The sequence below is a fragment of the Prosopis cineraria genome, unplaced genomic scaffold (genome assembly GCF_029017545.1).
Source record: "Prosopis cineraria cultivar Desert tree isolate PC_DT_omini unplaced genomic scaffold, ASM2901754v1 PC3, whole genome shotgun sequence".
NCBI classification, from domain to species: domain Eukaryota; kingdom Viridiplantae; phylum Streptophyta; class Magnoliopsida; order Fabales; family Fabaceae; genus Prosopis; species Prosopis cineraria.
In genome coordinates, this window is record NW_026555334.1 from 38,239,297 (window position 1) to 38,383,475 (window position 144,179).

Here is a 144,179-nt window from a genome sequence, read left to right on the forward strand (position 1 = left end):
TTAAGTATTTTTAATATCTTATTTAGTAAAATAAAAATATATAAAAATTGTAATATTAAATTTGAATTGTCTTTAGTGCTCATCTAGGGATAAGTATTGTAAAATCTTGAACAATTTAATTTAAAGTTAATTGGGTAATTAAAGATAAATTAAACAATTGAAAGTTAACTCGGATTAAAAGATAATATACGGACGACTAATAAGTTTATCGGACCCTTAGAATTGGACTCTAAGTTACATTGGGTCACATTTGGGCCTAATTAGATGGACAATATTTAAAATATAAAATTTTGATCCTTGGCCATGGCCAAAGGTTTATTGGCTGCAGCCAAAGCTTAATTTTTAAGCTTTTCGATTCACATTTCATTTCAAAAAATTAGAGAGTTAAGTGAGAGTTTTGAGATGAATGAAAAGGGCTTTGCTAGAATTTGTTATGGGTGTTTAATTGAGTTTATTTAGATCTTTTACTCACTTGAGTAAGTGCCTACAACTTCTTCTCTTCCTCTCTTGTGTCTTTTCATCATTGTTTATGCCTAGTTCTTTGAGAATTCGAAAATGGGTTGTGACTTTACCTAGAATTCTAACTTCAATGGGATTAATGGATGTTTATTTAAGTATCTAACTTTTGGGTTATGGTGCTAATGAAGTTTTAAAATTTCAAAGTAAGGTTTGAAGTAAACCTTAGAGCTAATTGATGGTGAGCTAAGAAGGTTATGAATTATTAATGGTGTTGATTAGACTAATGAAAATCTAAGTGAATTAATGAAACCTAAAAATGGATTTGATTGTGGGTAGATGACCATAATGAAATTTTTAGGTATAGGTTTTGGTTAGAGTTAATTAAAGATAATTAGTTATTAATAACTATTGATGTGTTTGATTATAAATTGACCATTGTTGGTGCTACTGAGCTTATTAGAGGCTCCGTTTGATACTCATAGGTACTCTTGGTTAGTAAACCAAGAGTTGAGGTAATTGAAAATTTAAATATAGTATATTATTATGTCTGCATTTACACTTTAAACATTATTATGAATGGCTTGAAATGAGCTTATGGATGAATATATTAATTTTAAATTATTACCTAAATATAAAACATGACTCATTGTGATGAAATGTTTGGTGATTATATTTATATAGATGTTAAGCTTAGATTACCTATGAAATGAATGTGTTAACATGATAAGTGATTGTAATTGATGATGTTGGAAGAGATGTGATAAACATGCATGCTTGTGATGAAATGCTTGATAATTATATTTATATAATGTTATTTGATATTTGAAATATAAATAGTAGGTTTAGGTTGGCTATGAGTTGATTATATTATGAGTTATTGTAAACTATAATGTGGTATAAACTGTGATAAGCACACAAGTTCTAGAAATTATGAGGATGATGGATTACTATGATATACATGAGCTTATATTCACATTTCTTAATTAAATTTGCATAATCATAATGGGTGAGAGTTCACCCTAGTATAGTAAAGGGATTATAATAGAAAATTTACATGGTGTAGCCTCCATTGAGTTTGTGTACAATGGTTGGTATACTTCATTATTATATATGCTTAGTATTGCCAATAACCTACGGGTGCGGCATGGATAGAACATTTTGCTTAGTATCACTGATCCTGGATTAGACAGTGTAGGTCAAGCATTTATGACACCCTAAATTTTGAGTAAGGGGAATTCATAGTCTGAGAGTGAGTGTGGGAGCCTTTAGTCAGGCGACCCTTCACAAATGGCGAGTGAGGCTAGACCAATATGAGATAATAACCCATGGATTCAATCAGATGATATAAGGAGTGATATAAGGCAGTTGCATTTGATCATGTGAAACACATTATAAAGATGCCTTGTCAATAATGTTAGTTTGCCTTATGTGATGTTAAATACTTAAGTGTTGTGATTGCTACACTTTAATATGCTTGATTAAATTACTTAGTTACTAAGATATTTATCTCACTCCCATAGTTTAATTTTTACAAGTGACGATCAAGCTAAGGGTAAAAGGGAGGCCTCTGAAGTTAGAGAATGAGTAATCAATTTTAATTTCTCTAATTTATCTTTTATGTGTAATTTGAATATAACATTTGCTAACTAAGGGTCTTTCATATTGACTTATGTTTATTTGAAGTCCACTTGCATTTGTAGCTTTAAATATTGAATTTAGTCATTTTTGGATTGTCTTAGCTATAGTATGGTCCAAAACCCTAATTTGGCTATAGTAGTATACCAAGATAGTTTGAAAAAATCTATTTTGACTAGTTAAATGAGTTTTTATGTTTTGGGTGATTATTTAGTTTAAATGCAAATGATTACATTTTCACCCCCTTGTTATGTGTTTTATGATGGTTGGGCAGTCAATTCTTCTATCAGGAGTTGTTTGATGCTTGTGACTATTTGGATAAGTTTATTAGAATTTATTGAGTATGATTCAAACCCTTGTGAGGGCTAATGGCTTATGGTGTGAGATTTACATACTTGGTTAATGGTTTTAGAGGCAAAAATGTGAAATTGTGATTCGGGTGTCTAAATTCTTTTTATGATGTTGGATTGACATGAAACCAAAACTATTAGCTAAATTATGAAACTTTTGACATGTGAGCACTTGAATCATCTCAATCAGAGATCTAAATCAAAAGTTATACATGTCAAAAGTTTGTGATTAAGTAGTTGTTATGACAGTTGCTGTCATGACATCTTTGGCTATAACTTATAAATTTTTAGCTACAGCCAAATGAGTTCTTGAAACTATTTAGTAGTAGCCAAAAGATAATTAGCCATGGCCAAAACTTTACTGAAAGTATTGGCCGCAGTTTAATGTTCTATGGTCGCAGTTTAATGCCTTTGTTAAGCAAAAATGACTATTTTTACCTCATGTTGACTTATTTTCAACTCTAATTATTTTTCGTGCTTCTTAAATACTTTTTACTCTAATTTATAATGGCTAAATGACTTTTTAAACTTAATTTTAAGATTTAATGATTTATGAGCTCCCATCTTTATAGAGTTTTCTTACTTAGCCTTTTTGAATTTTTATACAGCCAAGGTTGATCATTTTCTTTCCATAATATCTTTTATTATTAAATTAGTTATAAATATTATGATAGCTCTACTTTAAGATTGAGGATGTGCTAATTATGTGTTTAAGAATTGGAGGTTTTACTAGTATCATGGTACTCCTCAACCCTGATGAGATCTATATTATCCAAGATTTAAAGCTTTTTATTTTATTTTATATTTATTAAAATAAAAATTTATAAGTTTTAATAAATATGTTCATTATCAATTTAAACAACACAAATTTAATCTGGATTATTTAATTTGATATCAATTTTTTTTATAATTTTACAAATTGATTATTGAGATGTGATTTAGATGGTGTAACAAACTTGATTTTTATCACAATTTTTTTTATGAAAGAAAACCTCCCCCCTTTTTTCTTTATAAATAAATATTTTTCTTAAAAATATACCTTTTTAAACAAAATGACATTGAGATTAATAATTACCACTGAGCTTAGGGCAAATGAAGTCTAATAAATAATTTGCAGCAAGTTCAGGTTTCAACAACAGTTTATAAATATAATCAACTCTACTAAGCACATATTTTTTTACCATTAATATGTATAAACTAAAATAAATGGGCTTGACCCAATAGAAAATCATGGTCCAAATCGATATGTTGAAAAGATATCCAATTCAAACAAAAAGATTAAGTAGTTATAGTCAAATAACTTATAACAATTATTCAAAATAAAATTTATAAAGGGTTCCTAGGTCATGGCAACTATAATTACAAAATAAACAAAAATCCACTTGCTAAGCCGAGAGAAGGGAGCCCAAGCTCACTTATTCTGTGCCCTCCTTATAGCTCCATTTGACTGCTCAGCTAAAAATAATAAAAAGTAACACGTGAGATCAAAATCTTAATAATAGTGGGTTATTCTAACGTATACTAACATACTTTTTGAAACCGATTCGCAAACATATCTATAGATATACATATTTATTTCACAATTAATACACAAAAAAAGAAATGCAATATTCACAATTATATAACAATTTTTTAAATTAATATCAAATTAAAACAACAATGATATATTTTTCAACCTCACTCTTATGGCTCCCAACTCTCTTATTACCACTGGCTAGAGCTTAAATTGATATTATATTCGGCCAAAGGTACATTGTCATCAGAATAAGACTCCCCTCCTTAAAAAGGAGGTGCCTATCGTTCTAAATTGTCAAAGACATTAGGAGCTATAAGAAAAAGGCCAACAATTATGCACGTAGCGGAGGCAAACCACACGGCATAAATATTCAATCATTAATCCCAAACAAACAATTATCTTACTCGCCATCCTTATTATTTGTTTTGCATCACATAAAACAAATGTTACATTTTACAATAAGATCACACAAGTATTAATATATATTCATATATATATATATACAATAATAAAAAATTAGTATCTCAATATATGAAAGGATATTTTAATATTACCTCTTTTCAAGCTATAACTGGCTCAAACGTATAGGAAACTTTTAGCCACAATAACAAATTAATTTACAACATCAAATGATATAAATGTCATTATATATATATATATATATATATATTGTAATTTATTAATTAAATATAAAATTCAACTAAATTTCTCAAATTCACAACCATATCCTTCCAATATAAATCCCTTCGATAAAAATCAAAAAATTAATTAAATTAACTTATCTAAATCTCAAAAACATAATTGAATCAATATAGATATCTTATATATCAGAAATCACAAATTTTATAGCCAAAAAATTAGTTTTGAACTCTCAAATCAATTAATAAAATAAATCTAAACTGATAAAATTTAAGTACTAATTCATCTCCATTAATTAATAGTTTTTATTGTTAAAAATAAATATTTACTCTAAGTTTTAACTTTAAAATTTACTCTAATCATTAAAATTTTACTATCATTAAAAGCTTTAGATGAGTATGAAAATATTTATAAAAGAACTTTTAAGTATGAGACCTCACCTCAAAATATTTTCAAATCCTTATCCTTACTCCTTTCCTTCTCGTTCTCTCTATCTCTCTATCTCTCTCATTCTCTCTTATCCGTGAGTTTCTATGGAAAAAAGTAAGGATGATCACTTTTTATATATTACCTCCGCCGCCTCTTCTTCCCATTCATTATTATTATTATTATTATTATATTATAACTTAACATTTAAGTTAACAAGCCTTAACCCCTTTTTTCTTTAAAAAAACACATCTTAACATAAAAATCTATTCTAAATTAAAATAATTTTTTTTAATTAATTTATTTATCTTCAAACATTCTTTCTATTTTTTATTAATTTTAATTAACTCTAAAAATTAAATTAAAATGTTATAGATAGTAAATATATAATTTGAAAGATTCAATTTAATATTAAATTTTTTTATAATTTTTATAAATTGGCTGTCTAAATATACTCTAAAAATATAAATTGAATATTAAGTTTTTATAATGTTTATAAATTTTTATTTTAATAATAAATTATTAAAAATAATAAAATTAATTTAAAATGAATGGCAGAAATCATTCCTAAACCAAATGAGTTGCTCAAATCAGTTCAAATGCTAATGAGCTCTCCACACACCATGCTAGTGAGCACAAAATGTGAATGCTTACGCAACATGGGTGACAATCTATAGACAAGTTTCAATACTCATCAACTAGATAGGCACCATATGCTTGTCAAGCTAATGAGATCTAAATCATCCATTTTTTAATCTATATGATCTAAATTTAAACATTTTATTTTATTTTATTTGTATTTATAAAATTTTTAATAAATTTACTTTATCACCAATCTAGACAACACATATTTAATTTTGATTGTCTAGTTAAACATTAAAATTTTTTATAATTTTTTAAATTGATTGTCTAGAGTATAGTCTAGATTTAATATTAATTTTTTTATAATTTTTATAAATTTTTATTTTGGTAAATATAATATTAATATTAAAGATAATCTCTGAGCTGAAACTTTCAAAAAAATATTTTTAAGAAAAAATTGTGAGCTAAAATTTCAAACTCAGACAATTTAGGATATATCTAGATAGTTAGTTTATAAAAAATTTAAAAAATTTAAATATTAAATTAAACCATCTAGATTAAATATGTATTGCTTAAATTGGTGATAAAGTAAATTTATTTAAATTTTTATATTTTAATTTAATAAATACAAATAAAAAATGTTTAAATTTGGACCTAGTATGTAATGTGGTGGGCTTATAACCCACAAATCTCATGATCGAAATTTGGCTTTGATATCAAAATTTAACATCTTAAATTTTTAAACCTATTTATTTCATCAATTAAAATGATTATATAAAACTTAACTTTTTAAACACTAAACACGAGAGAATAAGGTCCACCATGGGAGAAGGGATTAAATACATTTTTTCAAAATTCTACCATGGTAATAAAGGGTTTACCATGGTTAAAAGAAGATAAGTTATCATTTAAAACCTTATCGTAGTTTTTTTAAAAAAATTCTACCATAATAATTAAGAGTCAAAATAATTTTGTAAGGGTTCACTATAGTAGAAAAGAATTTTTTATAAATAAAAAATAATTTTAGAATCAACTACCATGATAAAAAAAAGGGGGGGCTACCACCGTATAAAGAAATCAACATGTTAAAATAGATCTACCGTATTAATTTAGGAATTTACTAGATCAAAAAAGCTGTACCAAATGGAATTCCATTCAAATGAGTACTTGAAATTCAAACATTTGGAATAAAACTAAAATAATGTTGAAACATGGTTTTCGGGAGGGGCTTTTTCATTTAAAAACAAGTCTATTAGGGGTAAAAAGGTCTAAAGAAATCATTTCAAAAATTAAAAACTTAATAGGAACAATTATAGACATTTGCATCACGTGCCGCAACACATGACACAAAGAGGGAAGTCTACCCTCCATGTCATGTGCTGTGACGTACACATCATGTGTTATAGCTCATAATACTACATTAACAAGATGACAACATGAACAGTGGTGATAAGTTTTAAATAGGTTTGATTCAAATTGAGTGATTTAAGTATTTACACAAAACTTATAATGTAATCTAGTTAATGGCTTTAATTTGGTACAAAAATTCTTTTGTATGAGAATTTTATTTGTAAAATCCCATATTAGGCCAAAACACAATCTCCAAACACTTTTCACCTCTCAAGCCAAACCTAAAACTCAAAACCATTGCGTAGGACACTTGATCACATGACACACTTACAAATACAATCAAAATGCTCATAGTTGAGTTACAATTACCCAATACAATTAATATAGGAAACTAACATAAATGAACACAAACTAATCTTTTACTTTAAACATATAGTAGATCATTTAACCATATTAAAATATGGCCATAAATGTCAAAAAATAACTTATGGCAAACAAATACTAGTTATGCCTTATGGTTAGCAAATTATACACGTCTAAACAAAAGATGACCAATTAAACCTAATGGTGTCTAAACACACCAAATCATGCCTCTTGTGTTTCTTCAGTTTGACTCTTTCTTGTAAAAATGTTAAAAATAAGGAATGGGACATACAGATTTTAGTAACCAATACTAATATGCCATCATGCATGCAATGCAACTAATCATAGAATTGCTAAGTAGAGCATACACACATATTTTCAAATAATAAAAAACTAGACATTCAAATACAAAATGCATGACTAACACCTGGTCTCCTCATTTATTCATGTCCAGTGCCTAGGGAAATATCCCTATAAACTAAACATCATTAACAAATCAAATCAATGGTAATCAAGGGATTAACTATTAAGGAGATTACCAAGTTATGTTTTCAAAACAAAGGGATCCCAAGTTTTCATAAGTTGAAATGAGTTAAATCCATTCCTTGACTTTATAATTAGAGTAAAAATAAGTTATTGAAGCATGGGATACCTTAGAGAAGTGAAAGAAATTGAAAACAAATAAAAAAATATCAAGTTTGTTAAAAAATAGAGCAATATGCCATAACTTGTGCAAACTGCATTATGGTGTGCCATGCATCACAGTTCAAGCACTAATACACTGCGGTGTGTTGCACATTTCAGTATAGCAAATTTTGCTGTCATTTAATAGTAGAATCAAGCAACTTTGACATGCCCCAATTCTTTATTCAATGTTCGAATGACATGATCTAGGTGTCTACGAAAAGTTCTTTTTGTATTCTAGCTAATGGCATAGACTTTACTTACAAAACAAGTCACACTAGGAAGTTTAACACCTAAATCTATTTTTACCACTTTTTACAACTAAAGAGTGTCTAAAACCCAACACAAGTATCAAAAGCCATTCCTAACACCCAGACCATATTCATTGAACTTGGAACTACTAATGCAACACATCACATACACTCAAATATTTGAATAGCACGAAATCACTCCTCAATCCCTTTAATACCAAATCAAAAGGGGGTGGTAATTTCATTGCATTTCTTTCTAAATCAACCATAACATGTTTAAAATAATAATTCTATAATTACACTAATATTTTGACCCTATCAACATATATTATTTATATACAATTTTTCAGGGTCCAAAATATAATTCAGACATTTAAAACAACTATATAGTACAAGTATATCAAAAATGCAACCTAAAATTGGAAATAATATTCTATTATACAAATAAATAAATACTAGAGGCATACAAAAAGAATGCACAAATTCCTAAGCCTCAGGAGCTTTATCCCTCTCAGCACCAGACCTTGAGCTTGTAAAATATTAAATAAAAGAGGTGAATCTAGCTACTTAGTAACTAAGGTGGTGAGTCTAGCTACTTAATAACCAAGATAAAACCTACATTATGTAATTATATATCAATTAAAATAAAGTACATGAGTATGGAGATAAACATTATAAAACATACCACCATACTTAGTTCACATGCATCATCACATACTTTCTCAATTAATTCATTTTTTTTTTTGCACTTGGTATATAGCCACAAGACACTCAAACACGTGTCCATGACTCGATATATTAACACAATTTGCCACAACTCAATCATGTGACATGTCATCGATTTACATAGGCACTGATCAACAATCCTTATATCCTCCTTATTTCCTTCGACTGAAACCGTGGGCTATAACATCGAATAAGGTTCTATCCATGTGACTGGACTACCCAAGCTCACCAATTATGAGGTGTGACTTGGCCAAAGATCACATGACTTATTCATAGACCATGATTTCCCCCATTCTTGAATCTATAGGTTTTCGTATACCTTAAGCTAATATCCTTGATAAATTGGTGGAGAAAACTGGGTTCTAGTCTCTCAAAAAACTATGAGATAGTCCTTTGACAAAATGTAGGATAGTTCTATGCCCCCATGCATCGGAGGGCAATCGAAATACCATATAGATTTTCTCCATTCCTATCCTTAGGAAAACTCTCGGCTGTTAATCATGCCATGTATGATACTCACTCATTTTTCACAATTTCATTTATTCATTATCAAAATTAACACGTTAGGCTCACGACTATGTGCTACCCAAGTAAGTATCAATACTCATTTTCACATTTATCACACAAATCCACTACTTTTAAACTCAACACATTCCTCTTTGTCAAATTCATCATCAATTATTCTATTGTACACCACATTGCAAATTGTAACTCTTTTCACAATCACTTTTACAACTTTAAAATTCACTTTTAAGCAATTATGTGAACACGTAGGTTCATAACATGTTACCCATTTCACAAGTCATGGATCACATGCTAAATACACATTTCACATTGCATTGCAATTAACAAATAACTATACAAAGTAAGGTTTCCTTAATTATTTCAAACTTTTGAGAGATCAAAGATTTACCCCTCACTATTAAGTTTCCAAGCTTGATTCCTAAGCTAAAGTTGTGCTCAAGAACTCAATCTACAATTAACCAAGTTAACTTCATTAATATTGTTGAGAGCATACTATCAACTCACACTATCACTTTTCCATTACCCAACAACATCAATTTTTATCTTTAAGCTTACCCATTAAGTTTATTAACTCTCTTTAGTCTCTAATAGCATTAATGAGCCATTAAACTCTCATTAATGGCATTACAACTCTCCCAACAACCCTTATTAATGTAATTTTTTAATATTAATGACATCTACTAACCAAGAATGTCAAAACTCATTAACTCTAGGTTTAAATATTCCAATCAACTCCTATTAACTCTACTTGAGTCAATAGATTCGGACCCATAATCTATATGGATTAAAAATCATCTCCCATTACCAAATCCTAACCATAAACTTCATAGATGTGGAAGAGATAGGAAGAAATGGAGTTTAGGGTACTTGCCTTAAGTGTTTTTAACTCCACAACATCACAAATATCACCCAAGTACAAACCTTAGTTGAGCTCTTTACTTGTTCTCATTTTCTTCTTCCTTTTTTCCTATTTTATGTCTCAGTTCGAGACTTAAAACTGTAGAAAATGGGTTGTGCACCACGACGAATGCTGCGGTTCATAGCATAGAGAGGTCCCTTCTCACTTCAGTTGTGTCTATGCACCATGATGTGTGGCACAAAAGCACTTCTTCCTTGTTTTCTTCTCCTTTCTATGCTTGTTTAGCCTAACTTCACACCAGACCCATAATTAAGGTTGAAACACAATCCAAAATTAGTTATTAGACCTTCCTAGACACACATTATGTCAAATTACTTAATTTATATCATGAAACTTAATTAATCCTTTGATAATCCAAGGATTAAAAATTGAGATATTACATCTAGCTCACCTCATTAAAGATAAGCTAGTTTAAGCCATACAAGTCACTCATGGATTAAATGAGGGCTTACCACCTAACAAGTTCAAGTCAAATACTTTTGAATATGACTCCCCTAATACTATTTGCCAAGTAACTCATGCAAATCGTGGAACAATAGTATATTCAAATAAGCATATTTATATTTCTAAACACACATATAATTACAAACAACAATTCATGCTTTCAAATGTAATATATCATACCAAACATAATCACATATAATTTTCACACCACTTGGTAAATAACAATTTTCAATCTACAATGTACATTTCCAAACATATCTTTCCTAAATAATAAATCATTTCTTCGAAATTCGCACATAATTGATCATGAAGTACACACAATAACAAATTAGTAAAGGTCAACTTTTGTTCATAACAATTAGAGTTCCTTGGACAAGTGATTTCTCATTAAGAACACTTTCAACACTTCTATCTATATATAATATAACACTAAGCATTGTTAATACTTATGATTAGACACTAATTGCACCTTAATCTATGGCTAGGTTAATTAATCTCATTAACTCAACACTATTAAATCCATCTAAACCTTTAAACTTAAACATTATAATCATCATTATACTTGTATATCATTTATCCAGTGTTTACATCCTTAAATCATCAAAAAAATCCCCCTTTAGGTCTAGGATTTTTAAATTTTAACATTCTATAATGCTCTCGAGAAGACTAGTAATGTCACCCTTACTAATCCATCTTAATCTCCCTAAATTGAGGTAATTACAAGGCTAACCCAAGTAGGTTATCTAGTTTGTAAATAACACAAATAAGGATCCTAAGTTTTCATAATATAAAACTCCCATTCACTTCTATCATTCTCAAATCAAAGTTTAAAACATGTGTTGAAGCATGGGATTCAAAACAAGTTAATGAATTTGTGAAATAGTTGAAAATAACAAAATAGTGCAACAAAGGACAGATGCATTGCGGCACATTATTCTCTGTACAATGCACTGCAGGGCATGCATGTGTGAAAGCATGGGATTCAAAACAAGTTAATGCATTTGCAAAATAATTGAAAACAGTAAAACAATACAATAAAGGATAGATGCATCATAACACATTCTTCTTTGTGCCATGTGCAGTGGTGGAGGCACCATGCGTTGCGGTGCATTACATAAATTTTGATAGCACCCGGGATAAACTTTTGACGTATCCCATTTCTCCATTCGACACTCGATTGAGGTAATCTAGGTATTTATAGAGAGCTTTTTCTTAACTCTAGCTATTGGCACTAATTTTGCAACTAAATCATTATTCTATCAAAAGTTAGACACATTTTACAAAACTCACTCTTTTTTCATATAACCATACAACTTGGGCGTCCAAACCATAACATAAGTGCCAATAGTCTGTACCAATCCTTAGACCACACATGATGAAATATTATGGACTCATGTAATACACCATAATCAAACCATCACATATAAATTATAATTTCAAGACTCAACCCTTTAACTAATAAAAACATAAAAAGAGGAGTAATTTCACATAAATTCAAAAATAATCATCAATGTCATCATTTACACTATATCTTACTTGCACTAATATTTTAGCCTCATTAAGCTTTATGACCACATATTAATACCTCAAGACACAAAATATACAAGATATTTTCAACAATAATGCAAGTAATCAAAAATAAATTATATGATGCCTTAGTTGGAAAATAACTTCAAAATATACATAAATACTATTAAGAGGCCTGCACATAAGATTTATTAAGAATCCTATGCCTTCAATCATTTTTCTTGATCCTAATCCAATGAGCTAGGCTCTATAATATTAAGAAATGAGGGGTGAGTACAATTACTTAGTAATCAATATTAAGTAGCCTATAAAGTTTTATACCAATTAATTACAGATGCAAATGGGAATAATCTTACACTTATCATATACACATATTTCAAATATAGCCTCAACCACAAAAATAACAATTGTGTAACTGGATATGCAACACATATTATCAAATATGTTTCAAAAATGCATATCCTAAGTCGCAATAATAATAACCATGAACCCTTAATGAAAACATGCTGGACTATAATAATAACAATCATATGGCCAGAAATAGAATGCATGATTAGTACCGACCTTATACCCTTTTGATACTTCTGAGATGAAACCGATTATTATTAAGTGGCTATGTCTATAACTTGGGCTAATCTAGCCTTTCACTTATGAAGAGATGTTGAGCCAGGGTAAACCCACTTTCTTATAATCCTTGATTTCCCTCAACACTAACAATCATGAGGTGCCATACCCCTAATTTAGCCTCCTCATGAACAGGTAAATACTAGCCAGGTTTGAGTCTTTCAAAGAACAAGTGGGACAGTCCTTAATCAATTATGGGATAATGGTTACCTCCCAATTTCAACTGTCAGTGCCAAGACAAGCTTTCAATTTTAATAGTAAGCTGCCATTACTATGTGAGTTTAACACAACTACTCCTTTTTTCTATAGGCGAACTCCTGCCTAAATGATCATGCCGTGCACACATTGACAATTTACATGCCATTCAACAACATTAATTACATCATATCATATCCATACAATTTTCTTTCTCCATTATACTCTACATGCCAAATATCACATAGTCATCATTTTAATAATGACATGCTCTCATCATTAATCACATATGTATATGCATGCATATTATTCTGAACAATGTAACATAATTTCACACAAATAATTTATCACATTGTCAAAATTAGCATCAATGGGTCTTCAAATACCAATAGGTTCCAAACAATTTAACTCAACAAATAATTAATTAACAAACAACTGTACAAATTAATTTTTTTCTAGTTACCTCAAATATTTGAGAAGTCAAAGGTTTACCTCTAGAAATACAACTCCCCAAGCTTTTTCAAATAGCTTGAATGGTGCCATGTTGGTTAAATCCAATCACAAGGACATTCATTATTACCTTTATTTGAATAATTTTCACACTTTAGTCAACCTTTCAAACTCAGACAAAGATACAATCTCTTATTTTTCAATATATCCATTGAGCTATTAGATTTCTATAGCTCAAATTACCATTAATGAGCTATTAAACCTCTATTAATGGCATCCCAACTTATCCAACCAACTTCATGAATGCTATTTTAGATTTTAATGACATTCACCAACCAAGAGGGTGTAAAACCATTATTACTAGGTTTAGATAAATCAAACAACTTCCATTAGCTCTATTTTAGCTAACAGGTTTGAACTTATAACCCATGTGGATAGAAAATCACTCTTTCAACTTAAACTCTAACTTTAGCCTTCATGAAAATAGAAGGAAAGGGAAGAGAGAAGCTTAATACATTTATGTTTAATGTTAGGAAGCTTTAAAATATCTCTAATGGTTATACAATTTGTGCCTTAGCAGAGCAAACATGAAACCACTTGTGTAGAATCCTAACCATATATCGCAGCGCATGACATAGGAAGGCCCATCCTTCACTGATTGACACACAAGCATTGAGTGGATGAGCCACATGCTACGACGGATGGCACAGAATCACTCCCTTTAAATTTTCTCACTTTTTGATGCCTGAGTGGCCTACTTCACTTCAAATCCAAATTTAGGGCCGAAATCACAATAAAATACACTCATTAGTCCTCTCTGACCACACATTTCACTAATTAACTCAATTATTCTATTTTTTACTTAACTTAATTGTGATTAGTTTTTCTAGGATGTTACACATTCCATTACTATAATCATCATCAAAACTAACCAAATAACACTTACTTAACCCCAAATGAGTCCAATAATTCAAACCTATAGGATGGGTAACATAAAAAATGCAAACCCTAACCTTACTTGGAAAACTGTAGAAATAAGATTAAATAAGTTACCTTAACTAGTTGAAAGCAAAAATTTGTGCCTTAATAATGAAGACCAATAAACCCTAACATAATAATGAATTTTCACACATTCCTTCACCTAAAACCCTCAATTCTGTTATGTCTTTTGAAAAAATAATAAGTATTGAAAATGTGCCATGTGCCATGACATATGCATCATCTACTGTAGCATATGATATAATGTCGGAAAATTCCACTTAAACCTAATAATTTAGGCCCCATTCAGTCCAATACCCATTTTGGATCCCAAATAACTCTAATATATGATCTTAAACCTAATTTAAATCATATGTAAGTACCTAAATATTTGATTAACCTCCATAAACCTCAATCAACATAAATCCTCAAAACACATGCTTCTTCAATTTAATCCTTAAATACCACATTTCCCCAGTTAAATCCTTAAGTAAATATATTTACTCATTTAAAAATAATTTCTCAAATTAAGTTTCCCTAATTATCCACAACTTTCACAATTGAATTGAATTTCTAAATAAAATATAGGATGTTACATATTCTAAAGAGTCAAGATTTAATATTATTTTTTTAAAATTTTTATTTTGATAAATATAATATTAAAATTAAAGATAATCCCTAAATTGAAACTCCAAAAAAAATATTTTTTGAGAAAAACTTATGATTTAAATTTTAAATTTAAATTGTTTAGCATGCACCTGAATAGTTAATTTATAAAAATTTTAATATTAAATTAGACCATACAAAAAATCTATATTGTTGAGATAAATGATAAAATAAATTTATTAAAATTTATATAATTTTTATTTTAATAAAAATAAACTAAATCTTTAAATTTGGACTTTTAAATTAAAATTTGGATTGTCGAACTCATTGGCATCGTGCTTCACCGCGTTTTACAGGAGCCGTTTCTCCGCCATTAATGACAGCCTACAATTGCAGAGACGCCCACCTCCGTTTCCATCCTTTTCAACAAGTGCTCACATCTCTCTTCTTTCTTAGCTCTTAAATCTTCCTTTCATTGTTGAATTCAATTCGTCTGAGCTGCTTTCATGTGTCTGTAATAGGAATTTGCATCCGGGGATTAAATAGCTTTTATAGCTAGATAAGCCCTTCTTCGAAGAATATGGATCGTATGGGTATTTACTATAGGTCAATATGGAATTTTTGAATTTGTTAATCTCTGGCGGCATTTTAATATTTGTAATCATAAGGTGTGCATTTTGCTAAAGTTTGCAAATTGGCTTTCTGAGTGTTGATCCTCGAAATAAATGTAAAGTGTGATTCGTTTTATTAAAACAAAGTCAATTTGAATCACAGATACACATCCCACGGGTGTTGTATTGTTTGTAAAGGGATCAAATTATTGTTGGGAGAAAGCAAGTTATTCTCAACGCGCTTGAATTGATTCTTGAATTGATTTGACACTTCACATTGATAATTCATAGTACTTTTCTGTATATTAATGGGTCTGTTTGAAATGGAAAAAGTGAGTTTTTTCCCTTGGCCCCTCTAAGCTGAACTGCAGAATATTCGCCCAAGTTTGATTAACGCCTTGCCTCTGAGTCAAAGCCACGAGGACTTTGAAGTTCAAACCATGGTGACTGTCTTTTATTGCGATTAAGGATTCACAACTCTTGCAATCACAGTTTCTACTGGCTCAATTTTTGTGGGGGGCTTAAAATTTCTGGAGATTTTTTATTTTATGATAATAAAAGGAAGAGCTAGTAATGTTACTTGAGGCCTTGACAGGCCATCCCTATAGAACGCCTTTCTTATAGGTCTCTTGCAATCACAGTTTCTACTGGCCAATACTCTGTTTAAATGTTTCAATCGGTATCATTAAACTAAGTGACATCAGAAAATAAATTTGGGAGATAGAATATTAGAAAACACCACGATCTAACAAATACGCTGGCAGGAAAGATTTAAACCTGAAAGTCCTTGTTAAGTTATGACGTAAAAATAAAAATTACACGTAATGTTGAGTCGTCATACACCAAATGGAAAATGCGGGCTTAAAGGCATGTTACAAACTAAAAAGAGACATGGAAAGGGAAAACTAGTCCCCCCCCCCCCCCCCCCCCCAAAAGGAAAAAAAAAAAAAAAAGACGGTATGGGGTTAAAAAGGAGGACAGGACGGAAAAGCTTCGGATAGTATGTCTCTAATGTATGTCTAGTTAATAACACGGTAGAGGCAGAGAGCATTGTTCAATCAAAACAATTTATTATTAGGTGAAACTTCTGTACTTAATTTTATATATTTAATATACTTATATTTAACTAAATCATGATAAATAAATTTTAATATTTAATTAATCAAATTAATAAAAAATAATTTATTATGAAATAAATAATCTATAAAAGATTATGTCTTTATTTAATTGGAAGCAAGCATGTTAAATATATAAAGGTACGTATATAATTTTTTTTGTTAGAAAAATATAATTTTAAGTTCTTACACGTTGCTTGCATTTTGCTATTAATCCTGATACTTTTTTTAGTATTTTAGTTTCCTATATTTTTATTTTTCAATATTTCAGATCCGTCCGAAATCCCTACACTTTGTTCATGAAGGAATTTAAAATATTGAAAAACAAAAATGTAGGAACTTTAAATATAAAAAAAAGTGCAAGAACCAATAATAAAATGTGAGTAAAGTATAGGAACTTAAAATTATATTTTTCCTTTTTTTCTTTTATTATTTTCTTATCTCCTGTACGTGATTAAGCTAAATTCATTCCCCCGTATTATCTTTTATCTTTTTCACTTCAAAGATATTTCTAATCTCTCAAAGATCAAAATTTTATAAAACTTTTCCCAAAAAAAAAAAAATATTTCTTCCTCTAGACGTTGATAAATTTTACCCTTTCAAACATGTAATTCTGAAGACACTGTTATATGGCGGAGCTAACAGTTAGGAGCAGAAACAGGTCTAAACTAAGAAATATTTGATCTTGAATCCCGTAATTCTCATGCAGAGAGGATTCCAGTACACTAAGCCATTACTTTGTTGTGATTTAAAATATATGGATCGTTAAGACTTCAATTGCAAATAAAATTATGCATGCATGGACATGTTGAAAATTCTTGGGAACAATATTTTGTCCTCCACATACATATACCAATCTTGGGCGAGTTATTGATGTTCTTTAAGGCCAGTGTCATAATTAATATCTCAGTTAGTTAAAAATCCACAACCATCAAGGCATCAGTCTATGCAAGTGCGGAAAAACTAAATATTAATTTAAACTTAGTGGGGATAAGGACTTGTGATGGTGAGTTAAGTAATCAATATCTATATTCCCAGTGAAGAACGTAAATATACTAGTGCCTATTTCCAGTTTGGTATTGAACCAAGTTTCTCATGAATGATAGTGAGGTTTGGTCAGAAATGCAGGACCTTTAAAGGTGGGAACGAGAGATATTGCTGCTTCTCTCAATGTGAAGTAGTCTTTCTAATGTGTCGTGCTTTGAAATGACACAACTTAAAGTTGGTATGCCTAACTCATCTTTTGGAATGGAAATAAAAGTTGATGATTGGGATCCCACGTTGAGCGTGAATTCATGTGCTCAAAAAGCTTGCCCCAGCCACGGGTCCATGTTCAGTTAACTCCCATTTTAGCCACGTATTAGCCACCTTTCACGTCTTGTTTTTACACACACACACACGTTCATTAATTAATTCTATGTCTTTCTTGGTGATAAATAATAACGTACCCATATACGTATATGATTGGAAATAATGTACTTTCTTGATGTAATGTTCTCATTAAGAATAGTTGATTACACTTGCCCTTCACTAATATACAGTATGTCAATTTATTTGTAATGACAGGTTAAAAACAAGTGTAGTTGGTTTTAGTCTGTTTTTTTTTCTTTTTGAATTTTTCGTTGTCTGAGGTTTTAGTCAAATTTAGATTAGAAAGCTTATGATAAGATGTGGCTCTAGAGTGTTGATTACTGTACTGTGGGTGTTGGCTGAGAGGGTTGAATTGGAGTAGTGGCCCTTCCTTCTCAAACATAAGAGGTCTTTTCATGTTTAGACTTGGTCAGATCAGATTAGGTTGTGAAGAGGCTTGTGGAATAATATGATGCCAATTTCTGCAGACGCAGTACCTTTCAAAAGCCATTATATCCTCTATCGTCGCCCACTGAAACAATATTATTATATCGCAAAGGTTTTAATTTCAGGTTTTAGGGTATCTTATTTATCTACTCTTTTCAAAGTCTTGTCATGCTCGGCACTGCCCCCAGTGCGCAAATTAAGCATGCATCCATAGATCCAATCCAGTTTTTAGTGTTTCATTTCTTTTCATGGAAAGCTTATTCCATCATTCTCTTCATGACTCTATCATACCTTCACTTCATTACTCACCTTATCTTGACTAGTCAAATGTTGAATTGTCAGAAATCCCAATTATATTTATATATCTGATTTAAAACTAAAATCACAATTAACATTTTCTGATCTTATTGGAAGTAGTACTCCTTTAATGTATATGTATATACTTATTAAGATGGCCAGTGTTTAATCATGTACTTGCGTAACGATCTGAAAGGAAATGATATATATATATATATTACGCAGAAAAGCAAATTAGATCCAAACTAAATAACATAACATAATAATACAAGCATGTTGAGTTCTAAGAGAGAATCTCCCCATAGAGCCTAACTAATCAAAGTCTAGAGTGGCGGTCGAGCTACATGTTTTTGTCCCAACATCTTTGTGATCTGAGCCTTGAGTACACAAGCAAATATAGCAACCTTATCTTCTTCATTTTCTTCCCCAACTTTTTGCAAAAAAAAAAAAAAGCATGCCCACTTTCTCTCTCTCGTTCTGAAACATTTTCTAATTAATAATAATGGAATTCTTTCGTGCAGTTTAAGTTAGGCTGGTTCAAATTAATTCCGTGCGGGCTGGACAGAATATAAAATCATGTCGGGAACATATATCTTTTTTAAAAAAAAATTGATGAAACTTCACTCATTAAACATAAACCTAAGTTAAACTTAAACCCTTAGGAAGCAAAAGTAAAATCCTGCCAAAATTGGCACAGCAGCTGCAAGGTTAGGTTGCAAAAGTATCTGAGATTAGTGAGACTCGTAATTCCATTCCCATAATCAAATTATATTAATAACGTCTGACAAAAAAAGATCCCCCGTGAGCTTTGTATCAAAAAAGGTCAAAACCAGAAAAAGAAAAAAAGATCTGGTGAACTTGCATTGATTATATCCCAACAGAAAACCAAACACTTGTCTAAGTCTGAACAGACTTGTATGATTGTAATTTATTTGATGACTGAAACCAGTCAATTTATGGCACCAAAATAGAGAAATTCTCTAAATCTCACCTCCATGGAAATGTTGCTTTCAAGCCGCACTATCAGTTCATTCAACTGTGATACATTGCATATTTTTGAAACGTGGCTTTTGGAGTTTAGACTAATTCCAGTGGGGACTAATGCGTGCTTGATATGAAAGAAGCTAGCTAGCCGTTGTCATATTGCTTCCAAACATAAACATTAATAGGCCTATTTGGATACCTTCTAGAATTAATTTTAGGTTTAAAATTATAATTTTAAAAAAATTTATTTAGACATCTCAATTTTTTTAAACTCCATTTAGTTTTCAAAACTTTATTTGAGATAAGTTAAAATTTATTCTATTTTGAAAAACTGATTTTAAATATTATTATCTTGTCACTTTAAATATTAGAACTACTCACTTAAAATTGGTTCTCAACAAATTATTCAAACATTGTTAACTTTATTATGATCAATTTTTAAAAATTTCTCCAAACATCATCCATATTGTCGTCAAGTTCACTGACGAAAAACTTGCTTTACAAAACTTCACACACACACACACACACTTCCAACGGAAAAATCTTTATACAAGCAACCAAGTAAACTCGCAGTTAGCTAGAAATTAAATAAAAGCCACACACATGTACATAGCGAGTGTAAACGTGAATTAAATATGTGCAAGTGTATAGAGAGGGGGGAGGGCTTTTGTAAATTCGTATGATAATTAAAATTAACTTACATTAGTTTTTTAATATATATATATATGTGTGTGTGTGTGTGTGTATACAAGGTTGATCAATGTTGTTTATCAGTGGGGACGTTGGAGTTAGACAGGCAACGGTATATATAGTCCCTGTCAAGTGCGTGATTAATAGGGATGAGTGAGCTGAGGCATCATAAATATACAGCTATGGTGAAAGTGATTGAAAGAGAGGGCTCAAACCCTAAGCTTTTTGGCAGGCAAGTGCGCTGAAGAGTTGATATATAAGCTTTTTTGTGTCATATGTGAAGAGCATTAATGTTCAAATGGCAGTTCTAAGATCACACACACTTTATTATTTCGCTGTCACAGTATCTGTGTTCTGCGTCCGAAAGGACCATCTTTAATATTCTCAATCTCCGGACAAGAGTTTTTGCCCATTTAAGTGAGTGATGGCGCCCATGGCCCTCTCTTTTGGGTGCTTGTAACTTTCAAGTTTTCAAATCCCTCGTAACCTTTTCAACTTATTAGTCATGGGGTCTAGCTATTACCTAACCAACTTGATCTCTCTCTCTCTAGGCATATCACATGCCTACACTATCCAACTGATGTGGCAACTCATTGAGATTTCAACATGCAACAAAAATTCTCACAAAACAATTTTCTCAGAGGGAGACAGTTTGGTTTGGGTTGATCAACTTAATGGCTCCAGTCATCCAGAATAATTATTTCAAAAAGTAATTTTGCTTAACATTGGACGACGCATTCTTCCTCTCTTCTCCCGCTTCTGGTTCATCTATAGTGGAATCAATTATCGACAATATCGTGTGCTTCAATATATTGCATGTATATCCTCTACTAGCTATATATGCCAAGCAAATTCAAATAGAATCATATTGGATTACATTGGAAAAGACGTCTGATTAGTCTGATAATCAAGTTGAAGTTACTTTCGCCTCACTGTTTTGGGAGAGTTAATTGCAAGAGAAAATGAAATGCATGTTGCAGAGAATGCCCCCCCACTAATAGCTAGGACATAGTGAAGCAGAACAGACCTAAAAGGCATTCTAGTACGGTGAGCATGATTGTTCTGTGCACATGATCATCATCAAAGGACAGAGTGTGTGTGTGTGCGTGTATAAAAAGAATATACCAATTAATATACTAAATGTGTATGCTCTATATAGTTCACATGCCATGTTATGTCTTTAGAAAGCCAGTGGCAAGTTGAATTAGCCCCATCAATTCTCTCCTTCTCTATACTATGTCCACCATCATTATTTTCTATCACCCCACGTGTGACCACTATGTATTGCCAAAAATTCATCTCACTCAGAAGCATAAAAATTTTTCCAAAAGCAAATGATCGATTATATAGTGTATGGGGTTATCATTGGAGATGACAATTAACTTGTTCCACTTAAATTAATTAGCCATTGACCAGAGGATATTTAGTTTTCTTTATGGAGGGGATCGATTGAATCTCCACTATATGTATTTAACTTTCAAACCCCGCACCATTTGTCAAAGGAGCCACTGTAGTACTAATTTTGTTTGCTGAGTACACAATAAAGGAATGCTGTGATGGTTTAATTAGTTCAAAATTGACCCTGTTAATGAACAATGAATTTTTGTCGTTACTTAGAAATCCATGGTAAAAGTTTCTAATTATATATATATATATATATATATCTCTATAATTAATGATCATATTCCTTAATTCTTATACTTGGCTTTTGTTGGATGGATATATTATGCAGGACCGCGCCATTCTGAGCGCTATTAGATTAAATAATTACTGCACACTCCCTGCCCTTTAAAGTTTTTAATATATTTGAAGGCGTAGAATTATGTAGACAATGCATCAAATGGAAATGCTTAATCAATTAGTGATGTTTTCACCCGCTTCAATGGCATCCCACTGTCTCGAAAAATAGTGGCCATGTGTATAAACTTTTACCAAAACATTACGCGGTGAAGAAAAGAAATCTGATTTTCGCTCAATTTCATTTTGGTGAAAAAATTTGAATGATGATTAATGAAATATCTTCGCTACATATAATTGAAAATTTGTTAATATATTTATCAAAAGTATGAATTTTAAATTCTTATGAATATGCTATATATTTGTGTATGCATGTATATGTATTGCATTATCTCCTTAATTTGGTCCGTGCAAAAATTCATTTATTAACGTGACACGTGTGTGTGTGTGTTATTGATGCGTTTGCACAGAATTTATCAGGGAATAAATGGAGTTCTCAATTAGCTATATATTCAACTTAATTACTCTTTTTCTTTTTTGTTATTATGGGGATGTATAGAATCGACTTACTCTACTTTAGGTAGGGTACTAACAAATCGAAGAACCCAGGCAATCTGCAATGTTCAAATATCCTAGCTATAGAAAACTAGCTAGCTTGACCCTGACCCGTTTTTTATGGTTAAAACATGTGCTCTACTTCTCTCTCTGATTTAACGGCTAGTATAGCTAGTGGGAGATAAAGCTAGTAGCTTAGCACTCTCTGTGATCCCTCTGATTCTTTTATCCTTTCAGATCTTTTTTGGTTTGCCTCATGTCGATCTGTGTTCTGCATGCAGGAAGGAAAAAAAGAAGATATTTTTATTAGTTTTCCTTTTGCTTTGAATTTTCGGTACAACTTGCATCGAGAAAGAGGGAAATGTCATTGCTTCACATCAGACAACTTCATAAATAGAATAGAATTTATAAGTTTAAGAATTCTCCCATTCAATAAGTTAGCTTTTTGAGATATATATTTTTTTTAAACTTATGCTCATGATATTGATATTTTCATCAAAAGTCTACACTATACCCCCACAAAAGAACTACCCATGGAGGGTGTTCTACTTGGCAAAGGATTGAGTCAAGTATAGTGGAGTGAGCAATCAAAAATATTGGTTCTTGATAGAGTGACATTGTAATGAACTCTATATCAAAAAGTCTCATAAGTTGAGTGAGATTTATAAGTTTAAAAATTTTCTTACTTAATAAGCTATTTTTTTAAAATGAGCTCAAATTTTAAATTTGTGTTCATGGATGAGACATTGCTAGGGAACACGATGATAAGCCCCCCTAAGTCTGGTCTTTATTCCTCAATCTCTCAGCTATATGGTTTGTTGTTTTGATGATGATGACGACGACGAGGACTGCAATATACTTAAGGTGCATATTTCTCCTTTTGACACACATGTGCCGTCCGTTCATTGGTTGTCTCCAATCCTTCTCATACCCTAATTGGAAAAGTGTCACACCCACCAAAATTTTCTTACTTGTATATATGCTTGTCACCTTCTAATTTGATGTTGATCTCTCAATTATACCTTATTATTTTATGTAAGCATTATTTATTCCTGAAGGACCATATGTGCTTTGAAAAATGGTTAGCAATTTGTAACTTCCCTTGCCCAATCTTGTTCTTCATGTCTGATTGTTGCTAATCTCCTGTGAGAGAGGAAAATAACAGTGATCGATTAAATTAATGTTCAATGGTTGGCTGCGAATTTCATAAAATATTGGTCGAGTTTAGGATTTTGAGACCGAATGATGCTCCCTGGAAAGATTTTATCTTGCTCCCTCCCCGGTAGGGTAGCAAAACAAAATGAGGCTCATTATAAGATAATTTTTTGGTCGGGCACAACAGATAATTTTGTTGGTGACCACCAAAATTTCACCTTTTCTTCGGCAAACATAAATATGCTTCATTATTGTGGCACTGGCCTGAGAAAAATATAATATAAAAGGTTGAGATTACAATTATAAATATATATAGCTGGTAATTAATTAATCATCCCCCTTTTTTTTGGTGGAAACGTTAAATGGGTAGTGACGAAAGACATACACTAAGCAAATCGATCAGTTTAATCACTGAACGATAATTAATGCCCATAGTTTCCCAGTCAATAAACCAGAGAGGATTATAGATTAAAAAAAGTATATATTAAGGGAGGGAAATTATAAAACCCACCATGCTCACAAAAGGGCGTACAACAGAATATAATAATAGCTTTGCCTGTGAAGAGAACATATATAGATATATTATATTGTATTATATGGAGGAATGTTTGCCGTGAGCGTAAAGAGGACAAGAAATGAATAATTTTCTCCAATGGAAAAAGAAGCTATCATTGGTATCAATAACTTGAATGAATGAATGTTAAGTAAAGTAAAGACAAAACACGATAAGCTGAAAAGGGCGCAGAGAGCAAATGAAAATGCTCCTACCTCCTCACTTTGAAGCAGGGCACATGTATGCATACGTATTTGTTTTTGGTCATCAAGGTAGAGTACAGTGCCTTCAACTTTCGATAGTCATTTATATTTGTTAGGGGAGACCTCCTCTTTATATCCAATAAAAATGATACGTGTATGTGATCTCTCTCGGCTAGGCCGATTTGCCAAGGTGGTTTGGATTTTAATTAATTGATTATTAGAGTCTTCCTTTCCTTCTTGAAACTTCTAATTGTATCTGTATATATGTATGTATGAATGTTCATGCGATGGAGAAGAAATTGAAATTTTTGTTTTTCTCATATCACGTCTCTTAATAATATATCAAAACTACCAATAAAGATTAATTCAATTAATAAAGATTTAACCTATCACCTATAAAGTTATAATCCTAATGAGCTTTTAAAACCTAACTTATCCAAACTTTTATTTATAAAAAAATAATAGTTAAAATATATACAACCCTCTTAAATTTAAAGACATTTGCATGTAATCCCCCTCACTTTTAAAAGTTTAAAATTAATTCTCCTAACCTTTAATTTTAATTATCAAAACCCCCTATTATTAATTATTTTTTTATGAGAGTTAAAATGTTATTCAACTAAAAAAAATTTATTAAATACAAATATTTTATTATGTAACTATTTATAATAAATTTTTTATATTTTTGAATAGTTGAGACATTGATAAAAAATGTTATTATTACTGTATAAAAATTTAAATATTTACATTTATATTAGTTTTATTCATGTTTTTTTATTATCAATGGTGCATGATTTTAATTTTAAAAGATAAATTTTTATTTATTTTTCATGTTAGATTAATGTCATGTACATGCTAAAATATTTTAAATATTTTAAATTTTAAATATTTAAATATTAGATAAATTTTAAAATTTTATACAGTGACAATAATGTTTTTTCATTATCAATGCCTTGAATATCTAAAAAATATAAGAAATTTATTATAAATAGTAATACAATATAATATTTTTGTTTAATAAGATTTTTTAATTGAATGACATTTTAATCCTTATGAAAAAATAACATAATTATCAATAAGGGGTTTTGAAAAATAAAATTAAAGTTTAAGGGGGTTAATTTTAAAATTTTAAAAATAAAAAAGGTTATATGTAACTGTCTTAAAATTTAAAAAAAAATTATACACTTTAGCCAAAATAATATATCAAAACTTGTAGCATGCCTCATCATTCACAAACCGTAAATTAACAATGCAAATATGTATAGGTTTTGTTTGACACACATTACCCACCACTTAATTATTATGTATTTTGTTCCATTTTATTTATAAGTTATTTTTAATATTCACTTTATCAAAATTAAGAAATCGCAGTTAGGTTACTGATATTGTCTTAAAAAAAAGAAAATTTTTAATTTATCCTTATTAAATGCATCGTTTTAAAAAAATCTCTCTCATGTAGCTTTTTACTCTCTATTTATTGAAAATTGTGAAAGGATAAAATGAGAATAAATTAATCAATGATCCATCTTTTAATGCAGAGTGACTTATAACAATGACTAAAGATTTTTTTCTAGAAGGTGACTTATAAATAAAATTGAAAGGAGTATGCTATAATTTAATAAGTTGACAAGAAAAACAATAACATCTAGCTAATTGCTCGTTAATCATTTAACATGGTTAATTTATACCCTCTTCAAATCACAACATAAATTATAATTAATTAATTCACAGTTTATGAATAATATTAATTGAAACCTTAAATTTTTAAAAATATTCACATTTTTTCATTCATACTCTCATTAAATGCTTTATATAAGAGTTTTGATAATAGTAATTAAAATTTTAATGAATGATTTTTTCTTTAAAAAGAGTAATAAATGAAGTATAGTTATAATTGGAAAAATAAATACAAAAATTATCTAATGTTTTATATTTGACTAGATAAGGTTTCTAAAAAATATTCCCTCCGTCCCAAATCATAAGGCATTTTTGAAGGAGTTTTTCCGCCTCAAATAGATTAAGGTTTCATTAAATACATTAATTTTAATATTATCCTTTCTCTCTGTATAATTAATTTTTATCCATTCTCTTTTCAATGTATTAAATGTTGGGTATTTTTGAAAGTTTATATTTTTATTTTAAAAAAATAAGATTGTTAGGTGTATTTAATGAGGTTTATTAGTATGTGAGATTTTATTAAAAGTGTCTTATAATTTGAAACGAAAAGAGTACCTTATGTTGGAATCTATGGGGGTGTATTACTCATCAGAATATACATATTCATAATTAACTTTTAATTATTATATTTATTTACTACATATTATTAATCATGTAAGGATGTCAGCCAATGACAAGCATGAATTGTGCTCTAAAACCAAAACAAGCTAATTAGAGACGTGTGGAGGTTCAGTAAATGCACAATGGCCCCGTGGCATGTATAAGTCTAATTAGAGATGACAAGGATAATTGAATTACAGACTTTTTTTAAAATTTTAGATATCAATCAAGTACAACAATTGAGCTCATAGGAATATTAAAAGGGCTCAATCTTTATTGAGATGCTAAGATTTTAAGAGTTAACGTTTACTTTGATTTTCTAAAAGTTTTCTCTTTCGTTGAAAGTAATTTCTCTCATAATTATCCTCTATCTGCTATTATCAATAGTATCAAGAATTTTATCATGAGACTAAAAAATTACTTTCAACCATATTTACAAAGAAGTGAATCGATACGTTGATCTTTTAGCCCACAAAGTATCTAACAAAACTCTTGTTATGACATTTAGCCAACTGATTGTAAAAGCTTGATGACTTTAGGTATAACTTACTTTTTTTTTTTGCACAGTTCTTATTGTGGCTTTGCATAAAAAAAAAAAAACAGAACAAGCTCATCAGCGAGAATCTAATCTTTCTGTTTGTATATGGTCAGGCGAAGCTAGGTACTTGGCCAACAAGTAGATAGACGAAGTCCGTGCAGGTTTAACAAGGTTCACACAACCATTATATTCTGAAGACCACCATTTGTTTCACGATTTTTCACAACTAAAATTGGAATCATCATGAAGAGTAGGACAAAGGTTTGGAGCTATGTTTAATATGACATGGGCACGAAGGCCGAGGTTTCTAACCTCCCGCGGCAGGACCCTACATTTCCATGGGCATGATGGCACCACTAAACAGATTCGAAATGCTATACTCAACTTCCTGATCCGTGTCAGTGTTAATATTTGTTAGGTGTGACGCAGCTTTCAAATCCCCACCACTCTCGCACACAAGAGCTTAATCATCCACACATTAATTGATGACTTTATAACCACATTAATTAATACGTGCCCCTCATGTGGTAAAGATCTGCAAGAGTATGCATCAATCTGGTGCGTGCTTAGTTACTGTGGAGTACGTGCGTACATATTCCACATGCCTAGCCTCTTGTAGGTATAGGTTCTCTCCACTTGTTACTCTCCACAGCCTAACTATATAGTACCATTGTCGCACCAGCGTGAAGATCACGTGCAGTCGTCCCTACATGATCCCCTCTCCAACTTTTTCTGTCAGTCCCTTCGCTATGACTCCATTCCGGACCACAACGCAACATTTCCTTATCCCTCCATTTACACATAATTATCTCGCTTTTTAGCTCCAACGTAGCCATTCAATCTGTCTGCGTACGTGTCCTTTACACAGGCTTCCACTCTCCATCAATTCATGTATCTTCAATATTCTCAGCTCAACTCACAGTTACAGTGTACTGTGCGTGGAAGAGTCAGAACTCTGAAGCTCTCTAAACAAAATGGATACACAAAAGAGTTCAAACTGCAAAATGATGCTGTCTGAAGTCTGAACCATGTAAATGAATATCTATTAATATTTATAAGAGAAAAGTAAATGAGAGAGAGAGAGAGAGTTAGAGTTGTGTAAGCGGATGGGACCCGGGGAGGCGAGTCCGGTTGTCACTAAACTGAAAGAGGAGGTTGGGGATGGTAGGGGCCGGAAGGGCCAAAAGAATGAATGAGAGAGAGAGTTTCCAAAGACGAAATAAAGCAAAGGGTTAGTGGGAAGGGCTAACCCTTGGCTTGGGATTGAGATCATGATAAAGGTCAAATGGTCCTGAAAGGACGAGGAGGCTTGGGAGGAAGGACCCGATATCCTATCCGAGGCCATGCGCATGCCCACAGTAACCTTTGCTTCTTAAGGTAAATATTGTCTTCCAAGTATTTTCATTCTCATTCTCACTCTGCTACCTCCTTTCTCGAGTACCAATTTTCTCCTTATTGCTGCCACCTAGCCTCTCTCTCTCTCTCTCTCCCTCTCTACCCACGCACGAAAACATGGAACCAGTTAAAGGTATACAAATGTGTACTGATAACTCGTCATCTTTGAACCATTTAAATTTAATTAATCAGAATGATTTAGGTTTGCAATTTTTCACTTTTATTTTTAAAATTTTTTTAATAAATATAAATTCTAAAATAAAAACAATTTCTTAACTGTTTGGTTTTTTTTAAAAAATAAGTTTTATTTAAAAAATACTTTCTGAAAAATTATAAATATAAATTATTAAAATTAAATTTAAATAGTTTAGAGGTGAAGAACTCTGGGTGTTTATGCGTATGAATAGCATTGAAACTGATTTGCCAGCAACTAACAACAATCAATCTCCCTAGCTAGCTCCTTCCCTTCTCTCACCTTATTCCTGCCTCTCTGTCACACTTTCTGCCTCCTAATTATTTTTATGTTTGGATGCTTGATATTTTGGTCAAGATTTTACTTGCCACACATTTTGAATCTTTTTGGAAGCATCTCATTGCTCTCTACTGTTCCATCAATTAATTATATTTGATATTTTCGTATTACATATGGTACTAAGAAAACTAGACTTCTAATTATATAATGTCTGATAATTCGGGATCAGCGCAGTTAATCATAATCTCGATAAAGTCTGTTCACAGTTTCTTTTTAAAAGTTTATCATAATAACATTAATGTAAGATAAAAAAAGCTATAATAAATAGTCATTTTATTTATAATTCATAAATAATAATGCAATTTAATTATCAGATTTATTAGTGAAATGCTGCACAGTAAATATTTCTTAGTATTTTTAAACAACATCAATGTATAATATAAACTTTATATATTCATCGAGAGTGAGATTCATTTGCCTTCCTGTACTCGCCTAATTTTTTTCTTTTGCCAAAAAAAGACTCGCCTAATTTAAAACATATCTGAATTCATTTCAAATTACATCAAACTAAATTTCAAATTGCATTTTATGACACTGTTCGGAGAAACTTGTTATTAGTTTTTTTTTAATTGAAACAAAGCTAAATCGAGATAAATAAAGAGGAGAAATATTTAATATTCTTGAAACGCAATGTTATGATCCGCGATATATATGTGCGTTTATATGTATATGTACGTATACGTATGTATACATACAGACATAATTGTTGAAGGGGTAGAATAGCTCGCCAGTTCAAGCCCTACAGTGCGACTCCATAAGCACATCCATGCTCTCTGCCATTTTTTTTTTTTTTTTGCTGCAATGGATCATTAGTATATTTCTAAAATTTATAGAACAGGTACTCCCTTCATTTAAAAATGTAAGACATTTTTAATCGAATGTCATCTCCAATAAAATAATTACCTACTATCAAATTAACTCTATCTTTTTATATTTATCCCTATTAAATACCTTATAATAAATATAAAGTTACTATCAACAGGGACATTTAAAAAAAACGATAATTACATTTTAAAAGACTAAAAATACCTTATATTTTTAAATATTTAACTTCTCAAAAATGTTTTGCATTTTTAAATGAAGGGAGTATAATTTATAAATTATACTTATTTTAAATTTTATTTTTTAAATTCGTATCTTTTATACATGTCATCAATAAACCTTATTATTTTATCATCTATTTTTTTTTTAAGTTTTCTCGTTTATGAATTTCTCTAGTCATTAATATATATTGTTTTTGCACCACTAACGCTTGATCAGACTGTGCTTAAAATATTTAAAAAGAAGGAATCAGTGTAGACTAATTCTGGTCACCATGGGAACAATCGTCCCTCTCTTTTTAATTGTACGTAAATATGCGGACTAATGTGTAATAAATCCAAAAGAAAATTGCGAAAGAGACCCGCGACGAAGTGTGAGATTTTGTCTATAAAAAGGACATTCAAGCCCTTCGAGTTTGACTATGCCGCCCAAACACTTGCCTTCAAGTTCCCTTCTCAACTCTCTCAAGCTTTCTTCCCCTTCTTCTCTGTTCTGCCTGTCCATTCCAACCTCACCATTCAACTCACCCCTTCTTGTTCACATATACTCTCTGAAAATGGCGTCACTGTCACCATCTTCCGTTCCAGTCTTCATCTTCCTCCTCCTCCTCCTCAATTTTCTTACTCGCCATGAAGCCGCCATGTGCTATTCCAATAACAACTCTCTCATACTTCCTCCCTCTGAGATTCTCTTCTCCCTCCAGACACTCACTCTCGATGGCTCCATCGCCTACTACGGCCACCCTATTGAACAGCTAGCCGCCAGAGACTTCGGCAACATCTACCATTTTCCTCCTCTCGCAGTTCTCAATCCCAGCACTGTCTCGGACATTTCACATGTCATCAAGTTTGTCTCCGAGATGGGCTCTGCCTCTGGCTTCAAAATCGCCGCCAGAGGCCACGGTCATTCCCTTCAGGGTCAGGCACAAGCTCATCAAGGCTTGGTCATAAACATGGAGTCTCTGCGTGAACCAGAAACAATGCAAGTGAAGTACACTGGAAGAGACCAAGTAGAGTTGCCGTATGTGGAAGTTTCAGGGGGAGAGCTGTGGATAAACATATTGAATCAGACACTGAAACATGGGTTGGCACCCAAATCTTGGACTGATTATCTTCACCTTACTGTTGGTGGAACTCTGTCCAATGCCGGAATAAGCGGCCAAGCTTTCCGCCATGGACCCCAAATCAATAACGTTTTCCAGCTGGAAGTCGTCACAGGTTTGTCTTGTTCGACCTTGTGTGCTTTTCTTGTACGCTTTGGAATCCATGTGCGAAGTTCGAATCATTCCTAGTCGGTGATCAGTGTCTTATGGAAAGATTTCAAGTTGTTCGCATATATATATATCCTAAACGTGTTGTTAGCATGTAGCTTTGAAATAGCTTATTTCCGTCACCATATCAATCACTTCATAAAAAAGAGGGAGAGACAAGTTTCATAAATTTTCTCTGTTGAATGGCAATATAGTGAAAAAAAGGTGTTCTCAATAGACCGAGTGAAGATGGAAGATTGTGGGGCAATGATATAGGAGTTAAACTTTTGACGTTTATGTGGCGTGTGTAATATAAATATGCATATATATTTCTTTATTCATGTTGTAGGAAAAGGAGAGGTGGTGACCTGCTCAGAAACCCAAAATGCAGACCTATTTTATGGTGTCCTGGGAGGGCTTGGTCAGTTTGGCATAATCACAAAGGCTAGAATTTCTCTTGAACCAGCACCAAAGATGGTGAGCACCACCACACACATATAGAACACACCTTTACGTCCTTAAAAATAAAGAAGAATTAAGCTCTCATCTATTCATGCAGGTGAAGTGGATTAGAGTGCTGTATTCAGATTTCTCAGTGTTTGCCAGGGATCAAGAGTATCTGATATCAATTGAAAATACATTTGATTATATTGAAGGATTCGTGATCATGAATAGGACTGGCATCCTCAATAGCTGGCGATCTTCCTTCAGTTTGAAAGACCCACTTAAAGTCAGCCAAGTCGATTCCCACGGAAGGACCTTGTACTGTCTGGAAATGGCAAAATACTTCAACCCCGAAGCATCCGAAGCCATGAATCAGGTGAGCGAGACATACCAAGTAAACAACATTAATTGTTACTGTTGGTAACAGCGCAGACCCACTGAAGAAAAATCTCATTTTTTGTTCACTCGTCCAAATGCAGAGCGTTGAGCATCTTTTGTCAGAACTGAGTTATATTCCCTCCACAATCTTCCTGACAGAAGTTTCTTACGTGGAGTTCCTGGACAGAGTCCATGTTTCTGAAACGAAGTTGAGAGCAAAAGGATTGTGGGATGTTCCCCATCCTTGGCTGAATCTTTTCATTCCAAGGAGCAAAATTCATGACTTCAATCAAGAAGTGTTTGGTAAAATCCTTACAGATACAAGCAATGGTCCCATTCTCATTTACCCTGTCAACCAAACAAGGTACTAGCTTTAACTTGTTGACTGTCATAAAATGCCAAATTAACAAACCCCACCCATAATATCTCTCCTCTCTCTCTCTCTCTCTCTCTCTCTCTCTCACACATCCTCACTCACAGGTGGAACAGTAAAACCTCCTTGGTTACACCAGAGGAAGATGTCTTCTACCTCGTGGCATTCCTATCCTCTGCAATCCCAAATTCTGTAGGGAAAGACAGCTTGGAAAACATCATAAACCAAAACAAACGGATCCTACAATTCTGTGCCGATGCTTGTTTGGGAGTGAAGCAATATCTTCCCTATTACACAACCAAAGATGAGTGGCAAGCCCACTTTGGGTCTAGATGGGAAGCGTTCTTCCAAAGAAAGTTAGCGTATGACCCACTCGCGCTTCTTGCCCCAGGGCACAGAATCTTTGAAAACGCAATTTCAACCTCCTGTTAAGAATGTAATGTTATAAATTTGTTTATAATTAATATTAATATTATATGCTTCTCATAAATTAATAATTAATCAAACCTTTTTGAAACATGAGTTACGTTCTTATTTATTGAATCAACTTTTATAGCATAATAATGCAGTCATCTCAAAATATTAGTGTCATGCTTAGAAGTAAAGAAATCAAGAAGGAACCTTTCTAAACCAAAAGGGGAAAAAGATTATAACTTGTGCGTGGCTAAACTTCGAATTCGTACAAGCATCTCACAAACTCTAATACGTTGGTTATGTAAAATAATTATATTACCTACATATTAGAATATTGCTACTAAAAAAAAAATACACTTCAGCAATGAAACCAATGCCCATAGAACATAAATTTACACAGTAAAAATCAATTAATGTCATACGTGGCCAGAGCTCAGGGCTTTTAAATTTGGTGAGAAGATGGAACGATGAAGAGAGGCAAAAGTATCATGATGATATAAATTTTTAATAATTCGTAGAGTGGTAAAATATGTATTTTTTTAAAAAAAATGAAAAGTAAGAACAGAGGGAAAAGAGCTCGTGGTTCGGCAAAGGAAAAAATGGAGAAAACAAGGTTAGAATCCAGCATCTCAACTCCAAAAGTCAAACCAACCAAAGTTAGCTTGAATACCCCTACATTGACAAGGTTTAACTGAAACGCCAACAAATCAAACAAGGATAAAAACAACAAAAAGTTGGATACCCTTGTACAAGCTACAGTGAAGGAAAGATTATTCTCCCTTTGTTGACTCATTCCAACCGAGGCCTGGTCTGCTTACTTTCCCCTGAGATTCTTCATAATCTCGTGCATCACGAATCGAAGCTTCGAAGTCAGTAGAGTCGCTTGCAACGGGCAGAAAGCTACTGATATCATCTCTGGCACCAAATCCCCCCGCCCTAATAACATCATCAGCTGTAATGGACGCCTCCATGTTAACTTCACCAGATGCGCCAATGTCTTCAGAAGTTTTCCCTTCTGCCCCATCCACTCCACCTTTTTGATCAGCTACTTTTGCCTCTACATTACCCGAGTATCTTGTAATATTTTTCATGGCTTCTTTCTCATCAGACTCAAGATGACATGCTTCAGCTGATACATCCTCCATTTGAGCGTTCTCATTCTTATCTGATGAATTCATCAACGTAGACAGTCAATTAGCCCGAGGAGTCATGTAAATTGTAATAATTATATGGAAAAACATAACTTTGGGTTACAGTATTTTGTTCACGTTTTGCTTTTGACCCTTGCACCTTTTTTTTAATGTTTTAGATTCCTACACTTTTATTTTTTATTATTTTAGGTTCCTCTACAAAGTAGAGGGATCCAAAATTATATTTTCCTAATTATATTGACTCGATAAATAAATTAAGAAGCATTTTTTTTTATCAAAAATAGAATTACAAGGTAATAGATGGTCATCTTGATCATTTTTAGGCCATGCAATTGCAAGCAGTCATGTGTGACACGTCGCAGTAGAAGCTTCACGGTTCACACAAAATTCAACATCAGTTCTAGAGTAGTACAAAAGAACTTCAAATGAACTTTTAACACAGCCCGATACTGCATTCCCTTCTCACAGTCATGGTAGTCAGATTAAAAAATGCAAGTGTTTACACCCACATGAACAGATGAAAAATTATGCTTGCTAACTCTGCGGCATGCATTATGGGACTCCACACCACACACCTATAAACTGGCAAAAAGAGCAAAATTCATGTCAAGAAACTTGTCCGAAGACTTCAGAAGACCAAATTAGCCATAAAAATTTTGGATCAAGCACAAAACTCGTGAAATGTACAACTAATTCCAGAAGAATAGCCTGTTATAAACAAGTCATAGACATTCTAAGTGATTGTCTTTACTTCAAAACAATAAGGACTTTTATTCAACTCCTTCAAATTTGTTGATATGAACAAAAAAATGGGATAGCAGAGATTGGGATGTTGAAGTGGATGTGTGGTCATACAAGAAAAGATAAAATTCTAATGACCATATGTGAAGAAAAGTGAGGCGGCATCTAACGTAGTGTAGATGGTAGAAACCAGTTTAAAGTGATTAGGATACGTACAAAAAAGGATGATGGAGGTGCCAGTGAGGAGGGTTGATCAAATGGTCTTAAGTCCAATGAATAGAGATAGAGAAAGACCAAAAAGAACATTTAAGGAAATTATAGAATGGGGCCTTCTGGTGAACGGTTTATCTAAAGAGTTGATTGTCAATAAAGCATAATGATATAATATAATCCATGTAGCCAACTACACTAAGTAGGATGAGGTTTATTGTAGTTGTTATTCAACTCCTTCAAATATGATTTTCAACCTTTTTGAGGCTTTATCTGAATGAAAATTAAAGTATACTAACTCATAGTTGCATCAGAAGAAAATGAAAGAATGGACATAAGATGCATTTCCAAATGCAATATCAGACAATCCGGATGGTAATGAGGGCTGCCATCCAGAGAGCTACAGGTAAACGTAAAGAATTAATAATAGCACTCACCATACATCATTTTATCCAGCTTCCTGTTAAAGCCAAAATCCACGACAGGAACTTCCAAAAATCCAAATCTAGAGAAGTCAATAAAATTAGCACCACTGATATGATGTGATAAGTTGTGAGATTATCTGGTACAGTTTACCCACACTAGAAGAGTACTTTGAAAACATTGTAGAATTAAAGTCAAAGGAAAATAGATCCTTAGAAAGACTACACTGCAAATGCAGCAATAATTAAGGCCTATACAAAAAAGGATCGGTGTTCACTATTCACTCAGTCACTCACATCACTAATCATGAAACTAGTTACTCTCTTTCCTCTTGCTTTGACCAAAGAAACATGGCAACTAATTTGGCTAAATCTCCGATAGTTTATAAGCAGGAAATGTAGCATGCTTCATAGTTCACACTATTAATAAAGTCCATGCTATAACAAGAGGAAAACTGGACGTTCAGTTGTAGACTTGCAGGAGAACAATTTAATTTAAGTGAAATTTGCCCTATAATGCAAAAATAAATCCTCAAGAATTCAAATAGACAATCTACCATTAGAGCCTGTCATAAGCTTGGTGATTTGAGAAAGACTACAGTGTGATCTACACCTTTAAACAATCATAGTATTTATGAGAAATGCCCATTTCAAAAAGTGGATCTCTTACAGTCACCAAGCTTTCTGGATTGTACATGCATTAAGATAATTAATCCAGGTACGGTTGAATATTGAATGCCTTATTATTGACTATCTCTTGCTGACCTATGTGCTTAAACTTTTAACCGTGCAAGAACAGACGCCTCGACCACATAGCATATACTTCAACCAGAAGATTTCAACTATTTAACTTACAGGCGAAATCATTAACTATCCCAAATCACAATGAATGAATGACTTAGATGGAGTAAAATAATATCAAAGCTATGCACTCATTACTAAATTTTTGTACTTTTTATTTCAACTGATCGCTCAAAAAATAAAGCCATATATGCTATATCATGAAGAAAATATAGGATGAAATGGAAATGACAAAGAACCTATTGCAAGTTAGAGGTAATAAACAATAGAACTTGATATGAGAAGAGGAAACTTCAATTAGAACTAAGGATTTACAAATTAACAGAAACGACTCTGCAGGGGACTCCATTAGTTTTTTGTCTCGCAATGATGCCTTGGAGAACGAAGAGGCACCGATAGACCCACTATGAAAACAAAAGAGCTAGATATGAGAAGAGGAAACTTCAATAAGACCTAAGGATTTACAAATTAACAGAAACTTCAAGTTAGATGTAATAAACAAAAGAACTTGATATGAGAAGAGGAAACTTCAATTAGAACTAAGGATTTACAAATGAACAGAAACGACTCTGCAGGGGACTCCATTAGTTTTTGTCTCGCAATGATGCATTGGAGAACGAAGAGGCACCAATAGACCCACTACGAAAGTACAGCAAAGCAATTTCTTCATATCTATACTTCAAGAGAAAGTAGAAGGCTTGGTGAAATGAATAAAGAAAACAGCATAGTAGAAGATGGAGACGGATTATCTAAGCCAAGTGATATTATCTTCTTTATACCGTGGCATTTCACCAGCCAAGAGCACCGAATTTTACCTTATGAGAGCATCAAAAGAAAGATATGCAGGCAGAAACAAGTAAACGATCGAGCCTCCCCAGAGCCAATAACGCATAACCCCGAGCGTCACTCAGGACCAAAAAACGAAAAATTTTCTGTGTGTGATTATATCTCCTGCCAGTGCCTGGAGTGGGGTTCATGTTCATAACAAAGATTAAAAAACAAAATTTAATATCGTCAAATGTTTTCTCGCATCGGGTATTCCAGAAAGGCATCAGAACTAAAGTTCAGGTAACCGTCAAAATTTAGAAGCAGGTACTTGAACTGTCCATTGGATTTTGCAGCTCTACGAAACCGATAATTGCAAGACCGGTTCAAAGTTCTTGCGACTAATGTATTGATCATCTTCGACAAGGAAAAAAAAAAAAAAGGATATTAGTAGTACCTGGACAAATGCAAGAACAGCGGAAGAAAAGGGGTCCTGAGTTGTCAGTCGCAAATATAACTCGGCCAACTTTCCTCTTCGTCTCGTGTTTTCAAAGGGAAGCTCAGAGGTATAAAGGAACTAAGCGTTTACCGGTATCTGAGACAGATAACCAAAGAATTTATGAAACCGATCTGCGTGAGATCAACGCTCGAGGCCCCAAGCACTAGAATCATCGTTGAGTCGGCAAGGATGCGACTGATAATTGAAGCTTTTTTATCAAATAAAAATATAAATAAATCTACAATTAAATTCCTTAATTTAATTCTTTCAAATAATTTTTTAAGGATAAATTCAAAGAATAAACCAGGATTTGAATTTGAGAAAATAAAACTACAAATGATGTGACAATTTTCAATCCATCCAAACAATTTATAAAGCTCATGACCATATCCAATTCGTTGTCATTAATAGAAATCTGTCAAATTGAGTTTAGTATTTTTTTTACTTAATTTTTTTTCAAAATTAAAAACAGACGCATGAATGAAGCCTAGCGAGATTTAAAAAAAGTGGGAAAATACTTCAGCCCCTTTTCCCCTTGTCATGAAGAAGAGTTCGAACTAAACTGTCGATAAAAAAGGCATTTAAAAAAATTAGTGAATTTTGTACTTTATATTTTTTTGGAGCTTAAACGAATTACTTTATCCATTCCAGCCAGTGCTGATTATCTTTGCTTCAACTAAAGTGTAAAACTTAATGATAATCATTTGTTTTGTTTTCATAAATAAATGAGAAGCTAAACCGCGTTGATATAAGGGTGTGTTTGAAGGATTTCAAATGGGAGTTGGGGGCAACTACAAGAGGAATAATTGTGTACCTAATTTTTTAAATGATCATGATACTCTTCATTCACACATAACTTCAAATAGTCCTCTCCTCCTTGGATTCTCTTTATCATGTGTGTTTATCCTCTTATCGTCTTGCCTCACCATCGTCATTCATCCATCATATCATCTCGCTCAACTCGCACTCAATGCTCCCTCGTCCGATGACCACAGTTCGAAGGTCATTCCCTTGGTTTCTTCCATTTGCAAGACGCTCTTCTTCTCTTGTCGCTTTGTTCATGTGTTCTTCGTTCGACTTCAATAGATCTAAGGCCACGCACATCAACGACCTTCATTCTGTCATAGATCATGGTGCTTCTTGTATTGTGGAGACATTTTGGAGCTTAGAGAAGGAAAAATCACTTCATGCATCTAAGTTCATCCCATCTGTCAGTTAATCGAGCTCACAAACTAGGTACGTCTTCATGCTCCTTCTGCTCTCATTTTTTGTGCTTTTTTCCTTACCTTTTTCATTCTATTATGCTTGTGAATGAGGCTTCCTTCTTCTTCTTCTTCTTTTTTGATGGAACATTGAATAATGATGTGCTTTGTTTTTATTTTGTTATGAATTTGAAGTGAATGGGTTTCAAATTTTGCTTTTCAACCCTTTCGCCTGCTATTCTAGAAAATGTCATTCGCAAGATATAGAAATGCCAATCTTTCACCTACTTTTTTGTTGTTCTTTACATGCATTGTGTGAATCCTAAGGACATTTTTACTCTGCTTGATTTGGAGCATCCTCTAGATCCACATATATCATGTAAATGTCCTTTTTTAGCTTGTTTGTTGTTCTACTGTTCTTTACACACATTGCTTGAGAGAAATAAATATTCCAATATCTAGCTTTAAGAATATGAATTAGGTTGTGCAATCAATTTGAATTGCCATTAGTAATCGAAGTATATTGGGTTCTTTTGATTATCTCAAGAAGCCTTGCGCCATCCTTTTAGAAATCAACAAATTATAAACAAAAGTAAACTAAAAAGAAAGCTTGTGTGAAATTTAAAGCTTTTTTTTTTAACTCTATATCATAATTACAGGTCATAGTGGCTTCTGACCATGGAAATTTATTTCACGCTTTTGCTCCAAAAAAAAAAAGATAGATAATTAAATAACGTGTAAATTGCACATACACTTCTCCTATTTTTAAAATGAGGTTTGCATATATTTTAAAAACAGACAAGAGACTACCACATTTACCAAGGTTTTGAAAATAAATAGGAAATCTATGAAAGGAAGAGGTATGGCACATATATGGATTTGCTTTAAGAATAGAGAATTGCATATACTCATGGCTAAGGTGCCAAATATTTTTGTCTCTACTTTATATGGATTTCTCTGTTACAAGAACATGCACATTATGCTTTTTTGCCTAGCCACTTAGTTTATAATTCAAAGCAAAGAATGTGAGCTCGAGTTGAACCTGTATGATCCAAACTTGTGTCAGAAAAGAGAAAGAATAAAATTGGCAGAGCTAAATCTTTGAAAGTAATCCTATTTACAATCTGTGGATTGAATGCTTCTTTATAAAGTAGAGGGAGATAGAAGAAAAAAAAAGCGTGGCAATTCACTTTTATTTACATGCTAAGATGAGATCCATTATTTTATATATTATATTTTTTAAACATTTCTAATTTATTATATTTGTATAATAAAAATTACCCCTTATCATAAATCAATATTCTTTTTTATCATTGCATATTCAAAAGCACAAATCATCATTAATTCAAACGATTTTTAGTTTATCAAATTGACTTTTAAAAAAAATATTTAAATATAAATTTCGTTACAACAACTGATTTTCACTGAATTAACTTTTGTCAAATAAATTTTTCACAAATAAACTTTTGTTAAATTGAAAACACATAACTCTGTTTGTGATCAACAATAAGGCAAAAGCCCAAGCATCTTTATTTACATAATACTAGAGGCAAGAGTCCTGAAGGCCCTTTTACATCTTGATACAACTATTGGCTAATCCTCTAGGAGGAACCTCAATAATACTACAATTAAAGTTATGACCAAGACCTGATTTCGCAATCTAATCAACACATATATTATTCTCTCTATGAACATGTTTCATAACGACTTGCCAATACTCATTAATTAAATTAAGAGCCTGGCGAAGTTGCCACTGTTGGACTTCATTACCATTTGATAATCTTGAACCATAGTAGCAAAGTCACTTTCAATGATCACCTTATTATAAAGGTCACGAGCCACTTGTATGCTATAGAAAAGCCCCTAGTATTCAACTTCTTTTGCTGTGTAAGTGAAATATCCTTCCTTTATAAATATAATTAAAATCATAATCCATGATAATCAAGGGATTAATTGATGGAGAGATTACTAAATTAAAATCATAATCTATGATAATCAAGGGATTAATTGATTGAGAGATTACTAAGTTTGTTAAATAATGGGATCCTAAGTTTTCATAGTTCAAAATATCTTAGAAACCATTTATTAACTTATAATCAAAGTAAAATAGTGTTATGAAAGCATGAGATACTTTAGAGAAATGAAAAGGGTTGAAAAATCTCAAGGTGATAAAAACATATCAATGTGCCACGGCTTGCACACCATAAATCACAACTCGTCATTCATAGTGTGATGCGCAACCACGGCGTGTTGCATGCATATGACAGCAATTCTATAGTAAAATTCGGGCAACTTCTGATGTGTCACATTTCTTTGTCCAACATTCGAATGAAATAATTTAGGTGTCTATAAAAAGCTTTCAATATAAACTAATTAATGGCATAAGTTTCACTTTTAAAACAAGTCACACTAGGGAGTTAGACGCCCAAATATATTTTCACAACTTTTCTCAACTTTCATAATTAAAAAGGTGTCTAAAATCCTATACAAGTGCTAAAAGCCATTCCTAGCACCTAAAATATTCATTGAACTTAGAACTATTTGGACAACATACAATATGCACAATTAAACCATTTTATGGAAATTTCACTTCTCAACCTCTTTAATACCAAAAAATAAAATGGGGAGATTTTAGCATTACATTTCAAAATATCATTCATATTGTAATCAAATGAACATTCATATAATTACACTAGTATTTTGACCCTATCAGTATATACAACTTATCATACACATCAACTCAGGGCCCAAAATACAAACTAGACATCACAACTAACTTTATAGTGTAAGTGTAAATAAAATGCATCATAATTGGCAATATTTAATCGATTACACAAAATAAATAAATCATAGAGGAATTACACTAGGAATACCCAGATTCCTAAACTTTTGGAGCTTTTTCCCTCTCTATACCAAAGCTAGAGCCTGTAAAATGTTACAGAAGAGAGGTGAGTCTAGCTACTTGGTAACTAAAGTAAACCTTACTTTAACAGATCTGATTTTTATCACAAATTTTTTCACAAAAGGAAACCTTCCCCCCTTTTTCTTTATAAATAAATATTTTTCTCAAAAATATAATTGTCCAAACAAACGATAATGAGATTAACAATTACCACTGGGTTTAGGGCAGATGAAGCCCAATAAACAATTTGTAGCAAGTTCAGGGTTCAACAACAATTTGTAGATATTATCAATGCTGCTACACACACATTTTTTTATACCATTAATATGTACAATCCAAAATAAATGGGCTTGGCCTAATATAAAACCAGTTCAAACAAAAAGATTAAGTAGTTTTAGTCAAATAACCTATAACAATTATATGAAATAAAATTTACATAGGGTTCCTAGGTCATGGCAATTATAATTACAAAAAATAAATAAAAAACCACGTGCCAAGCCAAGAGAAGGGAGCCTAAACTTACTTCTTTGGTGCCTTCCCTGTAGCTCCACTTGACTGCTCACTTAAAAAAATGATAAGAAGTAACATATGAGATTAAAATCCCAATAACAATTAGTTATTTTAAAATATACCAACATGCTTTTTGAAATTAGTTCGCAAACATATATATAAATATACATATGTATTTCACAATCAATACATAAAACAGGGAATGCAGGATTCACAATTATATAACAATTTTTAAATCAATATCAAATTCAAACAATAGTTGTCGCACCCGAAAAAATGCTACGCGGACGGCACGCGATCGGAGGTCCCGGCCTTCATGGCAGGAACCGGATCGAATGAGGAGTCGCCACTATAATTTTGAGGTAAATCTCAGAAAACCGTTTAATGAAGGATAAGGATAGTCTGCAAAATTAGAGAATAGATTCAAGAGTTGGTTGAGCGTGGGGAAGGTGTTAGACACCCCACGACACCCGTTCGTCAGAACGGTTACCTGAAGTTTGTTGTGCTCTATTAATATGGTTTTATAATTATTTTAATTATCTCTTTTATATTCATATGTTTGATATGAAAATGATAAGAATTAAGTGAGAAATATTTATTTATTTATGTGGGAGGATGGACTTGACTCAGAATCTAACTCTGAGGCCTACGTATCCTATGATGGGGATTAAAGTTCACGTAGTTTAGGTTTATAAGTTTGTTGGTGAAAATATTTTTTTGAAGAGAAATTAATTAGAAATAATTTATCATTTTGCAAATAAAATAATTTCTAAAATTTTTATATGTGTATTTTAAATTGTAAGAAGTAATTTAATTTTAATTATTTTCTCAATTTTTGAATTTTTAATAAAGAAAGGAAAGAGTTTAAAATTATTTTTTTATGTTTTATGATTGAGAATTTTAATCGCAGTACCTGCAGAACCTTATTAGTTCATACGGTAATGCAATTGCTCTAAATATTTGTGGAGATTCTGAAATCTCACACGATAAAAGAGTTTGGCAATTTAATTTATTTATTTATATTCTTATGTACATTTTTAAGTGTCAATAATAATTTTTTAAGTATGTATATATATGATTTATAGGCTCTTAATCATCATACTTGCAAAGCCTTATTGGCTTATACGGTAATATGATTTATCCTAAATATCTATGGAGATTTTAAAATCTCACACAATAAAGGAATTTAATTGATTTAATTTAATTAACTATAATATATATATATATATTTTAGAAACTTAATCGTTATATCTGCAGAGTCTTATTGACTCATACGATAATACAATGATCTTAGAAGCCTATAAAGATTCAAAAATCTCACGTGACTAAAAGACATAATCGGTAAATATAGTTATAATTTAAATACATTAATCTGGTTAATTAAGTTTCTTGAATTATATATTATATGATTATTTACAAAAATCACTTATTTACAATAGAGATTGAGAATTACTACATCTATGAGGACTTATTATCCCCATGATGATGTGATTAATTTAAGTCTCTATAAAGATTCTTGAAATCTTACATGAAACTTAAATAAATTATTAATTTGAATTATAAAAGGAGAGTTAATTTTAATACATAAGTTTTTCTCTCATATCTGTGAAATCTTATTAATTTACACAATACGAGATTATCCTGAATATTTGCAGAGATTCAAAGTCTCACATGATAGAAGGATTAAATAATATTCACTTTAAATATATTATAATGTGTAATTATACGACACATATTTTTGAATATAAAAATCTTAATCGTTATACCTGCGAAGCCTTATTGACTCACACGATAGCACGATTATCTTAAAGGTCTATAGAGTTTTAAAAATCTCACACGACCAAAAGATATAATTGGTAAATATAATTATAATTTAAATTCATTACTTTAATTAATTAAAATTATAAAAATATTTTATTTTATTTACAAAATTTATTTATTTATTTACCGCATAAATTGTGAATCATGATATCTACGAGAATTTATTATCCTACACGATAATGTGATTAATTTAATTCTTTACTAAGATTCTTAAAATCTCACGTAAGACTTAAATATTTATTATATAAAAAAAATTTAATAATGAGCCTTTGAAACTCATATAAATGCTTACAAGATTGATCCTCGTACTCAAAAAATCTTATTAATTTCCACGATATAGGATCATTTTGTGGGGATTTAATTTTTTTTATTATCAAAAATTTTTTCTTATGATATGGGTTGTTCAAAAACATATTCATTATATAATTAAGATTTTTAGCTTAACAGAATCTAATGTGTAAAAGTATGTCTAAGTTTTAATTATAGGTCGCTAAAATCAAATCTGTAGTGATATATCCATCACCTTCAACTACTGTACCTTATAACAAGCTATGCATACATTGAAATTAGGAAATGATATAATATAAGGCTACATGAAGTTATGAAAAACCTGTATTAGAACCTGTGCAGAATGAAGTTGATGGATCTTTCTACAAGTCCTTAAACTCCTTCAAGATGTGCTTCGAAGCCATATCACTTCCTCCAACTGATGGATCGAATCAGAACCTATGCATTGCTGGCAGCCAAACCCACATAACTCAGGGAAGAAGAAGAAGATAATCTCATTCAGTACCCACGTGCACGTGCATGCTCTGTTTTTACGTTTTCTTCTTTTCTATGAGTGTGCTGTTAATCTCTTCATCCCTTTGCTCATGTGTTTGAATGTCAATGAATATCTGAACACCTTCATATCAAAGTACTCCATCACTGTCCTCTCGCTCCCTCACTCTCCCTCTTTTATGCTCTGTTTTTATTCTCCTCTCTCCCTTTCCAGTTTCGTTCCATCTCTCTCTTTTCTTCCTCAGACTCGCCTCTCCCTCACGTTTCTGCTGTCTCTTTTTTTCTTTTATCTCTCCTCTGTTTTTTTACTTCTCGTGCTCTTTTCTTCCTCCTCTTCTCCGTGCTCTGCTTCTCATTTCTAGCTCTCTTTTTTCAGTTTTGAATCAGTGCTCCCTCCTTTTCTTTCCTCTCTTCCTCTCCTTTTCTACTGTCGTTTAGGTTTTTTGCTCCTTCTTCATGCTCTATTTTTTGTTTTCTCGTCCCTATGCTCTGTCTCTAATTCAGTTTTTCTTTCCTCCATCTCCTCCAGTTTTTCTCAGACTCGCTCTCTCCTTTTTTAGCCTCTCGTCTCTGTTTTTTTTGCTAGAACAGCCTCTTCCCTCGTCCTCTCGGCCTTTGTTTTTTTAGCCTCCAGCCTCTTTCACGTCTCAATTTTTTTCAATCTCCTCGTCCATTCCTGTCTTTCTTTTTCTTTTTTAATCTCTAGTTTTCTACGTCTGCTGTGACATATTAGTGCTTTTTCCTTTTCTCTAGCAAAAACCAGCTCTTCCCTATCTGTTTCACGTTCAGCCTTATATAGAGGATGGAAGAGGTGAATCATTACTCTCCTGCTTTGCTTCTTCTTTTTTCCTTCTTTTCAGCTGCATTTTCTGCGTGTGCCATGCTTTTCGTTTCCTTTTCCATTTGCTGTCTGCTTTTTGCTGTTCCCGAGTGTTTCTATTTTTGCTTCTTCTGTGTGTATGTCTAGTTTTTTTTCGCCTGCTCTCTGTTCTCTTTTCTGTTATGTGTTTCAAGCGTTCTCCTCTGTGCTGTGGCTCTGGTTTCGTGTGTTCATTGTGCACGCAAGCTTGACCTTGTTTTTTTTTTCTTTCTGGCATTTTGTGACTGTGTGCTTGCTTTGTAAAGCTTTTATGCCTGGCCGAAAGTTGTTTTCAAGCTACTCTCTTTTTATGTGCATGACCAGCGTTTTTTGCCATTCTTTTTAATGCTTTTTTTTAGATTAAAGGAGAGAAAGGAAAATCTAATTTTTAAAAAAAATATATATATATATATATATATTTAAATGGAGAACAAAAGGATTTAAGGAGAGAAATTTAAAAATATTTAAGTCTAAAAAAATTAATTTTTAATATCTTTGAATGGTTGAGATAATTTATGAGAGATTTTAAAAGACTTAAACAAGATTTTTTTTTGATTTTGTTAAAATTAGTTTTTTTAAAATATAATCCTAAAAAAGGATTAAATTTCATTTTGTATTTTTATATATTTTTTAGTTATTTATTATTAAATTTAAAAAATATCTAAACAAAATACGATGTTCACAACAGTGATACATTTTTCAACCTCACTTTTATGGCTCCCAACTCCCTTCTTACCGTTAGTTGGGGCCTAAACTGAGGTCATATTCGACCAAAAGTACATTGTCATCAGAATAGGACTCCTTTCCTTAAAAAGGAGGTACCCATCAACCTAAAATGTCAAAGACATTGGAACTACAAGAAAAAGGCCAACCACTATATACATAGTGAAGGCAAACCACGCAGCATAAATATTCAATCATCAATTCCAAGCAAATGATCACATTACTAGCCATCCTTTTTACCTCTTTTGTGTCACATAAAATAAATGTTACATTCCACAATAATATCACACAAGTATTAATATATATTTATATATATACAGTAATAAAAATCAGTATCTCAATATATGAAAGGATATTCTAATATTACTTTTTTTCTAAGCCATAACTAACTCAGATGTGTAGGGAACTTCTTAACTATAATAACAGATTAATTTATAACATCAAATGATATACATACCATTAGATACACGTGTGCTTGTAATTTATCAATTAAATAAACTATTCAACTAAACTTCTTAAATTTACAATTATATCCTTCCAATCTAAGTCCTTTTGATAAAAAATCCAAAATTAAGTTAAATTAACTTATCTAAATCCCAAAAACATAATTTAATCAATATAAATATCCTATACATTAGAAATCACAAATTTTATGGCAAAACCTTAATTTTAAACTCTCAAATCAGTTAATAGAATAAATCTAAACTGATAAAATTTAATTTATCTTTGCTAATTTATAGTTTTCATTATTAAAAGTCAATACTTACTTTAAGTTATAACCTTAAAATTTATTCTACTCATCAAAATTTTATTATCATTAAAAAGCTTTAGACGAGTAGAGAAATATTTATAAAAAAAGTTTTAAGAATTGAAATAGTTTTGAGCATGAAATCTTACCTCAAAATCATCTCAATTCCTTGTCCTCTCCTTTGCTTCTCTCTCTCTCTCTCTCTCTCTCTCGCTCATGTGCGTTGAGTGAAGAAAAGGCCAAATCAACAATTAATATACTCCCTTTCCACTGCCACTTCTCTATCATATTATATATATATATATATATATATTGTTTTCCTAATACTCCACCGCCTCTTCTCCTCTCTCTCTATCTCTATATATATGTATATTGTCTTATTATTATTATTATTTTCAATTTGTAAAAACAAATCTTAACACAAAAATTATATCATAAGTTAAAAAATCTCCTAATTAATTTATTTACCTTCAAACATTCTTCCTAATTTTTTATTAACTCTAAAAAATTTAAATTGAGATGTTACACCTACCCTATATTAACATGACTTGCCACAACTTAATAATGTGACATATCATATAAATACATATACATGATCAAACCATCCTTCTATCCTCCTTATTTTCTCTAATTGAAATCATAAGCTATAACATCAAATAGGGCTCTATTTGTGTAACCACACTACCTAAGCTCACCAATTATAGGGTGTGACCCGGTCAAAGATTACAGTACTCCCTCTTAGACCACAATTTTTCTCACTTTCAAATCTTTAGGGTGTCATATACCCTAAGTTAATCTCTTTCATAAACTGGTAGAGATAGGTAAGTTTTAGTCTCTTAACAACATATGGGACAAAACTATACCCTCATGCATTGAAAGGCAGCCAAAAATACTATATGAGTTTTAACTACTCCTTTTCACAATCTCATTTATTCATTATTAGCATATTAGGCTTACAATAATATGTTACCCAAGTAAGCATCTATATTATTTTTGCAAACATTTTCCACTTGATCAAATCATCAATTTCCCCATCAATAAACATTTATCCTATCACGCATATCACATTTCTTGTCCACAACATATGCATGTTCATAATTCAAAAATCATTTTAACTTTAATGTCACATTTCAAGTCAAATAAAACATTATGCACATTCACAATTCAAGCAATTATTAAGGCTAATGACATGCTTTCACATTCAAAAGTCAAATCATACAAGCTAATTTACACATTTTACAATTAACATTCCATTAGCAAATAATTACCCAAGATAGAGTTCTCCCGATTACCTCAAACCTTTGAGAGGTCAAGGTTTATCCCTCAATATTTAGCTTACAAGTTTGATTTTCCAAGCCAAAACGATGCCTAAATGCTTAATTTATAATTAATCAATTTTAAACTCACCAATAATGTCAAACACATTTTTCAACTCTCACTTTCCACTCTTAGAATATCCAAGGTCCATATTTCTCACATTTGGGCTTACTCGTTGGGTTTTTTTATCTATCTTTAGCTTTCAATATTATTAATGAGCCATTAAACTTTCACTAATGGCATTACAACTCTTCCAACAACCCTCATTAATGTCATTTTTAGATGTTTATAACATTTACCATCCAACAACCTTTAAAACTATTAATACTTTATTTAAATATTCTAAACAATTTTCATTACTCTATTTGAGTCAATGAATTTAGACTTATAACCTATATGAATTGAAAAAAATTTCACATTATCAAACCCTAATAAAAAAAACTTCAAGATAATGAAAAGGAGAGGGAGATTAAGGCTTCAGGAACTTACCTTAGGTGATATGAAACTTCAAACTCACTTAAATCCATCCCAATGTCGTGCTCTAGCAAAGCCCTCTTCATCCTCTTTGTTTCTCTCCCAATCCCTCTTTCTTTCCTCTATTTTTTGCATCATATTTGGGACTTAAGATTGCAGAAAATGGACCATGCGCTGTGGTACACACAGCACGTGCTGTGACACAAAACACAAAGATTTCCTTCTATCCTTTTGTCATCTGTACACAGTAGCAAACATGTTACACATCACGATACGTGGCATAGAGACACTTCTGTCGTGTTTTCTCGTCCTTTTGATGCTTGGGTGGCCCAACTTCACTTTGGACCCATAATTCGAGCTAAAATCACTACTGATTGCATATATTAGACCTCATGGCCACTTGCTACATTAAATCACTCAATTTTCATTATTAAACTTGATTAATTTCTTGATAATTCAAGAATTAAAATTTAGGATGTTACAGTAGGTAATCTAATGTCTCTATCCTTTAAAAAATTATTCAAAAGTAGAAGATTCTACTCTTCTGTAACATTTATAGCATCTATTACTTTCATGTTAATTAACTCATCAGGAGGCCACTATTTGCAATAATCAATTAAAGCTCCTCTATTAGGCAGCCATTTATCTTTCCAAAGTAGAGTCTCCTTCCATCTTTGATATCTTACTCAAGGAACTGTACAACACTGGGCTATAACTCAACTATAGTCCTCAAAAACACCGAATTATGGCTCTTAGTTATAGCCCCTTTAATAAGATCAATTTTCCTTTTATACTTACCACACAAAATGGAATTGCATAAGTTATCTAGGTTTGTGAAATGTTCCAGACAACTTTACACAGGAGGGCTTTATTTATGGTTTCTAACCTGTGCAATCCATAACCCCCTTGCTCTTTTAGTGTATAAAGGGTATTCTAGCTTAGTATGTGAACTCTTCTTTTTTCTTAGGAGAATTCCAAATGAAGTTTCGTTGAGCCTTTTTAATTTCTTTACAAACTCTAGTTGGAACTTTAATGTGCATCATGTGGTAATTAGGAATTTGGGCTATTACTGATTAGACCAAAATCAATTGTCTTGCCAGGGATAGAGTCTCTGCCTTCCATCTATTTAGTCTCTGCTGTACCTTTTCGATAAAGAAATTAAATTGCTACTTTTTTTTACCCTCTAGTATCCATTGAGCCAATATATTTACCTAGCACCTCACTTCTTGCAAATCTACTTGATGTAATTATTTCCACTAGCATATGAGAAAGCACATTATTAAAAAAAATATACTCATCTTATTAGTGCTTACCTTTTGGCCGAAAACATTGTTAAAAATATCCAACGATTGCTTCACTATATTCAACTATTTAATACTCACTTCACAAAAAAGGAAGAGATCATCTACAAATACAAGGTGTGTAACATCCTAAGTTTCCTCATTAGTAATCATTTATATTTTTAAGGGTAATTTGATCAATTTAGATAAATTGTTATTTAGCGAGACTTATGGAGATTAATATAGTTTTTGGATTCTTGGACAGCCTTATAAAAGGGCCGAGTTGAGGTTTAAGTGGGCCATAGCACGAAAGAGAGTTTAAAATTTTATAGGGCTTTCTGTGCCATATGCCCTGGGGGCGAGTCAATGCGTCATGGCACACGTGCAAAATCTGCACATATCAGACACGAAAAAATAGATCAAAAACAAAAGAGAAAAAAGAGAGATACCGAGAGAGCGATGGAGAAAAGCTTTCGGTCTACTAGGACACGATCTCTAGGCTACTTTGAGGGCATTTAGAGCTTGAATCACCATTGGGTAAGTTTTACATTCCCTCTTCTTCCTTTTTTATGTGAAAATCTGAATATTTAGGCTAATGGGGGCTTTGATTTTGATTTTCTTAGATTTAGACTAAACCCATTAGTTTATTTAAGATTTTGGGAGGTTAAATTAAGCTTCTAACTTTAATTGTAGTGATTGAGAATTTTTGGTAAGGGTTTGGACGAATCCTAAGTATAATTTAAAGATTTTGAGACAATGTGGGATATTAATTAGTGAAATTAGTGTGTTAGAATGTTTAATAGGATGGTTAGAGTATGTAGAAATAGTTGGTATTATTAGAAAAGGAACTTGAGTATTTTAAGCACTTAGAACCTAGTGAATTCAGAGTTATTCAGAGTGATAATTGAGCGTTGCTCGAGCCTTATCGTGCATATAAAAAGTGTGGAGCTAACGTTGATCCATGGTAACCCTTTTTGTGTGATAAAAGGTTGAGGTAACCATATAGTTTATTGTGTTTATTAATTATTGAAACTGTATAGAAGTAATTTTAAATGATAAAGTTATAGTTTTGAAGAGTTTTATGCATAATTTGACATTGTAAATGATTTTTACATAAAAAAGTATTTTATAAATAGTTATTATTTCTAATTAAAATGTATATACTATGTATATGAGTGCGATGTGAAAATGTGATGAAAAGTAGTGAAAATTATGAAAGAGCATGATTATAGGGGGTGGGAGTTCCCCCGAGATATGTGGAAATTTATGGGTGTGGAGATATGTGAGTGAAAAATTCATATGGTCAAGCTGACACCATGGGACATCTGGTACAGCATTATATGAGATTGTTACCATGAGACATCCGGGCAGTCTGGCAACTCCCTAGTACCCGTTAGGATGCGATTAGGAGTCAACAATGTCTCTATCATAAGTGTGTGAAGAGGAAAAAATCATAGTCTGTGGGTAGGTTAGATTACCTTTGGCTAGGTATTTCTACTATTGAAAGTGTGCTCGGGTCAACAAGTAGTTGAACCAGGAGAGCTTATAGTTTCATGTTAGGGAGCATTGGAGGTTCGGTGGTTAGATGATCATATTAGTATAAAACTATATGTTTTCTTGAGAAGAGATACATATATCTCATAATTATGGTATGCTTGTTATTACTATGGTTTTGATACTTTTTCATGGTTATTTATGGTAATAAACATTTGATGAACTATATTGATTACTGAGATGTTTATCCCTGTGGTTATATTTTACAGGTAAAGGCTCCGGTAGGGGTAAGGGGAAGAAAGGAGCATCTGAAGAGTGAAGAGCATTGTAGTATAGCTCTTCCCTTTCTCTTTTTTGGTTTTGTAATGAATATTATCACTAAATATTGCTAACTTAGGAACATGACATTGTTTGGATATCACTTATATGAATTTGTGATAAGTTGTATATCTTGGTCCAAGAATGGTGTTATGGATTAGGTGTGCTTGGCCAAGTTACTTACATGTAATATATGTCAAGTGTTTTGAGTGTCAAAATGACCAATTGATTAATGTGTTGAACTTTGTTCACCATGTTATGTTATTGTCCAATGGAAGTTTGGTGATCATTTTGAGCGTGATTGCTTAATTGTATGATATGAATGGATTTTTATGTGGTGTGTGGTCTATTTGAGGTGGTCAAGGTATCTTTTGTAACATCCCAATATAAATTTTAATAGTTAATTTGGGTTAATAGAAATTTTAAAAAAAATAATTTAAAAAAAAATAATTAAAAAAAATAATATTATTAAATTATTATTATAATAATAATAAAAAAGGTGTAAAAACAAGAAAGAAAGGAAGAAAACGTGAACGCAGCCGCCGCCTCAACAGTAAAATATAATAATAATAAAAAAAAGAAGAAGAAAGAAAGAAGAGAGAGAAAAGAATAAAAAAATGTGTGGGACCCACTGAATTTTTATAAAAACTCACCTTCCTTCATTTCCTCATTCATTCCTGCGCGCGAGCTGAGGCGGAGAGAACGCGAGTCACCGGTGCGAAATATCTAAATTTTTAAGGTAAGAGTTTTTAATAGGATATTTAGGGTGTGATTTTAAGCTTTTCAAGACTAAGTAAGTGTTCTAAAATTTTTTCTTAGTCATCCTTTTTCTTTGGTTTCTGAGTTTGTAGTGGTAGAAAATTTAAGATCTGGAAGAGGGATGAATTTATGTTGAATAAATATGATTTTTGAGGTTGTCAGTAGTATAATAAATGTTCTAGAGTATAAATTTATTGATGATCTTTGAATATGTGGCTTATGGATCAAATTCTAAACTAGATCTGAAAATATATGTTGATTTATTGAGGTTTAGATGATTATTTGGGATGAGAAATGAATTATTATTGCTATAGGATTATGATTCTAAGCTAGAGGCTTAATTTTTAATTTTTGGGTATTTTAGGTACGAATTTATGAAATAAAAAGAAAATTTTGATAATAAAAATTAGTTTAGAAGTTGATTTTTAGATTATTAATGTTTATTGATAATTAAAAGAGGAGTTAAAAATTTTACTTAATAGTATTGACTCTAGATTTGTATTAAGATTGAGATTAGAAATTATGTTATATTTTAATTCTATTATTAGAATTATTTTATTAGTTTCAAAAATTGAAACTAATATTTATAAATAATATGTTATTTGTAGATTGTATTACTGGTGAAGATTGTGGTGAGAGAGAAATTTTAAGGAATAATTTATTGAAAAAGCCACAAGGTAACCATGCTTTTAATTTGTGATTAGTGTTACTTCATGTTAATTGGGTGATTATTGAGAAAATTATGAATTTTGTAATATTGTATAATTGTGCAATATTATTATGAATTTGTTTAATTATTGTGGGAGGTATTGGGAGACTTGCTATTATTGTTGTATTTATGTGCCACGTGGTACGCCCCTATTGGAGCTCAATAGGTGGCTTGTAAGGGCTCGGGCTAATCTACCTTTGGCCGGGTAATTTAGCACCGAGTGAGGGCTACGGCTCGAGGTTAATGGAGGGATATAAGGATGGTTGTTTGTGTGTATTGTAATATTTCTTATATTTGTTGGAATTATATTATTTTTAATTCTCACTTAGTAAGCACACACTTAACTGTTTGTATACACTATCATAAATTGGCTTTGGTTACTGGGACTTTTGAGTCTCATTATGTGGTTAACAATTTTCAGGAGAAGAGCCACGAGTGACACGTGGAGGAGTCCCAGAGGCTTAGTGGTATAGATCCACTGTCTCTTTTGGGTATTTAATTTATGATTTATAATGTGTTATATTGCCAATATTAGGACTTTTTTATGTTTATTGTCAATTATATGAATATATAAATGTAATCATGCCTTTCAAACTATTTCTATTTTTGGTACAATTTGGATGACTGTAATTTTAATATTTGGTTTACTTTGGATTGGTTAAAATGGCATGATTATAAGGCCAAATAACTGGCTTGTGTTGAAAATTGACTAAATTGCTTATTTTACTTGTTGGGAGTATAAGGATGGACAAATGTGATTTAGTTTACTTGTTGGAGTATAAGGATGGACAAATGTGATTTAGCCTAATGGCATGTGGGAGGTAAAAATTTATCTGAAATGTTATAGTATGTAAGTTGGAGCCAATTATAAAATATTTTATATCGAAATTATTGATATAAAAATGTGTTGGGTGGCTGTAACCCAACTATGGTTGAGTTAAATTATTTAAAAAAAAAATTTGGTGTGTTACATCTTTAATGCTAATGGCATTGTGTATTGTGAGTTGGACACCATAGTATGTGTTTTGTTGTGAAAACAAATCATTTTAAGTTCAGGTATCCATCTTTTAAATGAATGATTATTTGAATATGAGACCCATGCCATTAGCTAGAAGGCTCAAAGAGCTTCATGTGGACACTTGAGTTACTCAAATCGGATATCAGATGGTGAAACGGCACGCTCCGAAAGTTCAGAGATGCCATGATAGCAATCTGCTGTCATGACGGCAGGTGCGTGCTGCAGCGCAAGAGACCTACGAGGGATTCATCCTTCTGTGCCCTCTACAACAGCAGATAGACCAGATGAGGGCAAAATAACTTGTTTTATTCTATTTCGAAGTGAATTGATTCCCATGCTTCCGTATTTGCTCTTAATCAATTTTTAACCATGGTTTGAGCTCAAACAATATTTTAAAAGGGTTTTTCTTGGGATCCCAATGTTTTTAAACTAATTATCTTTAAACCATTAAGTTATGCTAACTTCTTTAGATAATTTTATTAAATTCTAGTTATCACAACGATGTGTGAGTGGTGTCCTGGTAATGTCAAGGCAAACATTATAAGGTGGGAGATCAGAACTCCTCTTTTTCCCATCCTAATATGTTTCCATCTATTATTAGAAACAACATCCATTATAATGTGAGAAAGTTTATAAATACAAAGAACAAAAAGATAAGGTAAGAGAAAGTCTCCCTGTCCAAGACCTCTTGAAGGGGTAAACATATCCATTTTAGAGACATTCCAAAGAATCAAAGTAGTAGTAATTGTCACATATTTTATCACCAACTCTTTGAAATGATAGGAAAAATCTATCTTTACAAGCACTTTCTACAAGAACTCCTAGTTGGTTCTATCATAAGATTTTTCAAAATCAATTTTGATAGCCATAATGTAACATCCTAAGTTTTTTCATTAGTAATTATCAGTATTTTTAAGGGACAATTTTGTCAATTTAGATAAATTGTTAATTTAATGAGGGTTAAGGGAGACTAATATGGTTTTTAAATTCTTAAACAACCTTAAAAGAGGGCTAGGTCGATGTTTAAGCGGGCTATGACACGAGAGAGAGTTTAAAATTTTGTGAGATGTTCTGTGCCATGTGCCGCGGTGGGTGTGTTAATGTGCTGCGACACACGTACAAAATCTGCATTATCAGACGTGAAAAACAAATCAAAAATAGAAGGAAGAAAGAGGGATAACAAGATAGTGATGGAAGAAAGCTTGTGGTCTGCTAGGGCATAATCTCTAGGTTACTTTGAAGGCATTTGGAGCTTGAATTACCATTGGTTAAGTTGCACCTTCCCTCTTTTTCCTCTTTTATGTGAAAATTTGAACATTTGGGGTAATGAGGGCTTTGATTTTGATTTCCTTAGGTTTAAACTAAACTCATTGGTTTATTTAAGATCTTAGGAAGTTAAATCAAGCTTCTAACTCTAAGTTTATGAGTTTTATCGTGATTGAAAATTTTTGGTAACAGTTCGGATGAACCCTAAGTATGATTTAAGAATTTTGAGACAATATGGGACATTGGTTAGCGAATTTGATGTGTTGGAATGTTTAATAGGATGGTTAAAGTGTTCGGGTATGGTTGATGTTGTGAGAAAAAGGAAATTAGGTATTATAAGCACTTAGAATCTAGTAAATTTAGAGTTAAGTGGAGTGATAATTGATGATTGTCACTTGATTGTGTAGATTAAGCGTTGTTCGAGCTATATTGTGTGTATAGAACGTGTGGAGCTAATGTTGAACCACGGTAACCCTTTTGTGTGTGACAAAAGGTTGAGATAATGGAATAATTTACATTAATTAATTATATAATCTAACTGTTTGTGAATAAATATGTTGATTTGAACAACTTGAGGTTTGGTAATCTTACATATTGTGAAATGTGATTTTTTTTTATGCATGAAAAATCTACAAATTATGAAGAATGATGAAAACTATATATATGAATGAGTTGAGAAATTTGTAATGTATATGTGATATATATGTTGAGTATGGGCATGATCATGTTAGGGGGTGGGAGTTCACCCGTAAGAAGGAGTAATAGAAGTCTATATGGCATATATCTCCTTAGTATCTAGTGAGGCACGATGCTGGAGATTTTTTCCTTAGTATCCATGCGGGATATGACGTTTGAGAGTAACGCTCCTTAGCATCAATGATGCAGTGTTGGAGTAATGACACCTCAACTTATGTGCAATAGGGGAAAACTGTAATCTAAAAGTGGAATAGGACACATTTGGCTGGGTGATCCTTCCACTGAAGGTGAACTCAAATCATTGTGAATACGTACTTAGTCTAAGAGCTTATGATTTTAGTCAGGGTGATATAGAGGCTTGTATGGTAGAATGATCATACTAGTGATAAAAGATATATATAATAATGAAAAAAGTATGTGGTGATTTGCTAAATGTATATTTTGGAAGTTTTATAGTTTTACTCTCTTATAGTTGTGCATGTTAATTATTAATAGTGAATTATTCTATTACTGAGATGTTTATCTCACCCCGTGATTATATTTTACAAGTGAAGGCTCTGATAGGAGCAAGGGGAAGGAAGGGGCAATTGAAGAGTGAAGAGCGTTATAGTATCACTTTTCCCTTTCTCTTTTTAGTTTTGTAACGAATATTGCCACTATATATTGCCAATTTAGGAACATGACATTATTTTGAATATCACTTGTATGAATTTGTGATAAGTGTATGTATCTTGGTCTAAGATTAATGTTATGGATTAAGTGTGTGTGTGTTTAGCCAAGTTACATTTACATATGATATATATTCTAAGTGTTTTGAGTGCCAAAATGACCAATTGATTTGTGCATTGAATTTTATCCGCCCCATTGTGTTATTGTCAAATGGGGATTTTGTGGTCATTTTGAGTACGATTGCTTAATTGTGTGTCATGATTGAATTGTTATGTGGCATGTGGTCCATTTAAAGTGGTCAAGGTGTCTTTGGGGCTAATAGCATTTGGCATTGTGAGTTGAACACCTTAGTGTGTGTTTTGTTGTGATAATAAATCATTTTGAGTTCAGGTGTCTATATTTTAAATAGATAATTATTTGAGTGTGAAATTGGTGCCATTAGCTAAAGGGCTCAAAGAGCTTCGTGTGAATACTTGAATCAGCCAAATCAGATGTCGGATGGCGAAATGGCGCACTCTAAAAGTTCGGAGGGATGTCATGATAGTAATCTACTGTCATGACAGTAGGTGTATGCCGTGGCATATTAAGCCTTCAAGGGACTTATTCCTCTATGCTATTTGCCACAATAGATGAACCAGTATTTACTGGAAAATGGCATTTTCAACCTAATTTTGATGTGGTTTGTTTCCCATGCTTCCGCACTTGTTTTAAACTAATTTTTAACCATCTGTTTCATGGTATGCTTAATCTCACGAGCAATAATAATATTGTCTTGTATATTTCTTCCAGGAATAAAGCTAGATTGGAAAGGTGACACTAAGTTGTTTATTAAAGGTTTGAGTTTATTGATAATGATCTTGTTTAGCCTTTTATAACATTACACAATGAGATATGTTTAAATTGCTAAACACGTTCAGGATTGTCCACCTTAGGGATAAGAATCAACAAGGTCTAATTAACATCAAGAACCTTGTTAGGCTCCCTTTATAAATTCATGATAAGGCCACAGACATTCCTCCCAATGATATCCCAATCTTTTTATAAGAAAATAACTTGAAAACCATCCTCATCTGGGCTTTTAAACTCATTCATGGAGAAGAAAGCTCTACTAATCTCTTCTTTAAAACATTCACATGACCCCACCACTGATTGGTTTACAACTAATCCCTAGATATAACATCTTCCTTGAAGATGAGTTGAAAGAAAATCATAAAGAGTTCTTTGATCTTGCATTCATTATCAACCCAAGTCCTTTGATCATTCTGTAGGACAGTAACCTTATTAATCCACCTCTTAATAAGGGTTTTAGTATGATAGTTGTAAAACCTTCAATAATTAAACACATAATTATGACATAGTTAACCTTAAGGCAAGCTACCATGATATTTATAACTAATTTAACAATAAAAGATGTCATGGAAAGAAAAGGATCAATATTGGCTATATACAAACTCAAAGGCTAAGTAAGAAAACCATGTGGAGATGAGATTCCATAAATCACTAAATCTCAAATTTGAGCTTAAAAGGTTATTTAGCTGTTATAAATCAGAGTAAAAAGTGTTTGGGAAGCATGAAAAATAATTAGAGTTGAAAACAAGTCAAATGAGGTAAAAAAAGTGTCATTTTTGCTTAACAGGGGTACTTAGCTGCAGCCAAAGAACATTAAGCTTTGTCCAACACTTCTAATGAAGTTTTAGCTACAGCCAAATGGTTTTGGGAAGTCTTTTTAGCTGCAGTCAAAGATCTATAAGTTGTGGCCAAAGGTATACTGTCATGATAGTTACCTAATTACGAACTTCCGACACAAATAACTTTTTACTTGGATCTCTGATTGAGGTGCTTTGAGCACCCACACATCAACAATTTCATAATGTAGCTGATGATTTTGGTTTCATGTCATTGACATTAGATGAAAAATTTAGACATTTGGGACCATAATTTCATATTGTTACTTCTAAAACCATCAACTGAGTCTCCAAACTCACACCATAAGCCATTAGCCCTCACAAGGGCTTGAACCACACTCAATAATTCTAATACACTTGTCTAAATAGTCATAAGCATCAAACAACTCCTAGTACAATAATTGACCACCCAACCACCATAAAGCATAAAACGAGGGGGTGAAAATGTAATCATTTGCATTCAAGCTAAATAATCACCCAAAACATGTAAATTTCATTTAACTAGTGAAAATATACTTGTTCAAACTATTTTGGCACACTACCATAGTCAAATTAGAGATTTGGACCCTACTATGGCTTATATAATCCAAAAATGACCAAATATAATATTTAAGGTTACAAATACAAGTTGACTTCAAATAAACATAAATCAATATGAAAGACCCCTAATAGAAAAATATTGTATTCAAATTACACATAAAAGATAAAACTAGAGACATTATAATTGATTAATTGGTCTCTAGCTTTAGAGGCCTTCCTATTGTTCTTAACTTGATTCTTACTTGTAAACATTAAATTACAGGAGTGAGATATACATCTCAGTAATTTTAATTAAGCATATTAAAGTATTGCAATTATAACAATTAAGCGTTTAATATCACATAAGGCAAACCAACATTATTCATAATGAATCTTTATAATGTATTTCGCATGATCAAATGCAATTATCTTATACCACTCCTTATATCATTTGACTGAATCCATATGCTATTATTTTATATAGGTCTAGCCCATGTGACTAGACTAGCCCTGCTCTCCAATTCTGGGGGGTTGCTCAGCCAAAAGCTCTCACACTTACTCTCAGACAGTGGATTCTCCTTACTCGAATTTCAAGGTGTCATAAGTGCCCGACTCACATTATTCAATCTAAGATTGGTGATACTGAGCATCATGCCCGATCCATACCATACTCATAGGTTGTTGGCAATACAAAGAACATAAAGTAATGAAGTATGCCAACCATTATGCGTAAACTCAGTGAAGGCTACACCATGTGTATTTTCTATCATAATCCCTCTATTATGTTAAAGTGAACTCCCACCTATTATGATCATGTAAGTTCAATCAACAAATGCGAATATAAACTCATGCATATCATAGTAATTCATCATCCTCATAATTTCTAGAGCTTGCATGCTTATCACAGTTTACACCACATTATAGTTTACAATGGCTGGTTATATAATCAACTTATAGCCAATCTAGGCCCATAATTCACATTTTAAATACCAAATAACATCTCTATAAACATAATCATCAAGCATTTCATCACAAATATGCATGCTTACCACATCTCTTCCAACATCATCAATTACAACCACTCATCATGTTGATACATTCATCTTATAAGCAATCCATGCTTAACATGTATATAAATATAATCACTAAATACTTCATCACAATAAGTCATGTTTTATATTTGGATATTAGTTCAAAATCAACATATTTATTCATAAACTCATTTCAATTTATCCGTCATAATGCTTAAAGTGTAAATGCAAACACAATGATATACTATACTTAAATTTCTAGTTACCTTAACTCTTGGTTTACCAATCAAAAATACCAGTAAATATTAAATAAAGCCTTCAATTAGCTCAATAGCACTAACAGTGGTTAATTTACAATTAACCACATCAATAATCATTAATGACTAATTATCTTTAATTAACTCTAGTCAAAGCCTAAACTTAAAAGTCCTATTGGGGTCATTTACCCGCAACCAAATCTTTTTTTAGGTTCTATTAATTCACTTAAACTCCTATTAGTCTCTCAACACCATTAATAACACATAACCTTCTTAGCTAACTAATTAGTTCTAAGGTTTACTTCAAACCTCACTTTTGAATCCTAAAACTTCATTAGCACCATAATCCAAAGATTATATACTTAAATAAACATTCATTAATCCCATTGAAGTCAGAATTCTAAGCAAAGTCACAACCTTTTTTTGGATTCTCAAAGAACTACCTAAAAACAATGATGAAAATGCACGAGATAGGAAAGGAAGAAGTTATAGGCACTTATCTAAATGATTATAAGATCCAAATAGATTCAATTAAACGTCTACAATAAACTCTAATGGAGCCCTCTTCATTCACCTTCAGACTCCAACTTAACTCTCTAATTTTTTGAGCTAAAATGCAAATCTAAAGGCTTAAAAATTGAGTTTTGGTTGCGGCCAATAAATCTTTGGCTGCAACCAAAGATCAAAATTCCAAAGTTTGAATACTATCCATCTAATTGGGCCCAAATGTGACCCAATAGTATCTAAGTCCAATTCTAAGCTTTAACTAGGATTCAATAGACCGATTAGCTGTCCCTGCATTATCTTTTAATCCGTGTTAACTCTCAATTATCTAATTTGTCTTTAATTACCTAACTAACCTTAACTTAAATTTTCCATAATGTTATAACAGTACCTTGTGTTACGGTCCCCCTGAGTAATCCACTCTACTCTAGACTTTAGATACCATATAAGCTCCTTTTGAGCCAGTTTCAACTCTAACTCTTAGGAGAGTTGAGCTCTAAGTCTTCAAGATAAGGGTTATTTTGGTTATTTAACGCCTTTTGAATACCCCCCAATTTATTTAGGAGTCTTTCCTTCCTTCTAATAATATTAATAAAAACTTCATTATTCCAATCAATCAACTTAAGTTGAATTGCCTTGAGATTATGGTTAGTGTTAGTAGTATTGTTCCAAATATTATTGAGAAAATCCTTAAACCCCTTATAGGTAAGACATGCTGCTTCAAACTTAAAAGGTCGATTCACCTTCCTACCTTTATTATATTCCAGGCCCATCATAATAGGGTGGTGATTGGAGTTGATATGAGGAAGGACCCTATCATAAGCTAAGTGGAACGAGGTCTGCCAAGCTAACATTACATAAATATTCATCCAACCTCTTGAACACTCTTTCTAAGTTCCTCCATTTTAGACCTTGCCAAGTGAACAGAGGTCCACTAGATTGAAAGTTGATGAAATTGTAGTCATTAATCTAGTTTCGGATAGCCTCACATCTAGTCTTATTCACTTTTCCTCCCCTTTTTTTGTTCACTGATAGTGGAAATTTCGTTGAAATCTCCTATAAAAAGACAAGGTCTCTAATAATGTGAAATTTCACCCTTAAGGATAGCCCAAAGATCATGCCTCCTAGCTTTATGAGGGTTAGCATACATGAAAAAATTGTTCCCAAGCTTTAAAAGAGTTATCAAATAGGACATGTAAGAATTGACTCTATTTATCTAAAGTGGTAATATTTAAATTAGGATTATTCCAACATAGCCAAATGCCCCTTTCAAAACCATCATCCTCCACAATTTCATTAAAACCCAACCTACAATCAGTCTGTTAGAGCCTTGGTGCCACTACTCCTAAGTTCCATAATACAAATAACATCAAAACGAAACTGTCTTTTAAGTTCTTTGAGAGAGTGAGCAAATTTCTTCCCATTTCCCCTACTAGCATTCCAAATAAGTATCTTCATAAAAACCAAAAATAGAAGTAGTGAAAACTGACGAGGAAAAAAAAGAGACGGAAGCCTTAAACTTCCATAGCTCCATCAACCTAAATATGTCCATATATTATCATATGAACTATGAAGTATTAAGTTTCAAACTAGATGATGAGTGGTGCATTACAAAATATTTCAACAGCAAGCCATCACCTCTAAATAGTTGTAAATAGTAATAACATGATTTGTTGGAATGTATCAGTATAAAATTTTAACTGTGTTAGTGTTAGTTCTTTCAACTAAGGCAACAAAGATGATAGCAAATTTTGCATGTCTTTTATGATCTAGACATGATTAATATTTAATTTAATGAAATTGAAAATAATATAAAGAGTTAGTTATTAAGCTAGTACTGCCCAAACCAACATCTACCAGTTTATGATGATAATTTAATTCAGGTAAAGAAAAGATAATATTTCAGTAATTTCATTCATAATTAATAATTCAGGTTTCAAATACTCCGTCTATCCTAAATTATAAAATATTTTTAAATAAAATTTTACATGCCAATAAACTTCATTCATTATATTTAATAATTTTATTTTTTCAAAATAAAAATATACACTTTTAAAAATATTTTTATTTAATAACATTGAATTTATATTTAATTAGTATTAAATGAAAAGAGACAAAAAATAATATTAAAATAAGTTTATCTAATAAAATTTTAATATTCTCATAGCAGTTTAATATTTTGAAAAGGTAAATCACACTAAAATATCTTATAATTTAAAGTGTTGAGAGTATCACTGATTCACAGTTACCATGTACAACGTTAATATTAATCACCCTCAATTTCCCAACTAATTTTTCCGGGGCGTTAAATCACAAGGAAATACCATAACGTTCATGCTGGGTTTTCTGCCGCACACGCTTCATTTTGCTTCAACCTCGCACTCGATTCTTACCTTATATAAAGAGGAAGAAAATCCGTGGCCATTTCCGAAGGTGAGTGTGAATTTGAACTTCGAAAAGCACAATTTTAAGGGTCCAGCAAAACCCTATTCTCCCCGCCCCTTCTCCGTCCACCTCAATGTCGCCGGCGGCGGCCGTGCGCTTGCGATCTCCGATCCAACCGTCCTCCATGCAAAACCCTGATTCGATTCCCGATGCAACCTCTCATCCCCCTTTCGATCACTCGTCTTTTAGCTATGCTCATTTCTCTAAGAGAGATGAAAGCCTAAACCCTTCAGCTTTCGGTAATGCCAGCGGCCTCGGATTCGCCCCGGCTTTTGTTCAGCCTGGACTATCGGGTGTAGGTTCAACAGCTTCGTCTAGGCCGAGGCCGAGGCTGGTGAAGCTCAGGAAGCAGTCAGCATCTCAGCATGCAAGGTCCAGAAGTAGAACAGCCACCGCTGAGGGAAGTTCAGGTTTTAATCCATTTCGGCCGACGGTTGGTTGCTCGGATCAGGTAAACAGTTATAATTGTGCAAATGGGTTTATGGAAAGTCCTACCGGGGCAGAGAACGATCCCGGAGCTGGTGATGGGGGCTTCTTAAATTGTCACTCGAAGTTCCAGAACACTGGTTTTGTGTTTGGTGCTCAGAGAAGTGAGCTTGCTGCAAATTTAAATTCCCAGCATTTAGTTAAAGAAGAATTGGGATTCTCCCTTGACAGAGGGAAAGTAACAAATGAGAAAGAAACGGAGATTAGGAAAAGTGATCACTTGGGGTTTATCTTTAATGCTAAGCGGAGTGACATGGGATCAAATTCATGCCAGGACAGAACAAAAACCAGTGAAAATTTAGTAAAGACAGTTCTTGGCGAAATAAGAAACGCGGAATTGGATTTGGAGTCCGAACATAGGAAGATTAGTTGTTCGGGTTTTGTTTATTGTCCTGATCAAAAGGATTCAGACTCTAACTTAAATATCGTGAAGGCAGTATGTAGTAAAGATGTGGAGGACTCAGGCGTTGATAATGGCGAGGAGACGAATTGCAAGGCTGAAAAAGAGTTTGTAAAGAAGGATAGTTTTGTTTTCTTTTTTGGTGGCAGCCAAACTGGTAAAACATCAAATCCTAATGCCGAAAAGCAGGAGTCCCTTGACAGTATGCGAAAGTCAAATTGTGATATGGGTTCCTTAAATCCCAAGAATGGGACATTTAGTGATAGTAATATACATCCTGATCAGGATTACCATCTAAGCAATGATCAGAGCGGATCTGGATGTACTAGTAGTACTGCTAATACTCATAGCACTTTCCCTGCTCATAGTTTGACAGATGAAATGAAAAGGTTGAATATAGATAATTCTGAAAAAGTTAGTGGCGCTGATATCGATAGAGATTTAAAGGATTCATGTGTAAATAGTAACAATTGTTCTGTGTTTGGAAGAAGTGAGAAGGCTGCTGTCTCCTTTAGTGCAAGTTCAGGAGCTAATGCTGACGTTCAACAGTGTCCTAATGTTGCTTTAAAGAATATTGATGGGTTCAAAACATGTAAAAGAAATGATGTTCAAAGTGGAATTGGTTGTGATATTGCCTATGGTTCTGCAGGAATATCCTTCTCTAAGCCATCCTCTAGTCAGGAAAGTGACTCGGGCAAAATTCCTGAGTGTCAACCACCTGAAGATTCATTAGTGAATGAAGCTAAAGCGTCATTTTCATTCTCATCATTTGGTCTTGACTCTCAATCAAATAGTCATGTCTGTGCAAACCATGCCATGGGTGTAGATCAAGATAAGTGTTATAACGGTTTTACAAACATCCCTGGAGGACCTAAGGAGTTAACAGATTTTGAACCACCAACATGGGATCCTTCTTGTTTTAAAGAAAATTTATTTCCTGCATCAAATAAAAAGGTAGGATCCACACTAAAGGGCAGATCTTCTAAAGAAAGAGGAGCAAAAGAGGTGAGGAGAAAATCGAAGTCACGTTTATTGAACAAGAAACTGATAAAGAAAGATCAAGCATTAAAGGGAAGTGGTTCGCTCGATACCCCAGATTCTTGTGGTAGCTACTCACCCATGGATTTTTCTCCTTATCATGAAATAAGAGATGATGATCAAGATATTAAAGCTTCAGCGCAGTTAAATGAACCATCAATCTCAGACCATGACCATGTGCCCTCAAAAATTCCCATTCCCTCTGATTATAAAGATGAACATTTGGCTGCTGCAGGGAACAGAGAAGATATTTATGCTCATGATTACAAATATGGAGATCCAAATGAGTGTAACCCATCATCAAGTAATGCAAATTCTTCTGTTGGTGATTCCCAATTATTTGGCTCTGAAGCAGCCTGTCCTAGTTTGAATAAAGAACAGGTCTTCAGCAGTAGCAGAGCTGGAGATTGTGCAGATGCTGGAGTTGCCTTTAGGCCATGTGCTGATCAGTTTGCCTTTGCTCCCAGCCTTGGGGGTTCAACGCAAAATTATTTTACTTTTTCTGCACCATCAATTGGAGGGGGTACAGTTTCATCAGCTAAGCGTAAAGAGAAGAAGAAATATAGGAGGAAAGTGGGAGTTGACTCATTTAGTATCTCTCCGAACCTGAATCATACACTGAATAGATCTGAAAAAAATGATCAGTTGAAGGGAGTGGATTTTGCATCCTTGGCTACAACTCAAGAAATCTGTGAAAAGTGGAAACTCAGGTAACGTTTACACAAATAAAGAAATTAAAAACCTAACTTTTTAGAATTTTGGTACTGATTTTCTCTGAAATTTTGTTTTGCTATTTCTGTTTGATGCCATGAAAAAAAAAACTCATTTTTTTTTTAAATCTACGGTATGCAACTATGTCTCTATCTAGGGGAAACGAAGCGTATAAACATGGGGATCTTTGTCAAGCTGAGAACTTCTACACAATTGGAATAAATTTGATCCCTCCAAGTGAAAGGTCAGGGTGCTTGAACGAGTCTCTTTCACTGTGCTATAGCAACCGTGCAGCTACACGAATGGGTCTTGGAAGGATTAGGGAAGCTCTGGGGGATTGCCTTGTGGCTTCTGCTCTTGACTCCACCTTTCTGAAAGTACATATGAGAACTGCAAAGTACTGGTTTTGCCCCTCTCATTTTAGATTTTGAAGTAAGATGATTTCTGGTGACTTCTGTCCCTGTAGTAATGAAATGTGATTTTCTTCTCCAGATGTTACCTTTTGCTAGGAGAACTGGAAAATGCTCAGCAGTATTTCAATAAGTGCTTGGAATCAAGCAGTGACTTTTGTTTGGACCGGAGAGTTATTGTGGAAGCAGCTGAAGGTCTGCAGAAAGCTCAGGTATGTCAATTGTTCTCTTCTGTGTGGCTAGGGCAACTGAGGTAACTCAAGTATAATGCATGCTTTTTAAAAATCCTTCTTGCCAAACTATTAATGATTGATTCCTTTCCTGATAACTTTGTATTACTATTCATTATTAGTACTATCAGTTGTCAGTCAGTAGTTAATGTTCACTTCTGCTTTTCTTCCTTTGTTCACTTGAGTGTTGTCTTTTCATTTTGTAAGATGTCTAACAAATGACTATCCATGTTAACAGGATGTGGCCGAGTGTACGAATAGTGCTTCTGAACTCTTGAAAAAGAAGGTTTCTGATGCAGCTGGTGAAGCTTTAGAACTAATTTCTAAGGCATTGTCAATCAGTTTATACTCAGAAAAGTTGCTTCAAATGAAGGCAGAGGCTTTGTATTTGGTACGTTTCTATTAAAATAGTCGTGTAATACATCCTTATGCCCTCTTTCTTCTATATGTTTTCTGTTTTTTCTTATTGATTTTTTTTTTTATTTGGCTGATAAAGTTATGTCTATTTCTGGGGATATATTGCAGCTACAAAAGTATGATGCTGCAATACAGCTTTGTGAGCAGACCCAAATTCTTGCGGAAAAAAATTTGGCAACCGGTGCAGAGAATGTGAATACTTCCGCACATGATAGTAACTTATGTGTCACATTGTGGAGGTGGTCATTGATATCCAAGTGTCACTTTCATGTGGGAAGGCTTGAAGCATCACTTAATGCTCTTGAGAAGTTACAGCAAGCTGTGTCCCTCAACAAGTAATTCAAAATTCATCAAGCATGCTCATTCTTTAGTTTGATATTACAATCAAAATATTTTTTGAATGCTACATGCGTTTGATAGTCATTTCATTTATCCAGGTTTGGTGATGACATTGAATATTCATTGTCATTAGCTGCTACAATACGAGACCTTCTTTCACACAAGGTAATTTCTAAATGTTAATTTTCTTTCGTTGATGTCCAAACGATAATTATCAAATGCTATACAATATTGTTGTCATGTTTAGGTGTCATGCACTCATGGTGGATAAAAGCTTGTACTTCCCTCTGTTATAATTCCTACATCATTGATGGCATGTACTTTCTTTAAAATTTGTCAAGTATAATTATTGAAGACATCCATGTGAATAGAGAAGAATCCCATCATAGCATCAAGTACTTCTCAAATGCCTTATTTTCCCGTTTTTAAATTGTGTCACTAGAGGTTATTCTTTAATTGTTTGTTTTTTTAAGATTTATTCTAATCTGATATTCTTAACTCATGTTTACACATGGGATTAGATTGGTTTGTTTTTTCACACTTCAGTGGGATGGTTTGTACTAATTCCAGGTGTTATTAGCAATTTTTAGGGATATCTTGTGTCCTCATTATTCTTATTGATAACAGAATGCAGGAAATGAATATTTTAAGGTAAAAAAGTATACAGAAGCAATTGAGGAATATACTGTTGCTTTGTCTAGCAACATCAAGTCACGGCCTTTTGCGGCAATATGTTTCTGCAATCGTGCTGCAGCATATCAAGCTTTGGGGCAAATCGCTGATGCCATTTCAGACTGCAGTGTGGCTATGGCCCTTGATGGAAATTATGCTAAGGTATGCTTTTCTCAAACCCCATCATTAGGGGAAATAATAATGAGTACTGAGATTTTCCCTCCTTTTAGATGCCATGTCCTAGAGGCTAGCTTAACTTGTCTGAAAAATAGGAACTTTGGACAGTCAATGAGTTTCCTGGGCTATTGTATTTTTATTATGATACGACTTATGATAAATTAATTTATCATGGACAGTCTTTCTTATGATTTTAGCAAGGCACCCTATATAGGTTGCTTAACGTTGACAGGGCTTGTAGAGTTTATCCTTAATTTGCTTGTTGTCACTTAAACAGTGTATTTGACTGCTATGTATATTGAACTTTCCTTCTTAAAACAGGTCATAATATTTTGCGAGATTGCATTATTTTGTTCTCTCTAGATAAAAGTCGTTTTCCACTTTATTGTTATTTACGAGTGGGGAGGTCATCTGATGGTACCCTTTTTAGGCAATCTCAAGAAGAGCTACCTTACATGAGACGGTGAGAGACTTTGAGCAAGCAGCTTGTGACCTCAGTAGACTTCTTTCCGTCCTTGAAAATCAATCTGGTGAAAGGAACAAGCAATCTGGCACACCAGATGGGTCAAATGGAGCTGTGAAAGAATCTAGGCAAGTGCGTCATCATTTGCTTTCAGTGGAAGAAAAAGCCAAAAAGCAAACTCCCTTAGACTTTTACCTTATTCTGTAAGTACTTTATATAATTGGAGCTTTCTCATCAGTTATTATCTTATGACTTGCCTAGGTTTAATCTAGTATACATATTTTATTTGGTTGTGCGGCCAAAAATGCACAAATTGAATGCACGTTAAATCCAAATGACCCTTGACCCCCGCCCCTGCATGACGAAGTCATTGTACTGGGAAGTGGAACCTTAAGGGGATGCCAGAACATTCTGTATAAAAACCATATTATCTTTGATAATTTTGTCATGAGCTAATTGTTTTCAAATGGATTCATTCAACAAAGCAAATTGAATCATTAGCAAAACTGTCAAAATATTTCCAGGCAAGTCGATGAATTTTCTTTGATTCATGACTGCAAAGGTAAAGCTTCCAAGTTCTAATATCTTTGTACTTGTTTATACCAGAGGAGTCAAACCCAATGATACGGCGACTGATATAAAAAAGGCTTACCACAAGGCAGCTCTCAGACACCATCCAGACAAGGTTTGAGTCTTTTATTGTTGATTCTGGATATTATCGCTTTAATTATATTTTTGTGAAGTTTAAACTTAATGTTAGGCATTTCTCTTACGTTGTTTGAATTTAGGCCGGTCAGTTGCTGGCAAGAGGTGAGGCTGGAGATGAAGGCCAAATCTGGAAGGAAATTTCACAGGAGGTGTACAAGGATGCTGATAGGCTTTTCAAAATGATTGGAGAGGCATATGCTGTGCTTTCTGATCCTACCAAGGCAATTACTAAACTGACTGATTATTCATAATGTATCGTTCCACTCAAGCTTGAGTGTTGATTTTTTTTTTTTTTTTATCTTGGCAAATTTATATTGTTTCTTCTTTGAATGTCTCTAGTTTTGGGAGTGGAGAGGGAGTAAGAATTTTTTTTTTTTTTTTTGGGTGGGGTAGGGGGGACAAATGGTACCGGATCAGCTCACAGTACTATATTTGTAGGCTGTAGCGGTGTAGTGTTTAATCAAGTAAAAGAACTTTATTCTGAAAAATGTACTCTCTTGTGTAGCTGCGGAAGCATGTTATGCCGTTAGTTTATTACAACAGGCTAAACAAAGAAGCATGGCTTTGTGAATCTACATGCTAACTGATTTTCTGAATTAATCCAGCCCATCCTGACCATGTCCTGCAATAGCTAGTATAGAAGAAAGTGAAAATTTCTTTTCCTGAGAAATTAACATACCTTCTAAATGCCAGTTTGAGGTGTGAAATTGTCACAGGTCCCACATTGAAGAACCTTACAAGTGGTGTGGGATTTATAAGTTGAAAGGATTCTTCTATCCAATAGGCTAATCTGTTGAGTGGTGGTATCACTTCCTTTGGACTTGTGATCTCGGAAAGAGCTGCCCACGGAGGGTTTTATCCGGCCGTGGCCGAGTGAAGTGCCCACTGGAATTATAGGTTTGGGGGGCACTCTTATGAAGCTAATCTCTTGAGATGGACTCTTTCGTTGTGCTTGTGCTCGTCACATAAATCTACTGGAAAGCAGGCTTTCTCCTTTCATTTCAGTTTCTCTTCCTCAATGGTGTTGGGAAGAGTTTAAAATTTTGTTAATTTTTTTTTTTTTTGCCTGAAAATTTATTGTAGTTGAGCTCCTTAATTCTCAATAAAGATCTATTGTGCCTTACGCAGCGTTGATTTTAAATTTGATATACTGCTTTCTTTGATTATAGCGCTCAGAATATGATTTTGAAGAGGAGATAAGAAAAGCTAAGCAAACCAACAGAGGAGGCACATGCCGCAGATCTTCTGATTTTAATGGGTTTGGAAGACCGTCTGATGTTTATAGGTCTTCTGATAGAAGTTCTAACAGACGACACGGACGGGATCATTGGAAGACACATGGAAATTCATATTCTCGATGGTGAGAGGATACTGAAGGGATCGTTGACATCCCCGGTCCAAATTAAAGTGTTTAAGTGACGCTTCTTGTCCCCACTCGTGATGAAGACCTTAGCTTGATGATAGTGTGAAATAAGTGGTTTGATTCTTTCGTCTCAGGTAACAGTTGTTCCTTTCTTGATCCAATTGAAAGTAACTCGGGCCATTTCTCTAATAAGATCTTTATGGTGGATATTGCAGGCGGAGTTATAGGAAGTGATGTAGCATCAAGCAGCCAAGACAAAAGGATTGGGAAGGTAGACAAGAAAATCTTGTTTTGATCAATACAGATCACTTTCAATTTTTTGTTTAGGGTAGTGCCCAACCCCAACCAATGACTAGCACAGTGTATTTGTGTACGTAATAACTCAATGACACGGAAAAGACGTTGTAGTGGTTCGATCGTATATATTGTATGTGTCTGGCATGAGGTGCCATTTAAGAATGATTTTATTACGGTTTCTATCTGTCTAAGGGACAAGGTAATTGTGTGCCTATGGAGAAGTAAAGTCGTCTCCTCGCTGTTAATAATAGAGCATCAGGCAATTATAGGATAACTGCACCACTCTGGCCTGCATTCAAAATTTAAAATTTTGACTGCACTGAACCGTCGCATTAGTTTCTTATTCTCAGAGTCGTCCTCTGTAATCTGGATCTTGGGCATTGAAGAAAGACATTGATTTTTTTTTTTCAAAGGTACAGTAATATGATTGTTCTTTAAAGATGTTCGCCGGATTTTTTTTTTAATTTTGAATAATCCCTGAAAATTAGAGTTGGTAATTTTGCAGGTGAGTTTATTCATGCATGAAAGCTCATACCTCATAGCGTTGTTTGGTTCCTTTTTCTTTCAGTTAAGATGGAAAAATATCTACTAAATAGTCAATCAAGAGCATCAAGTAACTTGAAATAAAAAAACTGACAAAAATACTTATAATATTATTAAAATTAATATAAAAATAATCAAACCATTAATTTGCCCTAACATTGTTAGCTTTCGGTGTTAAATGTTAACTATGCTTGTTACGTATCTGTCTTTGCTTTTGTGAATTCAAAATGAGACAAAAATATTCACGAAGTCATCAACTAAGAGTATCTAGTAGCTTAAAGTAAAAAAAAAAGATAAAAATACTCAAAACATTATCAAAGTTGGTACAAAAATAATCAATCCATTAAATTCTTTAAATATTGACCGTTTAACTAATACTTAAATAAAAATTAATAATTTTTTTGCTAATGTGAACAAAAAATATTTCAAAGTGAAATTTTACAAAGGTTGATTGGTCATCATTTGAGTATCTAAAACGTTATTTTAGTAGGTGCAATAATGATTAATCCGTCAAAAATTCATATTGCATGGTTTCTTTCTATCGCTATGTATCTCACCCCCTTCCTCTCTTCCTCTTTACTCATTTTTCTTGTCTACAAAACTTGAGATTCAACACAGTAAGATAGGTTGCACACAATTAAAGATTGAGAACGAAGAGGTTGTGGCTTACTGCAAAGAACGCAAGCACTCCATGTCTCCACCTACTTTAAAAACATTGGCACAACCTTAAGCAATTTTGTTTATGATAAGGTTTAAAATCCTCAATTGGCTTTCACCACTTTGCAAAGAAAAAAATGATTTAACTTGCTGTTCAATTAAAACAACGTATTCTCACATGGTATTCATATGATAGTCGATCAACTTTCGTAAAATTTCAACTAGGAATATTGTGTCAATGTCAATGAAAAATGGTTAATTTATGCTTAGGTGTCAATTAAATGATCAATATTTAAAAGATTTAATAGATTTGTTACTTTTGTACCAACTTTAGTAACATTATAAATATTTTTGCCCCTTTTCTTACTAGATGCTCCTATCTGACAACTTCATGAGTATTTTTACCCTCTTTTTACTCCATATCAACAAATACTGATATGTGGCAAACATAGTCAACATTTAATACCAGAAACTAATGGTGTTAAAGCAAGTTAATGATTTAGTCAATTTTGCATCAGCTTTGGTAACGTTATGAATATATTTGTCCTTTTTCTCACTTTAGGTTATTGAATACTCCTAATCGACCACTTGGTGAGTATTTTTGCACCTTAACCCTTTTTCTTTTTTTTTTTTTTTAAATGGAAACTAAAACACAATACTAAAAACAGGAAACCAAATACATCAAGAAACCAAAAAAGCCTACCCTCTTTCATCATCTTCCATGCCAAAATTTAGATATGGATGATGATCAAAAGGCAAAAATTAACTTCTAAAGTGTGAAATAGTTTAGCTAGATAATCAGTATTCCTATTATCATCTCTAAGAATATGATTAAATTCAATTTAATCTTCCAGAGAAAGAAAAGATCTAGCTTGCTCAACAATATCCTTAGAGTTTGGTTTTAACAACTCAAGTTTTTGAACAATTCAAATACCCGAATTATTAGTTTGGCTTTTCAAAATCAATTTCAACTTTTAGCTTAAAATTAATCATTGTTATAAGAAAAATATACTCTTTTGGACCCTTATAAAAATATACAAGACTCAAATTTATTTCTTTTAAAAAATTATGGGTATGATTATCAAAATAAATTATGGGTTTTGAAGTTTAAAAATTAAGATAAAATACATTTTCAAAATTTTCTTAAAGATATTGTCAAAATTTAAAATGATACGAATGCAACAATGTACTCCAATATGGCCATTGGTCTTATTTATAGAGGGATAAAATTTTTTTAAATTACATTATTAAATTTTTATCATAAGTTTTTCTTTTTATCTTTCACTAAATGTTGAAAAAAAATATATTATTAAAATATATATTTTTTAAAAGTAAAATAAAAAATTTATTAAATTTTTAAATAAGGTTAAAGAATTTTAAGATTTTCCTGAATTATAATAAAACATGTTAAAAATAATTTATAAATAAAATCCTAGAAGAAGCATAGTACAAAATGAACTAAATCTCAAATAATTAATTAATATTTAATATGTAGCGCGCGTGTGCGTGTGAATATAGAAGCTTTTGATACTTGGGCCTAGTCTAAATGTTTTCGTCGGCTTGAGCAAGTCCAATTGGAAAAGAGTGCAATTTCCTTCAGCCTCGCTCTAACATTTTTTTGGAGCCAAATTCATATTAACTCATCAGGCTTGATTCAAAGTTTCGAATTACTCGCTTACCATATTAGAAAACACGCCCAATCTGCGCCAACACGTACGGTTTCCCCCTTTCAAATTGGATCCACAGTTAACTTTTCTGTCATACATGCCTATTTTCATTGACTCATTAAAATGACGTCATTATAACCTGTTCGGAATTTTGTCGGCTCCCGGGGAAAAAAAAAAAATTGACTTGACAAAACAGTGTAGCGATCCTTTGTCACCAAGCTGCAAAAATCCCACACTGAACTACTGAAGCTAGATATACAACAGTATAGTACAAAAAGCTAGAAAGCTCCCAAACTACAGCAAGACCATACATTAACAGCATCCAATAAATGATTCTCATGCAACAAGGAAAGGCAAAACAGTAAGCATAAATGACTCGTACGTGAAGGTTGCAGAACCAGAGTAAGATGTATCCTTCTCCTTAAATTTCTCGCTTAGACCCTGCAACATACATCCACATCATTCGTTGTGAAATCAACATCAACCATTTAATTACCAGATAACAATGATTTATTGGTTTTGGAATACAAGATTAAGAATGTTCCATTTAGATAACACTAAAAACATTGTTCACTGTTTAAACTTAACACGAGAAAAAAAGTTCATTATTTAAAATTTTAAGTTTTTCTAGTGTTCACCGCAAATCGTGACAAAAAAGAAAGAACTATTTCAAGCAAAATTTTTCACCAGTACAGCGTATTGCCTTCTCGCTGACATTTTGTTTCTTTCCTTTCCCATGCAGCCCTAGTACTAGTAAAGTAGGGCTAAAGCAGTAGCATTTTTTATTTCCTTGAGCAAGTACCAAAGCAATAGTATGGTACGCTAACAGATGCAACATCCATTCTTACACTTTGGAAGCAGATAACAATGGTATACTTTCATTGCAAAAACTACGAAAATCATAATTCAAAGAGGCTTTGGAGCTCACCTTGACAGTGAGACAACACCTAGCAATAGCAAATCAGGAAAGGGAGAAGTATTAGTACAAGAAGATTCATTTTATGCAGTGTTTTTAACATGGTATTTAATAACAAATAAATAAACACAAGCACAGCAAAACATACTCAATGAAGTTGTCATATTCTATAGCCTTGCTTTTCCCACCAGTTTTGTCAAACTTGGAGACAAGCAAGTCCAATACCGCAGGTGAAACTGCAAACCCCAAACTCAACAGAGCATCTCGTAACTCAGGCAAATCAATTCTGCCACTCCTGTCCATATCAAATCTCTCAAAAATGCCCTGATGTTAACAACAAGTCAGAACAACTGCAGAAGAGATTTAGAAAGAAAAAAACAATTGTCAAGCAGAAATGAACAAAGAAGTACCCTCCAGTTCTGCAGACTGTAAAATAAAGCCGTAAATTCCTTGGGTCCTGCGATGAAATGGCCAGAATTCAAAAAATGAGAGGAGATGAAATGGTCAAGGAATTCCAACAATCAAGAAGTAGACAACACATCATGGAAACTATCGGCTAGATTGATAATGATTGATTCGCCTTAACCATTCTAGATTTCTAAGGGAGGGGAGACAATATCTTGACTAACATGTACATATACTCCCCCCTTTCAATTACAAATTTTGGGAACGAACAAAAACTAGTTTTAAAAGGCATGGAAATTCTTTTGTTTTTCTGGTCATACCAATACCAAAAATAAGATAAAGAATTCCGTATCATTCATTTCTCTTCCTCATTTCTGTTCTCATCAAAATCCTCTCTCTTAAACAAATGGAGCCCGTGTACATGAAGTCTCTCCTACTTCACAGAGGAAATATACAAGTGGTAAAGTTTAACCGCAGAGAACGAAGAAACGACAAATTCAATTCTTTGATTTTCATCACTTGATGCAGTATTTGTATATAATACTACGGGATGTGGCATCCACCGCAGCAGATGTGATAAGGCAGTCGTCCCATAAAAGTCAAAGCATAAATTGATGCCAAACCAGGGATCCCTTTTTCCAGCGGCGAGAAGGAAACCACTAACAAAGCAGAGCCATAACGTATTTCGAACCCGATGCAATGATATGAGCATGCTAATCCAGCAGGCATCAAGGAATCGCACACAAGCCCCGCGAGTCCGAACGAACGCAATGACATCCACTGGAAACCGCCTCTTCCGACCGTCAATGGGCGGACAGGCCGCGCATTTCAGCATCATTCAGCATTCGCCCAAAAAGTCCTCTCCTCCGGCTGAAGCAGAACAAAACCTAACTACCTAAATCTAAATCCAATTGCAAACTAAACCAAGGATTTTTTTTTTTTTTTAGTAATACGGGTTTACAGATACCCAAGATAGTACACAGTTAATCAGCAGCCAGAACTGATAGGATCTTTTGTAACCTTTCATCAACCACCCCCTTATTGTATTAAACCAAGGAAAATTGAAAGTGAAAGTTAGAACGCACCAATCTTCTTGGTGTTAGTGTTGGTAAAATGATGCATGAGAAGATGAACAGTCCTCAGGCTGAAGCTCTGGTTATACGAAGAAAGCGCCCTCTGCATTTCCTTGTCATCGATCAACCCACTGCCGTCCTGGTCCGCCAATTGGAAGCACGCGATGACATTGGGATCCGTACCCGGAGGGAACACCGACGGCACCAGTGACGCGAAGGGACTCCCATACGGTGGCGTGGCCGATGGCTGGTAACCGCGACCATAGGAATGAGAATAATCCTTGGGGGGTTTAATCTGTCCAGAAGATGACGAATAAGGGGCACTGGCAGAGTACTGGTCATAAGGGGTGCTCTGTACATGCGATGGCGGAGGCCCACCGTACGGGTTGGCAGAGTAGTGTTGAGCAGGAGGCGGTGCGCCGTAAGGGTTGGAAGTCGGAGGTCCGCCATACGGGTTCGCCGTCGGAGGAGCACTGTACCCGTATCCGTACCCAGGGGGCGTGTTTGGATACCCAGACATGTTTAACGGAGAAGGGGATTATCGCTGGTTCGATGTCTTGATCAGAAAATTATCACGATGATTCGATGGAGAGGATTGCTGTTGTATCATCGAAACTGCAAAAGAGATTATTTATTTGTGTGTGTATTGCACGCGCGCGAGGATCCGAAAATTTCGTCGGGAACTTGTGGGATCATAGTCATTATACAATAACATTAACACCCGCCGTTGGTTTCGGAGAATAATGGGGTAATGAATGTTCCCAGGAACGAAGGTGCTGTATGAAATTTTTTTTAATTATTTTATAAAAAGTTAGAGGATAAAAATATTTTAAAATTTTTTTCTTTTCAGGATGCATGACATCTTAATTTGTTTTATAACATTTTTGTTTCAAAAATTTTAACAAAAATTATTTTAGCCCCACAATTAAAAATCTCTAATATTGACTGTTAAACTCAATTTAATTAAAGATATTTTTGTATTTTTTCTTTCCTTCCTTATATGTTTAATCTCTGATTTCATTCTTCAGTAAACTCTTTAATTTTTTTTTTCAATGAATGAAAATGAAGACTCAAAAGCATATAAATGAAAGAGGATAGAATCATAAAATATCTTATCAGACTTCAATTAACGATCAATATAAAAAATTTTTAATGATTGGACAAAAATGCTTTAAAAAAAAAACTAAGATACTAGGCACTTTTAAAAAAATTTTAAAGATATTTTTACCATTTAACCTAAAATAAATATTTTTTTTTGTAGAGTAATAATTTCAAAATACTTCAAAAATGTTTCCATTTTTTTTATTTTTATAATAATATTTTATTTTTTATTTTTAAAACATTTTTTTAAAATACATTGTCAAACAGATTTATTTAAAAGAAAAAAAAAGAAAAGAAAACTGTTGGCGCAAATCCTCTTGCCGAATAGTGGATACTCCCTCCAACTGGAACATAGGGAAAATTATACGGAAGGATCTAAACCAATCAATATTTATTGTAGGGGACCATAAAAACTTCTAATTATGTTAAAGGACCAAAATATATAACTAACAGGCAGTTATGCCCTTATTTGCGCGATCAACCCGATGAATCTTCCTTTCTTCTGGTCCCCTCGCCTTTCTCTTCTTCGTTCTTCCTTTCTGGACTTGGGGCGTACAGTTCACTATTCAATGTGTGTGTGTTAATGATAGAATCTAAATCATTTCCTTTTGCTTGCATAAATAATAAACATTACTATGTTATAAGAATGGGAGTTGGTTACGTAGAGAAAGGTATTTGGCATCCTGCAATATCCATCTATAAGAATATTTATTTTAAATTAACAATATAAATTTATATGACCTTAAAAGAATATACTCCCTCCATCTTAAATTATAAAATATTTTTAAAAAAAATTTAACATTTTAAAATATAAGATTTTTTTAAAAAAATAGAGTTTTATTAAAGATACTTTTTTAATAGTAACTTTTTTATATATTTTCTCTCTCCCTTTAATATTTTTTTACAAATAGAATATTAAATGAGGGATATTTTTAAAAATATTATCTTAAAAAGGTAAAGCTGTAAAATATATTTAATAAATTTTATTAATATGTGTAATTTTGCTAAAAATTTGGGACTGAGAGAGTATTAATTATTCTTAAAAAATAATATAAAAAAGTAAGAAAATTAGAAGGAAATTTTTTTATTTATTTACAAGTTGAACTTGACTTAAAATGAAACTCTAAAACCTATATACCCTTTTAAGGGATCAAATCTCATGTAATTCAAAGTAAAAATGTATGTCTTTTGATTGAGAAAGCTTGAAGAAAAATAATGATTATTAATTTTTTATAAAATAATTTTAATATTGATTTTTTATTTATGAAAATAATTTATTTCTTATTTATGAAAAAATCTTAATAGATAATTTTACAAAAAATATTTTAATTCCTGAAATTATCTTTCCAAACAATTTATTTTATTTTATTTACTTTTAGAAAAACATTTTATTTTTAAACACTTAGAAATATGTATGAGCAATAATTTATTGTCGCCTGGGATAACTGATTTATAAACGTGTGAGAACTCTAAAAATCTCATACAATTAATAATTTTAAGCTATGTGCACATGATAATTTTAAATGATTAGTCTCATGCAGTAAAAATAATTTTGAATGATTAGAATATCATATGTACTTGCAATAAAGAATCAATAGATATCAACCTTAGATTTAGATCTTGAAACTTCTTTCCTATAATTTCCGTTGAACATTCCCGCACGTCATGTATCTCCGAATTAACTTATAATATCAAGATTCTTAGCCATCGTATGTTTTCATAAAACAAGACGGTACCGTGAGGCCATGCAAGCGATTAATCAGTCATCATTGATGCTAACAAATTGAATGCATGTAAATGTCCATGCCTTTTTATCTTTGAAGAGAGTGAACAGTAGCAACCAGTAGTTGTGGGACCGTATGCATGAAGACAGAGGAATCAATAACCATGGAGAGAGAAAGGGGGGGGGGGAACTATTACAGATCAGATGCCATCATGAGCAGGCAAAAGAATTGTAACATACGTAGTAGTTAGTAGAGATTCAAGTTAGGCTCCCAAGCATTGCAATATATAGCAGTTAGTAGAGATTTGAATTAGGCTCACAAACAAAGATTTATATTCTTAAAGCACTAAGGTTTAATAAAATTATCTTTATAAATCTCAATCAACCTCTATTGTTTTCTCTTTCCTTCTTTTAAGTTTTTCTAACCTCCTACTCTATCTTTACTTTTTTTTTTATATATATAAACCTATACATTTAAGATTTTTCTATAATCTCAATTATACCATGATCCATATCAATAATTTTATATATTCTTAAATTATTATTATTATTATTATTTAAAGATTGAATATTAATTGTCATCTTATTTATTATTATATTATTTTACAATCTTTAAATTTTAATATTAAATATTAGATTATATTATCTTGAAGTTTTTGAATCACAATATTAGATTAATTACATCATCATCATCATCATGATGTTATTTTGAGATATTCAAATATTTATAACTCATTATTATATTAGATTGTAATATAGCTTGATTGTATTTATGTTATTTTTTTATTTTTATATCTAAGACCTTTTAACTTTTTATATATTTATTTTTTTGTTATAAAATATTTTTTTATTTTCATTCTTATTATTTTATAGAGATTGCTTTTATAATTTTACTATTTTCTATTGTCCATTGTCTCTTTTTTATTATTTTATTATAGATGTTATCTTATTTATTTATAAGAATTAAAATAAAATGCAATATTCGCAACTATAATTTACATTCAATTAAGAAGCAAGCAAAAATGTTAAAAATCAATGGGCAGGGGAATCTTCCTCGGCACTCTTCAGCCTCATTCCCTTGAACGGTGGAATGAGAAAGGTGGGTTTTGGGTGAAGAGAAGCGATGATAGCACTGGTATTAAGGTTTTCAATTTGAAGTTGTGATTCCTATTGACTTTGATTCTAAGTACTATGAGAACTGTGTATCTCCAAGAATGCAGAAGATTTGACTAGAGCCTAGGATAATCTAGTATTTTTGAATTTACATTTTAATATTTGGTCTTTCTAAATAATTAGAGATTTCAAGCTCCTCTCCAATAAATACCATTGCCTCCAAGTCCTTTGTTATAATTTCCCCTAGAATATAAGTAGGTATTTTCTTTCCATTAATCTTGTTTTAAAACATAAGTAATTTAGCACTTGCAAAAAAAATTCGCATTTTACTTTTTATATTTATTACTATATCCCTTTCATTCAAAAATATAAAGTATTTTTTGAAGAGTTAAATATTTAAAAATAGAAGGTATTTTTAGTTTTTTAAGGTGTAATCATTGCCTTTTGTTTTTCAAAATATCCCTATTGATAATGATTTTATATTTATTGTAAGATATTTAATAGGAAAAGATATAAAAAGTTAGGGTTAGTTAAAATATAGGTAACTACTTTATTGAAGGGTGAGATATAGTTAAAAATATCTTATATTTTTTAATGGATGGAGTATATTTTTATATTTGTAAATTTATAACCTTCTCTGCATTCATTATAAATTTGAACTAAGGAGAAAAAATAATATATATTTTTATGAGAATAAGAATTTTATTAGGCTGATTATTATTAAAAAATGTTTATATTTTGGACAAAAGAGAATACTTTATAATATATAATCCCTTTAGTATTTATTATAAAGCTTTCTAGAAAAATTATTTAGTTTTTAGGATATATTTGAGAGTATATAATGAAATCGAAAAGAATGATCACTAATGAAATGAAGTGGAGTAGGATAGAGTGAAATGGAAGGTAAAATCCCATTATTTAGAATTGTTATTGGAAGAATAAATGATTGTATTTAAAAATTATCATAAAATTAATATATTTAAATTGGATATAATTATGTTGTTTAATATTGGAATGAAAGAAAGTGAAAGAGTGAGAAGAAATGGGAAGAATGAGGATAGTTTTAAAATAATGTTATTTATATTTGATTATTCCATCCTTGACCCCTCAAATTGGATGGTAAAAAAATGGGTTTAAAATAACTAGGATGATTTGGAAAGCTATCTCAAATCATTTCACTCTAGATGTGCGGACATGCTCGCTCATCAGGCCTCTCAAAAAAATTTGAATCTTATTATTTATAATCATCCGCCCTTAGATTGCAGGTTCCTTATGAAATCTGACATGATCTGATTTTGTTCACCTTTTAAAAAAATTTCTCAAACAATGGTGCAGAAGCCATCCCACTCCATAAAAAAAAATCTCAAACAATACCTTAATATAAAACACTTAATAGGATATTAATTATGTTTTTATAATATTATCACTATTTAAACTTATTAACCATGAAAGATAATGTAATGCAAATTTGATTTTTTTTTCAATTAAATAAAAGTAACATTGATAGTTTATTTTATTTTCAAATAAAATTAATAACTTAATCATTTCTTTATTCCAGTGAGTCAATGACGTAATTAGATGTGGTTATTATTGGTACATGCAGTAGTTTAATTTTTGTAATTTTATAAACATTTACTATGTTATAACGTAAAATAAATTACTAGTTTTCACCAGCTTCATTAATTATCAAGCATCAGATCATAATTAGTTCCATTTAGTATTTTGTAATTGTTATTATTATCTTTCACAACAGTGTATTAATGGATATTATAGGAAGAATAATAAGTAAGGACATTGTAAAAATATTAATACCAAATTAAAAACTTTAGTATTAAAACATGATAGAATGAGTATTAAAATTTTAAAACGTCAGTGTTAAAAAATTAATTTTAATAATATTCTTGTAAGATCCTTATTTTTCAATCCCTTGATATTTTATATTTATTTATAATTAACTTATTATCACTTCCCCCATCTTTACTTTAGAAGATATTTTTAAGGTAAGTTTAACTTGATTTGATGTCTCAATATAAAATATTTTAATAAAAATAAAATTTGATCAATGATAATTATTGTAATTTTATTTTTTATTATTTTATTCCTTAAATAAATTTATTTTCTTCTCTCTTATTAATGAAGCGTATATTTAAAAGTTTATAAATAAATTAAAATAGTAAACTGTCTTTACTGCACTTCATCATCATTAATGTGTAATTTTAATAAAAATATCTTATGAATTAAAATGAAAATAATACTATTCAGCATTTCTACTCAAACTTCACCGTCCGCGATCCAACCCATGTTCTCTGACCATTATTGAATTGTTTGTCTGCAATAAACCACTCCCAAAGATTGTGCCATGCTAGTTTTGATTTTGCATATTTAAGTAGGGTGAAGTTTTTGGGAAGTAATGAAATCAATTTTTCTTGGATTGTTAAAAATCTTAACTTCTAATGAAATCCAATCTTGCCAACTTCACTATCACATTGTTTAGTTGAAAGGAAAGGAAGGACAAAGAAAATTTCATTAAAATTTTCCCCATTCCCTTTTGCCAAACAAGCTCCTTCCTTCCCCTTATCCCATTCCCCTCCTCTTGTTTGGCAAAAGTAATGGGAGGAAATTTTTTTTTTATTAATTTTCTTTCCCTCCCATCTAAACCTCCACCTCCAAGTTGGAGGGATTGAGAGAGATTCCTCCCCCTCCCCTCCCCTTCAATTAAACATAACATAAAAATCTAGCCTTCATGAAAAGTTAACGCTCATGCTTTCCTCACAAAAGTAATTTTTAAATAATATCTAAATACCTTATTCTTTCCTAGTAACTATAACTTCTTCAGAAATACAAAATTAACCAAGCACCTTATATATTAGCTTCCCAAAATACCAAACACGCATTAGGTCTCGCTTGGTTCATTTGCATTACTCAACTTCTCAGGAAAGATACAATAAGCACAACGAGCAAGGCACTGTCAGGCAAAAAGTCCCTGGGGATTCATATAACCCATGGAATCACTCGCAAGCGAAAAGTCCATAGACCATACCAGTAAATTCAGTTCAAAGCAGACGGAACAGTTAAAGATCTTCATAGTGAAGACAACTTAGGAAAGCCTAAGAGCTTGAGCATGGTGATGGATGTGATCATCTATGAAGGTAGCAATAAAGAAGTAAGAGTGATCGTAACCAGGTTGAAACCGCAAGAGCAGCGGAACATTGGCATTCCTGCAAGCCTCTTCGAACTTGTGAGGAAGCAATTGATCCTTCAGAAACTTGTCATCTTCCCCCTGAAAGAGCCAACAGTTCCAGGAGGCTAAAGCTAGGAGATAAATGTCTATGAATCATATAATGTTGCTGAAACTGAATTTTTAAACACAACAGTGTCAAATACAACCATCCTAATAAAATCCCGTAGACGTGTTCTACAATTATTAATCAACTTTATCTAAAACAACACGTTCTCTTACCTGATCAATCAAGATGGTGGCACGCACGTCATGGAACTTTTTTATCAGACAAGTGGCATCATAATCCTGCATTTTCAAATAAAAAAATGGTGTAACCAAATATTTATGCCGCAGTGAACACGCCAGATTCTCGTCAAAATTACCTCCCATTCAGATTTATTGCCACCAAGATAATTTGTAAATGCCTTCTGTCCCCAAGCACAATTTATAGGATTTGCAATGGGTGCAAAGGCCGAAACTGACTGGAACCAGAAAGAAGAGAATAAGTTAGAATGAAGATGATTACTGATGTTCTCATCATGACTATGGTTCTGTCTGTATCGCATCAGAGAATGAAGTTCCATAAGTCCAAAACCTCCGAACTGAAGAAAATTGCATTACAATCTGATTTCATATAGCCACAACAATTTTGTATATAACATAAAAGTGCCTTTACTGAAGGATGTAACCATCTTATTTCATTGAAAAGGCACAATTTGCTGAGTTCTAGCACATGCTAATGCATAAAAGTTTCTTGAGGTGTTAAGAGACATTGTTCATGCAATATTTGGTGTGTCAAGAAGTCCTGCCATCAAATAGAAAAGAAAAATAACAAATAAGGGAATTTTTATTTTCCATCAAACAAAATATTTGAAGCAAGAAAGCAGAGTTGAAGCTAGTCAGTAACATGAACCATAGCAAGAGAGACCTTCTCATCTTTTCCAGCTGGTCCCGACAAAACAAGGTAGGTTGTACCTATGAAGCCATGAACACCAAAGAATTCAAGTTTCATTTTTTTCCTTTTTCCTTTTAACATTCAAATCCTAAGTTAGAAGTTAGAACTTAAAACCACCAAATGTTTATGATCCTCCTGAGAAGCTTAATTCCTTCTGTAACGACACATTAAATCCCACACATCTATGAACAGAGAATTCCAAATTGCACAGAAAGTGGTGCTGCCCTAAAAATACAATGAAAGACGATCCACTATCTAACAACACCAGCTCAAAACAATTAATCATGTCCCTCGACCATTAAAAAGCAAGAGATTGACGCAAGAGCACTCCTCCTTCAGCACATCAGGTATTAGCCCCAACAGGCCAAATAGGCCCAAGGTCTGCCTTTGGCAGCCTTTTGAATATGTCCCTCTTTTTTATTATTATTCCTTTTATGTGTCACTTTGTTTTGTTTTACATTAAAACCATGACCTCACAGTTGCATAATCATCTATACCTTATATTTATTCAGATTTTTCAGGTAGATTGTTAAAGCACCATGTCCGCCCATAGAATGACCAAATATAGAAGCATTAGACGTGTCAAGCTGTGGAAAATTATCAGTTAAAAGCTCTGGTAGTTCCTTGACAACATAGTCATACATGCGCCAATTCTTCCACTTCTCTTGTGTGGCATTGACATAAAATCCAGCACCTGTTCAAGAATGAGCATATGCACAGTTGCATGCACATAAAATAAGAATATATTGTACATATATATCCGTACGCAATAACAATTCTCAACTTGCAACTGAGATATCTTCTGTGAACATCAACCCAGAAAAAAAATCTTCCGTAAAAAAAAAAATTGTTTAGCAACAATTAACAACATATTAATGGTAGTTATTGAGCAAAACCTATAGCTTTTTAGAGCTGTTCTGCACAGTACTTTCTTCCCAACAAAAATAAGCTTTTTTTTTCCAAATCAAAAAGTGAAGATGAAGCAGCAATGTCCCAAACAGGCTGAAATAAGGAGGTAGATAACATGACTTGCCATCTGTCTTTCTCATGTCTATTCGTACATGTTGAGTTTCTATATGAATTAATGCATTCTAGAAATCTTCTAATTAACATACACAAACAGAACAACAACAAGACAAAGGAAAAGGATAAGCAATTTTTTCTGAAATGATCTCAGCATACCTACACCAAAATCCCAGCTGTCAGCTTCTCCTTCCACATTCAGGCCTCCTAGATTATGAGGTTAAAAATCAGAACAGAGTTGTATCCCATCTATACAATCACATATATAAAAGTGATAAGCAAGCATTCTCAAATGTCCATCTAGTGCACAAGGGGCAGTTTCCCGTTAAGCAGTTTGCAACATTTTTCTCATTGTTATCAGTGAAATATAGTTTCAAACTTCCAAAACAGTATCTCTCTCTCCCTCCCTCCCTCCCTCCCGCCTTTTTCTTGTTTTCTAGAAAAACCTCACAACCTCAAATAGAATATGAATCAGTTCTTGTGAACAAAACTAAAGCATTGCTTCATTGCTATGTTGCCCCGCTCAAAATTGAACGGTTTGAGGTGATGTTAACTTACTTGGAGATGTATCTGGGGCAATCAAAGCAATACCCTCATTCGAAGCAGCACGCTGAGCTCCAGACTTGATTATAAAATTCTCGTCGGAACAAGTGAGACCGGACAACCAGTAGAGCACCTTTTCACATTGAAACCAAAGACTTTGAAGGTTGATGTACACATATCATATAGGACCAAATTGGCACGCGGGTAAGAGAGGTAATGTACAAATTGCTGAGAATTTCATAAACGAAGTAAAACTTCAAAAAGCCGTCAGATCAATATATCATACACACCACAATCACCGGAATTGCAAAATATTCCGCTGTCGATTGTGAGGAGATCTGAAAGTCAATTTCATTTCCACAAAATTGATTGTTGAGTTTGTTTAACTATAGCTTCAGATCAATCAATTCGTTATTCAACTCGAAAATTTTGCCGGAATGAAAAAAGAAGGGTAAAAGGTGAAATGAGATAAGCAAGGACTTACAGGGAATTTGTGAGATGGCGAAGAAGAAGGTGGGAAGTAGATATGGAAAGTCATGGAGCAGCCGAGGGTAGGGCTAAAATGTTTAAACCTCTTGTTGTGCCCACCAAACATCTTCGAGCTGCTGATTTCAGTGGGTTTGGCTTCCATCTTTCTCTGGTTAGGTCTCTCTAGTCACTGAAACTCTGGCTGACTGGCTGTGATCCTGCTCTCCACTCTTCTGCAGATTTCTGACGTCTTCGATTCGAGGAGACGATATAGCCTCGTCACTGAAAAATTACAGCTGCTTCATTTCGTATTGTCTCCCCGAAAATTAATTATTCAGGCTCGTAAATTAATTTACGTTGGCAATATACATACACACACCTCCGGTCAAAAAAATGCACATACAGACAGACATAGAAATGCAATAATATTATTCGGCCTCGGTTTACAGTGGGCCAACATTAAATTAATGTGCTAAGCCCAGTATATAATTTCATCATCCAGTAATGAAATTTACAAGGACCATTTTAAAGTTTCATGTCTTAAAATAACTATGTTTAAGATTTTTTTTTCCCCCTCAAGGGTGTATTGTCCATCCCACAGCGAAACCTTCTAAAATCTAAAATTTGAATTTCAGACTTCAAAGTGGTAGCTGTTACCTGTGAAGCCATGAAGAAAGTTACCTCGAAGAAAATGAAGCATAATGAACAAGAATATACAAATATATATATATATATATATATATATCCGAACACTTTTTCTTACTTCTGAACACAAAATATCATACCAAAATATATATATATATATATATATATTTATATGTATATAAACAAATATATAGCATCCTATTTAGCAAATAATTTTTCACACTATTAATTTCCAAACACCTCAAAAATACACATAGAAGCCACAAAATACAAACAAATCACATATTAATGATGGTTACCTTAGGATTTAGTTAATTAGTTCCTCTTTACAACACCATTTTCACCACACTCTTGGTCTCAAGTTACCTCTAATATCACAATTTCATTAGTTTATATTCATAAATTTGTCCAAAAATACTTTGAAAAATCAAAAATTGTCTTCAAGCTTTAAATCACAATTCGAAAGCCTTAGAAACATTTACTCATGCTCAAATAAATATCTAAACACCAGAAATTCATCCCAATGATTTAGATTCAACATAAGTTCAAATATATAGGCCTAGGGTTTTGTAACACCCTCAAATTTACAAATCGATTTTTCGCAAATTATTAATTCAACAAATCATTTTTTTTTCATTGAACCCTTATCATACCCTTATCATGGTAGAAAAATTTCTACCATGATACATCCAAGACAATATACCACAGGTCTTAAAATATCTCAAAAAGCAATTAGAACTATGAGGGACAGACATGATCCTCATAGCATGTTATTTAAATTAGGTCATGAATCAAAAGGGACAGACATAATCCTCTTGGACATATAAATGCATTTAATAAAAAGGATTAGAGTTTACATGCTCCATAGACAAGATATGTCCTAAGTTGGCACAAGATACATTGTATAATTCAAAATAAGAGGCAACGTAAAAGATGGTGTCTCATACACCATAATTACACCTCTGGTGCTTTCTCGGCCGGATTCGCTCCTGTAAAAATATTAACCACGGGGAATGAGACTTAAAAGTCCCAGTAACCAAAAATTAATATGTAATGATGCATGCGGATGTAACTAATCATGCGATTGCTAAGTGGGCACACAAAACATTTAACCAAACAATATTTTCAAACAAACCGAACAAGTATTTAATTGCATGACTGCACCTTATCTCCTCCTTTCACCATGCTCGGACGCCAAATCACCCGGCCAAAGGTGAGTTGGACCAAGCGACACGCCACTCATTGGGTCCAATGAGGGCTTACCACGTGGTAATAATTAACCGAACAGAAATTCCCATTAACACCATACATTAAAATACCCTGACAAGTCATGCATCATTCAAATATCCAAACAGGAATATATCCGAACAATAATATCTCATCATGATAAATAAAAAATAAATTTTTAACCCACTTGGCAATAATTTCAAACAAGTATATACAGTATTTATTTTCAATAATTCATAATTTTTCCAAACAACAAAACAACACATAACCATTCACAAACACACTCATCACAACACATTAATAATGGTTACCTTGTGTCTTGAATAACAAGTTCCCCTTCACAACTCCTTTTTCACCACTATCTTTGTCAATATAATCTACATAATTATTTCACAATACTATATATTAATTTTACATTAAAATAAATAACTCTAATTTAAAGAGTTAGAAAGTCTTAGATCTATAATCCATATTAATACTAATTTAAGATTTATGCCTCATTTAACTTTCTAAATTCTTTTCTAAAATTCTCGTACCCTAATAAACTATTTTTTTTATCCTCAAATCACTTCTAGTATCACAATTTCATCATTCTATATTCTAAAAATTCGTTCAAAAATAAATTAAAAATTTTAGAATTATCCTGAAACCTCAAATCACCTTTCTATAACCTCAAAAATACCTATTCATACTTAAATAAATATTTAATAATCAGAGATTTATCCCTACATCTCAGATTCCACATAAATTCAACCATATAGATCTAGATTTTAACTCAAAAATTCTTAAACATGAGTTTCAACCTCAAGAAAATATTCTATAATATTTATTATATCCCTAAGAGTTTTAACCTATATTTTAATCTATCATATCATCAGATTAACTATCCTATAAAAAAATCCTAATCAAAATATTTACTCTATCCTACAAAATAATCATATCACTAGAAAGCTAATATTATTTAGAAAATAACTATAAAATTAATTTTGTAATTAAATAAATTTTTAAATGCTAATCTAAACAGGAAAGTTAGAACATACCTGAAGAAAAAGAAAATAATCCTCCCTTGCGAGAAAACGCCGAGCAACGTGAGAGGAAGAGAGAAAAATAATATAAAAATGGGATTGTGAGTCCCAAAATTATATTAAAAAAAAACTATAGGTTTGAATTTAATTATTCAAACCTTTGGGCCAAAAGTTGCAATTTTCTCTAAATTGCATCTTAGCCTCTCATGCTTCCTAATGCACACACCCCCTCCTTTTTATACATGAAGGCACCTCTTCTCTTCCCTCATCTAACCAATGTGGGACTTAGAAACAACAACCTTCTACCCCCTTTTTTTGTTCCTTCTACCTTCTCTTTTTTTTTAAACACACACATAAAAAAAATTATTTATATATTATATCTTATCTAAATATTGCTTATGTGGTTTTAAATTTAAATTTTTAAATTCATAATTAAATACCTAACCATAATATTATTTCTAAATAACCTCAAATAATATAAATTCCTATTATTATCATTTTTTTTTCTCAAAACCTAAATTCCACAATTTCTTTATTATATAAAAAATCAGGATGTTACAGGTTTAACTCAAAATTTTCAAGTTCAAAGCTCAACCTCAAAGAAATGTTCTATAATATTTATTACACTCTTAACAAACATAATAAATTATCATAACTTTAGATTATCTATTCCATAAAAAAAACCTAATATGAAAATCATTCTCAAACTTAGAAAAATGGGTAAAATGGTAGTAGGGATGGCAAGAAACTTGCCCTAACGGGTTGTAAAGCTCAAATCCAACTTCAAGGCTTTGAAAAATCAAACCCTAGCATAGCAAAATCACCCATGTGTGTTTTCCTATTCCTCGCTTGTGTTTTAATTTAATTTTTAAAATAGGGACTTTTATCTGGGTTTTCAACCATCACTAGTTGTAACCAATGTATTTCACAACCATGGACAATTGAAACCACTCAAATTAGTTCACCTTCTCTATTTAAAATCGCGAATAGTTGAAGCCATATACTATGTTCAACCACAAACAGTTGTAATCAAAATTGCCACGTACCCCTTAATTCATCTCCAAACTTCAAGTTAACCACTCTAAATCCCAACAAACTCATTTAGATTCTTATTTATTTGTTGACCTCAATAAATCTAAAATAACTTGATATACAAATTCATCTCTTAACCACAACCCAAAATTATTTCAAATCCTAAATTAGAATTATTTCAAAATTATTTCATAGATTCTCACAATCAATTTCTTAAATAATAACTAAGGTATTACAGGATACGCATTAATTTTATAAAATAGGCTAACTTTCCTGGTCCATTGGGTTCTATTTTTAGAACATCATAGTCAATGTCAAATTATTTTAACGAATTGGGAAAATTTAGAGCTAATAATTCGAATCAAGCCTAAATAAGCCTAAAAAATCTTAGAATTGGACTTGGGAATTTAGACAAATTTTTTTACTCTAGGCTTATCTGAGCTACCTAAATAAGTTCTAAGAAACATGAGCCAAGTCAAACCAAAATGGATTTAGCTTGAATATTTGAATTCTTTTTTTATTATTGATAAAATAAAATTAAAATTAGTTAGAAATTGAAAATCTTAATTCTTTAAGATAAAAATTGAAATTGACTGAAAAAATAAAACAAAATAATATTAGTGAGCTAACACGATGTTTTCTAAAGCAAAATTCTTCCACTCAATCCTAATCATATAATTGGTCATCAATTAAAAATATTAATCTACCATCTAAAATCATAATTACCATAATTAATCTACTAATTACCCTTAATTAATTATTAGTTTCTGAATTAAAGACTTAAGATGTTACAAAGATCATTATTGGCCAAGCGTATTCTAATCTCATCTTGTTTCATTTCAAGTTGTGTATTATGATTCTGGTTGAATTGTTGTTCATTTTGACTTTAGAATTATAATTGGATGATAATAGTTCTAATGAGATAAGATTTTTCACTTGTTTCTTCCTCTTTAGTTCTTGGTGAATACGGCCATCATGTGAATTTTGCATATTAATGTGATTTTCAATTGATGATGATCTTGCATTGACTCTGCATAGTCATGTTTAGTTAGTATTTGATCAAATGCTTTAGTTACATTGTTGTGTGCTTTAGCAAGTTAGAAATCATGACTAAATGATGGAGGATTCAACTAAACAATTGGTCAATTTTTAAACTAGGCTGATAAGATGACCTAAGAGCTTGAATTAAGGTCTTAGGCAATTGAATTAATTAACTTAGATTGTGTAAGGATGCCCTAAATTAGGACTCAAATCATCACACTAATCATGGATAATTAAAAACTAACCTAAAAGGATTATTTTATAAGAGATTAACCTAAACAAGTCATTAACATGTATTTTTACAAATTATTTAAAATAAAAGGATCTCAAGTCTTTAACATATTTCAAAAACTCATATCATTCAACTAAACCTATATAAAATCATAATATTGATTAAGTACTAAGAAACATATTTCAAGATGGGAGAAAAACTTCCCACTATTTCTTCTATGTGCCTTGCTCTACATAATATATATACATATATATATATATATATATATATTCACTAACATAACACCTAGCTATTCAAACCCATCCATAACTGGCAACGGGGGCCAAGGTCTCAATCACATTTAACATAATGATTATCACTTAGTCATCATACTTTATATATCATCTATTCACCAATAACTCGTCATGTGTATGAATTTTTCTTTTCATTCATATATAGTTAATATTAATTACTCATCATTGGACATAAAAAATACAAGGAGAGACTATAACAATATTCAAGTTCTCAAATCATGTATGTAATAACTACTTCCACTTACATAAGTATTTTGACCTACTAATATAAACATAAGTGCCAAATCACATTCCTAAAGGTTTAAAAGACACTTCCGCTCAACACAAAACTCATAATGCAAGTGGATTAAGAATATATTATTCTAGTTGAAAATAATATAAGTTGAATACACATATCAAATTAAAAAAAAGGCCTACAAAAGTGATTATTATCACTTAGACTAATGCCCCTTTCCTCTGTTCTTTCCAAATGAACTAACTCCTGTAATATGTTAAAAGATAGTGGTAAGTATAATCACTCAATAATCAAAGTACATCTAAGTTATATAATAATCATAAATGCAAATGGGTAATAAATTCATCATAATAACCATGTAAACACTCATATCAAGATTGTGTTAATCACATTAACATGTAACTTATGTGAATAATCTTAAAAATAAAGTCAAGTATAAAATTAGCAGGATTGTCCATAAGTACTAAATATTCGTACAAAATTAGCATAAGTGCCCGTATGTACATTTTTCACATATTTATCATATGTTCTCATTTCTATTATTACAATCATAGTCTCAAATATAACCATTAATCAACTCAAATGGCATAACAATAATAAAATACATGATTAATCTCTTCCTTATATTCCCATTATTTTCTCTAACATGAAATCTATGGGCCAACAATTGAAATGGATCATTTATATGGTGAGAATACCTAAGGTCTTAATCATATCATGAGAGGCTACTAAGTCAGAGTTACTTCACTTACTTATAAACACGGTTTTTCCTAACTCACACATTATAGGTGATAAATGATAATTTTATATATTTTTATCCTTTTAATTTAGACTTTTAAATATTTATTTGAGGCTAATTGAGTTTAATTAGATATTATTTGATTTTATTAGCCAATATTTAGTTTTGAGATTTTAAATAACTAAATCTTTGATTTTAAAATATAAATAATATTTTTAATATTTTTGCATAGGTGCTATTTAATTTAATTTTATTTGTGCAGATTTTCTAGATTCAATTTGGAAGATATTGATAGAAAATATTTTGGATAAGAAGAAAATGGACATGCTTGGAGATCAAATCAAGAATTAAATATTTAAAACTTTGTTTATATTTATTTTGAGTTTTTTTAGTGTAGTTTTCAATTAGGGTTCTTTAGAGTAATTTTATTATTTTATTAAATTATTAGTAATTTTGCATTAGCCGCCGCACAAGAGACGCGAATGGAGATATATATAAATCATGACTTTTATGAGAAGGAAAAAAGCCGTGTAGCACTATGAATTAAGAGAAGGGAAAAATAGCGTAGCGACCGCGGTTCTCTTTTTTTTCAATTTTTCAGTAGCTTTACTGCATAATTTTTGGGTTATAGATTTTATCTGAGGTTTTACTTACTATAATCAATTGATATAGTAACTTAAGAGAAATTTGGCCTAGCTTGGGTGATTATCCATACTTTGTTTCTGGTATGGCTAACATAGAACAGTTGTTAGGTTGTGGGTTAAGGGAGATTTCAATTAATCTATAACTTAACTTCTTGTTTAATTCTTAAATGATAATTTGAGAAATATATAATAAAATCAAAATAATAAATTTGACTAAAATTAATTTATTTTGTGGACGAGAAAGATTAAATTTAGGTGATTGGGTTGTGATTGATTGCGCTTCTTATTCTTGGTAATTTTCTTAGTTTAATTTTCTCTATTTATTTAATTCTAATTGAGTTTTAATTTCATCATAAAAAAACCCCCCATTATTTACCTTTTCATAATCATAATTCAAATAATTACTTTATTGACTCTTAGGGAGACGACCTAGGTTGCGCTTTACTGTAAAATTTAGTTGTTATTAATTTTGGTGCTATTCAACAATAGTGTCAATAGGATGTCATACCCAAGACTATCTCTATTTAAAACTTCAAGTAGGCTAATACGATTAAGTCCCTTGATATGAATAATGCATAGTGTCCTCCAATGTAAGTACCATATGAATTTTGCACAACTGCTAACTCCTTTACTAAGACAAACTCTCACCATATGATTATACTCATAAGAAAATGTGTTTCAATAACTTTCAAATATATAATTCACAAGCATCTCACATCTTTATCAATTTTCATGCTCAAAAAGCATAAAAAATTATCATATCTCAATTACGCGTTGTGTATCAATTTTCATATTACCACATAAATTACAATAGCATCATGAAAAATCAACGTGCTCTTATATAATTTATCATCAACTCTCAATGTCATTACTCAAATCATGTCACATTATTCCTTGAAAGCATAATTAATATTAATATTCCACATTACAAAGCAAGCTTTCATATTTATTTATTTATTTATTCTCCATATACGGCCATCACATTCAATTTTTTTACATATGCCATAATTAACTTTGCCACAAATCATAGGATCTCAACAAGGCCACATATGTATTAAAAATAACAATTTCAAGGTTTGGGGATACACACACACACATTTGTTTCACAAACATAAGCAATTAATTAACACACAAATGTATAAAATAGATTTTTTTCGATTACCTCAATATGTGAGAGGTTAATGGTTACCCTTCAAATCAATACTTTTAAAACTTTTCAAAGCTTAAATAGTGTTAAATGGTAATTAATTTACAATTAATCATATCATAATGTGTCACTAATATTATTAACACAATTTTTACTCATATTTAACATTTAAATATATTTTTTTAAGACCTTAGTCTTAACTTTTTGAATTCTAAAATTTAAATTTATATATTTGAACCTATCCACTTAGTTCAATAGTTTCCTTCACAATAGTTTCAATGAAGTTTTGGTTAAAATCATCCTTTAAATAATTTTTTAAATTCAAAATTCCCTTTTTTATTTCATAAATTTGTACATAAAAATACTCAAAAATTACAAAATTTGTTTTATAGGCTCGGATCATCATTTTATAACCTTAATAACATGTTTCTACTTCCAAGTAACCCCCTAGTCATTAATAAATTAACATATAATTTCATATTTACCAAAAATCTAACCATAGGAGTTTAAGGTTTAACTCAAAAGCCTTAAATTCAAACTCCATAAAAAAATAATGTTCTAAAATATTCATTATACTATCAACAGCCACAATAATCATATTTGTTTATTAAAAATTCATCCCTCTTTTAAATTTTATATTTTTCATAATCTCAAAATCAGAAACTAAATAGAATAGATGGCTAAGAAAAATATTTAGAGCACTTACATAATCTTAAATTAGGGCTGTTTAGCTCATACCTATCCTGATTGGCTCGGTATTGTTCCAATTATATCAGGACAAGACTTTGTGGGATAGAATAGGAAAGGAGTTTGGGACCAGACGGGGCACAAGATTACTATCGGGATATCTCATCCTGTCCTGAATATTATATATATAAATTATTTATATTTTAAAAATCTACATTAAATATATTAATTATATTAATAAAATTTATACTTATATTAATTATAATTTCAATATGTGCAATTCTTATTTAAAACTAAATTTTTTTATATTGATAATTTTAATGACATAGAGTAAACATGACAATATATTTCTTTATAATATATTAATTATATTAATATAATTTATTCTTATATCTATCTATTTAATAGAAGAACAATAATTTAATGTTGTGCTTTGCTTACCTGTTCTTATCGCTCTTGTAACTTAAAGATCACTTGTAATTGTTATCATAATGTATAGTTGTGATTAATGTAGTTCAATAATTGGCTTTAAATTGTTGTGATTTATGTACTTGTATTGTTTTGATTTTAAACTTAATAAATTATATGATTTAAAATTTTAATAAAGGCTATTATTTAGATTTTTCTCCAACATTATCTAATTTATCAGGATGGCAAGATGTCCCAATCTCATCCATGTCCTGTCCTAATTCCTAATGGGACGAGATGACTTTCAGGATAAGATAGAATATGAGATAAAAATTTAGTCTTGACTTTTTTTTAAGACGAGGCATAGGACAAGGATGTTTTGTAACATCATAAGTTTTTTCATTAGTAATTATTAGTATTTTCAAGGGTAATTTGATCAATTTAGATAAATTATTCTTTACCAAGGTTTATTGAGACTAATATATTTTTTTGGATCCTTGGACAGTCTTAAAAGAGGGCTAGGTCAAGGTTCAATTAGGCCATGGCGGCTAGGTCAAGGTTCAAATAGGCCATGGCATGAAAGAGAGTTTAAAATTGTATGGAGTTTTCTGTGCCTTGTGCTGTGGTGGGCGTGTCAATGCGCCATGACATGCATGCAAAATCTGCACTTATCAGACGTGAAAAATAGATTGAAAATAGAAGAGAAAAAGAGAGATAATGAGAGAGCAGCAGAAAAGAGCTTATAGTTTGCTAGGGCATGATCTTTAGGCTACTTTAAAGGCATTTAGAGCTTGAATCACTATTGGATAAGTTGTAAATTCCCTCTTCTCCCTCTTTTATGCGAAAATCTAAACATTTAGGGTAATAGGGGCTTTGATTTCAGTTCCTTAGGTTTAGACCAAATTTATTAGTTTATTTAAGATCTTGGGGAGTTAAATCAAACTTCTAACCTTAAGTTTATGAGTTTTATAGTGATTGAAAATTTTTGATAAAGGTTTGGATGAACCTTAAGTATGATTTGAGGATTTTAAGATAATGTGGAACATTGATTAGTAAAGTTGGTATGTTGAGATATTTAATAGGATGGTTAGAGTGTGTGGGAATGGTTTGTATTGTTAGAAAATGAATTTGAATATTTTAAGTACTTAAGACCTAATGAATTTGGAGTTGTCCAGAGTGATAATTGACGATTGTCACTTATTATATAGATTGAGTGTTACTCGCATCATATCGTGCATATAGAACGTGTGGAGCTAACGTTGAGCCATGGTAACCCTTTTTGTGTGACAAAGGAGTTGAGATAACCATATAGTTTATTGTGTTTATTAACTATTATAACTATATAGAAGTAATTACTAATGATAAGGTTGTGGTTTTGGAGAATTTTGTGCATAGTTTGACATTGTAAATAATTTTAGTATGAAAAATTGATTTGTCAATGGTTATTGATTTTAATTGAAATGTATATACTATATATATAAGTTTACGATGTGGAAATGTGATGAAAAGTAGTGAAAATTATGAAAGAGCATGATTATAGGGGGTGGGAGTTCACCCAAGATATGTGGGGACATGTGTGTATAAAGATAAGTGAGTGAAAAATTCATATGGTTGGGTTAACACCATGGGACATCCGATGCAGCATTATATGAGACTGTTACCATGGGACATTCGGGAAGTCTGACAACTCCCTAGTACTCGTTAAGGTGCGGTTAGGAGTTAACGACGCCTCTATCACAAGTGTATGAAGAGGGAAAAACCATAGTCCGTAGGCGAGTTAGATTACCTTTGGCCAGGTATTTTTACCACTGAAAGTGTGTTTAAGTCAATAAGTGGTTGATCTAGGAGAGCCTATAGTTTCATGTCAGGAAGTATTAGAGGTTCAATGGTTAAACGATCATGCTAGTGTGAAACTATATGTTTTGTTGAGAAAAGATACACTTATCTCATAATTATGGTATACTTCTTATTTCTATAGTTTTGATACTTTTTCATGGTTATTTGTGGTAATAAACATTTGATGAACTATAGTAGTTACTGAGATGTTTATCTCACCTCGTGATTATATTTTACAGATGAGGGTTCCAGTAGGGCCAAGGGGAAGGAAGGGGCATCTGAAGAGTGAAGAGCATCATTGTATAGCTCTTCCCTTTCTCCTTTTTAATTTTGTAACGAATATTGTCATTAAATATTGCCAACTTAGGAACATGATATTATTTGGATATTACTTGTGTGAATCTTGTGATAAATGTGTATATCTTAGTCTAAGATTGATGTTATAGACTAAGCATGTGCTTGGCCAAGTTATATTTACAAATGATATCTATATTTCAAATGTTTTGATTGTCAAAAGGATCAATTGATTGATATGTTGAATTTTATCCGCCCTATTGTGTTATTGTCAATTGGGGATTTGGTGATCATTTTTAATGTGATTACTCAATTAGATGTTATGATTGAATTGTTATATGGAGTGTGGTCTATTTAAGGTGGTTAAAGTGTCTCTGTGGCTAATGGCATTTGGTATTGTGAGTTGGATACCATAAAGTGTGTTTGGTTGTGAAAACAAACCACTTTAGGTTCGAGTGTCTATCTTTTAAACAGATAGTTGTTTAAGTACAAAACTGGTGCCATTAGCTAGAGAGCTTAAAGAGCTAAGTGTGGACACTTCAAACACTCAAATTAGATGTCGGATGGCAAAACGGAGCACTCCGGAAGTTCAAAAAAAAGCCATGACAGCATGACAGCAGGTGTGCACCGCGACGCAAGAGGCCTTCGAGGGATTCATCCCTTTATGCCATCCGCCACAGCGGGCGTGGCTTGCATTGTGGCGAATGGACTAGATAAAGGCAAAATGACTTGTTTTAGTTTGTTTTGAAGAAAATTGATTTTCATGCTTCTGTGTTTGCTCTTAACTAATTTTTAACCATGGTTTGAGCTTAAACAATATTTTAGACAATGATTTTTTTGGGATCCCAATGTTTTTAAACTAATTATTTTCAAAACCTTGAGTTGTGGTAGGCTGGTAGCTTTGGTAGGGTTTTATTAAATTTTAGTTATCACAACGATATGTGAGTGGTGTCCTGGTAATATCAAGGCAAACATTACATATTTCAGTCTCGTTCCATTCCCATTTCATGAGCACTCCTACTTAAAATGCTTAAAATCCTATCCAAAATATTTTAATATAAAACTCTATCTTCCACCCAGCTCCTTTCTTGCCAATGAACCCTCCCTCTTGCGGACTTGGAAGAGAGGAGAGAAGCCTCCTTTGCCTCTCCTTTGAAGTAGAGACTTAATCTGAACCGTCTAAATTTAATCTAGATGGTTCAAATTTAATTTTTTTTATTTATATTTTTAAAATAAAAAATATATAAAATTTTAAATTTTTTAATAAATATATTTATTAATTTGACAATCCAGATTTAATACAAATGGTCTAAAATTAATATTAAATTTTTTAATAAATTTATCGTTCTGTTTAGAATATATTTATACTGTCCAGAATATATCTAAAAAGTTAATTTAAATTTTTTATATTAAATTTAAAACATTTATTAAATTTGGACTGCTTAGATTAAATTTAGATGTTTTAAATTTTTCTCTGCCTTAAAAGAAAGGCAGAGAAAGCTTTTCTTAAAGGAAAGAAGCCAACTCCTCCTCTTGCCACAGGAAAGTAAAAAGAAAAAAGAAAACAGAGCCTCAGATGTTGAAATTGGCAATTACATTGCCAAATTGTTAGGCCCCACGTTCTCTTCCTCAAAACCCCCACCCAATTACACATCACACACACGGATCTCCAATCCATTTACCCCCATTTTATTTTTTTAATAATAATAATTATAATAATATTTTTACTTTTTAAAAAATCATAAATTAGAATTTTATCTAAATTAGATGCTCCTAACTAATTTACTTTCTTCTAAATATTCTTCAAAATATTTTTGAGCTATTTATTAGCTCAAAAAGACTATTAAAATTAAATTGGGATGTTACAAATTGCCTAAGATAACTATCTAGGTTAATCACTTTTAGGCCAAGGATATAAAGGATGAGTGAATTGTCATAATTAATTTAGAAGCAAGTATTCTTTCATTAGCAATTTTCTACGGTTCCTACTTAATAAAAGAATTTCTACTTCATACACTTTAGTTTAGGTTTGCAAGTTTAACTCATTAGATCATTAGATGTTAATTTCAATCAATTTGGATTAGACTATATACTTGAATTTCTTGGCTAAGAAGCTTGGCCACCTTCTTGAGAAAAAAAACTAGGGTTGAGTTATTAAAACTAGTTATTTTGTTAGGGTGTGTGATAGTCTCATCACATGGGAGCCAAGTGTTAGAGGTAGGAGGAATTAGAAATTAAACAATAAATTTTTTTTGGGGGGGGGGGGAAGAATATTTCTCATGTTTTCATTGATAACTAAATGCGAGCAGCATCGATCTAGTTGGAAGAAGGCTTTCAATTTGCAAATGATGCTAAGAGGAAAAACAGACTCATTTTGAATTGAAAAAGTTTTGAATCAATCGAAACACAAATCAAAGGCGGTTATTTACAAATGAAGCTTTAGTTGTTAAATTTCATTGATGCCAAGTGATAGTTTGTGAAATTGCATTTGTCACGACAGAAGAGACGTGTAAATGAGTGATTGGAACATGCTTGGCATATCATAATTGCTAAGCCGCAACTTATTTGCCGTGCGCTGTCATTAACATGCTCTCATTTGAATTCAAAAGGGGCAAGTTTCACGAGTTCACATCGTAAGTGCGATAATTTGTGTGTTCAGAAGTTGGATTGTGATTTTCGATTGCACGTGAAGCACACAAGTTTTGATAGTGAAATATAACTGCCATGCCCGTCCCTTCTTAAAGTTTTTTTCTTTTCTTTCATTTTTTTATGAAGAAAACAACAAATTTTAACATTAGAAAATAAAATAGTATTTATTAAAACAACTTGAAATTTTTAAAAAACTAAAACATTCACATATAAATTTGTTAAAAAGTTAATAATCATCTAGAAGCTGTTTAATAAAAAAATAAAGACTTGAGCAACTATATAAAAAAGCATGTATGAAAAAAATGAGACGTGATTTCTTAAAATATGTTTTGTTTTAACGGTGATATCCTCAAAAATTGGAGATCGTGGCTCCTACTGCGAAGCATACCTTTTATGTCATTTGTTCCTTCGATCAATTGTGCATTTTTAGGTTTACATTTATTTATGATTGAGACCTTGAGATTTGGATATATATATATATATATATATATAAAAGGTTAAGGATTATCTTTTTTTTTTAAAATTGTATATGAAAGTTTACAAATGATTTACCCTCAACTTTAAAGATTTTTTTATCACCTTATCATTTTGTCGCTGTTAATTAATTGTTAGTGAACCTTACATTATATTTTTTTATTATAAAATATTTTTGTTAAGGGATAAAAATGATCATTAACCTATTAAAAAATATTTTAAAAAATAGTGAGATCTATTGATGACTAATAAACTTTAAGTATTTTTAATGTTAGAGTAATGGTTGAGAAAGTCTTTAAAGTTGAAAGATAAAATTATTCTATAGTTAAATTTAGAGATATTTGTGACCTTTTATCTATAATTTAAAGGAAAAAATGACCCTTAATTCTATAAAAAAATGTGAAAGATAATTTTGCAAATGTGATGAAATTGGATAACGGACATTTTTTTTGTGCTAGAGGAGTTACGGACAATTGTACCCAAAAAATAATAACAATAAGAGCAACGGATAGTTGTAATGTGAGGAGGCTAGTTTAATCAGGAAGATAAACTTGACACAATACCAAGCGAAGAAAAATCAGAGACATTAAATGCTAATCATTTACTAGTAAGTGCTTTCATAATGGTTTAAGAGACGAGAAGATTCAAGTCTAGCTTATTTGATGGAAACAAAACACTAGCATGGCTTCTAAATTACCATTCCATGAGTTACCACAATCAGCCGTAGAGTTTCAACTTGGTCCTAAAACGAGTCAAGTAGCGCAGGGAGACTCAACAATAAAAGCGAGCTTTGATATTAAATTAATTAATTACAAATACTGACATTCTAATGTAATTTTAAGCTTAATAATGAAGGTGGTTTTTGGTTTTTTGCCATGTATCAAATTAACATTCTTACACTTATACTAGTATTTTTTTCCTATTAATCACTAAATTAAATTTACATACACACTCCAGGGCCCTAAATACATTCCAAACTCATAAACAATTATAAAGTGCAAGTATATACAAAATGCATCTTAATAAGGAATATTTTAACTTTTTTACAAAATAAATAAAGATAAGAAGCTTTGCAGTAAGAATTCTAGATTCTTAAGCCTTTAAATCCTTCTCCCTTTTCGCGCCGAAACTAAAGGCTATAAAATATTGAAAGAAAGGGGTGAATACAACCACTCAGTAACTGTAACTATTTTATGCAGTTGCATATCAATTGATTTAAAACACATAAATAGAAGTTGAACACTTGTTTCATCAAATCATACATAACACATATTATAATTATACCCTTTAACTTATACTCAAATTTTCCACATGTTCACACCACAAGACATGTTGCCCCAGTACAAACAAACATGTGACAACAATTTGATCAACAATTATAATACATATTGTCACAATACAAACAACCATGTGATAATGGCACATTTTACTATCACGACTTGTCATAAACTTTTAAACTATGCAACACGTTGTATAAACATGTGCATGATCAATTCTTCCTTATATCCTCTTTAAACCATGGGCTATAATACAAATTAGGGTTTTGTCCGTATAATTGAACTATTCAAGCTCACCAATTATGAGATGTGACCTGGCCAAAGATCACAACGCTCACTCTCAAACCACAGCTTCTCCTAGTCTTAAATCTTTAGGGTGTCATATACTCTAAGCTAATCTCCTTAACAAACAAGTGGAGATAGTTAAGTTCTAGTTTCTTGAGAAACTATAGAATAATCCTTCAATAAATAGTAGGATAAGGCTAGTCTTTGGGTATCAAAAGGTGGCCATAAATACTATATGAATTTTATTTACTTCTCTCCCTAGGCGATCTCCTAACAAATGATCATGCAATGTAATATGCTTACTCATTTCACTATTTCATTTACTTAACATCAGCATATAGGGTTTACGCTATTACGCTATCTAAGTAAGCATTAATACTATTTTCACAAACATTCTCCACTTCAATTCTCAATTTCATAACACGTTTTAAATCCTTATTTAGCCACACATGTAATATTCAAATGCTAATACAATCGTACTATCTCATCAACTTGACAATTATCATGCTTCAACACACAATGATGAAATATGTACATTTTTGAATTCAAGTTCACATTTTAGGTCAAATTATGGTTAATACACTATCATATAGTTTATAAAATGCTTTCTTATTTCAAAAATTCAATTATACATGCGAATAAACCCATTTTCACATTATACTTTAATTAACAAATAACTACTCAAGATATGTTTTATCTAGTTACCTCACACACTTGAGAGGTCATAGATTTACCTCTCAATAACTTTTGCTTCTAAGCTTTCTCTTCAAGCCCAATATGATGCGTGGGGTAATTAATCTATAACTAAGAAAACCTACAAGTATTCACATTACTATATGTATAAGCTAACCCTTTTTACTCCTATCTCTAAAATGCTCAAAGCCTTTATTTCTTACACTTAGGCTTACCCATTGGATATTTTAACTCTTTTTAGCTCTTATTAGTTTTATTAAATGTTCCTTGGGTCATTAATGTCTCAACAATTGTAACATAAAAAATTTAACCCTAAATTAGCTTAGTAAATGAGGGTCATTAAGCAAATTTATGTGGTGTGTAATTACAAAGAGTTAGTAGGTGTTTTGGGTTGTAATTTCTACATTGGGATTGAGTTTGAAGCAAGGTCGGATCACCCGAACATCAAAAAGTAAGAAAAGTAAAGAGAAATGGCTCTGTACTACCTGCTATGATGCATAAGCCACCAGTAGGTAAGAGTCCCCTCTCTGTACCACATGTTGTGGAGCATGTATGGCGCACGATTCATTTTTTATAGAAATAAGAATGTGAAATTAATGCATAACAGAAAAGAAACAAAAGAGGAAACGAAGGAATGCAAGGGAAGTATTTTGAAGCTATTAAACACTAGAGGTGAGTTTCCTAAGCTTAAGTCTCTCTTCCTCTTGCATTTTTTGATGATAGGAGTTAAGTTTGTTTGAGAGAGATGAATTTCAATTCATAGAGGCTATGGGTTTAAACTCATTGAATAAAATAGAGTTAATAGGAGTTTGTTAGATTATTTAAACCTAACATTTATGGCTCTATGCATTTTTGGTTGTTAGGAGCCGTAAAAATACAAAATTCCACCATTGAGGTGGTTGGTGTAATATGAAGCCATTAATGGCTAGTTGAAAGTTAAATGAAGTTAATAGGAGCCAGAGAAAGTTAATAAACCCTATAGAAACCTTTATATATGGGGAAATTAAATTTTAAGAGTGTTGATATTGTGTTTTTATAGAGTTCTATGATGTGGTTCATGTTGAATTCAATGATTCAGTGTATGTAGAGTCCAATGACTATGTGTTTAGTGAAGTTCAATGATTATGAGTTAATGAAGTTTAATGATTATATATGATGCGGAGCTATATGATTAAGTGTGAAATGTGAAACTGTGGAGTACAATAAAGTTAATAGGCATGTTTAATGTATGAGACATATGTGTGCCATGAATGTTGATGTTTAGGCATTACATGAATATGTGAGGTAGGAGTTTGCTTAAGAAGAGAAGTAGTAAGTTTAAAATCCATGTGATAAAGCTTCTATCAGAGCTTAATGGTTTGCATGGATTTATTTATATTTATCATCCTACTTATTTGATAAGGAGTTGTCCCACTTATTTTACAAAGGACTAGAACCTGTATAGTTTTCTATTTGTTCGATAAGAAAGATAGTTTAGAGAGAATGACACCCCTACAATACGAGTTTTAGGAGAAAACATAACCCACAAATGAGTTAGGCAACCTTAGTTAGGTAGCCCTTTACTTATGAATGGCTAGGGTAGTCTTATTTTATAAATAGTCCCAATGTATTATAGCTCATGATTTCATGTCAAAGATATAAGGAGGATATAAGGAAAGTGTGATTATGCATTTGTGATAAAAAAAGAGCACATGATTGTTTGTGTTATTCCCTTGAGATGAAATCATGTGATTAACCTTGTATTATTATGAACATTGATTCTCATGATATGGTTTCATGAATTTACGCTATTGATAATGGAAAATGAAAATATGTGCTTGAATTTGTTAATTCGTCTTGAGTATGACAACATTTTGCCAGTTGCGTTTAAATTAATTGACATGTATTAGTATAAGTTAGATGAACCTTGGTTACTAAGTGGTTATACTCACCCTTTTCTTTTTAATATTACAAAAATTAGCTCATTAGGACAAGACCGAGGGAAATAATTTGAGACTTAGGATTCTGTCCTAAATTGTAGGCTTATTTAATTTGAATATTTATCTGTATAATTTGTTTTGATATTGTCAACTAGGATAATTCATGATTACTTGCTTGCACTATGTGAATATTAAGTTTAATTAAGTATTTTAGGCTCTAGATTATGTATTTGTTAATTGTGAAATCTAGAAAGTGTCAAAATACTAGTACAAGTGAAAGGTGGGCAAATATGAGGGTATGTTGATTGGGTATGATAATTTATGAATGCATTATGCTATTAGAGCTCCCTTTATGTTTTTATGATTAAGGAATTGAGTATTGAAAATGTGTTATATATGATGTTTGTAAGATGTGATGTATTGTATAAGTTTCTGATAGTCTGTTGTGCATGGTCTAAGGTGGATTTGAGGCTTTTAGAACTTGTTATGAAATTAGGACACCTAAGATGTGTTTGAATTGTGAAAAAGAGTGAATTTATGAAATGGGTATCCAATGCTTGCTGACAAATAATTTAATTGTGAAATTAGTGTCATTAGCTAAAGCTAGAAGGAAGCTCTCTGTAGACACTAAAATTGCCTCAATTGAATGTTGGATTTTAGAGATGTCTAAATCGACGTGAGACCTAAAAACCACAAAGCCAAGCTCTTATTTGATCACCCTCATGGCAACTGATTTTAGGTCCTTACGGGGTTAATCTTTTTTTACAAGGGTTGAGCCATTTTCTAATATTACTGTCCAATAACTCTTGGTGTGACTCAACTAAAATTTCCCCTCTTTGTCGAGGACTCAAGCCATGACAACTTGAACTATATGAACTAAAGGAAAGGAGTTAACTAGAGAGGTTTTGGCTTCTAAGAGTTCAAAACACCATGCCATGTGTAAGGTCACAGGAGATAGCGGAGGAAGAGGAGGAGCTATGTGAGGTCACAATCAACAATAGAGGAGGAGGAGCTATATGTGACATGTAATCTCCTTACTCAATATATATATATATATATATATATAACCCATATTCCCACTTGATTCAAGATTTACTTAAAGAAATCAATAAGTTTGTCAACTTTATAAATGAAATATAAAGATAAGATCCCAAAATTTTTAATGTTTTAAAATACCTCAAAAGTTATACAAATGAAAAATTAGAGTTTATTAATTATGCAGAAACATGGTATCATTAAAAGGATCAATGCATTTATTCAAAAATAATAAAATAATAAAATTCTACAAATTTAGATACATGTACTGCAGCTTATGGAACTCGCACCACGGCTTATGAGCCTCTGTGCCATGGGCTACTGCTTATGGCACAATGTGTCGCGGTGCATTTCATGTTCCATGAAAGGAAAATTTTGCTGTCAAATTGACAATATTTGGAGTAACTTTTGACACGCCTTAAATTTCCATTCGACGTCCAATTGATGAGAAATAGGTGTTTACAGAAATATTTTTCCAAGATTTAACTAATGACTTTTGGTTTCAAACTCAAATTATTACTCATTCAAAAATTAGACACTCATTTTAAATTTCTCACTTTTTCATTACTTTTCACAAAACTAAGTGTTCAAAACATAAGCTGAAAGTCATAAACACCACTATACCACATGCAATAGACTAAAACGAACTTAGGCAACGCACCTTAACATTTAAAATACTTATGAATGACAATTTCAATGCTCAACCCTTTAATCTCAAAAACAAAAAAAGGAGCTTAAATCTCACATTTCATTAAATAATCCACAAAAATCACATATTATACTCTATTCTTACTTGCACTGGTATTTTAGCCGTACTATAGATATCTAATTATCATACAAACACACTAGAGCTCAAAATACACTTTATAATTCATAAGACACGTAATATAAGTTCCAAATGGATTAGTCCTAGTTGGCAATATCAATCATCATATACACATATACAAACAAAAGATAAAGAGGCCTGCTATTAGGATGTTAATGCTATGCCCCTAGTTGTTTCCTCTGTCCGATCCTCTTAGGCTAGTAGTTGTTTCGTCTGTTCAATCCTCTTAAGCTATTTCCTGTGATACTGAAGATAGTGGGGTAAGTACAACCACTCACTAACTAAGGTCTAATTAATTCATGCTAATGCATGCCAATTAATTTAAATGCAAGTGACAAGTTATTAAGCAATTTTCAAATCATACAACATACTCAAGAGCATAAATCCACATTTTCACACTTCATAGCGCATACTCAAGAGAACATGATTAGTAAACAACTTCATAAAAGAAAGGAACTAATTACATGATCTATTATTATATCTTCACATGGAAAAAGGCTAAACTCACAATTTTCATCATTAGAGTCACAATACAAACAAACATAGACCTTTTTTCATTATATGCATGATCACACCTCCCTTATATCCTCTTGTTCCTCTGACACAAAACCACAAACTTTAACACATTAGGATCGTCTATAATCAAAGACTTCCATAGCCTAAACATGTGTGAAGGGTTATCTGCTAAGGTTTTCCTAACTCACTTGTGAGACACGATTTCCCCTATTTCTCACACTATGAGGTATCATTCTCCCTAGATTAGCTTTCTTGTTGAACAAGTGGATAGCTAGTTAGGTTTGAGTCCCTCATTAAATTAGTTAAACAATTCCTCGTTGAATAAATAGGATAATATATATATATATATAAACACTTCAGACAATGTGGATTTAATTCTTTACTCTCATTCCTAGATGAACTCTCACCTCTCAAGATTATGCGATGTATATTTATGCCATAATTCATAGCATGCAAGCATTCACTACACAAGCATGCACAACAACATGATTGTACCCATTTCACATATGAAAATCATATAATACAAACAATTAAATCATTGAACTCTACTTTATCAATCTCATTGGACTCCTCAATTATGAATTCATTGTAACTCCTTATTTACAAACTTATTTCATTGAACCCCACCTATATCTCATCATTGAACTTTATAAATTTGATTTCATTGAACCATTCACATACCAAGTCATTGACTTCATTTAACACACAATCATTGAACTCCAAGAAAATCATTTCACAATAATCCATTAATGGTTTTTTTAAAGAATTTTGCATATAATGTGTCACTAAACTTTGCAAAAATTATCATAGTTGATTTTCAAGTGATTTATGCCACACTTGCATTTCATTTAATTTCACACATTTCAATTATCAAGTATTAAAAAATAAACTAATTAACACACAAAACACAAGGTAGTATTCTCTCGATTACCTTAAACCTTTGAGAGGTCAAATGTTTTACCCCTTAAATACTCACTTCCAAAGCTTCCACAAAACTTGAATGGTGCAAAAATAGTCATTCTACAATTAATCACAATACAATTCATCAATATCCATCTTTGGATAATTTTTTAGTATTAACTCAAACACTTATTAACTCCTAAGATTCATACTCTACTCATATAAAAGTATCCATAGGATTTTTTTTTAGTTTCCCTTGACTCATATTAACTTTGTTGAACCCTTAAAATGTTATTAACGGTGCATGGATGGAACTTTGCCCTTCTATTTTTCTTCCTCTTTCATGTTTAAGTGACTCAACTTCACTTCGAACTCGCGTTTCAGGCTAAAATTACAACCAAATACACTTGTTAAACTTCTCTGGCCACACACCTCACTAATAAACTTAATTGATCTAATCAAACTTAAATAGCTAAATTAAAATTTGAGGAGGTTACATGACATTGAGGTTAAGAGAAGCTTGGGATTGTTGCAAGGGCATTTTGGCAATCTAAATACCAATCTTTTTTCTTCTAAAGGACCTCATTCCTTAAAAAAATTTCAATCTTTTAGCACAATAACTTTGTTAGTTGAGTCTCTTTAAACAACTTTCTTGAACATTTAATACATTCTAAAAATTTTAAAATGATACTTGTTATTTTTTCCATGTGGAATGACATTATTTTTAACCATGGAAAATATTTTTTTTAATCTTATTATGAAACAAAGGGAGGGAGTACTTATTATAATTATTTTATTGTCATTAGCATTTTTAACTTATTTTTAAATTTAAACTTCCTGTATTTTAATTTGATTGGAAAAAGTGCAATAAATTATAGATTTAAGCTTTCTTCTTTTTTATTTTTGTCATTTGTTATACAAACAAATATGATGACATTTACACGTAAACATTAATATGATTCAGTATAAATTTTACACCCCATCCAGTATCCAGTACTTCTTATGAAAAATAGAGAACCAATTTACGAGGATTAAGGAATGCAGTTAAAATTAGTTAAATCAATAAACATAATATAAATATAAGATCATTCAAAAATTACTCTCATTTAATAATTGATAGGTAGCTTTTAATTATTGATCTCATTAATTATTTTTAATAAAGATATAAAATTAATCAATATTTTAGATGAGAAATACTTCCTCGTCTCAATATATTAGATATAGTGGATAAAATTATATATATTAATAAAATTTATTAAATATATTTTACAATTTTATTTTTTTCAAAACAACAATATGAACTTCTAAAGATTATGAAAGAATATTAGATAGAGGGACTATAATGGGAAGGGTAACATTAAAAACATATCATCAATAAAACTTTATTTTTATATATTTTGAAATGATAAATTTCTTTTAAAAATATCTTATTGTTTGAAATAGAGTTAGTAGTTATTTTTTTTATAGATAAAATTATAATAACCTTCTCAAAATCTTCTAATAAAAGGAAATAGGATGGGATGTCAACGGTTAGTTATCCTCATAATAATGTCACCTCCCTCATCGAGAAGAGGTCCTGGGTTTCAGCTTAACAATAACACGCTTGTATGCATGCGTAGGTATATGTGTTTTCCTTTCTGATAGAAAAATATTAAGGGTTCATTTTTTTTCTTTTTTAAAAAAGGAGGGGATCCCAAATGAGGCATGTATTAAAGTGTAATAGATTTGAATAGATGGAGAACATGGGAGGCTAAAGGGGAAAAAGAACTGAATTGATGGAAAAGAAAGGAAGGTGGAGAATGGAAGTGATGGGCACTTCATAAAAGACACATGGAAGGCAGAAACAGAGTCATCCAATATTAATGACCGTTGGGGAGGTTGGCAACACCAGTTAACCTTTAATGCATCCACCCTCTGCCACCTCCCAACTCAACCACACCGCCTCTTCTCACTCTTCTTCTACACCTTTTTGCTTCCGCTTTCCCCCAATAAATGTCGCTTCTTCGATTTATCACCAGTACTCTCTACTAATTAACGAGCCTGGTCATTGTTTTGGCTTGCAACCCTTTTATTGTTTTCAAAACATCACTTGGTAATTTCCCACACGAAACCTCCTTTTTCTTATTGGTGGATTCCTACTTTTTTATTATTTCAATATTCTGCTGTCATTTATGGTTGGGTGGATGAACGACTCCGGGCGGAGAAAACGTAGCTGCGATTCAAGTTTTTTGTTTTTTACTCTGTTCTCCCTTGCGCTTTGACATGTGCTGCTTGGAAACTCAGAATATAAAATGGGTCTGCTTTAATTCCTTCCTTAACTCTGTTCATATTACTAAAATTTAGGGAGGTGGAAGTTTCGTTTCTTTGGTCGCAAATTCTGGAAAGGAAGACCAAATATTAGCTGAGTGTTGGTCAAGCAATATCTACCAATAAGATTTGATTGTCGCTGCGTCTTCTGATACAGAAACTTGTGGTCAAAAGAAAACAAAAGAATCAGTAGTTGGGCTCGCAGAAAGCGAAAGTTCTTACACCAGGCTATATAATCAGTAGGTAAATCATGGATTAGATGCCAAAAACAAAAAAAAGCACCGTCGAATTCAGTTCTTGCTTGTTATACTTAAATCCCTTGTGTTAGATCCTGGTGGGAAGCATAATGGGAGTGATCCGTCATGCATACTCTAATGGATCTGTCCAGAATTGTAATGGTTTGGAAGAGAAACTCGATGATCTTCGAGCGCTTCTTGGGAAAGCTAATGGCGATCCTTTGCGAATTGTGAGCGTTGGTGCCGGTGCTTGGGGAAGTGTTTTCGCTGCTCTGCTTCAGGATACGTACGGCCAATTCAGGGATAAGGTACAAATCAGGATATGGAGAAGAGCGGGAAGAGCAGTGGATAGAGCCACAGCAGAGCATCTGTTTGAGGTCATAAACTCGAGGGAAGATGTGCTGAGGAGGCTGATTCGACGATGTGCTTATCTGAAATATGTTGAGGCAAGACTTGGGGATAGGACTCTTCTTGCCGATGAGATTTTGAAGGATGGGTTTTGCTTGAACATGATCGATACGCCACTTTGTCCCTTGAAGGTGGTCACCAACTTGCAGGAAGCTGTTTGGGATGCTGATATAGTCGTCAATGGCTTGCCTTCCACTGAAACCAGGGAGATTTTTGAAGAGATTAGTAAGTACTGGAAGGAGAGAATCACAATGCCTATTATAATCTCTTTAGCTAAGGGCATAGAAGCAGCTTTGGAGCCTTTTCCCCATATTATAACTCCTACAAAAATGATTAATCAAGCAAGTAAGACTTTTCTTGTTTTATCTACTGGTTATCTTTTCTCCATAATCCCTTCCTTGCCTTTGCTAGGATAGAACCATCATACACCAAAGAAAGAAGACTGTAGAAGGAAGACTGTGAACACTATCTTCCTTCTTTTTCCTTTCAATGCATTATGGGAACAAATGATATCACGAGTCCTATGTATATCTTTTTGAGCTTACATCTGAAAGATGCTAAGAATCAATCCTCTTCTGATGAAAATATTGTATTTGAATAGCTACTCAGTACTCACATGATTTCTGGAAGTTCTATTAGATGAAACCTTCAATAACAAAAGGAAAATTATTAACAGCAATTCGGTAACTCTGGTCCCTAATTTTCACTGGGGTTTAGAATGAAACGTCCAACTGCTTTTCATCGTTGTCAATATGGTTCGTAGATGTACTGCATGCTTCATGAATTAATGTTCAACTAGTGGTGAATACAGTTGGAAATTCAACACAGCAAAGAAACTTAGCGCAGTACTATTGTCAATTTCACCCAGAGTGCTAATCTTTCTTGTTTATCTTCATTCTTGGGAAACTGATCGAACAAACTTTATCCAAATTTTAACATGGAAGCTAGTTTACTAGTGCTGATTATCCCAATTTTATTTGAAACCCAGAAAGCGAAATTAGCACATCGTTATCTTTTCCATCATATTTTCTATCGCCATATTTTCCTTTCCTAACACCCAATTGTTCTTCATTCTCGAGTGTTCACTGTGGATACTTGACAGCTGGAGTGCCTATGGAGAACATACTTTATCTTGGTGGTCCAAACATCGCCTCAGAAATCTATAACAAAGAGTATGCCAATGCTCGAATATGCGGAGCTGAGAAGTGGAGGAAACCTCTTGCAAAGTTCCTACGACAACCTCAATTCATTGTCTGGGACAACAGTGACCTCGTCACACATGAGGTCATGGGTGGCTTGAAAAATGTCTATGCAATCGGAGCTGGTAAATTAAGCATCAAACTAGTCTTTCTAGCTTTTCAACTGATGTCAAGCTTGCAGATCAGTGCTTACACTACCACCACTCGGTTTCTGATTGACCCTTTGATGTTGTCAGGAATGGTAGCAGCACTTACCAACGAGAGTGCCACCAGCAAATCTGTGTACTTCGCACATTGCACGTCAGAGATGATATTCATCACTCACTTGTTGGCTGAAGAACCGGAGAAACTAGCAGGGCCATTGTTGGCCGACACATATGTAACCTTGTTAAAGGGTCGCAATGCCTGGTACGGTCAAATGTTGGCCAAGGGTGAACTCCGACCTGACATGGGAGACAGCATTACTGGCAAAGGAATGATTCAGGTATGTTTCGTGATTTCACTGAAATGGTCTTTGGCATTCTCTACATGCTTCCTCTATATGAAGCATCTTATGCTCGAGAACTTGAAATGGTCTTTGGCATTCTCAACACCGTTCATTCAACTTTTGCCGAGTGAGAAAGAATTGTTGACCCTGCAATATATATATATATATATATATATTTGAACAGGGTGTATCAGCAGTAGAAGCATTCTTTCAACTTTTGAGTCAGTCAAGCCTGAACGTGTTGCATCCTGAAGAAAACAAGCCCGTTGCTCCGGTGGAGCTCTGCCCTATCTTAAAAACACTGCATAAAATACTGATATTGAGGTAATTTTCTGCAATCGGCAATTGTAGTCTTGGTTTTGTGCTGAATGTTAAGCTTATTATTTCGGCACACTTGGCGGGGTTTAAATGCTGAATGTTGGAATTGTCAGGGAAGAGTCATCACAAGCAATTCTGGAAGCTCTGAGGGATGAGAATCTAAATGATCCCCGTGAACGGATTGAGATTGCACAGAGCCATGATTTCTACAGGCCTTCTCTGCTAGGGCAACCTTGACTATCATACAGCAACTTCATGATGATTTTGCATCGCAATATTGTTATTGCCCTACATGTTGTCAGAGTATATTCCACTCGGAAATTGTACTGATCATAGCTTCAAAAAACGCTGCTTGTTTGGCATGATATATTAGGCAGGATATGATCTCGTCAAAACTTACCTCCAGGCTCTAGGACGGTGTATCGTTACGCCGAAACGGATTTTTTTAACATTGTTAAAAATGAATAATAACGTTGTTAAAAATAAGAGCAGTGGTGGAGACTCTGTCAGAAGATGAATTGGTGTTCAATATCTTTTCTCAACGCGATTAAGATGAATTGGTTTGGATTCATTTGTACTTTTTAGTTATCCTACTGGACCACCCAAATTTATCAATTATGATATATAATTCAATCAAAGATTACATGATTCATTTTCAGACCACAGTTTCCCCCACTTTCAAATCTCTGGGGTGTCATATATTTTAAGTTATTTTTCTCGATAAATTGGTGGAGAAAATTTGGTTTTGATCCCTTGATAAATTGTGGGACAGTCCTTCAACAAACTGTGGGACAAGACTATACCCCCGTGCATCGAAGAGTAGCCTAAACATTATATGAATTTTTCTCTTTCCCTAATCCCTAGGTGAACTCTCATTACTGATCATGTCATGTACGATACTCATTCATCTTCCACAATCTCATTTGTTCATCATCAAAATTAACATGTTGGGCTCATAATCGTGTACTACCCAAGTGAATATTAAGTCTCATTTTGGCTTATATTACATAAAACCCATCATTTTCAATTCACAAACTCATCTTGATCAAGTTCATCATTAACTGCTTATTCAAACCACCTTGTAAAGTGCAATTCATTTCGAATATCACTTTCGCATGCTTGATACATGTCAAAACAATTATGTAAACACAAAGTTTCATTGCATGTTACACGCATTCACAAGTCATAACTCACATGTTAACATATAATTCACATCATATTGTAATTAATATATAACTACCCAAAGTAGGGTTTTCCTAATTATTTCAAACCTTTGAAAGGTCAAAAGTTTACCCCTCAATATTATAAGCTCCCAAGCTTGGAATCCCAAGCCAAATTAGTGTTTAAAAGCTTAATCTACAATTAATTTATTCTTCATTATCATTGTCAAGACCACACTATCAATTCACACTTTCACTTTTTCATTTTTCCAACAACATCAATTTCACCATTTAGGCTTACCCATTAGATTTATTAACTTCTTTTGGTCCCTAATAATATTATCGAGCCATTAAACTCTCATTAATGGCATTATACTCTTCTAATAACCCTTATTAATGCTAAACTTACATATTAATAGGGTTCAACAATCAAAAATCCCAAAATCCATTATTTCTAAGTTTAAATACTCAATTCTACTCTCATTAACTCTATTTGAGTCAATGGATTTGAACCCATAACCTATATGACCCGAAAATCATCTTCTACTGCTAAACCCTATCCATAAATTTCATAATTATGGAAGAGATAGGAAGCAATGAGTGTAGGATACTTACCTTTAATGTTCAGTAGCCTTGAAATATTTTCAAAATCATTAAGGAATAAACCCTAGCAAAGCTCCTTGTGGTTCTTTGTTTCCTCTTCTCTATTCTCTATTTTTGATTCAATTCGCGACTCTTAATCTGTAGAAAATGACTATGTGCCGTTGCACATGGCACAAAGAGGTCTTCTTCTCTCTTTAATTATGTCTGTGCACCACAGCGGACGCATTTCATACTGCAACGTGTGGCACAACAACACTTCATCTTTACTTTCTTCTCCTTTCAATGCCCAAGTGTCCCAACTTTACACCAGACCCATAATTAGGGTTGAAACACAATTAAAACTATTCATTAAACCCCCTTAGCCATACACCACATTAATTTACTTAATTTTTATGATTAAGCTTAGTTAATTCAGGGATTAAAATTCAGGATATTACAATAAATGTATCTTAATTAGTAAACTTCTTGTTTACTATTGCATTTATTTCAATGGTACTAATAATTGTACAGTACAAAGTACAAACTAGAAAATAATGTGGATAATTTTTCTAGGACACATTTTTTTTCCAAATCTAAAACCTATAATATGCAGATATTCAACATCTTTCTCAATTGTAGTCTCAATATGATATCCATTTCAGTATATATTTTTAAAACTTAGCAAATTTTTTTGAGACTTAGATGAATATAATGTGTCATCTATAATAATTTTTGTTCCTTTAGGTAATATTATAATTGCTCTTCCAGAGCCATTAATTGATTTGCTTTTACCCACTATGGTATTGACTCTTCCATCAGTTATTGTTAAATAAGAAAAATATATTGTATCTTTAAGTATAGTATACATTGTAGCACTATCCAAGAAACATTTATCTTCATTATTGTGTTTAATGAACGAAAGAGAAATATTCATATTCTTCAACAAAAGAAAGAAAATGTATTAAAATAAATAGTTAATAAAATTTATTTTCAACAATAATGCTTTTATTATAAGAAAACAAAGACGCTAAATGAAAATATTAAAAAAACATAATTCATATTGTTCTAATTATTTTTCAACCAAACTTTTTTAATAATAATTTTTAAAGAAATCAGTTACTTCCAAGTATGTCATAGTATCAAGGCCTTTAATATTATTCAACTCATTGATATCACCATTATTTATATAAAATTTTCCTTAACATTATCATTTTTAAAAGTGAAATTTATTTCTACATTATTTGAATTCTCTTTTATGGAGGCTTGATAAAGCCTTATTAGATGCTCATGTGTATGGCATGTATGTGACCAATGCCCTTTCATGCCACCCAATAACATTGATTTTGCAACATTTTTTGAAGGATTGCTCTTATCTCTTTTTTGCTCTTCATTAGTTTTCATCTTTTGGTGGGCATTAGGATTATAATTAGTATCCCTACCACATGATAATCATAATTAACACATCCCCTGCCATGATTGCGACCCAAACTATAGTAATTATTACTTATAGTCACATTTGCTTTAGGGAATAGAGCTGATCCAGCGGGATAGATTTTATGATTTTTCATCAACAGTTCATTATTTTGTTTAGGCATAAGAAGACATGATATTGATTCATAATACTTTTTAAAACCTTTTCATGATATTGCTGCTGTAAAGCATATTTAAAGTGTGACAAGTTGAAAATGTCTTATCTAATAAGTCATTATCAGTTATTTTCTCACAACATAATTTTAATTGAGAAATTATTTTAAAAGCTATTGAATTATATTCATTTATATTTTTAAAATCTTGTCAATCTCAAATGTATCAATTTATATCATACTTTTGGTAAAATGATCATTTTCTGGTGGTCATAGCTTTTTGTCAAACTATTCCACAATTCTAGTGGATCTTTTACTATTAATTGTTCAGCTTTTAGCTCTTCATGAAGATCATGATGAAGGAAAATCATTACCTTCACCTTATCTTGACCAGTTGCTTCATTTTCAAGTAAAATTGCATTTCCTAGACCTTTGACATCTAAGTAAATTTCAATATCTAGCACCTTAGACAAAAAAATTCTTTCATTTAATATCAAGAGTCATAAATTCAAGTTTGGTAAGATTTATCATGGTTCAAACTAAAATAATAATAACAATTAAAATTATAAAAAATTTAATAAATAAAGCATAATAAATAAATAAATATTATAGTAAAAAAATCATACACACACACACTAAAATAATAAATAACCATAAATAAATCATGAAATATAATTCATAATGAAGCTCAATAAAAAAAACACAAATATAAACAAACAAACTTATCAAACAAATAAAGCATAATAAAAATAAAGAAATGCAATGAAGAAAATAAATTAATTGATAAAGTAAATAATTCACATGACATTAACAAATAAAACAAAATATATTAACAACATAAATTGATCAATATATATGTACATATATATATAAACAAACACAAAATCATATATTAATTTAATGGAGGACTAAAAAAATAAAGATGGCATCAAACACATATACATAAAGAAGGAAAACTAAGTTTATCGATCTTCATAAAAATATAAAACAACAAATAATAAAAATAAGATAATGAATGGTTGATAAGACTAGATTAAATTAAATCACTAATCATGTGATTATTTTCAAATGAACAAAATGGAGATTGGCAATCATAATATTGATGAGCATGGAAAAGTTATTTTGGTTACCATGTGTTGGTGAATTGGAAGTATATATGCAACTGGGTGTTTAGTAAGGGCAAGGTTGATCTTGATTTTGCTATAAGGATGGTGTAAGCACAAGTGAAGGAATTTTAGGGTGTTAAGGAGAAGGATATCAAACCTGCTAAGATTCCTTTATTTAATGTGAGAAGAGCTATTAACTAGGTACTGCTTTGGAAGGTTCTATTAAATTTAACATTGATGGTTCTTTTAAAGTTTCTCCTCCTTGTCTTGGTGTGGGTGGGATTTGTAAGGATGTGTTTAGCAATCATCTTAGTTGTTTTGGTCAATCCATTTATGCTAACACTCCTTTCATGGAAAAGTGCTTAGCTTTGAAAGAGCTATGGGCTTCAAGAATAAGGCATTAGGCTTGCAAGTGTGTTTTAAGATGGATCGTGAAGAGCTGAATAATAAAATAACGGGTGATTTTGCTAGTAGTTGTGTATGGCATAGTAAGGAGTTGATGCAGGAGCTTATTTGTCTTAAGCACTCTTTATGGGACACTTATTTCTCTTTTGTTGCAAGACTTAGGAATAAAACTATTAATTCCTTAACAGCTTTGGGTTCAAGGAGGATGTTGCAACTTAGTTAGTTGACTTCATTTCCATCCTCCATTTGTGTTCTAGTTTGTAAGGATGTTGATGGTAGTCTGGCTTCTATTTTTGAGAAGGAAGGTGTTGGTTGATTGTTTGTAGTTTATTCTTGTTGTTTTGTTGTGTTTGTTGTCATTTGTGTGTTTGTTTGTTTGTTTTGTGAGTTTGTATGCTAGGTTGTATGCTAGGGTTTTGATTGTTTTTTAGGCTTCTATTATTGGTACATATAATTCTTTGTTGGTTGCTAATAAAATTGACTTTCTTTTGGCCAAAAAAAGGAACAAAATGGAGAAATGTAAAATCACTTTGTGAAAAAAAAGGGAAAGGAGAGGAAAATAAAACAATAAAATATAATGTAGTAAATGCATAAACAACATAACTATGAATGTTAATAGAGCATAGTATAAAATATAATTATGTAATATAAAAACACATTAATCTAAAAGCTCATACCTTATTTTTAGAGCCAATTCATGCTGATAACGTGTTATAAAATATAAATAATATGAAGAGCAAATAAGAACAAAATAAGACAAGAAATGAGAGAGAGAATAATGGAGGAGAATTTCATATTCAATTAGGTCCATATACTTTGGATGTGACTTTTATTTATAGGCCTCCAACCATTAAAGTCATATACTAGTGTTACTACAACATCCTAATTTTTACCTAAAATTTAAGTGACATTAGAATATGATTTATTAAGTAAATTGAGGTTTAGGGTAACTTAATTTATGTTACCCAATGTATAATGGCACATAGGATTATGATTTATGAAATAGAATATTAAAATTGAGAAAAATCTTAATATAGATAAATAGATTACAATTATGTTTTAAAGCATCAGATTATTATTTTATGAAAAGGAAATACAAAATTAAACACAATAAATATTTATTAAAATTGTTGAATTTAATGTAACTATTTCATGGTAATTAAAATTTATCAAATAATTATATGAGGAAAGAAAATTTACCCAAGAAGAGTTAAATTTTAACAATATAGTACCAAGTCATGATATTTAGGAAAAAGGGAAAAATTAATAAGGTTAAATGAGATTAAATAAATTATGTGAATCATTTCTCACTTGAGAGATTATAACTATTTAGATATTATGAAAATTTTATTTTAACAAAATATTTCAGCTTAACTCAATCATTTAAATTTTAGAGAGTGTAATAAATATACATATTGGATAGAATTTAAAAGAAAGAGAATGAAGAAAAAGCAAATAAATGGGTGTTTGGGCTAAACATGAAACGTCACTCAAACAGATCACAAGACTAGTTGGGCTGAATAATTGAAGCGTCAGGCCCAATATAAACAAAAAGAGGCCGACCTCGAAACTCAATAAAGGCCACAACAAGTAAACATGTTAAAATTTTGTCAAATACAAATATTAAACCATTGGCATAAAGACACGATCTTAAGTAATGCCAAAATGTACGCCCAAGTAGTTTGATGAAACGAGCTAGTTATCAAAATGGAGATACTATACCATGAGTTTCGCGAGATTCTTGATTCTTTGGCAGAACGTACTAAGTTTTAAGGAAAAGGCTTTCGCTATTCTGACACTATAAATAGAAAAAGAAAATACAAAAAAACTAGTCAACACTCCATGAAGACTCATAAATTTTACATTCGTTAGCCCTTTTTTATTTTTTTTTCAGCTTTTAGTCTGTAATCTTGTTAACACTTCAATAAAAATCATACACTTGTTCTACCAAAGTCTTGTATCTTTTTACATCCGAGCGAACTGTGATAAAAGAGTTTGGGACCCTTTCATTATTTATTGAGACTCAGCATCTCTGGCACACTTGATAGTTATTGTTCAATCATGAACAATGGGTTAAAGTTTTAGATGGAAAAATAAGTAAATATATATATATATATATATATTTAAAATTAATGAGCACTATGCCCTGTTGTGAGCTTTCCACCTATACTAGGTAGCAAGACTATTGTTTTCTTTTCCTGCAATTATTTCAATGCTAAGAGAAAGGGAGTAGAAAAGAGTGAGCGTGGTCACGTACTTCATTGAGGGGAGGGAGATTTTTAACGAAAAAAGTAACAATAAAATCTCTTTTAAATATATAAATAATAATTTAATTTTTTTAATATTATAATTTCTCTGAAGTCTTTAAAATTTTTTTATCATTAATGAATTTACTTAAATAATTAAATTGCCTTTATTAAAAAAATAATTTTCTTCTTATATTCACAACTTTCCTTCTTAAATTCACAATAATGTAATAGCAAATTCTAACTCCGAATGTTAAATTCCTCATTTACTGTTGTACTGTTGTAAATTTAAGAAGAAAAGTTACAAATATAAGAAAAAAATTACAAATTATTTATTTTTAGCAAGGACAATTTGATAATTTATGTAAATTCATTAATGACAAAAAAGTTTTCAAGAACTTTAGGAGAATTATGGCATTTCGAGGGACCAAATTATCATTTATATATTTCTAAAGGATTTTATTATCATTTTTTCATTTTTAAATGCAAGCTCCACTATAATATACTTTAAGTATGATTTAAAGTTTTTTTAAAAACTATATAAATTTTAAAAAAATCTTTAAGTATAATTTTTATTCTATTTGTAAATTCTTAATAGTGGAGGATTTAAAATTTTCTATAATTTCAAATTTTTTATTGTTTTGACCTTCGGAGAAGTTTTGGTTATCATAGATGGATGAAATGGAGTTGTTGAGAGTGTATTACTATTGTTAGAACAATAGGTATGGATTATCTTGGTATTATATCTAATTTTTTTGTTGATTAAGCAAACCATAGGTTGGCAATATATAATGTAGGGAGTAATTAAATGGATGATGGGTTTAGTTAGACTCATTAAAATATAACAAAGTTAATGGAACCATTAAATAGTAAGGTTATTTAATAAATTAAATTTTGAATGAAAGGGATAGTTAGGAAAGTGGTGAAATTAGTGTTTTATTAATTTTTTTTTTGAGTTGCCTAATTGTAGAATAAACTCTTTTGAGCTCTTGAAGCATTTGGAATCTTAGAATTGAATTGAATTCACAGGTGCCCCTTTGAGTGACTCAAGAGGTTGGGGTAACCAAGAACATAAATTATCTCATGCATGTTTAAGTATTTTTGTAATATTAAGAAACTGTGAAATGAATGTTATATATGGAAAAGTTCTTTGAATGTTTTAGAAAATGTGAAGAGTGGGTTTGTAGTTAATTGTGAAAAAAAATTATGATTGATTTGTGTAAATTATGTATATTGATTATTATGAGCATGATGTGTGGTGCATGGAGAAATATTTCTATATTTATGAACTTGAGTATGATGATTGAGGTATGAATATGTGCATTGATGATGTACCTTACGTATATTGACTTGAGAATATTGATAGCATAACTTCTAATTAGAATAAGTGGGAATTCACCATAGTTAGGAGTAATCATATTGCATTCCATGTGGCATTGATAACATTTAGGTAGCTCCCAACATTGGATAGCCATGACACCTATTTTGATGGGAGTTCAGTGTAATTTTGGCTTGGTTGATGTAATAGTATAACACTCACTCTGGGAGTGTGTGTATGTTACTGGCAATAAATATGACACCATATGTGAATTTGAGTAGCAAGGGAATCTATGGTTTAAGTTAGAGGAGTGTAATATTTGGCCGGGTTACCCCTCTAACAATTGAGGCTTGGAGTAATCCAGTCACATGGATAGATCCTATTATGAACTATAACCTATAGACTTGGTCGGAAGAGATAAAGAGGATATAAGGGGAGAAATTAATTAATCATGCATATTTAAATATGTTACTATGATATGTGATTGTAAGTTGCCACTTTACACGCTCGTAAATGCTTATGCTTGTATATGTTAGAAGTTAGGATTTCTTGATTAATAAGATATTTATCTTATCCCGTATTTTACATTTTACAGGTGAGGGCTTAATAAATGGCAAGGGAAAAAAAACTAGAGGCAAAAACTAATAACTATATTAGGTTGATATGTGTAGAGAATTGTTATATTACACTTATATATTATCAACCTAGGAACATATTATCCATTTAAGATTGTATTGAAATTATAACTGTCATTGAATTTGTGATTGATTCATTGACTGTCTAGCTAGTTGGTGAACCAAGTTCATGATAGCTTGTGTTATGGCTAGTGAATTATATTGTGAGAAATTATAGTTGAGATATCATTGAATATTGTGGGTCTGGATGGAATGTTTAACCTAAGCCTTTGAGGCTTGTGATATGATTACAAAATATTGTGATTAATATTCATGTGTTCTTAAGGTTGATAATGTTTGTGATTGACATTGTGGATTGTAATGTTGTATTGACTGTTAAGGTGAACTTCCTTTTTTGGCTTGGAAGTTCAACTATGGTAGAATATTTAAGTCACGTGAATTAACTATTATGTCCCTTTTTTGTTGAGTAACCCTATTAACGAATTATCTCATGTTTTCATTTGTTTGATTATTTTGATTTTAATTGAGATTTTGTTTGAAAGAGCTTTCTTTTTTTTTGTTTCTTAAATAAATATTGTGATTAATATTTATATGATCTTGAGGTTGATAATGTTCATCGTTAAAATTCTGGATTGTAATGTTGTTTTGACTCTCAATGTGAATATGCTTTCCTTTCTAGCTTGGAAGTTCAACTATGGTAAATCGCTTAAGCCACGTGATTAACTATTTTGTCCCTTTGTTGTTGAGTAACCTTATTGACAGGCTGCCTCATGTTTTCATTTGTTTGATTACTTTGATTTATTGTTTTGAGCTCAATGGTTTTTTAAAATTGATTTTAATTAGGATCTCATTTGAAATAGTTTTCATTTCTCTTTGTTTCTTATAACCATGATTAAGCCTTTTTCTACCATGTTAATGGCTAACTTGGGACATTAGCTTTAATTACTATGGCAGTGTATTTTAATTAACAAATTAATTGTGTGGCTATTATAATTATGAAGATAAGGGACATATAATGATGCATCATGTAGCCTTTGAAGGTTATAAGGTATTAACTACAAGAAACTCTTTTTAAGCAATTCATTAAGACATTAAAGATAAATGAATCTTGAGATGTATGAGTTATTGATATTAACATTAATATTAATGTGTTAAAAATTGCAACATAATGATAAAATCAACCAAAAAAAAACATTAGAGAGAGTTCTCATATTAATTTTGTTAAGGTACTATTTTTTTTAATTCTGTTTGTCCTAAAAAATTACATATCGATCTCATATAGCAGACTTATTTACAAATAAATTTTGTAAAATTTAAAAATTATAAATAAGTCCCTTTAGGACTTGAGTGTAATTTAAAATTAAGATAAAAAGACAACAATATCTCTATTAAATATATACATATATATATATATATATATTATATCAGTCAAATAATTTACAATTATTTCATCAATAATTTATAACTAAAATTTTAACTTTTTACAATTATAATTTTATATATTCAACAATTAAACTGAAATGACCAATTTAATTGTTGAATATATGAAATTACAATTATAAAAATTAAAGTTATAGTTGTAAACTACTGATATAATAGTTATAAATAATTAATGTTAAACTTTATTAGTAATGCATGATTGTTTAACTATTACATATATGAAGTTATAGTTGTAAAAAAATTATAATTATAATTATAAATTGCTAATGAAGTAATTATAAATTAATATTTGATTGATGTAATGTATGTTTAATAGGCATATTATTGTCTTTATAACTTAATTTCAAATTACACTTAAGTTTCAATAGACCTAACTGTAATTTTTTAAATTTTGTGAGGCTTATTTATAAATAAATTTGTTATATTTGGACCTATGCATAATTTTTTCTATTATTATTATTGATGATTTATTCTAGAATTTGAACTTGAAACTTTATAAGAAATTAATTAAACTCTCTCAATTAATTGAACTAAAGTGCAGAGTAGGCAAGTACTAATTAATTGGACCTTGGAGAGACAGTTGCATAATGATGTATTATCATATTATGTAATATTATCTCTAATCTTATTTATAAGTCACTTCCAGCATGTTTCATCGAAATTAATAAAAATTTTAAATCTCATTAATTTTATTTTAAATTTAACAAGTTTTTACCTTTATCTTTAATGAATATTCTTAAACTTCATTATTAATATTTTTATTTAAATTATTTAGTAGAGATAAAAATATAAAATGAAACATTAAAAATTAACAAATACTTTATAAATAAATAAAATGAAATTTTTTCTTCTCCCTCTACTTTATATATAGCATCAGATAAATATATATTAATTAATATTATTATCGCGAATAAGGACGTGTGAGGACGACTGACGCAGGGAACAGCCGGTGGTGGGGCGGCTTGTATCTAAAATCCTAGGGCAGGGCAAAAATGGTGGAATCCGTGAAACCAAATGAACTCCAAGAGACCCTAAAGCCATTTTATCAGAGAGCTGCAGAAGCAGAGGTAAGGCTTGTTTGTTATATATATCCCGCTTGTTTGTGTTTCGGTGTGATGGCAACACAGATCTTTCCGCACATTCATCTTCATCCTATCTGCCCTTTTTTGGTTAAATTTACTGTGAATCCGGGAGTGCTTTGCTGTATGCTAAGCAGTCTTTTGGGGATTTCAGCTTTGTTTTGTTTTAGTGCACTGTTCTGTGAACTATGATTCCCTTATGGCTGAAATCTGATTTGGTATCTTCTTTTGCCCCCAAAACTATGGAATGGTCTGTGCTGGAGATTTTTAGGGCTGTTTGATTGTCCATAAATTTGTAAAGTTCATCTTACAACTCTCTAACAAGCAAGCATGTGTTTTGTCGTAGGAACGTCTGGCAAGACTTGAATCTGCCTTAGCTAGTAAACAAGGTAGGTGCTAATCACTTAAGACAACGGATGGTACTGAGATATGGTCTAAATTGTAACATACATATGAAACTTTCTCAGACGCAGGAAATGAGGAACACTTCAAAAAAATTGATGATCTTCAGTCGAAGCTTGGAAAGGCTAATGCAGAGCTCGTTGCAAAAGAAGAGAAGGTTGTTCCCATTCCTAGATTTTCCACTTTTTGTATTTTAGAGAAAAGGATAATTTCATTGATATTTTAACCACATCTTAATTTTTAGGCTCAGAAGCTTGCTGCTGAAAATGAAAAGCTTCAATACCGTATAATCCATCTTTCTCGAGCACTTAAAGAGGCCAATGTGAAGTTAGAGCAAGTGAGTACTTTTTTTTTTTTATGTCTCTATCAATTCGTTTGAAATAATCATTTATTTTGATTCCTGACAACTTGCCTTGTTTGCTATCTATTCATTAAATTAAAGGCTCTAAAAGTTAGTTATAAATTAGCTGCCCCGTATGATAGTTTGGATGGGATTTCTGTTTCTACAAAATTAAGCGAGTAAAATTTCCCATAGATTTAGAGTTAGACAGAAAATAAATTCCAATCAGGCATTTATTCTAATGTCAAATTGGAACCAAGGAAAGAATGATTTTATGGAAATACTACGTATGCATGTTAGTTTCTTGTAATATTGCGACCGTAAAAGTAAAATGAAGTGAGAGAAGGTTCAGACGTAAGATCTGAACTTGGACAATAGTTGATTTTTGAATCACTTGGAATCTGCTTGATTTCCCAAAATTAATCTAGATTGGTTAGCATTTGTAATTGCATTACTACTTTTCATTCCTCTGCTGTTTCTGCTTGCTTTGTTTGAAGTAATTCCATTAGTTAGACAGGATGTTACAAAGATGGTAAAGATGGCTGATAGTCTAATTACAGAATTGAAGGAATTCTATTTTACAAAATGTTGCTGAAGTTGGAATTGTCGTTGTGTTTGTTACTGACCTCAGGTTACGACGCCGAAGCAGCTGAAAAGCATAAAATTGCAGGATTCTTGAATTCATGGGCTGAAAACTTCGTGCTTATTGGAATGTCAGATCAGACAACTTCGCTGGGTCATCTCAGATTTGAAGAACGCTGGCCTTTGGTGATACAAAATGTCCGGATTTGGGGTTTTAAAACTTCAGATATATTCTGCCTCCTAATACTTGTTTGTGCATGGTGACAAGACTTGTAAAATTTCGTCTGATCATAATCAAACAATAGGGGTTTAATTCTATTGATTTTCTTCTTATAGGGATTTTATATATGCAATAATCAAGGTGGGAAAGACACAGTCAAACAAATAATAAAAGCAGGCCCCAAAGCTAATAGCCTCAATCTCAAGCTGATGTCCCAGGACGTTGAACAAGAATAAAGGGCGTTTCCAGATATAACCCAGGCGTTTATGGACAACCTTGCATAACCATTTAACTCCAATTTTTTTTTTTTTTGTAACTTTTTATGTTTTTATTAAATTTTTAGTAGATATAGAAAATAAAATAAAGATAATTACTTAACTGCCATTTTAAAAAAAAAATTATTTCATGTTGCTCATTGCTGCCATGAGCTAATGAGCTCACAAATTTAACGGACTTTTAAGCCTCCTATGAGGGCACAGTGACTATCCAGCGCGGCCGCGGAAGAATGCGTATGTTATCCCCTCCTGTCAATGTTATCCTCTAATTACCGGGAAAAAGAGGGTTGGGGGGGAGGGGGCATTCTTCTGTACATTATCCTGTCACATTGCACCCTGATTTGCCTATGGAATGTTTATAACTACGTAAAACAAAGTCAAGCCCTTCCAAAATTTACAGAAGATCTGAACATGGCCAAAAAGATAACCCGATTGTAAAATTCAGCACCCGCCGCTGAGTCGTTCCCTTAATAGTTCAACCAAAGCTGCTTTAGTAAGTTTATAGTACCTTTTCACATTGTGCTGCTTGGCAATTGCCCTCAGGTCATTCATCTTCAAGTCCTTAAGCTTATCAAGCTGCAAAACTGAGGTCTGAGCGTCTACTTCTCTTTTCTTTTGTAACTCAGAAAATTCGCTGTCATAAGGAACAATAGCATTCTCTCCTGTTTCATGCTGGCTAGGCTGCACTTCTCTCTGGGCAATTTTCCTAACCAGGGGCTTATTTGAACGGACCTCATCAATGCTGATAATGCTGGTGCTGGATTTCTGCTGCCCCCCGGATATTAAAATTGTCGATGATTTGGGACGAAGTTTTATTGGACTGTCACTTTGTTCTCTATCAGAAAATGCAAAATCAGGTTTCCTTTTCCACTGATGTTTTTGGTTGGAAGGCAAGCTCATACTGGACTTGGTAAGATTCGCATAAGTTTCAGATTTGCGGCCACGTGCTTGTGATCTCTCTTCATCTGTCAGCCGTGATCTACTGTATGGGATGATCTTGGTTTGCAGCTTCTCAGGAACAAGGCTTGCATTTTTAGTGTTCATTGCTTGTGGAGGATTTCTATCATTATCCCCTTTCGAAGAGGACAATTCATTATCAGGAAGAAACGATTCTTGAGGATAAACCACTTGCAGAGGTTTCATGCAGTCCAAGTCTTCATCCAGAACATTTATTTCTTTCTTGCAAGCTCTTCTCTCAGATTCTGAAGCAAAATCACTTGGCTTTTGATCTAAGTCAGAATTTCCACTTTTGGATTGTTGTGAATCACTCAGTATGGAACCAAGACACTTTTCCCTGCCCCTGGTGTCGGCTGCAACCGTAGAAGCATATGTGCTATCATATTCGACAATGGCATTTCTTTCCTGCACAATCTATGAACAAATGCAAGTGACCTAAAGTAAATATCCATATATAACAGCTACCTATCCCTCAAGATAAATGGAATAAAAGAAAAACAAGAGAGCATCTTGGACCTCGGCTTCTTTTGGAGCATTTTCCAGGCATTTGCAGAAAGATAAATCAGGGACTTGACCTGTGTCTTTGGTAACAAGTTGTCTTATGTCTTCCTCATTTCCAGAAACTTGCAAATTTGATGCGTCTGATAATTTCATTCCATCAGAATGGCCAGATGCACAGCTAATAGCCCTCAAGTTAGGACCTCTTACACAAGCTTTTGCAAGCAATTCCTTGAAAGAATAACGAGTAAAATGTCAGGATCCATGACAGGTCCATAGGATGCAATATATGCAACATTCTACGTGAAGTATAACCCAAGCAGAGATAATAAATCCACCCACAATAAGCATGGAGCTCTTGAGCTTGCAACAATTAATGCAGAAATGGTTGGTAAACTTAGGCCTTTAAAGCAAAAGGAAAGCAAGAATAAACAATACATACTAGCTTTGTGCAAGATTAGAGATCTGCTACTACCTTAACCCTTTAACTGGGATATACTCTCTTTTTCTTTGAATTCAAAACTGAAAACTGCTCATACTGTCAACTGCTAGTATAGTAGGACTGTCAAATTCTAAATCTAAAATCCTTGTGAACTCAGGAATACTTAACTGTTTCTTCTCAACGGATGAATCAATAGTGCTTTTTGAGGCATCTTCACAGAGGTGCTTGATAAAAACATTTCAGAGTTAAACAAAATGCAACTTGAGTCCTCATACTGTAACAATGACACTAAAGAGGTTGTGGAAAAATAGGCAAAAGACTAACTTACCCCACGGTTTGGCTCAAATCCTTGTAACTCTTTTAATGAAGCTGAACATGATGGTTAAAAAGCAAGGAGAGAAAAAGAAAAATGTAAATAACTCTGTTGTATGCATAACACCACAAGAGGTGCAATGTCCTATATTTAAAAAAAAAATGAACTTTGAAATGAGTACATGAATAGGATGAACTCGTAAACCTAATATTACAAAATTTGTAATGTGTGCTGTCAAATGTATTTGCATAGCTCCTCTCAAAACCTAACAAAGCAGTCTATTGAAAATCTCTTTAGTACTTGGGATTTTGCATTCTCTCATATAATAGATATGACAGCAATAATCAGGGCACTAAAAAGGCTGAGAAGATCCATAGGCACCCAAAACAAATAAAGACCTTCTTAGAAAATTCAGTCGCTTTTGTTATGGTAACATGGCAGTTACTGCTCTTATAACATGCAGACTTTTTACTACAACAACCTGCTCGTATGTTTGTTCAAACTCTCTCTGAGATTGACTTTCTGTATCAACTTGACAAAAATTTGAATACACTAGCCTCCACATGCGGCTAAAGAAAAAGAAAAAACTATTATTATACATCATAAGTTTATATTAAACATCTCTAATTCATAAACCAGAAAATTACAATAAATAGGTCAAAAAGTTAAAACATGAGAAAGCAAGATATGTATTAGTGGAGCCTTCAGAATTTAGAAGAGGGCATATAGAAGAAAGCACTAAACAAAGTAAAGAAAAACGTTGATAACTGAGCCAGAAAATTGAAAGCCTCTCTGCATCAAATAAAAATTTCAATAACTTGAGGAGAAAGAAATTTCAAAAGTCAACCTGGTCATATGCATCTTGACAGTACTCTCTTTGCAAAGCCTTCAGTATTTCATGAAGTGTCTCGGCAGGTTTATTTTGTAATAATGGCTGGGTCCCACAATCATTAGCATGACCATTTCTCAAAGTCCTTAGAGAAATATCAAGCCAGTTGATCTTTTCACTCAAAGCACTAAAGCACAATTCAGACCATTTTTCATGTTCAGCACAGGCTAATTCACTCTGAAGCGATAATAAATTTTTCCCAAGTTCCTCAAGTTCGTTATCTTCCCTTCTTATTAAAATTCTCAAAACCTCAATGCAAGATTTCTCATTCAAGGCATCTTCCTCAATCACATCTACAAATTTAAGGGAAAAAAGGTAGTCAAATATAGCCTCAACGAAGGACCAGATTAGTACAACGCAAGGGAGCAAGATTATACCATAACCACAACCAAAGTAAAAGTCACATTGCCATCCAGTATATTCGGAGCAATTGCCGTCTTGCACGACTGAAACCGGTAAATAACATGCAGTATATGAAAGGGATAAGTCGCATGCAATCCAGTAAAACAATATATAATAAAGAATCGTTGCAATATGGAAGTTCATCAAAGAGATTTAAGAAGAATAGGAAACCTTGAGCATATGATGAACTCCAAAGATCCCAAGCCATGAATTGTGCTTTAACTATCCTGAAATGAAAATGTTAAGTTAAAGTATGATCCATATACAATTCAGTTTGTGGAAAAAAAAATGCCAAGGAAGATGCCAATGGAGAAGCCAACGAAATCGAACTATTTGTTAACAACAAATGCCTACATCTATATTATTTGTATGAAATTAAGGGGGAGAAAAGAAGGTAGGAAAGTAGGATGACTAAGTAGAACCAATAAATTCAGAAATATTCAAAACGTCTGAGGAATAAAGTACAAAATAGGATGTCTCCAGCACGCATCCCGTGCCAAACCCCACCCAAGCAAAGGACAATGGAGGGGTGAGGAGAAGTGAAGAACGCAAGATACTGAAAGCAACGAGACAAAGGGAAAGTGGAAACCCGATTTAAAAGGGGAAAAAAATGTACCTTGAAAAAAAATTATCCTTCTCAGAAACCTTGGAAGAACCAGACTTCCTACAGGCTTCAGGCACTGTAGATGAAGTTCAGACCAAAGAGCGAGGTAATAGGTAATCGATAACGGGACATGTAGCTTTCCGGGCAATTAAACAGTACCTCAATGGAATAAAAGATGGAAAGCTTGAGCTTCTTGAGCTGACCAAGAAGCCGCGGAAATGCTGAATGCGAAGAAAATGCGTGTCTAGGGTTTCGGGGTTTCTCAAAAGTCAGAGCCAAGGGTTAGAGAGAAACAGGTCTTTTCCAGAGCGTAGAAGGAAAGAAGCGAGGAAGAGGAGCTGTGGTCTGTGTGTACGAACAGGAAAAAGGCAGAGGCTTGAAGCGACAAACATACCGGTAATGGCAAGAAGACCCAGTGAGCTACAAAGAGGCGGTTTCATAAGGGGACCACGTGGGAATTATAATAAAAGATGAGGTGGGCCCATTCGTGGTTGACTGCGTGAGAATGAAGGACCTAGGACCGCAAGGATTCGTGAAGTGTTCTTTTTGGACTCATTTGTGAATATCAATGTCTCATGTTTATTTCTCCTACGGGATTTGCCCGCTCCGAACCTATTGGATCACGAAAGCAAATCGTCAACCCCTTTTTTGAAAGTATAAAAATTTCAACTTCTAATCACTTGTTTAATTAACATAACTTGATTAAATAACAGGAATCTTTACTATTTACATTAACATTAATTGGGTAGCAAATTTTAAAGTTAGCAAATCTTCAATCTCTTTTCGCAAGTGAAGTTGAGAACTGAGACCTTTACCCTATCCTTGCATACATTTTGCTATATTTGAGCTCGGGAAACTTATTATCATTTTTGAGATTCACATTTCAGTCATGTCTGGTATTTATTATTTTGTTAACAAACATCTTGCATAGTGCATACATTCTGCTGGTGACACTCCATTTTTTACGCCCCTATTATTTATAGGGTATAAGATGGTTTTTCTCAATAATTAGATTTTATTTACGTATTTTAAATCACAATCTCAATTAAATCAAGATGATATCAATTATGCAAAAATGATTGATTATGATTGTTTTAAACTCGATTTTAAGACTCTCCCATTTATGTTATGATTTATCTCTTTACAGGTAAGTTTAGCACTTACATTGCAATTGCATAAAAAGCAACTTTGTTTGATATTTGAATTAATGTGTTCTTATATAAATAATAATAAAATAGTTGTCATAGATTATTTTATTTTATTTTTCTAATGTTGTTGAATTAAAATGAAATAAATAAATAAAATTTAAAATTTTCGGGCAAGACAAATTAAATCTAAAAACGAGCTTATGATTATTTATGAACTTGGTGCAACATTTATTTTAATATGATATTTAGAGGTAGATTTATCATCATCATCATCATATCCAAATCATCCATATTTTTTTGGCCAATAAAAACAGTGCCATATCAGAGCGCAAATACATTGTTGCGTTTAAATGCTAATGTTTCGTGATTTTTTTGGTTGCCGTCCTCGATTAACAACATTGCAGTTGATTGACATATCAATCAATCATCAATCCAATTACAGATTTCTTGGCCTGATCAGCTCGTTACAGATAAAGACTTTCACATCACACAACGTGTTTATAATATTACTCAGGCCTCAAATCACGTGGTGCAAATCATTCAGGTGGCAATTTGGTGATAAAATAATTGAGTTTAACACAGACAAACATTACTCCCTTCATTTTAAATTATAAAAAATTTTTAAATAAAATTTTACATATTAATAAATTTTATTAAATATACTTAACAACATCATCTTTTTAAAATAAAATAAAATTTTTTAAAAATACTTATTATTTAATATATTAAAAAAAGAAAGGATGAAAATTAATTATGAAGAAAGAAAAAAGTAATATTAAAATTGATATATTTAATAAAATATTAATCTATTTAAAGTATCTTATATTTTATCATGAAAATTTTTTAAAAAAGTATCTTATAATTTGAGATAGAGGAAGTATTATTTATGTCATACCATAATTTATAAAATTTAATCTCTTATAAGCTGACACGCTTTAGTATACTCTGAAAGTAAAAGTATTAAAGGAGAAAAAGAGAAGGATGTGATTTTATTTTTCCTAGATTAAAATTTATTTTTATCTCTGAATACCTTCTTAAAGAGTATTGAACATTTTATATTAATAAATGAGACAATTTTTTTTTTCAACTATTTTTTTAAAGCAAAAAATCCCTTTCATTAGTTATCATTAACTTTGTCATCTTTTGTTAATGCAACATGTGTGTAGAGCCCATGGACATTGATATGGTCAGAGTCCTACTTATAACCTCTTTTAATATATAATTTTAATCCAATAAAATAATTTTTTTTATTGCTCATCAAATCAAAATGATATCAATCATGCGAGAATGGCTGATTCTAGTTATTTTAAACTCAATCTGGAGATTTTCTATTTATATTTATGATTTAGCTCTTTATAAGTAAATTCAGCACTTACATTGCAATTGTTATTATTGTTAAACTCTCAAATTGACTCTATAAGTTTATCATTTTTATATTTTTAACTTATAAAATCGTGTTAACTTACATATAAATTTGTATTAGATAAAACTTGTAACACACCAAAATTTTTTTTTTAAATAATTTAACTCAACCATAGTTGGGTTACAGCCACCCAACACATTTTTATATCAATAATTTCGATATAAAATATTTTATAATTGGCTTCAACTCACACACTATAACATTTCAGATAAATTTTTACCTCCCACATGCTATTAGGCTAAATCACATTTGTCCATCCTTATACTCCCAACAAGTAAACTAAATCACATTTGTCCATCCTTATACTCCCAACAAGTAAAATAAGCAATTTAATAAATTTTCAACACAAGCCAGTTATTTGACCTTATAATCATGCCATTTTAACCATTCCAAAGTAAACCAAATATTAAAATTACAGTCATCCAAATTGTACCAAAAATAGAAATAGTTTGAAAGGCATGATTACATTTATATATTCATATAATTGACAATAAATAAAAAGCCCTAATATTGGCAATATAACACATTATAAATCATAAATTAAATACCCAAAAAAGACAGTGGATCTATACCACTAAGCCTCTGGGACTCCTCCACGTGTCACTCGTGGCTCTTCTCCTGAAAATTGTTAACCACATAATGAGACTCAAAAGTCCCAATAACCAAAGCCAATTTATGATAGTGTATACAAACAGTTAAGTGTGTGCTTACTAAGTGAGAATTAAAAATAATATAATTCCAACAAATATAAGAAATATTACAATATACACAAATAACCATCCTTATATCCCTCCATTAACCTCGAGCCGTAGCCCTCACTCGGTGTTAAATTACCCGGCCAAAGGTAGATTAGCCCGAGCCCTTACAAGCCACCTATTGAGCTCCAACAGGGGCGTACCACGTGGCACATAAATACAATAATAATAGCAAGTCTCCCAATACCTCCCACAATAATTAAACAAATTCATAATAATATTGCACAATTATATAATATTATAAAATTCATAATTTTCTCAATAATCACCCAATTAACATGAAGTAACACTAATCACAAATTAAAAGCATGGTTACCTTGTGGCTTTTTCAATAAATTATTCCTTAAAATTTCTCTCTCACCACAATCTTCACCAGTAATACAATCTACAAATAACATATTATTTATAAATATTAGTTTCAATTTTTGAAACTAATAAAATAATTCTAATAATAGAATTAAAAATATAATATAATTCCTAATTCAATCTTAATACAAATCTATAGTTAATACTATTAAGTAAAATTTTTAACTCCTCTTTTAATTATCAATAAACATTAATAATCTAAAAATCAACTTCTAAATTAATTTCTATTATCAAAATTTTCTTTTTATTTTATAAATTCGTACCTAAAATACCCAAAAATTAAAAATTAAGTCTCTAGCTTAGAATCATAATCCTATAACCATAATAATTCATTTCTCATCCCAAATAATCATCTAAACCTCAATAAATCAACATATATTTTCAGATCTAGTTTAGAATTTGATCCATAAGCCACAGATTCAAAGATCATCAATAAATTTATACTCTAGAACATTTATTATACTACTGACAACCTCAAAAATCATATTTATTCAACATAAATTCATCCCTCTTCCAGATCTTAAATTTTCTACCATTACAAACTCAGAAATCAAAGAAAAAGGATGACTAAGAAAAAATTTTAGAACACTTACTTAGTCTTGAAAAGCTTAAAATCACACCCTAAATATCCTATTAAAAACTCTTACCTTAAAATTCAGCACCGGTGAACTTGGCTCACAGATGCTCTCTCTGCCTCAGCTCACGCACGAAAGAAGGAATGAAGAAATGAAAGGAAACGGGTGAGTTTTATAAAAATTCAGTGGGTCCCACACATTTTTTTTTACTCTTTCCCCTCTCTTCTTCTTCTTTTTTTTTTTATTAAACATAATCATTGCCGGGAGAGCACCGAAAGTTCACTCCTTCTTCCCTTCTTTTTTTTTAATACGTTTTCCCTTTTTTTTTATTATAATAATAATTTAATAATATTTTTTAATTATTTTTTTTATTTTTTTTAGAATTATATCCTAAGTTAGATTTAATAATCATCTCTTACTAATTTTCTTACCTCTAAATATTATTTTTTTTATTTCTATTAACCCAAATTAACTATTAAAATTTAAATTGGGATGTTACAAAACTCATTTAAACTCATGGGTTTACTCTTTCAATTTACCCTTTTTATATTTTTAATTTATAAAATTGTATCAATCTACCCATAAACTCATGAATAAGATAGATATATATTATATAAAACTTAATTTATAGAGGCAGTGGGATTTGACTCGATGAAAAATAAAACTAAAAAACCAAAACTTGATATTACTAAAAAAGAAACAAAAAATATCAAAATAAGTTGTCATATTTTAAAATTTTTATATTAATTGAACATAATAATTTATAAATGTAGATAGATTTAATTTCATTGATTTATATTTAAAATATATTTAAATTAAATTATGATCATATTTTATATTTTAATTCTTTAATCATGTACTTTTAAAAAATATTTATTAATAAAAATAAACCCTTACAAATTTATGATTTAAGTTTATATTATTCCTATCATACGTTTACTTAAACTCGTAATTTTAATAATCTTGGCAATTGCATGAAGAGAAACATTGTGTGATATTTAAAATAACGTGTTTTTATATGAACAACAACAAAATAGTCATAGGTTGTGTTTGTTTTTCTAATGTTGATGAATTAAATTGAAATAAATAAATAAAATCTAAAATTTTCAGGCAAAAAAAATATAAGATCTGGCTTGATTATTTATAAAAATTTTTATTATTCTCACCAAATCATCCATATTTTTTAATAAAAACAGGAGAAATTCTTAGATGACCTGATACATTATGTCATTCATAATCCTTATAATAAAATTGCTCAAATTCAATTATTTTTAATAATTTTATTTTTATAACAAAATAGCTATTTAATTTCTTATTTATTCTTTTATTATTATCATTATTATTAAAATTAATTTATATTTAATATTATTTAAATATTATATATTTATCGAATAGATCATGAGTCACATTTTGCAATTAAGTCCATTGAAAGATTTCCCTAAAAACAATCCCATGTCATGGCACAAGTACATTGTTGCATTTAAATGCTATTGATTTATTCTGCTGACCATATTAATCAATTATCAATCCAATTACAAATTTCTTGGCCTGATCAATTTATTACAGATAAAATATATATTTGGATTAAAAAAATTTACAAGTGAAATTAGTAAATTAAAGTAAAAAAAATTTTGTAACTATAACGTGATTTATGTTTGAATATCTTTTTTTTAAATCAATTGGACAAATTAAAATTTGGTTCGATGATTATATTCAAAAGTTAATTGAGAAGTATAATGATAAAAATAAACATAAGTTTTGTTATATATATTTTTGTGATGAATTTAATATTTTTAAGAAAAAAATATTAAGCTTAAAATTATAATTTAAAAAAAAGAGATTAAATACATTGATGAGTGAAAAATCTTAATTTTTAAAAAGGTATAATTAAATAATAAGATTCAAAATATTAAGAAGAAATTAAAATAAATTTATAAATTACAAAATATTCAATTCATATTATCTGCAGTTTGATCTCAATTTGCAAACATACAATCTAACCTCGTTATATTTTCTCCCTATATTTAATTTTTATAGATAAGGTTATATTAAATGGAGTATATTTTAATTAAATAATGAAACAAGATTTTAATTTTTCTTCCTTTACTTTATCTTACTCCATAAATAATAATTAACTATACATAATAAATAAAACACACATGATCATCTTGTTCCTAGATGCGTGCGCCACACATACACACTCAAAAACATACACAGGGAGCACTTTCTTCTTCCTTCCTCCTCCTCCTCTTCTTCACAAACCCAGCATCATCTCCCTTGCACACTCTTTCCCTCCATCTTCTTCTTCATCTCCCTCTCCCACTACCAACACATCTGTTGTCTTCCTCTGTACCTCAACAAATGAAGGAAAGCAATAAAAACAAAGCATACACGATGATTGACAACAAGCAACATAGTCAAAGGAAAAAAAAGGGACGAAGCAGTCTTGACATAACCTACACAAACAGTACGATGCCCTCAACTTTCTCGAACAGCAGCAGCGGCAGCAAGCACAATGGGCAGTCAGCGACAACAATGAGAACAAGGAGGTGAAACTGAGCCTGTGAAGATGGAAGGTTGAGCAAAAGGAGGAGTAGCAATCTGTAAGTGAAGATATGAGGAGAGAGAAAAGAATCTGAAATATTCCAATGCTCCACCCATTGTTGCGTTAAAAAGCTACTCCTCCTAGCTTCCATGAAAATGCCTGTCCAGCCATTAACACTCGTTGAAGTTTTTTTTTTAATCCAAACAAGATTTTAATCTAAGTAAAGAGCTTTTAATCCTCTAACTGAAGTTTGGACCTTTCTAACCTTAATTGGAGAATTAATCCAAATACACTCAAAGACTTTCACATAACACAACTTCAGTGGTGGACACAGGACTTTGAGTCAGCAGGGCATATTTTTTTATATAAAAATAATAAATACTTTTATTTAATTTATCTAAATTTATTATTTTTAAAATTTATTTGTCAAGTAAAGATTTGTTACTTCCCTTATTGATAAATTTTCGTAAAAATAATTTAATTATCCTATTTGAAATTCATAAAATTTTCAATATACTAATTCAAAGTGATGTTTTAACTTGGAAAAAATAATTTGAATGAATAAAAATGATTTAGAGGATCATAAATTTAAAAATATATTTTAGGCAAAGGGGCATAAAAATAAATGATTTTATGCATAGAAGTATAAAAAGTAAATGAAAAAATTTGTGCTAAAAATAATATAAAAATATTTTTATTTGTTAGAATATTTTTTGTATATTATTTTTGTTGAAGAGAGAATACTGGTTTGTATTTTAAAATTAATAATAATATTTGTTTGTAGTTTGATTGTTTTAGAGACTTTAAAATATTTCAATAGTATTCCCATTTGCATGATTTCCTTATCCAATCCCACACTTTGAGCACCATCATCGCCTCCACAAAATTGCATCTCTCATTCTCTCTACAACTAGAAAAATGCACCTTCTTCAGCCATGAGATTTCTCCTTTGTTTGTGGCCGTGTGAGGTAATTTATTTTGAACTTTCACCTCTGTTTTGTATCTTAGAAACAGAGCTAAACAGGGGACAATAGTGACTACTAATCTACTATACAATGATGGTTTTGAAAGTCTAAAATCTCACTCCTCTCAACTACCACACTCGTTGGATTGGATTCAGAATCTTTTACTCTGGCATTGAGGCAAGGGCCACCTTTTCTTTTCATCATTGTTATTGAACCTTCATTGTTTCTTCAACTTTCTCATCTGCGTGCTTGATCTTGATAAGAACTATATTACTATATTAGTATGATGACTAGAGAAGAATTAATTTGATATGTGCTCTTCATTGTTCATCTTGGCATTTAACTCTCTTAGGTCTTAACCGTGCTTGTTCAATAGGTGCAAAATTAAGGGATGAGGAGACGCAATGATACATATATCAATACTAAATACAAGGCTTTTTGGAAAATTTGACGGGGGGCATTTGCCCACCCTGAAAGCAACGCAGGTTCGCCACTACACAAAGTGTTTATAACGTTGTTTGAAACATCAGAGCGAACCAAACGATTGGACCAGTCCTACCGTTGATTAGAGCTGTTAACGGTCTGATTTGGGTCAAAAAACAATTTGATGATTGAACCAGAATTTAGCCACCATTAAGCTTGAAATTGGAGTTGATTTGGGGATTGGAGTGGTTTTAGAAAAACCAATCAATTTGAACATAATATTAAAAAATACTAAAACATTTAAAAATAGAAAAATTTAAAAATTAAATCTCTAATAAAAGTTAACATTATTTCTAAACCAATTTACATGTATAAAATATAATTTGAGATATTTTTAATAAAGATGTTGATAATTATAAGTATAACTATAAATATATTCATAATTTAATCAAGATCCCCGTATGTTTAACAAGTTATAAAATTATAATTTATAATATAATAATTTAATGTCAATTATGTCATTTATTAATATATTTCCTATATTGATTATATATATAATATAATTTTTATTTAATTATTACTTTCAATTAATTAGATCATAAAATTAAAAATTATTAGCTTTTTTGATTTAATGTTCAATTCGACTTTTAAAACATTGATTTTAATATTATTCTGGCCTCAAATGATTACTAGCAGATCATTTAGGTGGCAATTGGTAATAAGATAATTGAGTTTAATACAGACAAATAGTTATTGCCTTATTTATTTATGTCATGTCATATAATTTATAAAATTTAATCTTTATGAGCTGACAAATACTACTATACTCTGGAAGTAGAAGTAAAGAAGAAGGAGCAGAGAAGGATGTGATTTTATTTTCCGGGAGGGGTGAGGAGGAATGTATTTTGTTGGTTAAAAAAGAGAGAGAGAGAGAGAGAGAGAGAGAGAGGAATGCATTTTTGTTAATCCTTGTTCCTTGATCAGAGGCTCATCCTTGATGGCCAATGCAGTGGGCTTGCCCAAAGAAGTTTCAAACTAGAAGTTCTCGTGGGCTACGAGGGAACGTTTTCTACCGAGCATGACAGATGATTGCCGTTTAGGGTTTTTAAGCATCATTTAAAATATAGCATTTTTTAAGAGAAACAATCTCTTAAATGATGACTAGATTTTTTGAGGATTAATCTCATGACTATTGATTATAAGAATATATTGCAAAATAGAAGAAAAGAAAAGAGCCCTTTCTTTCTTTGTTTTTTCAAAGGAAAAGAACTAATTTTAGAGGTATATTTAATTGTTTTTATAAGAATATTATATCTAATAATTTAATTGACACTTCATATGTCTCTATCTATGCCTCTCCTAAGACAAGTCTTGTTGTTCTTAAGGCACTTCTTAAATTGCTGGAAGTAATAATATTTTTCTCTATAAATACTTCTGTTGCTAGAAGATAGTCATAGACTAATTTTAATTTATATAAATAAATACATATTTCATGGTTAAAAATATCGGAAGGTTGATATTAATATAGGAGAATGACATTAAAGTCTTAAAACAATGAATTCAAGACAGTAAGATTCTTGATAAAAATTTTAAAAAAATTAATTATAAATATTAATTTAGATAATTATAAATTTAAGAATTCTAACTACAAATAAATTATTTAAATTTTATATATACCTCTTAGTTTGTAGCTATTTAAATTATAATTGCAACTAATTTAAAAAAACTGAGAATTTAATTATCATAAATATCCAATCTTACAAATTCAAACCAGTAAGAATATTTTGATGGTACTAAAGCCCTCACATTGATTTAGCAAAAATTCTCTTGAAACCCTCCTCTCTCAATACTATCAACATGATCATGGATTTGATTACGAGAGATACTGGACTACAACTTTCAATCATGTTTTTAAAGAAATGAATAGATGTGTGAATTGGTTGGCCCATCATGTTTTGAATGACAAATTTAGACACCAAAATTTTTGTTGATCCACCCTTAGGTGCAAAAGCATTATTAGCTTTGACATGAATTAATTTTTTCTTGCATGGTTTCATTGTGGCCTTGTATTGAAAAAAAAAAGAAGAAGAAACACAATCATTGATCTTTAATCTATGCAATTTTTTTTAAATATATTCAATCTTTATAGGGACTTTCAAATTTGCTTTTAATCTATGTATTTTTTTAATTTTTTTAGTCTTTATAAGGACTGAAAAAACTAAAATTACAAGGACCTAAATAACAAATGTCATCTAATATGGTTAAAATTGTAGAAATTGAAAACACTAAAAAAAATGTAAGGATTAAAAGCAAAACTTGATAAAACTATTATGATGATGATTTTTTTTTTTTAGAAAATTGCTATAAAAGACATCCATGAGAAGTAAATTTTGCTTGAGGACCAAATCAATTTTAAGGGCAAGACTCATTTTAATATTTAAAAACCCTCTAATGAAATGACTGAATTTCCCTTTGTTTAAACAAATGAAATATATAAAAAATATTGCTTCCTAATTAAAGAACCAAACAAATTGGAGAACCAAAGAGACGAAGCAACAGTCAAGCATTTGTGATGAACAGCATCGATGAGGAGCAATGGGCAATGTGAGTGAGGGCTTAGTCAGACAAGGTTAAGAAGGACTATGATTTAGTATTTACTAGGATTTTCACTTTACTTGCCCAACTGAGACTTCAAGAGATCTGTTACCATCATTTACAATTACAAGTGGTAGATCATTCTTCTCTGTCTCCTCTTAGGTAGGGAATTCATTGAACTTGACCACCATAGTAATGTTCAATCAAAGTAGCCCATTTTTGTTGATTCCTTCCTGATTCAGTGGTCTTCGCAACTCACTCCAAGCTCTACTCTAGTTAGTTTTCTTTTTCCAATTGTTTTTCTTAGAGTTTGAGAGTAAAATGTAGAAAATGAAATTTTCATATTTAATTTATGTCCTCCTTTTGTGCATGTGAAATCTCCAAGTTCAATCTAAATTTTACCTATCTTAACTATACTTACCATAGTAATTAAGTAATGACCATATAAGTCTATCACGATAAATAGGAATCTTTTATTCCAAAATGGGATCTCAAGTTTTATAAATTAAATTCTAAAAGAATTAAAACCACAATAGATATAAATCAGAGTTGTAGATTACATTGAGGCATGAGATACTGCTTTAACTTGAAAACATTTGCATAACAGGGAAAACATTATTTTTCAACAACACAAGACATTCACTATGACTAGTCGATCCATGAGCAACAGTGAGTCTCACTTGTGTAATACACTATGATAAAGGCGCCATTTGCCATGATGAAATGCATAAAAAGATAGCACTTATGATGTCATTAAGACAGATATGGGGCCAACCTCTAGTATTTCCTAAATCTTCTTCCGATGTTTGATGAAGTTGATCTAGGGGTTCAAACAGTTCTTACACAGTGAACTAGTTGATGGCACTGTATATTCCCCAAATCATTTCATGTCATGAAGTTAGGAATCCCAGCTTAAATGACCACATTTCACACATTTTCCATAATTAGGGTGCCCAAAACTCAACTGAGTGCTAAAAGCCAAAAGCGATCATCAGACCACACTCTAAAGACTTAAGACAACTTGTGCATTACACCAAGTTAAAACAAATACCACACATATCACAATTTTACTTCTCAGTCTCACTTTCAATCAAAAATCAAGGGGGGGGTAGATTGACATTTAAATCACCGAATAATCATTTACATTCATTCTAGTAAACCTAAAAAAAATACTTACACTTGTATTTTGGCCTGAATAAAATATAACATAATCTAGGATACAAAATACCAATAAATCATGTAAAAGGTATGCGATAGTATAAATAATCAAAATATGATGTCCTACTTGGCATATCATAATATATTACACATAAAACAATAGGAACACGAGGTTATGTAGTAAAAAGCATAATTCCTTGCCTCAGATGTCTTTCCCGTGTCCAGATTAGGGTTAGCACTTGTAAAATATTAAATGAGAGGTGAGTACAATCATTCAAAAACTAATGTTATCTAAAACAGGCTCATGTAAGTTAAATAATATTAAGCATGCAAAGTGGGCATTTATGAAATAAATCAACAACATTAAACACAATTCAATGCATGTATGATTAATAACTTTACTAATCCTCCATTACTGTTGACTAAATCCATGGCACAAATAAATAGGAGTTAA

At 31.7% G+C, this 144,179-nt stretch overlaps 8 protein-coding genes and 3 long non-coding RNA genes across 14 annotated transcripts; 6 read left to right on the forward strand and 5 right to left on the reverse strand.

Moving 5' to 3' along the window:
* The first annotated feature begins 31,057 nt into the window (after nucleotides 1-31,057).
* Nucleotides 31,058-33,690, forward strand: LOC129305969 (cytokinin dehydrogenase 9). The gene is made up of 5 exons (XM_054946215.1): nucleotides 31,058-31,946; nucleotides 32,328-32,455; nucleotides 32,538-32,798; nucleotides 32,902-33,164; nucleotides 33,281-33,690. Exons 1-5 carry the CDS (start codon nucleotides 31,151-31,153, stop codon nucleotides 33,603-33,605), a joined length of 1,773 nt encoding a protein of 590 aa, XP_054802190.1. The 5' UTR covers nucleotides 31,058-31,150; the 3' UTR covers nucleotides 33,606-33,690.
* A 511-nt stretch (nucleotides 33,691-34,201) lies between these two features.
* LOC129305970 (uncharacterized) lies at nucleotides 34,202-38,361 on the reverse strand. Its single transcript, XM_054946216.1, has 4 exons — nucleotides 38,135-38,361; nucleotides 37,728-37,873; nucleotides 36,127-36,194; nucleotides 34,202-34,752 (listed from the first exon to the last, which is right to left on the reverse strand). Exons 2-4 carry the CDS (start codon nucleotides 37,802-37,804, stop codon nucleotides 34,358-34,360), a joined length of 540 nt encoding a protein of 179 aa, XP_054802191.1. The 5' UTR covers nucleotides 37,805-37,873; nucleotides 38,135-38,361; the 3' UTR covers nucleotides 34,202-34,357.
* A 637-nt stretch (nucleotides 38,362-38,998) lies between these two features.
* Nucleotides 38,999-52,876, forward strand: LOC129305264 (uncharacterized). The gene is made up of 2 exons (XR_008591946.1): nucleotides 38,999-39,412; nucleotides 52,556-52,876. It is a non-coding gene; the product is annotated as an uncharacterized LOC129305264 (long non-coding RNA).
* Nucleotides 52,877-53,231: 355 nt separating this feature from the next.
* On the forward strand, nucleotides 53,232-54,786 carry LOC129305265 (uncharacterized). Its single transcript, XR_008591947.1, has 3 exons — nucleotides 53,232-53,343; nucleotides 53,972-54,040; nucleotides 54,494-54,786. It is a non-coding gene; the product is annotated as an uncharacterized LOC129305265 (long non-coding RNA).
* A 9,248-nt stretch (nucleotides 54,787-64,034) lies between these two features.
* Nucleotides 64,035-72,053, forward strand: LOC129305878 (uncharacterized). The gene is made up of 12 exons (XM_054946046.1): nucleotides 64,035-66,796; nucleotides 66,955-67,194; nucleotides 67,290-67,419; nucleotides 67,676-67,828; nucleotides 67,963-68,189; nucleotides 68,292-68,358; nucleotides 68,821-69,027; nucleotides 69,473-69,708; nucleotides 70,112-70,190; nucleotides 70,294-70,434; nucleotides 71,383-71,710; nucleotides 71,792-72,053. The coding sequence occupies exons 1-11, from the start codon at nucleotides 64,236-64,238 to the stop codon at nucleotides 71,575-71,577; spliced, it is 4,236 nt and encodes a 1,411-aa protein (XP_054802021.1). The 5' UTR covers nucleotides 64,035-64,235; the 3' UTR covers nucleotides 71,578-71,710; nucleotides 71,792-72,053.
* Nucleotides 72,054-74,909: 2,856 nt separating this feature from the next.
* LOC129304588 (calcium-binding protein CBP-like) lies at nucleotides 74,910-77,870 on the reverse strand. The gene is made up of 5 exons (XM_054944296.1): nucleotides 77,147-77,870; nucleotides 76,067-76,113; nucleotides 75,805-75,980; nucleotides 75,669-75,687; nucleotides 74,910-75,181 (listed from the first exon to the last, which is right to left on the reverse strand). The coding sequence occupies exons 1-5, from the start codon at nucleotides 77,652-77,654 to the stop codon at nucleotides 75,077-75,079; spliced, it is 855 nt and encodes a 284-aa protein (XP_054800271.1). The 5' UTR covers nucleotides 77,655-77,870; the 3' UTR covers nucleotides 74,910-75,076.
* Nucleotides 77,871-83,917: 6,047 nt separating this feature from the next.
* On the reverse strand, nucleotides 83,918-87,626 carry LOC129304495 (S-formylglutathione hydrolase). Its single transcript, XM_054944179.1, has 7 exons — nucleotides 87,297-87,626; nucleotides 86,828-86,945; nucleotides 86,429-86,476; nucleotides 85,744-85,940; nucleotides 84,675-84,773; nucleotides 84,532-84,597; nucleotides 83,918-84,351 (listed from the first exon to the last, which is right to left on the reverse strand). Exons 1-7 carry the CDS (start codon nucleotides 87,441-87,443, stop codon nucleotides 84,169-84,171), a joined length of 858 nt encoding a protein of 285 aa, XP_054800154.1. The 5' UTR covers nucleotides 87,444-87,626; the 3' UTR covers nucleotides 83,918-84,168.
* A 1,097-nt stretch (nucleotides 87,627-88,723) lies between these two features.
* Nucleotides 88,724-90,461, reverse strand: LOC129304697 (uncharacterized). The gene is made up of 3 exons (XR_008591750.1): nucleotides 90,193-90,461; nucleotides 89,464-89,529; nucleotides 88,724-88,914 (listed from the first exon to the last, which is right to left on the reverse strand). It is a non-coding gene; the product is annotated as an uncharacterized LOC129304697 (long non-coding RNA).
* Nucleotides 90,462-111,285: 20,824 nt separating this feature from the next.
* Nucleotides 111,286-114,932, forward strand: LOC129304572 (glycerol-3-phosphate dehydrogenase [NAD(+)] GPDHC1, cytosolic). 3 transcript variants are annotated; one of them, XM_054944280.1, is made up of 5 exons: nucleotides 111,294-112,515; nucleotides 113,393-113,614; nucleotides 113,726-113,973; nucleotides 114,161-114,300; nucleotides 114,408-114,932. In XM_054944280.1, the coding sequence occupies exons 1-5, from the start codon at nucleotides 111,993-111,995 to the stop codon at nucleotides 114,529-114,531; spliced, it is 1,257 nt and encodes a 418-aa protein (XP_054800255.1). In that variant the 5' UTR covers nucleotides 111,294-111,992; the 3' UTR covers nucleotides 114,532-114,932. The 3 variants fall into 3 exon arrangements, with proteins under 3 accessions (XP_054800253.1, XP_054800255.1, XP_054800254.1); XM_054944279.1 differs by having other exon boundaries at nucleotides 111,298-112,635; XM_054944278.1 differs by having other exon boundaries at nucleotides 111,286-112,635; nucleotides 113,393-113,973.
* Nucleotides 114,933-125,689: 10,757 nt separating this feature from the next.
* On the forward strand, nucleotides 125,690-127,490 carry LOC129307157 (uncharacterized). The gene is made up of 5 exons (XM_054948039.1): nucleotides 125,690-125,836; nucleotides 126,195-126,237; nucleotides 126,316-126,407; nucleotides 126,495-126,587; nucleotides 127,222-127,490. The coding sequence occupies exons 1-5, from the start codon at nucleotides 125,762-125,764 to the stop codon at nucleotides 127,267-127,269; spliced, it is 351 nt and encodes a 116-aa protein (XP_054804014.1). The 5' UTR covers nucleotides 125,690-125,761; the 3' UTR covers nucleotides 127,270-127,490.
* Nucleotides 127,491-127,747: 257 nt separating this feature from the next.
* On the reverse strand, nucleotides 127,748-132,227 carry LOC129307156 (uncharacterized). 2 transcript variants are annotated; one of them, XM_054948037.1, is made up of 7 exons: nucleotides 131,932-132,227; nucleotides 131,785-131,848; nucleotides 131,340-131,395; nucleotides 131,144-131,212; nucleotides 130,725-131,059; nucleotides 129,141-129,353; nucleotides 127,748-129,038 (listed from the first exon to the last, which is right to left on the reverse strand). In XM_054948037.1, exons 3-7 carry the CDS (start codon nucleotides 131,374-131,376, stop codon nucleotides 128,109-128,111), a joined length of 1,584 nt encoding a protein of 527 aa, XP_054804012.1. In that variant the 5' UTR covers nucleotides 131,377-131,395; nucleotides 131,785-131,848; nucleotides 131,932-132,227; the 3' UTR covers nucleotides 127,748-128,108. The 2 variants fall into 2 exon arrangements, with proteins under 2 accessions (XP_054804012.1, XP_054804011.1); XM_054948036.1 differs by having other exon boundaries at nucleotides 131,785-132,227.
* Between the last annotated feature and the right edge of the window lie 11,952 nt (nucleotides 132,228-144,179).

Bases quoted from the DNA above. Each gene is read 5' to 3' on its own strand.
- LOC129305878 (XM_054946046.1), top strand. From the start codon at position 64,236: ATGTCGCCGGCGGCGGCCGTGCGCTTGCGATCTCCGATCCAACCGTCC. The intron at 69,028-69,472 runs GTATGCTTTTCT...TACCCTTTTTAG, and splicing joins TTGATGGAAATTATGCTAAG to GCAATCTCAAGAAGAGCTAC. The intron at 70,191-70,293 runs GTTTGAGTCTTT...GTTTGAATTTAG, and splicing joins TCAGACACCATCCAGACAAG to GCCGGTCAGTTGCTGGCAAG.
- LOC129304495 (XM_054944179.1), bottom strand. From the start codon at position 87,443: ATGGAAGCCAAACCCACTGAAATCAGCAGCTCGAAGATGTTTGGTGGG. The intron at 86,946-87,296 runs GTAAGTCCTTGC...CAATGTGAAAAG, and splicing joins CGCCATCTCACAAATTCCCT to GTGCTCTACTGGTTGTCCGG. The intron at 84,352-84,531 runs GTAAGAGAACGT...TGGCTCTTTCAG, and splicing joins CCACCATCTTGATTGATCAG to GGGGAAGATGACAAGTTTCT.
- LOC129305970 (XM_054946216.1), bottom strand. From the start codon at position 37,804: ATGCGTTATTGGCTCTGGGGAGGCTCGATCGTTTACTTGTTTCTGCCT. The intron at 36,195-37,727 runs GTAAAATTCGGT...TGACTTCTCTAG, and splicing joins TCTTTTGATGCTCTCATAAG to ATTTGGATTTTTGGAAGTTC. The intron at 34,753-36,126 runs GTGAGTGCTATT...TGAATTCATCAG, and splicing joins GCTGGATAAAATGATGTATG to ATAAGAATGAGAACGCTCAA.
- LOC129307157 (XM_054948039.1), top strand. From the start codon at position 125,762: ATGGTGGAATCCGTGAAACCAAATGAACTCCAAGAGACCCTAAAGCCA. The intron at 125,837-126,194 runs GTAAGGCTTGTT...GTTTTGTCGTAG, and splicing joins AGAGAGCTGCAGAAGCAGAG to GAACGTCTGGCAAGACTTGA. The intron at 126,408-126,494 runs GTTGTTCCCATT...CTTAATTTTTAG, and splicing joins TCGTTGCAAAAGAAGAGAAG to GCTCAGAAGCTTGCTGCTGA.
- LOC129307156 (XM_054948037.1), bottom strand. From the start codon at position 131,376: ATGGCTTGGGATCTTTGGAGTTCATCATATGCTCAAG. The intron at 131,213-131,339 runs GTTTCCTATTCT...TACCGGTTTCAG, and splicing joins GAGTTCATCATATGCTCAAG to TCGTGCAAGACGGCAATTGC. The intron at 129,039-129,140 runs GTCCAAGATGCT...ATTTGTTCATAG, and splicing joins ATGCTCCAAAAGAAGCCGAG to ATTGTGCAGGAAAGAAATGC.
- LOC129304588 (XM_054944296.1), bottom strand. From the start codon at position 77,654: ATGTCTGGGTATCCAAACACGCCCCCTGGGTACGGATACGGGTACAGT. The intron at 76,114-77,146 runs GTGCGTTCTAAC...ATTTCATCGCAG, and splicing joins CACTAACACCAAGAAGATTG to GACCCAAGGAATTTACGGCT. The intron at 75,981-76,066 runs GTACTTCTTTGT...TGTTAACATCAG, and splicing joins ACAGTCTGCAGAACTGGAGG to GGCATTTTTGAGAGATTTGA.
- LOC129304572 (XM_054944278.1), top strand. From the start codon at position 111,993: ATGGGAGTGATCCGTCATGCATACTCTAATGGATCTGTCCAGAATTGT. The intron at 112,636-113,392 runs GTAAGACTTTTC...GATACTTGACAG, and splicing joins AAAAATGATTAATCAAGCAA to CTGGAGTGCCTATGGAGAAC. The intron at 114,301-114,407 runs GTAATTTTCTGC...TGGAATTGTCAG, and splicing joins CATAAAATACTGATATTGAG to GGAAGAGTCATCACAAGCAA.
- LOC129305969 (XM_054946215.1), top strand. From the start codon at position 31,151: ATGCCGCCCAAACACTTGCCTTCAAGTTCCCTTCTCAACTCTCTCAAG. The intron at 32,456-32,537 runs GTGAGCACCACC...CTATTCATGCAG, and splicing joins TTGAACCAGCACCAAAGATG to GTGAAGTGGATTAGAGTGCT. The intron at 33,165-33,280 runs GTACTAGCTTTA...CCTCACTCACAG, and splicing joins TACCCTGTCAACCAAACAAG to GTGGAACAGTAAAACCTCCT.